This window comes from Pinus tabuliformis, chromosome X (genome assembly GCF_031772625.1).
Source record: "Pinus tabuliformis cultivar Carrire ecotype Pingquan chromosome X, CPIR1, whole genome shotgun sequence".
In the NCBI taxonomy this organism is placed as follows: domain Eukaryota; kingdom Viridiplantae; phylum Streptophyta; class Pinopsida; order Pinales; family Pinaceae; genus Pinus; species Pinus tabuliformis.
The window spans coordinates 326,589,274-326,733,452 of NC_142308.1; positions in this window are offsets into that span (position 1 = coordinate 326,589,274).

A 144,179-nucleotide genomic window follows, 5' to 3' on the forward strand; every position below is an offset into this window, starting at 1 on the left:
TACTTTGCTACTCTAAGTTTTAAAGTTCTGGCCTGACTTTGAGTAAATCCTGAAGGGATCTCTAGTTTCAGCAAGAAATTAATTATTTCAGCATACCAGCTACATGAAGCTAGACTCTCGGCCACTGACTATTTTCTCTTTGTTTCAGCTGCTTGTTCTTCTATATCTGCCTATCCATTTTCTGCAATTGCGCACAAGAAATCCATATCTAAAGACCTGTAATTTTCTTTAGCCAATAACTTGGCAAGACCCTGACCTCTGACCAGCTTGGTGGGCCTTAGCTCTATATTAAATTCTATCATTTTTGCAATCCATTTCTCCCTTCTTCCATTAGCATCAGGTTGTGTTAGGACATCTTTTATTGTAGCAGAGGGAACATATGTAATTATTTTTGAATGCAAGATATAAACTCTGAAAGCCTTTAAGGATTTAATAAGAACATATGCCTACTTTTCTATAATATCATACCTTAGTTCAGCATCCCTCAAATTCTTGCTGAAAAATGCCACCGGATGCTCTGAACCTCCTTCATCTTGCTGCAATAAAACTACTACAATAGTTTCTTCAGAGGAAAATAAGAAAATATGAAACTCCTTGATGTAATTAGGACTAATCAAAGTAGGAGCCTCCATAATAGCTTTTTTAATTGACTGAAATGATTTCCTTGCTGTATCAGTCCATATTACCTCTGCTTCTTTCTTCAACATTGAGGTCACATGCTTAACCAATTCTGCAAAATTTGGAATAAACCTCCTGACAAAGTTAATTTTACCCAGAAAGGACTGGATATCCTTCTTTGATCTAGGGACGGTCAAAGACTAAATTGCTTTGACTCTTTTTGGGTCAATTTGAACACCTGCATTAGACACAATATGTTGTCATTCCAAACCTCCTGCACTTCAAAAACACCCTTTTCAAATGTTGTATATGATCTTGATGGCTGCTAGAATAAACTGTTATATCATCAAGGTAGATAAGCACAAATTTGTCCCTCTCTCCCACAAATGCTATATCCATAGCTCTTTGAAAGGTAGCTCCAACATTCATCAATCCAAATGGCATTTTGGCATACATAAAAGTGCCCCAAGGAGTGGTGAATGCAGTCTTTTCTTGATCATCTGGGTGCATAGCAATCTGATTAAAGCCTAAAAATCCATCCAAAAATGACATCACTTTAGCTCCTGAGACCTTTTGCAACAAGTGCTCCATTTTCGGCAGAGGATAGTTGTCTTTCTTGGAGCATTTGTTTAGATTTATAAAATCAACACACGATCTGATTTCTCCACTCTTCTTCCTCACCACCACTAGATTGGCTACCCATTTTGAATATCTGAGAGGAACAAGAATCTTGGTAGCCAACATTTTTTAATTTATTTTTCAATCAATGGAAGAAGCATGGGATTTATTGGTCTCAGCTTCTGTTTGAAAGGAATTGTGTCTTTCTCCAGAGGTATTTTATACTGAATTATGCTCTTATCATATGTTTTCAAGTCACTATACTCCCAGGCAAACACATCAGCAAATTGCCTCATTAAACTGCAGTATTTAGCACTTTGATCAACAGACAAATGAGTGGACAGATTCACATACCTAGGATGACCTAGACTTCCTATAGCATGCTTATAGACTGCAGATTGGTCTTCTTTTTGGGCAGCCTTGTAAGGCACATCATTCTGGTCAAACAGTCTTTCAAGAGGAATTAGGCCCTTAGGAATATGGTTACTAGGAAGCTGAACTATGTTGTCTTTAACAATCCTATTTCTAAGCTAGGATTGGGGATTTTCTAACAAGGTTTCATTTTCTTGGTCAATTTGCATCTCAAAGAACTCATCAATGACTTGAAGGAACCTATTTATCTCATTATCATCATTAAAAACTTTCCAATGTAGTACATTATTAGGCAAGGAAGGTCTATATTTCACTTGGACTTCATAAACTAGTTTGGGAGGCATGGGAGGTATAAACAGACTAGCAGACACAGCAAGGGAATCAGCAAGCTGATTTTGGGCTCTAGGGATATATGAAATATAGAAAAAATCAAAAGAGTCTCTGATTCTCCATACCTCATCTCTGTATGCATTCAGTCTTGGGTGTTTTGCTTGAAACATTTTATCTACTTGCTGTATAATCAGATCAGCATCTCCAAATACCTTTATACTCTTGATTCCTCTGTCTTTGGCTGCATTAAGGCCCAAAAGCGGTGCTTCATATTCTGCTATGTTGTTTGTGACTTGAAAAACCAGCTTAAAAGATAGCCGAATGCTTTCTTTCTCTGGAGACACTAGCACCACCCCTGCTCCTGCAGTCTCCCTGGAACATGCTCCATCAAAGAACATCTCCCAAATATGACTTCCTTGCTCTTCTTTGGCCTGAACTGTTGGTTTCCTGAGCTGCATCTCGGCCTTCTCAGATTCTTCTATTTGGAGAATACATGCTCCAAAATCAGTGCCCACTACATATATAGGATGATTTGTAGGATTCTTCTCATCACTAATGATGTATGCCAGTTGTGCTTCTCTATACAATCTCTTGCTTTCTCCTCCAAACACTGGGATAGTGGCATAAGATAAATCATTCTGTAATGTTCCACCTAGTCTCTTAATCTACCCTCTGGACAGCATCATGCCAAACTTAGGAGGGACATCTGCTACCACAATATCCATCATCATACTCTTCATGGGCAGATGAGTTAAGGTAATGGCCAGATCTTTAATCAATCCAAGACATTTCACCTTCCTCGAATCATAAGAAAATAAATCATGATAGGGTTTAGTGATATCAAGACCTAACTCTTCCATGATAGCTTTAGGCATCAAATTGTGGCTGGCCCCTGTGTCTAGCAGGAAATTGTGGAGGACTTTGTCATGAATGGTCAATGAGACATAAAAATATGGAGAATTATTATCAACAAGCTCAATCATAGGGCTGAGCACAATGGTAGGCTCGTCATCTTGCAAATTGACAGAATCAATGGAGGTTTGTTTGGTTTCTAGTTCAAGGGCTTCAAGGATGGGCTTCCTAAATATTTCACTCTTCACCAACTCAACCAGAGGCACGGATATTCTCAATTTCTGAACTTCTAACTCAAAGATAAAAGAAGAAGATGACTTATCAGAACTTTTCACCTCTTGAACTGGAGCTTTGAGGATGACTGGATCAGCTGCTGGTCTTCTCTGCTTGATATTCTATGGTTCTATTTGGACAACAGCTCTTTGTGCAGGATTCTGTTTGACATTTTTTGCATTGGACCTCAGATTATATCTCTGCTGCTATTCAGTTTGTAGAATAGCTCCTCTGTCCTACTGTTGACTATTTTGCTCTTGCAGCAATGACTCTTCATACTCAGCCAATGTCAAGAATGCAGCACTGCCTTTATCTTCCATGCAGTGAATTTCATCCTCATCTTCTTCAAATTGTTCCTCCTCCATGACTACATTTTGGAAAGGATCATTAACTTTCTGATCTTCATTTGAATCTTCACCCCTCTACATAATTTGTAACTACTCATTTGCTCTTCTGAATGGATTGGGGTTTCTTGGAGCAAATGTGTTATGCTGCCTTGTTTTCCCTGAATTCTGCTCAACCTTCAGCTTAGAAATTTCAATAGCCAATGACTCTATCATCTTAGTCATTTTATCTAATTTTAGCTCTGAAGACGAACTAGAAGAGGTAGAAGCCTGACTTCTTTGCCTTCTCCTGTCATCTTGATTATTTAGTTTCTCTGCAGCCATGATATTAGATTCTACTTCTAGGGCTACATCATGCATAAGTGAGTTTGGCAGAGGTAGGAGTAGGCTTTACCTCAACTGGTATCTTACTGTACATTTTATTGAATCTTTTATTAAAATCAAGTATTGATTCCCCATTTTCCCTCTTCAGATTACCAAACTCTGTGTGATAATACAACAAGTCCTTTTTATCTCCCCATTGCTTCAAAAATGCATCATCTAATGCCTCAATATTAGTTATAGATCTCTGGGGTAATTCTCTAAACCACTTCCTAGCCTCTCCATCAAGGCTCTAGATAAAAACTCTCATCCACACATCATTTTCACTTATATCTAAATTATCAGCATAACTGTAAAAAGCTTCAAGGTGTTCTTCTGCTGTAAATCCCTCTGTACCAGTAAATTTAGGAATATATTTTTGATATTCTCCCATAGGCATAGGATTTAAAGGCATAGGCAATATCAACAGTCCATATCTGGTAGCTACAATTCTCTCTATCCTAGTAGGTACTTGCTGTCCTGCCATGATTGGATTATTTGGAAGAATACTAGCAAATTCAATGGTAGGAAGTAAGGTGATGGATGGTAGAAACAAAGGGATTTTTTGGACCAAATAGGAAGATATCTTTGGACTGAGATTCAAAGGGGAACTGACTGCACAAGGGGCTGAACTAATATCTGAAGGCTTTTCTTTATTATCAGTGCTGATTTCTAAATATTCAAACTGTAAATCTTCAACAATCACTTTATCTTTCAGAGATGAATTAGATTTCTTAGGCTTACCTGATCCTGATGCCCCTTTCTGTGAAGATTTCTTCGATTTAACAGTCCTCTCAGGTTAAGGTACTGGTTCAGTTGGTAGCTTCTGAGGATTTCTTTGAGTGTGTCTCACAAACTGAGACAAAACTCCAATGTGGAGTCGCCAAAGGATGGTCTTCCTCCAATGGAGTCGCCAAATAGATGATTACAACCAGAAACTACGTTCAAACCTTGTTTGTCATCAAAGCTTTGAAGTTGTGTCATTCTCCCAGGGAATCTGAGCTTCAATTCTCCTTTCCTCGGCAGTGGCACCAATCAATGTTATCACCCCAAGAAACTCACCTAGGTTGTATATCAGTGATGCTCAAGAACATTACAAACTCAACAAAATGTTGGAAATATAGGTGGATGAATGAAGGAAATGCTGCATATTCAAGCCAGATAACCACTTCTACTATGATTGACCACAGACATGGGTGAACACCCCCAGACTACAAGGTTTTTAACCACCGATTACTCACAACTTTAGGGACAATGTGATGATGGAGAACACTGATCACACCAGCAGATGCACAGGACCTTGTGATGGCCAGCTGCAACCAGTTTAAAGGTCTGTAAATCTATTTTATAATGCACAGACAAGATGACAACTCTCTAGCATTAAAACAATAGAAACCTGCAAAAAAATTGAATGATGCATGCTAAATCCTAACACAGAGGTGGGATGACAGTCCCTCTAATGTTAAACATTAAAAGTACATGAACAACTACAAAACAGGTACAGCCTGGAACAAGAAGAAGAAGTGGAAAGTGAGCAATTAACAACAAAAGAAGCTTGTATTGGTTGGAAATGAAGACCAGAAGCTGCAAGTTACAAAGTAGTTACAATCTCCAGAAGTTGAAGCTTACAATAGAATAACATTCATCAACCTGACTACATCATTTTTCTCAGTATATATAGAGATTGTTTACAAAGTTATTCTGCTAGGCTATGCATGAGGGTGTCTTAATTGACCACCAACCGCATTCACAGTCAGGTATGGGTCTTCTGCTACAATCTAAATGTTTTAATGAGAAAAAGGGCTCTTTCTGTACTCTGGTGTACTCCTTGAACAGGTGGAATGTTCCCTACATAAATGTTCATAATTGCTGAATGAACTCCATTGCTTGAGGTAGTACTTTCTCGTGTTGTTCTTTAACTGTGGTAGCTGATGATTAAATGCAGGTAGCTGGATCATAACTTGCTTTTCCGTGCACCCAAAATTGGCCAAAAACACTGCAATATACATAAAGAATGGATGAAAGGCCGAGGAGGAAACGCTGGCCATTGGATGGAAAAAAGGACGACCAAAATTTTTTTGGAGTGCTATCAGGAGTATACAGGAGCATAGCATCGCAGAACATTAGATCATACATATGGACGGATGGGATTAGTTTATGGATGCTATCGGGTGATGGACGATCATGTTAAATGAGGGCCGTCGGATCATGATCAGGAGATCTGACGGTTGATGGGTGACAGAGATGTAAGCGTGTTAATGAGCGGGAAGCCGGGTATGGTGGCGGGAATTGGTTTCCCCGCACTACCTTTGGGTTGTGAGTGGTTTCCATAACGGGCAATACAATGCAGTAATATGGCCCCACGTGTCTGACGGGATGGCAGGGAAACCACTTTCCCTGGGAACTAACGAGCATGTAGGTTTGCGGAGCAGGGTTTGCGAATGGCGTTAGATTATACAGCGGACGCAATCAGACAGCACAGAAAGGTCAAAGTTTAATGCACCTGTTTGGAGTTTGATGTGATAGGCGAGGGGCGAGCCCGGGCTTAATTAAAGCTTAGGGTTATAAACTTTATTATATGCGCGGGGTGAAGAGCAATGTTATAAGGTTTAGCTTCACATCGAGACCAAAGGGAAAAATGGGTTATACAGGTTTTAATAATATTAAAACATAAAAAATCTCAAGGCGGTAACAAGGACTTAAGTATGGTTATGGGGGTTTATCATAGTGTTAAAGTACAATATGCCCAAGGAGTTAGTAAAAGGGTTTAGGCGAGGTTTAAAAGGGAATAAAAGGGATATAGGAGAAGGAGGAAACAGAGGAATAAGGAGCTAAAAGAGCATAATGCAAATGGAAGGGAGAAATAAAACCAACTGCTACAAACCCTCTGCAACCATAATCAACACTGCCAAACCTGCCTTTTTGCCAATGAAATGTTGCAAACTATAACAGAGCTAATAGTACCAGAGGTATATGGTGGGGGTATCAAATCGAATCCGTTGATTGTTGACTCCAATAGCACGAGCAGTTTCATGTTACCATGATCACCATGGTGATTAGTTCCTAGGTATAGCATTTACATTTTTGAGGCCTACATGTGAGATATATATGAGGCTTGCAAGCTGCCAACGTTATTTGAACACAACTATTATTTTTTTGGGTTTTGATGTACCAAAAATTATCACCATATATATATATTGTATTTTCTTGCTTACTATGGTACAAATGATTTGTTTTGGCTTTTCACATGTTTCGTAAATGTCTATCCAACACATAATTAGCTAATGCATCTATCAATGTATTTATGTGTCTAGGAATATGATGATATGTAATGTAATCAAACTTTCTTTCCAGTAGACGAATACGTAGATACATTCTCAATATCTGAGGGTTTCTGATAGAATATTGCCCATTGAGTTCAAGGACAACAAGCTGTGAATCCATGTTGACAAACAATTCTCGAATGTCAAGAGAAATGGCTTCTGACAACAATTGGATAACCTCATTATATTCAACAATGTTATTAGTTGTACGACCTAAAAAAATACCTTGATGATCAATCAAATCACCATGAGAGTCATAAATGGCCCATGCCATAAAGGATAGATTTTGGGCACTACTGCAAGCACCATCAGTGAAACCAATGTTAGGAGTTACAGACATCTACAAAGCAGGGAAAACATAGTAAACAAGAAAGTTGTTTGAAAACTAACACACCAAACCACATTGTATAAAATGAATGACACACTAATGTACACAAGTAACCATGCAAGATGACCTAAGCATAGTACTTTGTGAGATAAATCCCATTTCAGGGCTTGTCTAAAGGATTGCCTTTATAATCAATTATCTCATATGCCCCTTTCTACAATACTTGTTTAACAATGTAGGGCTCATGCCACATGGGTTCTAACTTGCATGCCCCCAGCTTATCATTAGCTTGATCGTATAGTAAAACCAAGTCACCCTTAGAGAATGCACGAGGGGAGACCGATCGATCAAAATGGGACTTGACTCACTTCTTTCATGCTTCTATGACTAAGATGATGAGTCTCTTCTAGCCGTTCTAAGTATAAGAGGCATTCTTTTTGAGGTGAGGTTGCAGGGAGAAGTTTGACAACTAGCTTGAGTGAAGGAATTTAGCATTCAACCAGTAACGTTTCTTCCAGACTGTAGACTAGTTAGAATGGTGTGAAACCAGTTGTGTCCTTGGTCGAGGTTCGGTAAGCCCATAGAGACGAAAATAGAATGAGATGCCAATCTGACTTATGCATCCAAATAGTACGCTGAAGCATTGTAACCAAAACTTTGTTCATAGCTTCAACTTGACCATTGACTTGAGGGTAATAAGGGGTTGAGCCATCGTGGTGAAAACCCAACATAGAGGTAAACTTTACCATCATGTAATCTCAGAAATGGGAGCCATGGTCAGTTATAATGGCTTGAGGTACACCAAACCTAGAAATAATGTGATTGAATAGAAATTAAGCCATCGTTTTACTGTCTGCAGAGTATGTAGGCATCGCTTTAGCCCATTTGGTGAAATAATCCATAGCAACTATAATATAACCATGCCCCCTTGCTGAACAAGGGTTACATGTCATATAGTCAATGCACCATTTGGTAAAATAACTAATGGTAATGACAGGGTGTAGGTGAGCAGGTGGGGTGCACATCTTGTGCTGGTAAATTTGGCATTCATGACTGTTGCGAACAACAAGGATGCAATCCTTAAAGATGGATGGCCATGAATAACTAGTGTGAAGGATTTTTTGAGCAGTAGCATAGCCAAACATATGACTGCCACATGCCCCAGAATGGAAGTCATTGAGAACTCTCTCAGCCTCCTCGAGAGTAAGACATCGACGAAGAACTAAATCAACACCAACATGGTATAAAGTATCTCCAATAATGCAGTAGGGCTGGGAGTGATGCAGAATGTGTCAGAAATCACCCTTAGTCAATGCGGACCGGAATGTGGACGTGTAGAGATACACGATGATATCACCGTACCACGAGTCAAGGGTTCTTATCAAGAAAGGAGTTTCATCTGGAAGTTTCTCATCTGTAATAGTGGGGAGAGACGTAGAAGGAATGGAGCAAATCAATTCGGCAAAAAACTAGTGATTTCTTAGATTTGGCATTAGTAAACACCAAATCAAATTCCTGAAGGATTACAATCCATTTAGAATACTTTCCCCCCAACAACTAACGAGTCAGGATGTGGGTCATGGGGTTGCATTTAGAAAGCACAGTAGTAGTGAGTAAGAAAATGTAGTGACGAAAGTGTTGAATAACCTATACGACAACCAAAACCAAATTCTCAACATGAGCATAGCGCGTTTAGGTGTCGAGAAGATTGCGGCTGAGGTAGTAAATAACATGTTAATTGCCTTCATTATCATCTTGTACCAACACCATAGCAATGGTACCAGAGGCTGCAACTAGATAAAGGAAGTAATCATGATGATAATTCGGGGGATGTAGCAAAGGAGCATTGATGAGGACAACCTTAAGGTCATCGAAAGACTTTTGGGAAATCTCATCCCAAACAAAGGGTGTTCCTTGCTTGAGAAACCAGGTATATCCTGAAGCTAGCTTAGCATAATTGGGTGCGAAATGATGAAGGAAATTTGCTTTTCCTTACAGGCTCTGTAGTTGGTACAACAAAGATGGAGGGGATAAATTAACAATGGCCTCAACTTTAAGTGGATCAAGGAGAATGCATTCATTAGAGACAATAAACCCAAGGTGTCGTCGAGATTCGATGCAGAAAACACATTTATGCAGATTCAACTGAATGTTGTAGTGTCTACAGCGAAGAAAAATCTGCTGAAGATGATTAGGGTGACCATGGCGCTTACGAGAATGAGTGGGAAGGTCATTCAAGTAAGGTTGAAAAATGTTGTGAATGTCGTGAAACACATAGGAGATCACCCTCTGAAATGTAGCCCCAACATTTTGTAGGCCAAAAGGGAGCTTTTTGTACACGAAAGTACCCCATGGACAGATAAAAACCATCTATTCTTGATTGGCCAGTGCAATTTTAATATGGTTGTAACGAGAAAAACCATCCATAAAGGAAAATTTTCGCTCCTAGCACACTCATCAATGATCTTATAATGAAGGGAGTGGGATAGTTATCCTTAGGATAGGCACGATTGGGTCATGGTTATCGTCAAAAAATTGTATCGTGCCTTGTTTCTTTGCCACTGGTACAATATTTGACACCCAATCTCTGAGAGGGATCGGATAAAAGAATCTAGCTTTGAGAAGCTTTTCAACTTCACCCTTAATAGCTACTGCTTTCCTAGGGTGCACTTGGTGGAGCTGTTGGCAAACGGGCTTTGCGTGAGGATAAGTTGGTATTTCATGCACAAAAATGCTAGGATCAATGCCAGGCATTTCCTCATATGACCACACAAACTCATCACATAATTCTTGAAATAGATGAGTATAGAACTTGATCTCATCTGGAGAACAAGTTACCTTGATATGGACATTTTCAACGACACCAGGCTTGACAGAAATATCAATTGGCATCGTTTGGGTAATGTTACCTAAATTTCCTTTCGACCATACTTCATGAGTCATGATCGGTGCCTGAAGTAGTAGGGAAGGAAACTGAGAAGAGAACTCTTTGAGATAAGTAGACATGACCACTAGGCTAGGTAGGAACGAGGAACGATGATGAGTATCATTCCAAGGTGGTTCCTCCAAAGACAATACTTCCATGATACTCTCATCAACAAGAAAATTCTCAGCTAAGGGATCAGGAGATTCCGAAGCATCAAGCCATAGGGATTGAGAATATGTATCGAGATATGTCCTCGAAACAGGAAAATCAGAGGATACAGAACTTAAGGCTGAAACAATTTCCACATAATTGAGTTTGGCAAGACTAAGTGGCATAACCTCGCCCCAGGTATCAACAAGATCTGGTGAAGGTATGACCCAAGGATCAAATTTAACCGATATCATGTTGACAAAGGCAACATGAGGAGGTGGAAGCACAAAAATTCCCATCAAGGAAGAATCTTTAAAATGTCCTTCCCCCACACTCTCATAAGGAGTACCAATGTGCTTAAAATATAGAACATTTCCATCCGAGGAGGAAGAGGCAAAGAAGGACAGTTGGTCAACTGTGATGATCTTCCCTTGATGGGGAAAACAAATCACATGGAATAGGGAATTTTCTACATCATGCATGGCATGGTGTTGAAAATAGCAACAAGAAATGCTAAAAATAAAAGTGCTAAAAATAGCACTGCTATAAATAGCAGTTTGGGTACTAGTGTTGCATTGAGCAACAGGGAATGAAAATGGAAGTGCCAAAAATAACATTCTATTTTTAGCAGTTTAGGATGGATTCCTATTTTAGTCAGTCCCTAGACTAAAAATAGGAATTAAAGTTCGAATTTGAACTTAACAGCTATTTGAAATAAATTAATTAATTCACCATGAGTTAATTAGTTGTGAAAAATTAAACATGAAGTCTATGTGAGGACATGCAACAGTTTCTCTATTAATTGAGGAATTTATCCATCAGTTAAAGAGACAAGGATGATTTATAATTTGAGTTGTAATTACTTGGCTCAGTTAACTGAGTCAAGTCCAGTTAGATTGATTTAAACAGTTTGTTTAAATTAATGTGAGTTCAGTTAGTTAATGCATGCTTGCATATAACTGCTGCACTTCAGATAACTGAAGATTCTCTCATGAATAACTCATGCATGTCAGTTTAGATATAGACCCAATTGAATCAAAGAAGGGACAATGTACTATCAGTTGGATGAAATTTTTCCTATAAAGGAAGCTCATCCATGATGAGGATTTATCCCCTTCAGGACTGCGTAGTTGGATCAGAGGTTAGTGAGTGTGTGAAGAGGCCAATTCACACAAGTGGCTGCACTGGACCCCAATTAGAATTGCACAAAGAAATAGGAGGCTTGGAGGGAGGACCAGAGGTTAGATAGAGCCCTTTCGTTGTCTATGAGCAGTAGAGGTATTGCAAAGAAAGCAGGATAGCTTTTGAGTTGATTCTTTTTGTAATACTGGTTATATTTCCACTTGTATGATAATATAGAAATGGGGTTTTAGGCTGGTGCTTTCCCCCAGGAAAATTCTTCTGTGTTTCATGTGTATGATTTCTTCTTCTCTATTATATGTGTTCCGATTGATCTAGCTCAAATTGATTAAGCTTCCGCAAAGTTTGATTGTAGAAGTATATCTAGTATTTTGCTTTAGTATATTGCATTATCTGGTGATCTATAGTGGGAATTTCTACACATGGGTCCAACTCTGTCTGAGTAGAACATTATAATTGAGATTATTGTCAACAATATCCACCTTGACGTGTAATTTCTTGCCCTCCAAAGTAATGGCAAGGTTAGGTAAGACACCAAAGGGTCACGAATCGCACTTGTTGAAGGCTTCCAAAGTGTTAGGGGATTGGTTCAAAGTAGGAGAACCAATTTCCTTCCAGAAAGAAACTCACATGATGCAAGTAGAAGCACCTTCATCGATGAAAGTCCTATGAATGGTTTTCTCATTGATGATTACCTGAATGAGAAAGGTAATCCAATGAAGCAGGCATGAAACATGGTTGTCTAGATCAAAACATATCAGATTGGAATCAGATCAATACCTCCAATGGTCGACAATAATTATTTTCACTGAGATAGATAACTTTGGAGTACCTTGAGAGTAGACATAGTGGATAGCAGCTAAGCCAAATCCTCAACAATATTATACTGTTGAGCGGCTCTAGCGTTGGGATTGTGCAAGGAATTCCTTAACACACCTCGAGAAGGTGTTCGAATGGTGGAATCAGGGTTAGGGCGCTTTATATGAAGAGGGCCCGAACTCGGTGCCGAAGAAGGAGTAGTCTCTTTCTCTTTCCTAGCTGTCAGAGCAAAAATTTGATAATTTTTTGATCTAGTAGCCACATTAATAGGCATGCTCATCATGAACACTTGAGATCATGAGGAAACAGATGATTGAGGCTGGTCTACCATTTGAGTATGATGGGACAGAAATGGACCTTTCAAGATAGTTAGGGTCCCTTTGAGAAAATGACTAACTTCCTACCATTGGGGAAAATCCTTAGTATAATGATCCTCATCATAAATGAGGCATGGATACTTAGGTTTCCATTGTGAAGAATCACCATCACACGACTTAGGAGGACTCTATTTTGGGGCATCGGATTTACCCTTTCCTTTGCCTTTCTTCTTACCTTTTGAGGATTTTTCTGCTATGGTAGGCTAAACAGCACGGACCTCTGAGGTTTTACCATGGCTAAGTGAATTCTGGCAGGAACTATTGGAAGTAGTTTTTGAGATTGACTTCTATTTGGAGGAAGATTTTGCAGGGGTTTGGGACACTGAACCAATTATTCCATCAACAAGAGGTGTAGCCTATGACTTTGATGTTGTTGGATCAGATGATGGCTGTGGAGCATTGGGTAATAACTCATACAAAGTGCTAGACTGAGAATAAATGAGATATAAGTACTGGGCATGAGCAATGGCTTGTTCTTCGGTAATGCAACCACCCATAGCTATATCGCGAGAAATTTGAGCGATGAATGACTTGGTAAGCCATTCAATTAGCAACTGATTAGTAATCTCGAATTTTATCAGGTGACGTCTACGTCTCCATTCATGGATGTGATCAGAGATGTATGTCGCAATATCTTTCTTGAGCGATGTAAGGAAATAGGTGCCAGTTTCATAGCGAATTGGAAATTGAAAATGTTTGAGGAAAGCCAAGGCTAAAGAGTTGAAGTCATGGTAAGTACTTTGAGGAAGCTTGATGTACCAATTGGTTGCAACACCTATAAGGGTTTGTTGGAAAAGACAGAGACAAGTAGAATCATCAACATAGGAATTTGAAGAGAAACAGAGGTGATATGTCATCACTTGGGCTTAAGGATCTTATTTTTCTTTCTTGTCAAACTTCGGACAATCGCTCGGGATCTTGGACAGAACCAGAGGCCAGTATGGTGAATGAAGAATTGGATCATCCATGAGTTGAGACACATTTTGCAACTCTAGTGTAGTTAAGAATGACAATTAAGTATTGAAAGGCATTGGATGTCGATAAGTAGGTCCAACTGGAGGAGCCCATCCCTGTTAGTAAGGATTTTGTCCCCATAGTGGAGGGTTTTGGCCATATGGAATTCGATTTTTCCCCAACTGTAGGTTACCTTGGTTGTAGGGAGGATTTTGACCTTAAAAGCCTTAAAATTGTCTGGTCATAGGTTTTTGATAAGCAACATATGGGTTAAAAGGCTGTTGAGCCTGTTGACCTTGGACCTATGGATATTGCACTTGTTGTCCCTGAAAATATGGGTTTTGAACTTATTGCCTCTGAACAAGAGTATTTTGGACCTACTGTCCTTGGACCTAAGGATTCTCTGCTTTCTATCTTTGGACATAAGGATTTTGGACCTGCTGCCCTTGAACAAAAGGATTTGGAACTTGTTACCCTTGGACATTAATATTTTGGGCCTACTACTGTAGGACTTGACCCTGAGCTTGTCCTTGCAAGGATTGACCTTTTCCTTGCAAGGGTTGACTTTGTTAATATGTATATAAGGGTTGCTACTACTCAGGTTGGCTTTGCTACTGCAAGGATTGACCTTGCGATTACAAATCTTGTCCCTATGGCTGCAGAGGTTAGCCTTGCGAAGACATAGGCTGGGAGTTTTACGGAACATACTACATCTGTGGGTACATGATTTGCTGCAACTGTTGTGAGGGTTGCCCCTACAGTTGTTGGAGTTGTCCTTGCTATAGTATCATTCACCCCTACTGTTGCATGGATGACCCTTGCTACAACAAAGGTTTCCCTTGTTGCTGCAGAGGCTGTCCTTGCTGTTGCAGAGGTACTTGAACAGTTCCCAAAAGACTTTTGAACTGTATTTGGCCATAACCACCTGTAAAAGTGGATGGACCAAGCTGTAGGACGTAAGGAAGAATGACCATTCCTTGAGAACCATATGGAACATAAGGAGCTTGGTAGTGATTCCGAGCCTCATAAGACTGCTGATAGTGGAAATTTCTTTACCCAGACGAACCAACGGGATTTTGGATTTGTTGGTATTGGACATTTCTCAATCTAGCCGGACCAGCAGGGTTTTGGATAAGGTTGGTTCATCCCAATGATGTGAGCCTATGAGATACTCACATTGGTTGTGCTTGAAATCATAAAACATTAAGATTCTACCCCCCCAGGTGGTGGCATAGCTTGTCCACTTACTAGAGGGGTCGATGAATGGATAGAAACATGCCTCGATACCATCGATTGAATCGGGTAGAATACTGGGACAGACGAGACAAGAGGGTTCAGAATTGTGGATTTCACCAGGACTGAGGTAATAGTAGAAAGCATCGCCTATTGGGAGGTCGGGTTCCGAATGAACGACCTGTAGTATGCATGGGGCCAAACGCCCAAATAGGGTTGTGATAAAGTGATCAAGCTCTAGGTGTACCTATGACCAACTGTGCTAAAGTCACATAATTAGGTGGAAAATCCCAATACACACTGATGGGGATGCTCCCCGTGTAGGGGAAACCTTTAGGAGGAAATTGATGTTCTTCATCTTCGACAGTGTGTAGAGTAGAAACTTCTAATTGATCTAGAGAGGTAACTGGAGCATTGCCTTCAGGTTCCATATCTGGGAACAAGCGACGATGAATGATCAAAGATGTACAAGGGGATAATTTGAAAGGAACACCCGACTAATCATACGAACTATACAGACGTTGTGGTGATATCACAACAGGGTCGAACAAAGAATTCAAAGGATATATAACTAGTCCAAGCTGACTGTTAATAGTCGTCGAACTCTCAAGAGTCTGGAAGGGACTGTGCGAAGATTCTGGGCCAATATCAAGAGGTGACCAAGTATCTGAAGTAGGTGGAGGATGATATGACAAAGGTTGAATGCTTAGAATGATTCCGAGTTCAACACCTTGGTCCTCGAGTGACTCTGGCAATTCAAGAAAAATCTCCTCAGACAGTCTTTCAGATGGAGGGGAGGAAGAGGAACTAGGTGAACCAGATGGTTCAACCACGATGACCTCATCTTAGTTAACAAGAAAATAGAGGTAGATTTCAAGGCTTTAAAATGTACTTTAATGAAAACTCAAAATTTGGTCTAGAAAAAACTAACAAGATGTTATAATATCATGGGCAACAATTTTTTAAGACGCATAAATAAACTAGTGCTCTTTCATGTTTTAAGAGTCGTAAAAGAAGAAAAGATGATTCTATCACTTTCGATTGGAAAGGAGCTTGAAAGGAAAAGCGCTCGAATGATATTTTACGTTTAATGAGTCAAAATGATCAAATTACTACTCTGGATGATCTAGGTAAAAAGGATTACCAAGCAACCATGAACTGCAAAATACCACCTAGCGAACCAAGAAGTACGGGCAGGAAATCTCCTCGAATGCTATGTTCTGTGTATCATGTTTGCAAGGTGGCAGACTTGGATTCCTATGGATAAAGGATTGTAGCCTGGAGGGGTATCCCTTTATATACTTGATGGTAAGGAGAGATAAAGTCCATAATAGCATTGTCTAGTGCTGAAGCTAACAACAACTGCTAGGTTTAAAGATGCCATCACATGTCTCTAGCCTAGACCTTCTAGATATGATTGTTATGTTTCAAATGCGCCTTAGGTTAATTGAGTTCATTTTAAAGTTTATCTTGAATTATGTCTCGGTTTTCAAGCCTTAGATATGTGACTCGATAAGCTGTAAATGTAGCTAAATAAAATGAGACCCTTTTAATTCAATGAATTGTCTACTCTAGAGAGGGTATAAAACACAATCAAATGAAAACAACAAAGCAACCAAAAAAAATGATTTTTCACTACTTCAGTTTTTGAAAAAAAAAACTAATGAAAAATCATTCCAATTCCTAATTTCCTAACAAGTACACTCGAAATAATCCTTTCAAAAGTAAAGAGAATTCTTTTTCTTTTCATATGTGAATGCAATCCTAGTCTTCAATGATGCTGACTAACATAAAAAGACTATAATTATGTGCTTTTCATGAAATGAAAAAATGAATTTCTCATATAACACTTCAATGAAAAAGTTTCGAGACAATCGATTCTCAAGCAAATGAAAAACACAAAAAGAGAATCTCTTTCAAAGTAATGACGCAATGACTTTACCAAAAACAAGACAAGCAGTGTGATCTATATCGAAAAAGAGATGTTTAGACAAGAAAATAAAACTTTTCAAACTGTTGTAATGGATACCAAAGCCACAAGAGCACTATAAACGAAATATGAGTAAATGCACCAACAACATGACTCACTGAGTTCACAATTAGCTAAATGGATGACAACCTAGATCCCTTAGGGCCACAAACCATCCAATGACCCAAGAAATCAAGCGAAAAGAAGGAAAATCAATAAGAAAATAAACCAAATGAAATGTGGCTTTCCAATCAGGGAGAAGACAGTCTAAACAACTTACAAGGTAGAAATCAAGAGAGCAAGACACAATGGCCAAGATCTAGGGTGAACCGTAATATTCTCTTACAGGCATCGGCACGATTGCCTAACTAAAAACAAGTGCCAGAAGGGGGTCAGAGTGATTGTTTCTCAGTATATTACATTGATTGGCACGATTGTCAGCGAAATAAGCGCGTTGAGAAAGGATGCAAAGAAAAAAATAAAAAATTTCAAAATTTGAGACGAGACTTGCTACTGTGAATTTTAGAGACAGAGTAGTAAACAAAGAAAAGTAGATAGAAATAAAGGGAAATGGTGAAACTAGAAAATTTCACAAAAAACCATGAAATTCCAAGCAAACAAACAGAAGGATTGTCTCCCCAGTGGAGTCACCAATTTGTGGTGAAGTAAAATTCTAAGTGTGGACAAAAACAATTTCTCTAGCCCGATAGTGGGTCTAGCCACATACAAGACATTCTATGGAAGATTTTGTTAGGTCATAACCAATAATAGGGCCTACCTCTTAGTACGCTTATCCCGTTTGGTGATGACCTTGCCTGCTTGCTCCAGCTATCTCCTATTTCCTTCTTCGAACACCTGAAACAAGTAAACAACAACAAACAACAACCATGATAATAGACAAATTGCAATTCAACCTACTTAACAAGTTAAGAAACATTAAGCCGTAAACATGTGAGATGAAATATTATGTAGGAAATCAATTCATATTTTCATATTTATTAAATCAAGAAGAGATTAGAACCATTGTCTTGATGTTGTTGTTCTCCTCCAAAAAATCTAGGTTTCCACACACTTCCATTAGAATTCCACGATGGCCTCAACAATGGTAGTTTTAAGGCTTTTCCCTTTATTATTCACACTAAACCAAATTCACAATTCTCCCTCACACACAACTAGAGAGCTACAACTATGAATAACTTGCTAACTACTCTTCAACTAGAGCCTAATTAGAACTAGCACACCAACACTAACTTGTGCATGGGAAAAGGGAGGTTTATATAGCATGGATGGAAGGGAGATGGTTCCTCTTCTCATGGGAGAAGGTATTTATCTCGAGGCAGTTCCATCCTAATAGGGGAAAGGAACCCAAACTGACATCCTCAACTCTATCCAGCCCAAACATTTACGAGAATTTTGTTACGAAGCTTCTAGAGCTAGAAGCTTTGGCTCCTAATTTAAAAAACCTTCCAAAAGAGGATCGATGTGACTGGAAAAAGGCTCAGTCACTCTGGTCGACACTAAGGACAGTTATAATGCATGCATATCGGCACGAGGAGGACATGGGCCATTACCACCGGTCTTGTAAACTGGGAAAAACAGAATATTTTTGGGAAATGATGCAAAAGGGAATGTTTTGCTGATGAAGAGGGACACAGTGGGAGTTTCTTCATGAATGGGAAGCATGTGGGGTTCACTGTAGAGGTCCTCCAAGATCATGGAATGGGGAGTATAGGGACAATGACAAAATGTTGTGTAACAGCAGCATAGGTCTCCCCATTCTTTCCCATGTCTTTTTAGGCAATAAATTCACGTCTGACCCAAGATCCAAAATAACTTAATCCATTTCATACTCTCCTATTTGCGTAATGAGCCTAATATCACACACTATTCTTGCCTTATGCTTACCAATTTTTCTGACTACGTGAGGTCCTTCAGGAACATTTTCTTTACCGACACACTTGTTTATCAACTCCTGTAATCCTTTCACAGCCTTTCTATCTTGTAGAAGCTTCATACAGGTCTCCAAAAAGGTAGTAAGCGTAGAGGGGTCAAATTCTTCAGACAGCTTGTCCTAACTTCCTGAGGTAGAAGCCTCAGCAAAGATTTTCTTCACTTCCATGAATGTCTCTTTCACTTGCTCCAAGTCAAACCCAACCTCTTTTTCTAGAGCCTTGCGGACCCACTCACTTTCTTCAGACTGCTTTCCTTTGTCTTCACTAGTCATCATTCTACTTCGCAGCATGATATTCACATTGGGATCCTCTTCACGGGGTTCAACCCTCTTCATCTATAGGTTATGAGTAGGCTTCTCAGACTATGCCCTCTTCTCCTGCATCTTAGCTATTAATACAAGGAAATCTTCTATCGTGTGGTCAAACTAAGTATAGTATCAGCACGACAGGTGTGTCAGGCTTGTACATGCCCATGCGTAGTGTCCTGGCACTCCATAATTGTAGAAAATTACTTGTCCCCAACCTCTACTAGGTCCTCCTCCTCCTCGGCCTCATCCATGACCCTCATATCCTCCATGCACTCCCCCAATGCCTTGATCTAGAGGCTGCATTTCTATCTACATCCGATACGCGAGCATTCTTTCCATCATAAACTCATAGTTATGGTAGTTATGCTCATTTTTAGTGTCAGTCTTTGCAGCCTTCCTCCAGTGATCAAACATGCTCTTACAAAATGATTTTAAGGTGTCAAGGTCAAATTTTGTCATTTCAGTGAGTCTTCAAGCAAAATTTGGTCACTAGAAATTATGTCTAGGGTTTGATTTTACCCTTGTCAAAGTTGTCCAAATGTCGGTCCATGCCACCGTTCAGCTGAGTGTACCATCATTCAGAGAGTTTTCATTATCATTTCAAGTCCCACTGGGTCATTTTACACTGTGTTCATGCTTCAGTTGCGCCTAAGTAAGGTCATTTCCCTCTCCAAGGGTTTTGAAGGAAATTTCTCTTGGATGGAAAATTCATCGGTAAAACTTGTATCCTGATGTTCATACACCTTCCCCTATCCTTAAAGTACCTTATCAAACACTTCCCATCACTGAGATCCCCCAAATTCCTCATTTTCGCACAAACCCTAGTTTCTTGCTACGACCTAGCAATTTTCTAGCTTTGACCTGTGTTTTTCCTTTTTGGACACCTTCCTGTCACTCAATCTCTGATATTACACTTTCCCCTACTTCCTAACATCCCTCCCTACTTCCCAAAATTTCCTCAAGAATTTAGAAACTCCCTATCCCCTTCATTTTGCTTCATTTCGACAAATCCCTTATTCCACACATTGGGATAGGTTTCACTCAAATGAGGTTTCTGAGCAATAAAAGATGAAGTTTGAAAAAATGAGAGAGGTTTTTGTCCACAACATGCCAAGGAATAAAAAATTCCTTCACTTTTTACACAGGTGTCATAGTTTTGGATAAATATCAAAAATATAGTTGCCTCGGGAGAATTGATGCACCTCTGAAGTGACCTTGGAAAACTCAAATTTTCTCCTAGCTCTGTTGGCCAAATGACTTTCTTGATGAGTCAAAAGATAACTAGACACAAATATCCTTACAATGAGCTATCATGAGCTCACTTTGGAGTTGAGAAAGGCATTCAAAAGTTGACTGCAACAACACCCTTCCTTTAGGCAGCCTTGTTTGGCACATTTTTACCAGTATTGGGAGATTTGATTTGTGACAAGGCAAATGAACTACAAATTGGAAAATTCTGATTGGGTTGGAAATTATACTCAAAGAAATTTCCAATGAGCTATCCTGTACCCAATTTGGACCCCGGGAAGGCCTCCAAACGTCACTTGGAAATGGGCACGATGCACATAGAGAGCGCGGCACACTGGGAGAAATTTTCCAGTGTAAATTTACACTGGCGCGACGCACAAGGCTAAAAGGCCTAAATTTCTTTGAAATTTGCCTCCAAATTTCTAGGTAGGGTCTAAATCATGGCTTTCGCATCAAATTTTATGGATGATATGGTGGTTCTTGGCTATGTTCAATTGCCACAAAACTCATAAGACCAACCACTCAAAAAACATCAAAACCATGGTGGCTAGGGTTGCATAATTGAGGTATTGAGGCCAAGGTTCTATTTTTCTACCATTTTTCCCTCTCCTACCATTTTTTCCTATCCTCCCTTTCTCATTTTTCCTATTATCCCTACCCTAAAATACTACCAAACCCTATCCCCTATCCCTCCTCTTATTTGTCAACATAACACCCCAAAACCCTACCTTGTCAAAACCCCAAAACCCTACCCTATCAAATACCCAAACCCCTTAAATATCCCTAAAAAAACTTCTCCCCATAACCTCTATTCCAATCACATTACTCCCCTCCTAATACTCCCTTTTTCATTGTTCCCCTTGGTGGCAGATATCACAATAACACCTAGTTTCACACCATCACCAAAAGGGTAGCCCAAGTACAGTACACACAGCAGTCATGGCATCACAACATTCATCAGAGTATGAGATGGAGACACAAAGTGACTCATCCTTGGAAGAGCAGGCTCCCAGGAGACATCATGAGAGTGGCAAACATGTTAGGGATGAGCCCACTACCCTCACTGAATTACAAGCATGCCCTCTTGCCATGTCATGTTTCCAGCACCTAGCATGTTTTGAATTTTGTCAAAGGGTGCCTAATGTTAGAGTTCATCATGAGTTGGCCTGTCTTTGTGTGCTTCACCTACATGGAGGTTAGTCTATCTTGGCCGGGGTCACCTTCACATTGACACCCGAAACTATCTCAGTGGCAATAGGCATACCAAATGTTGGAGAACAGTGGCATAAGAAGAAGAAGGTGGATAGGCAACACTATGAGATTTACATTAAGTCCAGATTCTTGAGTTAGCTCACAAGAGTCTTTCCATTCAGATGTTTGAAAGATGAGTATGCTCCACTCATGAAATTGATCATGAACTACTTCAGTTGTGAAGTATGAGTGCAAAGGCCCGAATAAGGAGCTTGAAGGCAAAATTGAGCAAAGCAACAAAAGAGGCAAAAGAGAAAGATCAGCTTTGAATCTTGGCTGAAGCTTCCTTGGCACAACATAGCACTTCATAGAGGACCTCCAGCCCAAAGTTCAAGAAATTTGGGGAAATTTGGGTCACATGACAAATTTTTGGGCAAAACACAGGTTTTTTCTCCCTATGCATCGCACCACTGGCGCGGCGCTAAAAATCGGGATCTCCAAATGAGGAATGGTTTGCATTTTTGGATTCAGCATGGAAAATCATGACTACTAGTGCTCGCACAAGAAATTTGGGCAAGATATGAGTCTCCAAAAGGTCAAAAACACCCAAAAAAATGGCCTCTCTACCCCTTTTTTGACACACAAGAAGAAGTCTTGGGAGAATGGAGATTTGGAGGGGCAAATGAGCACCAAATTCAGAAATTCTAGTTGGGTTAGAAAGTAGACAGGACAGGCTTTCCAACAAGACCACTTGGGCACATTTTGGACACCTGCAAGTACCCCAAAACAGGCCCCAAAGTGGCGCGGCGCACAGAGGAAAAATTGCCAAATTTGCTTCTGTTTCGCAAAATTTTGATTCGCGACTTCTCCAAGTGGGCCCGCTCATCTACACTTTGGTTTTTTGGCACCAAATGAGGCATTTAAATCATTTTCTTTCTAGATGAACTTCTATCCAAGTGGCAAAGGAAGGAAAACGGTCAACCAAGCCAAATGTCATGTTTATAGTGCTGCACCTGTAGCTGATGGTTGGCTCTTCATCTCCATTTTGTAATGATTCGAGTAACTCCCCAACCCTTGGGCGTTCTATCTCTTCATGGCACATTCTATATATTGTATGTAAGCTATTTGCAAAGGGTTGGTTGGCTTGTAACTTCTGGGAGACTGTGGGAAAGAAACTTTGTTTCTTCACTGTATATTTTTGATAGAGATTTAATGAAAGGCAACGACTCTGTTCATGAGATTCTTGTGGTTGTGAGTGTAGCAAATCTCTCTCTTATGTTTTCATATGTATTTCGTTATGTTTCATAATTCAATTCATGTTCATTTCCAGTGAAAATTTCTGAGTGAGATTAGGTAGAATTCAATTTTATTGCTCTGCCTGTGGGAAAATTTCATGTTTAGTGTTTTTCTTCTGTTGAAAAGGATTCATGTAACTATGCCCTTTTCACTTTCTTCAGCAATCTATTCATTCCGCGTTACCTCAAACTAAATTGCTACATTTTCGCCTCCCTTGCCTCATGGAATAATGTGTGCCTTTGTATTAAATTATCTATTCCTTGCTGACCGTTGGTCCCATACCATCCCAGAAGCTCGATCATTCATGAAAATGGTTTCTTGTATCCCTATTCACTTACTAGCCTAAGATCAATATTTCACTGTAAGTCATCTCAGACAATCTTTTGCTTATCTATGCACTGAGCGTGACTCGGAGAGAGCCCTCTCCTGTTCTGGTAGGGCTAGCTACCAGACTGAGCGTGGTTTTTGGTTACCCTAAATTTTTCCTTCCTTCAGCCTAGGGTAGATTTAGGTGCTAAAATAGAGCCAAATGTCATGTTTGTAGCGCTACACGTGTAGTTGATGGTTGGCTCTTCATCTCCATTTTGTAATGATTCGAGTAACTCCCCAACCCTTGGGCGCTCTATCTCTTCATGTCACATTCTATATATTGTATGTAAGCTATTTGAAAAGGGTTGGTTAGTTTGTAGACAGTAGACAGGACAGGCTTTCCAACAAGACCACTTGGGCACATTTTGGACACCTGCAAGTACCCCAAAACAGGCCCCAAAGTAGCGCGGCGCACAGAGGAAAAATTGCCAAATTTGCTTTCGTTTCGCAAAATTTTGATTCGCGACTTCTCCAAGTGGGCCCACTCATCTACACTTTGGTTTTTTGGCACCAAATGAGGCATTTAAATCATTTTCTTTCTAGATGAACTTCTATCCAAGTGGCAAAGGAAGGAAAACAGTCACCCAAGCCAAATGTCATGTTTATAGCACTGCACCTGTAGCTGATGGTTGGCTCTTCATCTCCATTTTGTAATGATTCGAGTAACTCCCCAACCCTTGGGAGTTCTATCTCTTCATGGCACATTCTATATATTGTATGTAAGCTATTTGCAAAGGGTTGGTTGGCTTGTAACTTCTGGGAGACTGTGGGAAAGAAACTTTGTTTCTTCACTGTATATTTTTGATAGAGATTTAATGAAAGGCAACGGCTCTGTTCATGAGATTCTTGTGGTTGTGAGTGTAGCAAATGTGTCTCTTATGTTTTCATATGTATTTCGTTATGTTTCATAATTCAATTCATGTTCATTTCCAGTGAAAATTTCTGAGTGAGATTAGGTAGAATTCAATTTTATTGCTTTGCCTGTGGGAAAATTTCATGTTTAGTGTTTTTCTTCTGTTGAAAAGGATTCATGTAACTATGCCCTTTTCACTTTCTTCAGCAATCTATTCATTCCGCGTTACCTCAAACTAAATTGCTACATTTTCGCCTCCCTTGCCTCATGGAATAATATGTGACTTTGTATTAAATTCTCTATTCCTTGCTGACCGTTGGTCCCATACCATCCCAGAAGCTCGATCATTCATGAAAATGGTTTCTTGTATCCCTATTCACTTACTAGCCTAAGATCAATATTTCACTGTAAGTCATCTCAGACAATTTTTTGCTTATCTATGCACTGAGCGTGACTCGGAGAGAGCCCTCTCCTGTTCTGGTAGGGCTAGCTACCAGACTGAGCGTGGTTTGTGGTTACCCTAAATTTTTCCTTCCTTCAGCCTAGGGTAGATTTAGGTGCTAACATAGAGCCAAATGTCATGTTTGTAGCACTGCACGTGTAGCTGATGGTTGGCTCTTCATCTCCATTTTGTAATGATTCGAGTAACTCCGCAACCCTTGGGCGCTCTATCTCTTCATGTCACATTCTATATATTGTATGTAAGCTATTTGAAAAGGGTTGGTTAGTTTGTAACTTCTGGGAGACTGTGGGAAAGAAAATCTGTTTCTTCACAGTGTATTTTTGACAGAGAATTAATGAAAGGTAGCAGCTCTATTTCATGAGATTCTTGTGGTTGTGAGTGTAGCAAATGTGTCTCTTATGTTTTCATATGGATTTCGTTATGTTTCATAATTCAATTCATGTTCATTTCTAGTCAAATTTTCTGAGTGAGATTAGGTAAAATTCAATTTTATTGCTCTGCCTGTGGGAAAATTTCATGTTCAGTGTTCTTCTTCTGTTGAAAAGGATTCATGTTCCTATGCCCTTTTCACACTCCTCAGCAATCTCTCCATTCCGCGTTATTCCAAATTAAATTGCTACACTTTTCGCCTGCCTTGCCTCACGAAGTAATTTGTGCCTTTGTATTAAATTCTCTGTTCTTTGCTGATCGTTGGTCCCATACCATCCCAGAAGCTCGGTCATCCATAAAAATTATTTCTTGTATCCATATTCACTTACTAGCCTAAGATCAATATTTCATTGTAAGTCATCTTAGACCGTTTTTTGCTTATCTATTCACTGAGCATGACTCAGAGAGAGCCCTCTCCTATTCTGGTAGGGCTAGCTACTAGACTAAGCATGGTTTGTGGTTACCCTGAATTTTTCCTTCCTTCAGCCTAGGGCAGATTTAGGTGCTAACATAGTGGCGACTCTGCTGGGGACAAAATGGTTTGCTTGAAGATTGTTTTGCCCCAGTACATCTATCAAGCTCAAATCTGATGGTTGATGGTGAACAACGATTAGACATAAGAAGACGGCTGAAATCATTCACCTGGTGACTCCATTCACTGAAGAATCCAACAATCGGTGCTTCATGGTGACTCCACTGTAGAGAGGTCAGTAGCTTTGAGATTTTCAAGATGGATCGGGTTGCAAGAAGATATGCTCCCATGAGTCGAGATCACATTCCAGGCTTTCCAAATTAGATTCCGAAAGTAGATTGGTCAAGGAATTTGCCTACATTTAAAGATGATGGTAAGAAGGACGCTGCTTTACATCTAGTTCGATTTCACATGCATATTCGCAAGTTGAAGGTTGATTTTCCTGAAGATTTCTTAATGAAGATATTCATGGCCACTCTAGAAGGTGAAGCCCAATCTTGGTATGAAAGTTTGCCATCTGCTTGTATTTTCTATTTAAAGGATTTTCATGCCATGTTCATTGAAAGATATAAAGACTCTTATCCATCATTAAATCTAGTTCATGACTGTTGGAAACATGCTTCTACTTTTATTGAAAGCCTTGAAAAATACTATGAGGGTGATAAATTTTATGGATGATGAGATCATGGAAGCCCTGGATGAAAATCCCTTTCAGTAGCGTAAAGACAATCATGAAAATTTGCAGCATGATCAAGATTGTAGTACGGTGGAAGAGGAAAGAATTTTGCATCTTGACAGTCAACAGGAATTACATGAAATGTATCAGCACTATGAGGAATATTTATATACACCTTCACTTGAAATTAATGAAGACAATCACTGTTTGAGCGAAGGGAAACAAAATGTCTTATCTCCTTTGTCTGAAGACAAGATAGGTCAACTCTTACATGGTTATGTTCCAGCTCAAGCTAAAGCGGATTTGCAGTGTACACATGGTCAAGAAAGTGTTGGTGAAACTTCTTTCTCTTTTGAAAAGGATGACAGTCCGGTAAACAACTTTATAGATCAGTAGGTTGAAGAATTCCATATGGCTGAAAGTGATGAAAGAAAAAGTGTCATTTCGGATCTGTCCATAGAAGAAGATAGCATGCAAGGAAGTCCAGTTCTACTTGCAGAATGTGATAACATTAAGTTAACCCTTTTAGATCCGGATTCAGATTGTGGTGACCAAGAAAACCTTGTACTAAGTCCCATGAAAGAGAACTCTGCTGCTGAAATCATCTGGGATGAAGAAGACAGAGTTTTGGATCCAAATGTTCTCATGTCATCAGAACACAATCTTCATGAAGAGGTAATCCAGTTAGCTCATGAACAACAAGATGAGAATTTTGTTCAAGTAAGTGAAAAAGGTTCCTTGGATGAATCATTGGTAGATGATAGAAATGTCATGCTTGGGTTTCAAGAATCATTCAAAGTTTCTTTCCTCATGATTGATGAATGCAAAGACAATTTGGCTGTCATATCATATGAAGGTGACCTACAATACATTCAGGCTACCGAAGAGCAGAACATTCAGGATTGTCTTTCAGACTCTTCCTCATATGTTTCATGTTTTGAAGTGTTCTTTGAAGAGGAAATCTGCTCATCTGCTTGTTCAGAATTTTTTGAGGACCAGGAACATACTTTTTCTGAAGTAAATTATGAAGGAAGATCAGAATCAAAAGAAAAAGACATCTTTTTTCCTCAGCAAGAGGTAAATCTTCATGTTTTTCATGATCCAATAGCAAATCTGTTAGGTCAGTAGTGAAGGTCATTATTGCAGTATTCAGTGATGAAGGAGATCATGCTCAATTATGTTTTTGGAGGCCCAGTTACCAGTATCTGTTGTTGACCAGAAGATTTGATCCGGAGAATCAATCAAGGAGGCATCTACTTGATTGGTTACATTGGAAGACACATTACACATGATTGTACATATTGCATTAGTAAGCAGGTGGTTGTCATCATGATTTGAAACCTTCGAATCTTAATGGGCTGCTGCCATTAAATAAGTTTTGTCAGTTCTTGTTTTAGTTAAGTCAGTCATAAGTCATTTCCTTTTGCATAGAGTCAAGTTTTTCAGTCATTTCAGTTCGCATTGAGTCAGTTTGAGTCAAGTTTTAGTCAATAAATTGAGTCATGTTGGTTTGTCAGAATAATGGACTCCATAGCCCAATGGACAAAGGCACTGTCTTCTCACCCAAAGATCTGCAGTTCTTGGCACCTCCAAGGCACTACCATCCCTATTGGAGCCAATGTTAGTGTCAGTCTTTGCGGCCTTCCTCCAGTGATCAAACATGCTCTTACAAAGTGATTTTAAGGTGTCAAGGTCAAATTTTGTCATTTCAGTGAGTCTTCAAGCAAAATTTGGTCACTAGGCATTAGGTATAGGGTTTGATTTTACCCTTGTCAAAGTTGTCCAAATGTCGGTCCATGTCACCATTCAGCTGAGTGCACCATCATTCAGAGAGTTGTCATTATCATGTTAAGTCCCACTCGGTCGTTTTACACCTTGTTCATGCTTCAGTTGCACCTAGGTAAGGTCATTTCCCTCTCCTAGGGTTTTGAAGGCAATTTCTCTTGGACGACCAAATCATAGGCAAAACTTGTATCCTGATGTTCATACACCTTCCCCTATCCTTAAAGTACCTTATCAAACACTTCCCATCACTGAGATCCCCCAAATTCCTCATTTTTGCACAGACCCTAGTTTCTTGCTACAACCTGGCAATTTTCTAGGTTTGACCTGTGTTTTGCCTTTTTGGACACCTTCCCCTCACTCAATCTCTAAGATTCATCCCTCCTTACTTCCCAAAATTTCCTCAAGAATTTAGAAACTCCCTATCCCCTTCATTTCGCTTCATTTCGACAAATCCCTTGTTCCACACATTGGGATAGGTTTCACTCAAATGTGGTTTCTGAGCAATAAAAGATGAATTTTGGAAACCTGAGAGAGGTTTTTGTCCACAACATGCCAAGGAAGAAAAAAATATTTCACTTTTTACACAGGTGTAATGGTTTTGGAGAAATGTCAAAAATATAGCTGCCTTGGGAGAATTGATGCACCTTTGAAGTGACCTTGGGAAAATCAAATTTTATCCTAGCTTAGTTGGCCAAATGACTTTCTTGATGAGTCAAATGATAACTACACATAAATAGAGTTCCAATGAGCTATCATGAGCTCAATTTGGAGTTGAGGAAGGCATTTAAAAGTTGACTGCAATAGCACCCTGCCTTTAGGCAGCCTCATTTGGCACATTTTGACCAGTATTGGGAGATTTGAATTTTGACAAGGAAAATGAACTCAAAATTGAAAAATTATAGGTGGGTTAGAAATTAGACTCAAATACCTTTCCAAAGAGATATCCTGCACCCAATTTGGACACCGAGAAGGCCTCCAAAAATCACCTGGAAAAGGGCGCAACACACATAGAGAGCGTGGCGCACTGGGAGAAATTTTCCAGTGTAAATTTACATTGGCGCGGCGCACAGGGCTAAAAGGCCTGAATTTCATTGAAATTTGCCACCAAATTGCAAGGTAGGGTCTAAATCACGGCTTTCTCATCAAATTTTATGGATGATATGGTGGTTCTTGTCTATGTTCAATTTCCACAAAACTCATAAGACCAACCACTCAAAAAACATCAAAACCATGGTGGCTAGGGTTGCATAATTGAGGTATTGAGGCCAAGGTTCTATTTTCCTACCATTTTTCCCTCTCCTACCATTTTTCCCTATCCTCCCTTTCTCATTTTTCCTATTATCCCTACCCTAAAATACTACCAAACCCTATCCCCTATCCCTCCTCTTATTTGTCAACATAACACCCCAAAACCCTACCTTGTCAAAACCCCAAAACCCTACCCTATCAAATACCCAAACCCCCTACATATCCCTAAACAAACTTCTCCCCATAACCCCTATTCCCATCACATTACTCCCCTCCTAATACTCCCTTTTTCATTGTTCCCCTTGGTGGCAGATATCACAATAACACCTAGTTTCACACCATCACCAAAAGGGCAGCCCAAGTACAGTACACACAGCAGTCATGGCATCACAACATTCATCAGAGTATGCGATGGAGACACAAAGTGACTCATCCTTGGAAGAGCAGGCTCCCAGGAGACATCACCAGAGTTGCAAACATGTTAGGGATGAGCCCACTACCCTCACTGAATTACAAGCATGCCCTCTTGCCATGTCATGTTTCCAGCACCTAGCATGTTTTGAATTTTGTCAAAGGGTGCCTAATGTTAGAGTTCATCATGAGTTGACCCATCTTTTTGTGCTTCATCTACATGGAGGTTAGTCTATCTTGGCCGGGGTCATCTTCACATTGACACCCGAAACTATCTCAGTGGCAACATGCATACCAAATGTTTGGAGAATAGTGGCATAAGAAGAAGAAGATGGATAGGCAACACTATGAGCCTTACATTAAGGCCAGATTCTTGAGTCAGCTCACAAGAGTCTTTCCATTCAGATATTTGAAATATGAGTATGCTCCACTCATGAAATTGATCATGAACTACTTCAGTTGTGAAGTATGAGTGCAAAGGCCCAGATAAGGAGCTTGAGGGCAAAATTGAGCAAAGCAACAAAGGAGGCAAAAGAGCAAGATCAGCTTCGAATCTTGGCTGAAGCTTCCTTGGCATAGAATAGCACTTCATAGAGGACCTCCAGCCCAAATTTCAAGAAATTTTGGTCACATGACATATTTTTGGGCAAAACACAGGTTTTCTCTCCCTGAGCTCCAAATGAGGAATGGTTTGCATTTTTGGATTCAACATGGAAAATCATGACTACTGGTGCTCGGAAAAGAAATTTGGGCAAGATATGAGTCTCCAAAAGGTCAAAAACACCCAAAAAATGGCCTCTCTACCCCTTTTTTGACACACAGGAAGCAGTCTTGGGAGAATGGAGATTTGGAGGGGTAAATGAGCACCAAATTTAGAAATTCTAGTTGCGTTAGAAAGTAGACAGGATAGGCTTTCCAACAAGCCCACTTGGGTACATTTTGGACACCTACAAGTTCCCCAAAACAATCCCCAAAGTAGCGCGGCGCACAGAGAAAATGGTGCGGCGCACAGAGGAAAAATTGCCAAATTTGCTTCCGTTTCGCGAAATTTCGATTCGCGACTTCTCCAAGTGGGCCTGCTCATCTACACTTCGGTTTTTTGGCACCAAAGGCAACATTTAAACCATTTTCTTTCTAGATGGACTTCTATCCAAGTGGCGAAGGAAGGCAAACGGTCACCCAAGCCAAATGTCATGTTTGTAGCGCTGCACCTGTAGCTGATGGTTGGCTCTTCATCTCCATTTTGTAATGATTCGGGTAACTCCCCAACCCTTGGGCGCTCTATCTCTTCATGGCACATTCTATGTATTGTATGTAAGTTATTTGCAAAGGTTTGGTTAGTTTGTAACTTCTGGGAGACTGTGGGAAAGAAACTTTGTTTCTTCACTGTGTATTTTTGACAGAGAATTAATGAAAGGCAGCGGCTCTGTTTCATGAGATTCTTGTGGTTGTGAGTGTAGAAAATGTGTCTCTTATGTTTTCATATGTATTTCGTTATGTTTCATAATTCAATTCATGTTCATTTCCAGTGAAATTTTCTGAGTGAGATTAGGTAGAATTCAATTTTATTGCTCTGCCTGTGGGAAAATTTCATGTTCAGTGTTCTTCTTCTGTTGAAAAGGATTCATGTTCCTATGCCCTTTTCACACTCCTCAACGATCTCTCTGTTCTGCGTTATTCCAAACTAAATTGCTACACTTTCTACCTGCCTTGCCTCATGAAGTAATCTGTGCCTTTGTATTAAATTCTCTGTTCTTTGCTGACCGTTGGTCCCATACCATCCCAGAAGATCGGTCATCCATAAAAATTATTTCTTGTATCCATATTCACTTACTATCCTAAGATCAATATTTCATTGTAAGTCATCTCGGACCGTTTTTTGCTTATCTATTCACTGAGCGTGACTCAGAGAGAGCCCTCTCCTGTTCTGGTAGGGCTAGCTACCAGACTGAGCATGGTTTGTGGTTACCATGAATTTTTCCTTCCTTCAGCCTAGGGAAGATTTAGGTGCTAACACTCATCATGACCCATCTATTTACAGAATTTGCAGAAGACCTGTTGCAGAGTCTGCGCAAATTTCTACAGCAAGTCGAAATTGTCTGTTACATGTTTTCCAACTACCTGGCAAATAGAGGACCACAGTGTGGACCTTGTACTTGGCCCTACTTGAACTTCTAGCCTCAGAGGCATTTTCCCTCCTGCTGCAACATAATTCACGAAGACATGGTAGTGATCTTTGTCATGCCCCTGGATTTTACACTTCAGGCAACAAACTTCTTCACACACCTCTGGCCGAGCCGCTCTATCTTTCTTCAAGATTTGGAACTCTAGGCAAATATTCTGCAGCTCTGTGTGAATCTGCTAAACTCCCAAAGCAACATCTTGAATCAGTGTCTCATGCAATCTCATCTCAATTTCTAGGGCCTCTTCCTGGGTTCCAATATTTTGCTGCAATATGGCCACCCTTAGGTGAGGCAGGAACGAGGCTACAAACCCTTCGCGGTGTTTCCCATTGGTGAGATTCATGTTAGCTTCACGGATATGGCACTTCATTCTTTGATCCAACTCCCTGGGTGTTTCACCTAGCCTCATCATGATTTCCTTGAATCCAATGACTGATTGCGATTCAGACTTGGGCATACTGAATTCCTTATTTAGCACAATCTGAGTGTCTACCAATGAAGCCATCAGGTTATTGGTGTAGTACTTAATGTACCATGTTAGCGCGTGATCCTATAAAGTAGTAACCAACTGTGCTTTCTTCATATGATCATCTATAATATTCTTGGCTATCCACATGGTCTTCGCAATGAACTAAAACTGGTCTGAGCCCTCATTTCCCAAGCCCTTGAAAACAAGAAAATTCATCGTATTTGACATATTGAATGGTGGTGGAGGTGGTGGTGGTTTGGGCGAAGGTGTATGCTGTGGAGGTGAAAGTGGAGGTGGTCTGGGTAGATGAGGTATTTGTGGGAACCCTTTCCTTATTAACTGGACAATGCTCTGTAGTGAAGCTTTTTCTACTCCTTCTTCATCACTTAGACGAGGCTCAATCAACGAGCTATATTCATGACCTGTACTCTCTCTATCCCTGAAGAACTTTCCACTCCGCGTAGCTCCAAACATCAATGTAATGGCGTAAGCCTCTTTTCACACAAGAGCATCTTAATCCAAGTTTTCAGAGATCTTAAATACTTACCTCGCGATCCCTTGAAGAAGCATTGCTCTGCTTCGCTGTAGCTGACCAAGGTATCGACTGAGAATTCAGTCAAAAATCTTCCTATGACGTGATCAAGCCAGTGATTGATAGTGCACATGATCTTATCTGTAGAGGCTTCCAATGTCTGCACTAGCTCCAAGATCCACACTATTGAACTGTCAAACCTCCACCTTCCTTAGTTGTATGCAAATTTAGTGATCCACTCGTATAGCTTGATCGGGAAGGAACAAAAGAAAATTTTGTGTATCTTTGTGTACAGATATCTGTCCAACCATTTTTCTTTTGTCAGGTGTGGATTTTTGTATCCTTGTGCCATGAATTCATGGATCTTTCTATCCAAACACTCCTCAATTTCTTTCTTTGTTGGATTCCAATGATGTGACATCACACATCTCTTTTATGCAGATCTTGGTCTCGGCAATGGAACAATTTGTTGGATTAGTGGATCCTGACCCAGGTTCGAAGTTAATTTCACCTAAAAAATCCTTAATTTTTCCTAACAAATCCCTACACCACTGGCCCTTTTGGTATCAATTGGTGGAGCGTGGACTGAAGTCTCAATCGAAGTAGTATTAGTGGATGTTGGAACCAATTTTCCACACCCACAGATGAGTGTGATGTCATTTTATGCCCTAAATCTACCTTCACAAAAATCAATAACCCTTTAAGGCTTATCAATATAACTACCCTTAATCAGCTTCTATACCTCTGTGAATGGTCACGACTGTCTTTTGCGGACCCTGAATATGTGAATCATCTACTTACGCGCATCAAAGATTACTCTCACCTAGTAATTACTTAGATCAACTTAAGTTAATAAATTCTACATACAGTAAGGTAATCTTCGCATAAACTGTTAACAATAATTGTGTTCATGTAACTATGTCAATAATGTAAAGTTGTGCCTTAATACACCATTATTTCATAAACCCATTATAACAAGAGAAACATTCATATAAACATAAATAAACAAACAAAACATAGGAATTGTTGGAATAATCTCTTTATTAATGCTTCAGTTCTGCTTATTGACTCAAGACTTCCCTATGTACTCAGTTGCAAGGGTTCATGCACTCAGCTGCAGACTCTATTGTAGGCCTCTGTGCACATAGATGCAAAGCCTCTCTTCCTACTCTTCTCGCTATTCTTCAGACTTCTCCCATAGAAAATCTCCATTACTTGTCTTAGACATCCTAAGACACACCTATTTATACAATCTAATGGTCTGGGGACCATGGTTAGATCTTCAAAATATAACTCAACTTACATAAAATAAGGGTAAAACCATTTATGACACTTTAACTATCTACGCGCTCCGTGACCACAACTTGCAGAGACTTTAAATTTTACATGACAAAACTTGGGATTTCTTCCCCAAAACTTGGGATTTTTCCCAAAATTGACCCTAAGGGACCTTATCCCAACACTTGCATTAGATTTCATGTTTCTTTCATGATGGTTTCAAATATTCCCATGCATAAACTTGGCAAATAAATGATGAAAATTCTATTTCTTCTATTTTAGTAACCCTTCTTGTTTTGAGATGAATTTATGGATAAATGCCAAAAATGATCTGCATGTTGCAGGAGTTCCTACATTGTAGGAAGACCTTATATCTTCAGCCTCAGCCTAACCATATCCACCCATGATCGCCAAAATCCTCTAAGTTCTCAATTTGGATTCTCATTTTACAAGGAAAACTTTCCATGCTTCTAGAGAAAATCCAACCATCGTAAAGCTTTGGTTTGGGTTCTGAGTGAGTGCCTACCAATATATTGCCTTATTTCCCCCTTATGCACCTTCTCCAAGCCCCATACCACCTTTTTAAACCACTCCCTATGCTTTTTGCCTATTCCTATAGGAAAACAGGGGATCCTGTAGGTGAACTAGGACATCCGGTAGACATCATGTTGGAAAAACCTGTAGTGGCCTGTTTTGAGCCCGAATTGTGAAAAAAGCATCACCAAAGCTAGGAGTACACCCCTGCTTGTCTCCCAAGCAATCTGACCCATTGCACTCATCTCCCTCCACACCTATATCACCATCCATGCAACCAATAACAATTAGCATTCACATTTTTACAAAAAGATAAAAGGAAAAAATGTTTAAAAGGAAAAAGTGTTTATATTCATTCATGCACACAACAGTTAAGTGCTTGTTTAGATCAGATTTCATGCTTAGGTTAGTTAAGACTTCACATGTGTTAAATTAGAATTATTTTGAAAGCAAGGTATATTAACAAATAGCTAGATGAGTTATGTGTTTTGTAGGAATTTCTTTCAGTCTTTCATTACTACAGTAAGTAGCATTTCAATTCTCTCAATTAGGGTAAAATTCTTCTCTCTCAATTGGTAATCAGACTTATTCTAATCAATAGAAGGTCGGTTTGAGAAACCCTAGTGGTCTCTAGCCCCAGATCAGTAGTGATAAAGTGTGTGCCCATTACATCTATTTGTGTATACAACACTATCACCTCCAAGTTTGTACGAACCCCAAGTTGATGAAATAAAGTTGGTAGCCCAAGAGTTGCAACATCCTTGCTACAATACTGGTTCTCATCACTTTTTGGCACCATTTCTGGGGAGGCGTCTAAGTAGATGTGATTTTTTATTTCATTCTTCCATTTCTTATCTCTTTCATTCTATTATTAGTTCCATTTTGAAAAGTAGTTGTAAGTTGGTTTGATTTCCTTTCCATTCTGCAGTTGATTTCATTCAATAGTTAGTTTCAATTCAGTGTGTCTTTTGAATTTTGCAATCAATATTAAAGCTTGAAAAACAAAACAAAAACACTCCTTTCATGCCTCGTAGGTGATCTAGGAGGATTCCGTTGATTCAATTACATATGTGTTCAAGTGTCATCGTCAATTTAGTTCAGCTTCGACAGTGTTGGTTATGGATCAAGTTGTACAAGTAATGTTATGGTTTCATGGTGTTCAGTTGAGATGGTTTAGTGCTTGGTTGTTGACATGAGTTCATCGAAAGTTCTACAAGGATTGGTTGATGACATGTTTTGTGTCATTGCCTCACAAGATTTGGGTTTCGACAAAGGGATATCGTTGCAAAGGTAGTTGGTGTCAACGATATGTATATGGTTTATGTCACATTGTGACAAAAGTGTGGTAAAAGGGTGTTTTTACACCTAATGTAAAACCTAAACCCTAGTCTACATTTAAACACCTAATCAAAATCCTAATCCTAAATCTATGCATCATGCATTGATAAACAAATACAAACCTATTGCTATGTGTTAAAATCTTACACATAAACCTAAGACTATTATAAAAACATTGCTTTAATGCTAAACCTAAATCTAAAAGCCCTAAACCTAATGCTCAAGCCTAAAGACCTAACCACAACACTCTCGGCATATGTTAATGTGTTAAAAACATTATAAAACATTAACATAGTCCCAAACCATAGTGGTTAGCCATGTCGGAACTGCGTGTCATGTGAACAGACAATTAAGTGGCGGAGATAGGCTTTAACCATAGCAGATATGGAAACTGTAACCACCACATGTGAACTATTAGTGGTTGGCTGTCGGAGTTAGCAATTAGTCTTTGTAACCGCATCGGGAGTTCTTAACATGTGATGAGTCAAAGTTGATATCCATCCAGTTTTCACTTAACCATATTGGAATCGTGGAGGTGTAACCGTGTAAATGTGACTGGATAGCAACTACGAGTAGCAGGTGTCATAAGTCCTGGATAACTGCGTGGAAATCAATGGTTACAGGTCATGTGACAGGTCGCAAGCATAGCTGACAGTTACCAAAAACAGCATACGCCTAACCATGAGGGTCAAATTCACCATTCACATGCACTGTCAATGCTTCCTTCACCCGAAGATATGATGGCTAACAGTTTCAGATATAGCCAAATTCTATTGTAGGTTTTTGTTACAAAATTAATTTGACAACCATGCAAACTACCTAGGTGTCTAATGTAAACAGGACCAAGCTCAAACCATATCCAAAAACAACCAAATTCATCCCAAATGCAGCCAAAGGTGGTTTTTATGTATCCACAGGTCTATAAGAGGCACTTTTGTCCATGGAGGTTAGGGGGAGTGGTTTTTTATTTTTGTATGCAGATTTTGGATGTCATAGGCAGTTTTGTTTTCAAAGTTACGGGAGCATCCGGGGTCAGTTTTGGAAACTATAAGAAGCGTTGGAAAGATGGTTCAGAGGGATATCTAATGAAAGTGATCAGAAGTGCCTACTTGCACATTTAGACTAATCAAATATCTGTCTAATCAACACCTTCTTCTCATTCCTAATAAAAATAGTTTCCCATCTTGAAAGCAGACCTGGAGACATAGTCCATCAGGGATGAACTTTGTCATCAATTTTGTTGTCTGGTATAACTATTTTTTACTGTTTTCACTTATGTTATGTATCGATTTTATGTTTAATCAACTTTTGTAAAGTGTTATTCTCAAGAAGTTTTCCTCGATTTCCGTGCTTTGAGCTAACATTCAATTCATTAATAGCTAATCAATTCTACATCAGTTTATAGTTTATGATCATTTCAAATCAGTAGGAATAGGGATAACTTAGGAAGATTTCTACTAGATACCCCCACCACTTCAAACAATCAACCTTCCCTCTTCTTCGGTGGCTATGAATTAGAGGACCTCTTAGGCAAACAACCAAAGATTTTTGAAGAGCCTATAGGGGAAGAAGAAGAAACCATTCCAACTAACATGATGGCTGAAAATAGAAAGGAAAGGGGAGATATATAAAGAATTGAGGGTTATTTTCCCATCAGAGAAACCAATGGGGATGCCAAGATGAAAAACATAAGCCCCTTTGCTCTTCCTCACTTGTATGGCCTGACCTAAGAAGATCCAAATACTTTTTTGTTTGAATTTGATGTCATATGGAGAACTTATGATTATACCTCTGATGATCAGAAGTTAAAATTATTCCCATCAAATCTTAAGGATGCATCCCTATGTTGGCTCATGGGTTTACCTGGGGATAATATCACAACCTAGGCTCAGATGCAACAATGTTTCAACAACAAGTATAGGGACTACTACAAGTCCAATGATCTGGATTTAAATAGGGATGCAACAAATTATAGAGATAACCATAAACACGGAGATGCAACGGAAATAATACTTCATTTCATTAATGTAAAATACTGAAATATGCTTACAAACATAAATGGACATAAACTAGCTAGGGTGATGGTAGCTTATCTCTGAGAAGAGATGTGGTGGCTACATGCCTTTGAATTGCCTTACAATGAGGCTAAAGTGCCTTTTTATTATTGAACAATAAGAGAAAACCCTAAACAACCAAAACCCTAACCTGAGGAGATGTAACACCAAGAGTTTATGGGCCCCGTTGGGGTGAGTTGGATAGCCAACTTCCTAGGGTCATGACTTGGTTATATTATCTCTGTTTGACGTGCATAATAACCCATTGGAAATATCTATCCGAGGACTACGACAAAAAAGATGGTTTTAAGCAGAAAATCATTGGCAGTAGATTTCCAAAAAAACGTCGTTTAGGGCCTCAAAACGGATCCAGAAGTTCAGGACCCGAAAAACTGCTAAAAATAGTAAATTGTGCTACAATTAAGGAAACTGAAAAGTTGAAATAAGAAATGGTGGTGGTCCAAGTGGAATTGGCGGGTGGCCACCAATATCCACTTGGATCATTCCTCCCCCCTTAGGAAGCAATGGTCCCCATTGCGTTGAGTTCCTCCATGAGATGAGGAAACTTCTGTTGAACTTGGTCCCTGGTGAGCCAGTTGCCCTGGTGAAGGAGTCGGCCTGCTTTGGGTTACACTAAAAAATGTCACCTTGACTACTTACAGTTAGTATGGCTCAAATCAACAGTCATGCTACCCTCTTAGGCAAGTCTCATGCCTTTGTTATCCATCTCAAACTCAAAGAAGAGAGAAAGTCTTGTAAAAACTATGTTTATCTTTGGGGTCGCAGGTTCTCTCTAGCCTTACCTGCGGGGACGCTGACCATGTTCACAAAATCTGCGTCCATGGACGCTCTGTATGTTAAGGGACAGGTGCGTCCCTCTGTAAAAGGCAAAATGCGCGAGTTTTATCTTGAAAAAGTTACTTGTGGTTACTTCTAGAACATTCTAGAGGTCGGTTTGATGAAATGGATGCGCCTCCAGTTGGTTCATGTATCTCTATTAAGGGGGAACTTATCCCATCAATAAGGGAGCTATCCCACCCAAAGAGGGGGATCCCATTGATAGTGGACCTGAATAACCTCTTTACAACACTATAAATAAAGACATTGAGCCAGAGGGAGGAGAGGTTGGAGCTATACATTTTCTTTGGGTAAATGCTGCAGGATTTAGGTCTTCCATTAGAGCCTTTGTAAGGAGAGATTGTCTTTACTTGATTCTACTTGGAAGAGGGTGAGCTTTGTCAAAGTAGAGGAAAACCCTTGATGGACCCTGGGAGGAACTTGCACAACACCAAGGCCAGGTTGTAAGAGTTTCTTTGTTTCGTTATTAATACAAACTGGTTTATTTTTCTCAATAGCTTGTGTTAATGAGTTATTTCATGTGTTCCTTGGTCTGCATGTTGAATATATGTTTTATTATATGAAATGCAAGTGCTTGGTAATTGTTTGATTGTTTGTGGTTGCAGGAATTGACTTGAAGGAGGAGCTCATCCGGATCGTCAAGAACGGACTTCAACAACAGCGTTTTGGAATAAGGTAAGCCTAAACACTTGTAGTTTTCATGTTGTAAAAGGTGTATTTAGAGAAAGATCACTCCATTTTGTCTTGTTTGTCATTAGAATGTCTTAGACTTCTAGGAAGGTCAGCCGTGTCCGCACCCTTGACCAATTCCGTGTGACAAATTGGCGACTCCGCTGGGGAATCCATTAATGAGAAAGTTTTTTCCTTTGTGTGAACTTTGCTATGAGAAAATCATTTTTATTTTCTGGTTTTTGACTGTGAGAATTAGTATTTGGGTGGCTTAGCTTTAGATTTAGTTAGATTTGGTTTTTCTTAACTTTTCCAGAAGGACGCACCCTCTGAGTACTGCACAGTGCGTCTTTGGACGCGCTGTTGCCGTTTGCACAGAGCGGGCCCGCGGCTGTTCTAACGGGTTGCTTGCGTCTTCCTGTAAAAATTTAGGAAAACTCCATTTTTGCTTTAATTGCTTTTAGATTTTGTTTTTTCTTAGTGTTTTCTGCCCAGATCCTTTAGTACCCTGTCAAAAATTTTCACCTGAACTTGTTTCATTAGCATTCCTGCTTTTAGCTTTCATCAATTGGGTGTTTTGAGTCTCTTTTTTGAGAAATTCTTGATTTGATTTCCTTTGATCATTACTTGGAGGTTTGTCTCAGTCTTTTCACAATTTTGCATCTTTTTGCTTTTGTTTTTGCAAAAAAATTTCCCCCTCATTCGCCGGGGGGGGCTAAATTGTGTATGAGTGTTAATCGCCTTTGAGTGTTTTTATGTTTTGATCTTTGGAACTCTCACCCAATTTTCTCAATTTGCACTTGATTGGTTCTTAGATCACATTAGAATCGTCTTGTGTTTGAGAATTCTCTTGCATAGATCACATTTGCATAATTAGAATTCTCATTTTCAGAATATGAATGAAAAATGTGCATAGATTACATTTGCATACTTTTCAAGTGAATTGTGCTTAGATTACAATTGCATAGTTTACATTCTGAAAAATCAATCGTAGATTTAGATCAGTTTTCTTTGGTTTGAATTTACACAAAATAAAAAAAAAAAAAAAAATGGTTTGGAATTGATTTGCATTAGTTTTTCTTGATAAAATTAGTGCATTAGAGGATTTGTTATATTTTCTCTTAGTGATCAATTTTTTGCATTGTTGGAAGTGAATGGAAACTCTCTCCTTACTTTAGATAGGATTCATCGAATTGAAAAGATCACATTATCATATTCGATTGCATTCAGTTGAGTCGGGTCATAACACCATTGGTTTCATATCCATTTACCCATTTGAGTAAAAACAGCCTTAATAACACAGCGCTTAATTAAAATTCATCTAGTAATTTTTACATTTCTAGGGCTCTGAAGCACCAACATAGCTTAGGCTAGTGTCTTGGAGTAGGTGAGTACTTAACTCTCCAAGACAACAAAACCAAACAGATAGTTTATCTTGAGTAGAATAAATCCAATTGTTTCAATTGCACTCTGGGAAAGCTCCTCTTAAAGGAGAAGCACGAGCTCGTGTCCGAACCAGTGAGGGGATCATTCCCCCCTCGTTGGGAACGACGCCAGACAGTACGTATTACAAACGGTAAACCTCGGATTAACCATTGTCGAGGAGCCAGGGGTCACTTATCGGTAAACCTTGGATTGTTGTCAAGGAGCCGGTAAGGGGATTGAGCTTGCTACTCTGCCCTTGCATGCTGTCGGAGTTTAGACTGTTCCCCCAGGTGTATTTGTTACTGTTGGTGACCTTAGTGACCATAATATTTAGGGTTCTACCGAGGTGACGGTGGAGGGAAGGTCCCACTGTACCTGGAGCAGACGTCGGTTATACTCACTTGGATTTTCCGGGGGGTTCACTTCACTTCGAGACGGTTAAAGTGGAGGAACTTGTTCCGGTCTATTCATTAAGCAGGTTGCCGGGGTAACTGTTCCACCCGCCATTTCTGTACTGAATTCTGCGAGGTTGGGCTTCATCACCAACTAGTGTTTTCGGTCCGGAGAGCTTACTGTTTGTGTGTGGTTTGTCTCCTAGATTTGATAGCGCGTGTTAATTTGTTTGTTTTTACTTTTAGAGACCATAAGTGTGAATTGTGAATTTTAGTTGTTAAGTGTGAATTGTGAATTGTTAATTTTAGTTTTAAATTGTTAATAAAATTCACTGAAGTTGAATATAATGGCAAATGTTCCGGAATTTATCAACCTAGGAACCCCTCCTAATGAGAATCCTAGTACTTTTCCTTACTTTGGAAATGTTGGTCCTCCTTATATGGCTACTTTGTCATTACCTGGATTTACAATAAGATTACCGATATGGTTATTTTCAACTTCGTTGGCCCAAAATACTCCAATTGTTCCTTCTGTTGACCCTTTACCTTCTTCGCCTAATTTTTCTTCCTCCATTTCTTCCTCTTCGCCTGGTAAAAGCCTTGATGCTAGTAACCAGGAGGCTAAGAAGAGGAAGAAAGGGAAGAAGAAGAAGAAGAAGAAGAAGAAGAAAGATAAGAAAGAAGTCAACCAACCAACCATGGCTGTAAGTGTTAGTTGTGTTGAGGAAAATTCCGACATGCATCGTAAACCCAAATACCCTTGCAGGCTTTGTAAGGGTGACCACTTCCTTGTCAATTGTCCTGGTATTCCAAAGGTCTTGGAAGTATGGTCAGAAAAATCTCATCAACTTTCCGTTGATCCATCAACCAGTGATAGTCAGGTTCCTGGGAAAAAGGGTAAAGTTAGGTTTCCTTGTAAGTTATGCAAAGGGAGTCATCAAACTCACATTTGCCCTCACATGGATGAAGCCTCAACATTGTTGGAAAACCTTACTGTTCCACAGCAAGAATTTCCAACTGGTTACCGTAAACTTTCTCCCAACCTACCGTCAACTGACGGAGTGATTGATCTAAATTCAAGTACAGTCGATCACACTCTCCCATTGGAGAGTGAAACTCATGTCACTCAGGTTGATGATCCATTAGTTGATCAAGTGGTCGATTCAATTTCACATTCGGTCGATCACACTCTCCTTTTCGAGAGTAAATTTCATACCGCTGATGTTCTTCTTGTTACATCGGATTCTTCTATGCCGGGGGGCATTTCACCTGTTTCTACAGAACCCCCTCCAAGTACTGAGGTCTTTTCCTTTAATTGGAATAGACTGACAGAACCTCGTCTTCCTTCCTCCATCCCTTTCCAAATCATTGTCAAGGCTGGTGGTAGGGACATACATCGTACTCAGGTAGATGAAGGTGCTTCTGTTAGTATTTTATCCTCAACTGTTTGGAAAGCTTTGGGTTCCCCTCAGCTTGCGCCTATTACGCAGAATCTGAAAGCTTTTAACAGAACCATTAGTGAACCTTTAGGGATCCTTCCTAAGTTCTCTATTACCTTGGAAGGTAAAACTGTCTGTATTGATCTTATGGTAGTTCGAGGTCCCTTGGATTTCAATTTACTCCTTGGGCGAGACTATGTTTATGCAATGAAAGCTGTCGTATCGACACTCTTTCGCGTGATGTCTTTCCCTCACAATGGAAGTATTGTGACTGTAGACCAGCTTTCGTTCCCTAGTCTTGTCTCAACTACCAATAATATGACAACCCTAAATGTTCTTGATTCTCAAGTGGTATCTACCCCGCCACGGGTTAATTATGTGGCAACTGGTCCCATGTTTTCAGCTACCGATGTAAGTGAGCCTCCCGTTGTTTGCTCATCTTCCTTTGATTTAGATCCGGTAATTGACATGGAAAACTCTATGGGATTATTTGAACACGATGTTCTTATCCCTTTTGAGTCCCTTGACGTGTCTTCCTTCCAAAAGACTATTCTTCCTTCTGATGAAGACCTCTTGGAAGCCATGATCAAGGTGTGTCCATTGACATGTCTTTCTTCCAGTTGGAAGCCATGATCAGTGAATACGAGGATAGTTTTTTCCTGTATCAACCTCGTTAAAAAATGAAATAGGCTAGCATGAGGACAATTCTTTTACTGAGTCAACCTCATTAAAAAATGAATCAGATAGATTTTAGGATATGTAGGTAGATTGTAGAAAGTAGGGTTTTGAGGACAGTTCCTGTTACTGAGTCAACCTCATTAAAAAATGAATCAGGTTTGAGGATAGTTCCTGTTACTGAGTCAACCTCGTTAAAAAATGAATCAGGTATGAGGATAGTTCTTTTCTTGTGTCAACCTCTTTAAAAATGAAACAACTCCCTTTTCAAGTTAAATATTGAAAGTAAACCTTCATTTCATCCAGCCGGTTGAATGCAATGAAGCCTGGGGGGCATGTACCTCGCTTTGCATCCTTATGCTGGGGGCATGCGAACTTTTTGAGCATAGTTCCTTATCTTGTGTCAAGCTCGTTAAAAAATGAAACAAGGGTAGGTTAAGTAGGTAGATTGTAGAGAGTAGTCATGAGCATAGTTCTTTGTCTTGTGTCAAGCTCGTTAAAAAATGAAACAAGGATTTTAGAGCATAGTTCCTTGCCTTGTGTCAAGCTCGTTAAAAAATGAATCAAGGTTTTTAGAGCACAGTTCCTTGTCTTGTGTCAAGCTCGTTAAAAAATGAATCAAGGTTTTTTAGAGTATAGTTTTTTGTTAGGTAGATTGTAGAAAGTAGTTATGAGCATAGTTCCTTGTCTTGTGTCAAGCTCACTAAAAAATGAAACAACTCCCACAAGTCTTTCCAAGATCTTGAAAGTAAAGCTTCATTCCATCCACCTCATTGAATGCAATGAAGCTTGGGGGGCATGCACCTTGATTTGCGTCATTATGCTGGGGGCATGTGAACTTATAACAAGCATAGTTTTTCGTTTCAAGCTTGTGTAAACATGAAACCGAATCCGAGCATAGTTCTTTTCCTGTGTCAAGCTCGTTAAAAAATGAAACAAATCCTCCTCTACTTGAGTCGAGAGATTGACTAGATCTCGTAAATGTTAAGTTGTATATTTAGGTTAGTTGTTTCGGTGTTTTGCATAATTTTCTTACAGTTTTAGGTTGAGTCTTTCAAATGATCTCGTAACTCAACCTTCATTTCATCCAACTGGTTGAATGAAATGAAGCTGGGGGGCATGCGCTCTAGCAGCTACGCTTAGGGGGCATCAAGCACAGTTTTATCTCTGTTTCAAGCTTGTGTAAAAATGAAACTACTTTGAAGCATAGTTTTTATCTGTTTCAAGCTTTTGTAAAAATGAAACTTATCTCGAGTCAATTTTGGTTATTTTCAAGACTCGTTAAACTCATGAAAATCCCGAGATTATTTTGCTATCTTTCATTCTCGTAAAACAAATGAAAATGCTGAGTTCTTTCCGTCTTTTCCTGCTCGTAAATTAAATTGAAAGTTGGCCATATGAGTACATTTTTATCCCTTTTTCGAACTCATTAAAATTTACGAAAAAGTGAAAACCATGAGTACATTTTTATCCCTTTTTCGAACTCGTTAAAACTTATGAAAAAGTGAAACCTCAGAGTCATCTTTTAAGCCCTTTTCTGACTCCTAAAACATGAAAAGATCGCCGAGTGTTTCTTTTTCACTCGTTAAAATGGAATTAAAAGACGGTCCCCTTTTAGCTCTTTTCTGACCGCAAAATCAGGAAAAGATTGCCGGGTTTTTGTCGTTTCGAACTCGATAAGGAAATAAAACGACGTGTCCTTGATCGCTTTTTACTTTTCAGATTAACGACACTATTATGAAAGTACTCCTTGGTCGCAAGATCAAGCGGTTCCCCCAGGTATTATTTTATACTTTTTCGGGCTTGAGGGACACAAATATACGAAAAAGTTCAACGTGGAGTCTCCTTTAGTTTTTTCAGACTCTCTAAAGTTGAAAAACGCCGAGTTTCTCCTATACTGGGCTCGTTAAACTTTTATAGTAGAGGACCTGTTCAATAACAAACAGGAACGAACCACTCCTTCCTAGGGTTCGAATTTAAACTAGGTTGGACTCGTCCGAAGGATGAGCTTATAATCAAGCATATGTTATCCTCCTCAAGCTTGTTAAAAATAAAGAGGTACTTGCCAGAAATGGTGGGGGAAAAGAGAGAAGAATGAACCTGTTTGTCACCTTTTGTCTCAGAAGAAACTTTATTACCACTCTTGAACATGACACTTTTCATTCACCTGGGTTGGGAAATCTTTTACCTCACAGTTGACCAAATCACTTTGAAAGTCTTTAACCGGGTTTCGGGGATTAACTTTGAGTTATTCGTCACCAAGCCATCTGTTGTGTTGTTATGTGTTCAAGAGGTCTGCAAGCAAAAACTTTCATCTGCAAAATACTTGTCATCCATTTGACCATCCCTGAGTCAGTCCTTACAGCAACATTTCTTCAACTTGAACAATGATTTCGTGTTGCGGGCTTGCCTGCAACAGGTCGCTTTCTATCGACATCGACACATTATCTAGAAAGATGACTTAGGAATCGACAGTACCTTGAAGTCTGCATGCATCAATGGCAGGTTTCTCGCCTTTGACGTCAGTTTACATCATTGACTTTCGATCAGAGGATTCCGTGAAGTGTTCGACATCAAAACATCTATTCACATTTCACGGGTTGTGCTTGGTACTTTGAGGACCATTGACATTACTGGTGGTTTCTCTCACGCTTGTTAACAGTTTACATCATTGACTGGTAATCAAGTGGTTTCTACCATGTTTGACATCGAATCATTTAATCACATGGCTAGAATCGTACCAATTCGGGAAGTAGAAGTGAAGACCCTGGATCTAGTTTCTACCATCCAGGCTGCGAGGAGTTTTGTATTCATTGTCTATGTAGACTAATCATAAACAGATGGCTGCGTCCATACTGTATCTACAAAAGTCTATAAAAATAATGTACTGCAAGATCATTCCTGTATCAGAATAGTTAGTCCATTAGTTAAAGTTTTGAATCTGAGTATGGGAATGCCTACCTCAGTGATGATATAATCTTATCCATGTATTTTGTGTTGAAAATTGCAGGTTCCAACCAGGCCATCCACAAGGCAATCCTTGAAATGATAAAGCGCTTCACCCTTCCTAGAATTACAAAACCCTATTCTATTCCAGGCTTCGCACTTTAGGGGGCAATCTGTTACACTAAAAAATGTCACCTTGACTACTTACAGTTAGTATGGCTCAAATCAACAGTCATGCTACCCTCTTAGGCAAGTCTCATGCCTTTGTTATCCATCTCAAACTCAAAGAAGAGAGAAAGTCTTGTAAAAACTATGTTTATCTTTGGGGTCGCAGGTTCTCTCTAGCCTTACCTGCGGGGACGCTGACCATGTTCACAAAATCTGCGTCCATGGACGCTCTGTATGTTAAGGGACAGGTGCGTCCCTCTGTAAAAGGCAAAATGCGCGAGTTTTATCTTGAAAAAGTTACTTGTGGTTACTTCTAGAACATTCTAGAGGTCGGTTTGATGAAATGGATGCGCCTCCAGTTGGTTCATGTATCTCTATTAAGGGGGAACTTATCCCATCAATAAGGGAGCTATCCCACCCAAAGAGGGGGATTATCCCATTGATAGTGGACCTGAATAACCTCTTTACAACACTATAAATAAAGACATTGAGCCAGAGGGAGGAGAGGTTGGAGCTATACATTTTCTTTGGGTAAATGCTGCAGGATTTAGGTCTTCCATTAGAGCCTTTGTAAGGAGAGATTGTCTTTACTTGATTCTACTTGGAAGAGGGTGAGCTTTGTCAAAGTAGAGGAAAACCCTTGATGGACCCTGGGAGGAACTTGCACAACACCAAGGCCAGGTTGTAAGAGTTTCTTTGTTTCGTTATTAATACAAACTGGTTTATTTTTCTCAATAGCTTGTGTTAATGAGTTATTTCATGTGTTCCTTGGTCTGCATGTTGAATATATGTTTTATTATATGAAATGCAAGTGCTTGGTAATTGCTGTAAAAGCTTTTAACAGAACCATTAGTGAACCTTTAGGGATCCTTCCTAAGTTCTCTATTACCTTGGAAGGTAAAACTGTCTGTATTGATCTTATGGTAGTTCGAGGTCCCTTGGATTTCAATTTACTCCTTGGGCGAGACTATGTTTATGCAATGAAAGCTGTCGTATCGACACTCTTTCGCGTGATGTCTTTCCCTCACAATGGAAGTATTGTGACTGTAGACCAGCTTTCGTTCCCTAGTCTTGTCTCAACTACCAATAATATGACAACCCTAAATGTTCTTGATTCTCAAGTGGTATCTACCCCGCCACGGGTTAATTATGTGGCAACTGGTCCCATGTTTTCAGCTACCGATGTAAGTGAGCCTCCCGTTGTTTGCTCATCTTCCTTTGATTTAGATCCAGTAATTGACATGGAAAACTCTATGGGATTATTTGAACACGATGTTCTTATCCCTTTTGAGTCCCTTGACGTGTCTTCCTTCCAAAAGACTATTCTTCCTTCTGATGAAGACCTCTTGGAAGCCATGATCAAGGTGTGTCCATTGACATGTCTTTCTTCCAGTTGGAAGCCATGATCAGTGAATACAAGGATAGTTTTTTCCTGTATCAACCTCGTTAAAAAATGAAATAGGCTAGCATGAGGACAGTTCTTTTACTGAGTCAACCTCATTAAAAAATGAATCAGATAGATTTTAGGATATGTAGGTAGATTGTAGAAAGTAGGGTTTTGAGGACAGTTCCTGTTACTGAGTCAACCTCATTAAAAAATGAATCAGGTTTGAGGATAGTTCCTGTTACTGAGTCAACCTCGTTAAAAAATGAATCAGGTATGAGGATAGTTCTTTTCTTGTGTCAACCTCTTTAAAAATGAAACAACTCCCTTTTCAAGTTAAATATTGAAAGTAAACCTTCATTTCATCCAGCCGGTTGAATGCAATGAAGCCTGGGGGGCATGTACCTCGCTTTGCATCCTTATGCTGGGGGCATGCGAACTTTTTGAGCATAGTTCCTTATCTTGTGTCAAGCTCGTTAAAAAATGAAACAAGGGTAGGTTAAGTAGGTAGATTGTAGAGAGTAGTCATGAGCATAGTTCTTTGTCTTGTGTCAAGCTCGTTAAAAAATGAAACAAGGATTTTAGAGCATAGTTCCTTGCCTTGTGTCAAGCTCGTTAAAAAATGAATCAAGGTTTTTAGAGCACAGTTCCTTGTCTTGTGTCAAGCTCGTTAAAAAATGAATCAAGGTTTTTTAGAGTATAGTTTTTTGTTAGGTAGATTGTAGAAAGTAGTTATGAGCATAGTTCCTTGTCTTGTGTCAAGCTCACTAAAAAATGAAACAACTCCCACAAGTCTTTCCAAGATCTTGAAAGTAAAGCTTCATTCCATCCACCTCATTGAATGCAATGAAGCTTGGGGGGCATGCACCTTGATTTGCGTCATTATGCTGGGGGCATGTGAACTTATAACAAGCATAGTTTTTCGTTTCAAGCTTGTGTAAACATGAAACCGAATCCGAGCATAGTTCTTTTCCTGTGTCAAGCTCGTTAAAAAATGAAACAAATCCTCCTCTACTTGAGTCGAGAGATTGACTAGATCTCGTAAATGTTAAGTTGTATATTTAGGTTAGTTGTTTCGGTGTTTTGCATAATTTTCTTACAGTTTTAGGTTGAGTCTTTCAAATGATCTCGTAACTCAACCTTCATTTCATCCAACTGGTTGAATGAAATGAAGCTGGGGAGCATGCGCTCTAGCAGCTACGCTTAGGGGGCATCAAGCACAGTTTTATCTCTGTTTCAAGCTTGTGTAAAAATGAAACTACTTTGAAGCATAGTTTTTATCTGTTTCAAGCTTTTGTAAAAATGAAACTTATCTCGAGTCAATTTTGGTTATTTTCAAGACTCGTTAAACTCATGAAAATCCCGAGATTATTTTGCTATCTTTCATTCTCGTAAAACAAATGAAAATGCTGAGTTCTTTCCGTCTTTTCCTGCTCGTAAATTAAATTGAAAGTTGGCCATATGAGTACATTTTTATCCCTTTTTCGAACTCATTAAAATTTACGAAAAAGTGAAAACCATGAGTACATTTTTATCCCTTTTTCGAACTCGTTAAAACTTATGAAAAAGTGAAACCTCAGAGTCATCTTTTAAGCCCTTTTCTGACTCCTAAAACATGAAAAGATCGCCGAGTGTTTCTTTTTCACTCGTTAAAACGGAATTAAAAGACGGTCCCCTTTTAGCTCTTTTCTGACCGCAAAATCAGGAAAAGATTGCCGGGTTTTTGTCGTTTCGAACTCGATAAGGAAATAAAACGACGTGTCCTTGATCGCTTTTTACTTTTCAGATTAACGACACTATTATGAAAGTACTCCTTGGTCGCAAGATCAAGCGGTTCCCCCAGGTATTATTTTATACTTTTTCGGGCTTGAGGGACACAAATATACGAAAAAGTTCAACGTGGAGTCTCCTTTAGTTTTTTCAGACTCTCTAAAGTTGAAAAACGCCGAGTTTCTCCTATACTGGGCTCGTTAAACTTTTATAGTAGAGGACCTGTTCAATAACAAACAGGAACGAACCACTCCTTCCTAGGGTTCGAATTTAAACTAGGTTGGACTCGTCCGAAGGATGAGCTTATAATCAAGCATATGTTATCCTCCTCAAGCTTGTTAAAAATAAAGAGGTACTTGCCAAAAATGGTGGGGGAAAAGAGAGAAGAATGAACCTGTTTGTCACCTTTTGTCTCAGAAGAAACTTTATTACCACTCTTGAACATGACACTTTTCATTCACCTGGGTTGGGAAATCTTTTACCTCACAGTTGACCAAATCACTTTGAAAGTCTTTAACCGGGTTTCGGGGATTAACTTTGAGTTATTCGTCACCAAGCCATCTGTTGTGTTGTTATGTGTTCAAGAGGTCTGCAAGCAAAAACTTTCATCTGCAAAATACTTGTCATCCATTTGACCATCCCTGAGTCAGTCCTTACAGCAACATTTCTTCAACTTGAACAATGATTTCGTGTTGCGGGCTTGCCTGCAACAGGTCGCTTTCTATCGACATCGACACATTATCTAGAAAGATGACTTAGGAATCGACAGTACCTTGAAGTCTGCATGCATCAATGGCAGGTTTCTCGCCTTTGACGTCAGTTTACATCATTGACTTTCGATCAGAGGATTCCGTGAAGTGTTCGACATCAAAACATCTATTCACATTTCACGGGTTGTGCTTGGTACTTTGAGGACCATTGACATTACTGGTGGTTTCTCTCACGCTTGTTAACAGTTTACATCATTGACTGGTAATCAAGTGGTTTCTACCATGTTCGACATCGAATCATTTAATCACATGGCTAGAATCGTACCAATTCGGGAAGTAGAAGTGAAGACCCTGGATCTAGTTTCTACCATCCAGGCTGCGAGGAGTTTTGTATTCATTGTCTATGTAGACTAATCATAAACAGATGGCTGCGTCCATACTGTATCTACAAAAGTCTATAAAAATAATGTACTGCAAGATCATTCCTGTATCAGAATAGTTAGTCCATTAGTTAAAGTTTTGAATCTGAGTATGGGAATGCCTACCTCAGTGATGATATAATCTTATCCATGTATTTTGTGTTGAAAATTGCAGGTTCCAACCAGGCCATCCACAAGGCAATCCTTGAAATGATAAAGCGCTTCACCCTTCCTAGAATTACAAAACCCTATTCTATTCCAGGCTTCGCACTTTAGGGGGCAATCTGTTACACTAAAAAATGTCACCTTGACTACTTACAGTTAGTATGGCTCAAATCAACAGTCATGCTACCCTCTTAGGCAAGTCTCATGCCTTTGTTATCCATCTCAAACTCAAAGAAGAGAGAAAGTCTTGTAAAAACTATGTTTATCTTTGGGGTCGCAGGTTCTCTCTAGCCTTACCTGCGGGGACGCTGACCATGTTCACAAAATCTGCGTCCATGGACGCTCTGTATGTTAAGGGACAGGTGCGTCCCTCTGTAAAAGGCAAAATGCGCGAGTTTTATCTTGAAAAAGTTACTTGTGGTTACTTCTAGAACATTCTAGAGGTCGGTTTGATGAAATGGATGCGCCTCCAGTTGGTTCATGTATCTCTATTAAGGGGGAACTTATCCCATCAATAAGGGAGCTATCCCACCCAAAGAGGGGGATTATCCCATTGATAGTGGACCTGAATAACCTCTTTACAACACTATAAATAAAGACATTGAGCCAGAGGGAGGAGAGGTTGGAGCTATACATTTTCTTTGGGTAAATGCTGCAGGATTTAGGTCTTCCATTAGAGCCTTTGTAAGGAGAGATTGTCTTTACTTGATTCTACTTGGAAGAGGGTGAGCTTTGTCAAAGTAGAGGAAAACCCTTGATGGACCCTGGGAGGAACTTGCACAACACCAAGGCCAGGTTGTAAGAGTTTCTTTGTTTCGTTATTAATACAAACTGGTTTATTTTTCTCAATAGCTTGTGTTAATGAGTTATTTCATGTGTTCCTTGGTCTGCATGTTGAATATATGTTTTATTATATGAAATGCAAGTGCTTGGTAATTGTTTGATTGTTTGTGGTTGCAGGAATTGACTTGAAGGAGGAGCTCATCCGGATCGTCAAGAACGGACTTCAACAACAGCGTTTTGGAATAAGGTAAGCCTAAACACTTGTAGTTTTCATGTTGTAAAAGGTGTATTTAGAGAAAGTATCACTCCATTTTGTCTTGTTTGTCATTAGAATGTCTTAGACTTCTAGGAAGGTCAGCCGTGTCCGCACCCTTGACCAATTCCGTGTGACACTTTGACAACTCGATACAGTTGGATATTTGCTTATGAGTGTGCTTGATCTATGTGTCCATGATTCGATCAGTTGCAACTTGTTCCATGCAATATGGATTTAAATCTGTGGGTGTGAGCTATTCTGCAATGTCAAATGTGTCTACGAATGGTGGAAAGTATGGCCGAAGGTCATCCACATTGAACACTAGGTGCAGGCCAAGGAATGGGGGAATGCTGAGATCAAATGCATTGTTTCCCACAACCTTGGTAATGATGTAAGGACCATATCAGAGTGGTATAAGTTTTTGATAGGCTTCGACAAAGTGTTCCTTTTGCAAATGCAACTAGACTTTGTCGCCCACCTGAAACTTGTGTGGCACCCAATGTTGATCATCTCGCTGCTTATACTTGGAATTTGATTTCTCTAGAATGTCATGGACCTATTGGCGAATATGTTGGATGTGTTCAATGAAGCTATTTGCCTTATTTGTTTTAGATTGGACATGAGTCGAGTCTATGTGAGTAGCTGCGAATGGTATGGCCACATTAATGGGACATAGTGGTTGGAATCCCAAGCCCACCTAAAAATGGATGTGGCCAATCAAGTTATGGAAAGCCCAGTTGTAGGTTTGCTAAACATAGGGGAGGCTCTCGTCCCATGTGCATGGATTCTTTGAGTTGTACATGCACAGAATGTGTACGATCATCCTATTGACAACCTCTGTCTAGCCATCAGTTTGAGGATGGAAGGTTGTGGAATTAGTGAGTTTGGTGTTCAACATCGACCAGAGACTGGACCAAAATGTACTGAGGAACCTATTATCCTGATTTGAGATGATAAACTGTGGGATCCCAAGGTGTACCCACACTCATTCAAAGAAGATTTTAGAAATGACTTCTACTGTGATATTCTTCTTGTAGGCTGCCATAATGGCCATCTTCGAGAACCTGTCAACAACCACAAAAACACAGTCATTTCCATGCTTAGTGGAAGGAAGGCTTGACATGTAATCCATGGAGATGGATTCCCAAGGTCGACTAAGGGTAGGCAGCGAGGTATAGAGGCCTTGCTTCTTGATGGTCAGTTTGGAAATGGCAGAGGTAGTGCATGATCTGATGTACTTCCCAACATCATGTTGAAGAATCGGCCAATAGAAATACTTTTGCAGTACTGCCACCATTTTCTTGACCCAAAAATGCCCAGTAGCCTGACTGTAGTGTGCTTCCTAAATCATCTTGGCACGCTCACTTGAAGGAACACAAAGGTGACCCAGATGGCATAACAGGTCATCTTGGAGGTGAAAATCTGGAACATGTTGACCCTCCAAGAGAGTTTGGTATGTGTGGCCAAATTCTGGGTCACTTTTGTAGATAAGTGGCCAATTAGAAGTCTTGTGCCCACAAGAGTTGAGCACGGTGGTTAACACCATGATCGATGGTCGATTGAGGCAATTTGCAACATTATTGGTGTTTCCCTTCTTATACTTGATATTCAAATGGAATTGTTGCAAGTATGTGGACCACTTTTGATGGCGATCAGTCTGCAATTTCCCTTGGGTCTGTATGAACTTTAGGGGCTAGTGGTTTGCGTGGATGATAGTTTCCTTCCCCAAAATGTATGCTTCCATTGTCTGCAGGCCTGCATAATGGAATACATCTCTTTGTCATAAGTGGGATACTTCTAGACTGTGTCTGAAAGTGTCTCATTGTGATATGCCACTGGATTCCCATGTTGAGTAAGGACTACCCCAATAGCATAGTCAAAGGCATATGTCTTGACCTCAAATGGTTGTTGCAAGTATAGTAATGAGAGCACTGGTGTGGAGCAGAGGAAATCTTTCAACTCTGTGAATGCCTTCTATTGAGATTGAGACCAAAATAATTTTTCTTTCACTCCTCCCTTGGTGACTTTACTCAAGGGCCAAGTGATATGAGAAAATCCCAACACGAACCTGCGGTAGAAGTTGGCAAGACCTAGGAAGTTGTGAAGCTCTGTCAGAGTGGTTGGAGATGGCCAATACTGAATGAACTGGATCTTGGCTGGATCCACATGCACCCCCTGTTCATCAATAATGTATCCCAGTTACTGAACCTGGGTCATGCCAAAAGTGCATTTCTTTGAATTGGCACATAACTTGTGTTTCCATAGTGTTTGGAGAACCTGTCAGATGTGGTGGAGGTGCTCTTCCCAACTTTGGCTGAAGATTGGGATCTCATCCAAGTATACCACTACAAATGAGTTGGTGAATGGCCGCAAGATGTCATCCATTAGCCTCATGAAGGTTGAAAGAGAATTCGTCAATCTGAAAGGCATAACAAACCATTCGAAAAGGCCCTCCTTGGATTTGAAGGTAGTATTCCACACATTAGAGGGTTTGATTTGTACCTGGTGATATCCTAACTTCAAATCAATCTTGTTGAAATATTTCCCCCCCTTCAGTTGGTCCAGGAGGTCATCAATTCGTGGGATCAGGTACCTATTATGAACAGTGATCTTGTTCAGCACTCAATAGTCAATACATAGTCTCTGTTGGGCCGTGAATACGACCACTTTCTAAACACTTATTTCATCCATTTTTACTCTTCTTTATCAAGTCATTTATTATAATTTATTACATAAATCCATTTTATAATGATTTATGCTCTTATGAATGAATATTATTTATTCTCTTTTATTTCTAATAAATTGATGATTATGAATGATTTTATGAATGATAGTTTCAATAAATTGGTTGTAACATCATTGACCATTTTTAAACCTCCAAGATAATTTCTAGATTGAAGATTTGATCATTAAAAGTGCCAACTCAAAATTCGCTGGAATAAGAAGTGACAGTTTTGTGGTTGATATTCTGAGCAAATGAAGCAGAATCTGGAAAATCCGGAACATGGGTTTTGTCCAAAACGGACCCAATTAACTTTAATTAGAAACCAGTTTGCCCAAATTTGACTTGTATTGAGAGAAACGCAGGGCTCTTTGAGCATGATTTTCTTAGACTGTTGTGTGGCCGTTTCCCAAATCTCAGCTACAAAGCCAAATTCGCCTTGCTCTTGTTGAAAGCTAGATGGAAAAATGATGGAAAAATGTTGGAGAATTGAGGGAGAATTGAGGATTCAGAATTGGAGATTCAAAAATGATGATGGATTATTCATGATAGGATAGGAGGAAGAAGGGATTGTTGCATGTTGTAATTCTCAAGCTTTTGTTGTTGTAATGATTTCATAATTTGATGATTAATATATGATTTGGGAGTTGCTATCCATTCTTATCATCTGAATTAGCCCAGCAGCATCCGCTGGCGGCTAAGGGCCCAGCCTCTGGTGGATTGTGCTGCTGCTGTATATTATGTCTTTAGTTCATGCGTGGTTTTCATTATTAGCTTTATTTGGTAATATGGTATGTTCTGTTATTTTACATCATGGTTCTGTTGTATTCGATTTATGTTCAACTGAGTAATATCATTCTCAATGCCAGGAATTTCCTATTGATTCATCTTGACTTGGTAACGCATTGTTGTTCTTTTAATCATTGATATAACGTTGTTGATCCTTACAGAATGTATTGTTGTTCAATTACAGCGTATCCGTGTTGTAACACCTATTAATTGGTATTACTGAATTCATCTTGGAGATTATATTTCCTTGCGATTGTTGAATCTATTGACGTTGTTGTTCCATTATAAAATTCAATCGTATTCTTTATAACTAAGATTGATAAGTGGATTACCAAGATCAGATTACCATTAAGGTGTGCTGTGTGTTACGTTGTTGTGTATTTCTGTTTGGCTTTCAAGCAATGTTCCATATTTCATCATTAATCAATGATGTTTTATTTCCGTGTGCTATTCGATTCATCCTTCAAGATAGAAGATTGCTATTTGATTTCTGTAGGACATTATTGTTGCATTTATTTTTGTAGATTAAGGTGGTGTTGTTTATAAGAATTAGTTGTCATTACATTTCCTAGATGGTGTTCCATTTCTTGTTATTTGCATTATCTTTGCTTTGGTGTGCAAAAGGTCTGAGACTGTAGTGAACATTGACATATGCTGTCTAGTTCCCAGTTTGATGATATTTCTTTTGAGTGCCTTTTCAATTGTATCAATCTCTATAGGAATGAGTTATTGCTACTGTATCCTCAATTGAGGGTTGTGTGAGTGAATGATTTAATTACAGAGAATTTGAGTTTCTTGTTGTTTTAATTAGATTTTTTTTCAAGCCTTCATTTACTTTTGGATTTTATGCACTATACTGCAAAACATTACTCTTGAATAAATAGCCGCTTCAGACTGAGTACACTCTTGAAATAAAAAGTCGTCCCTGGGTTGACAATTAATGTGAAGGTAATTAGAGGTGAAAAAGACCCTTTTTATCGCTCGACATTTTGGCACCGTTGCTGGGGAGAGTGTAGCCATTTCTAAAGAGTAGTGTGTATTTGATGAGTACCTGTTATGAAAGAATTGGGTATTAAAAATGGAAGGTAAGAACATGCGTACGGAGCATGTAGAAGCCCTGCTCCCCCGCCCGCTTTCCAACAGAATTGTTAACAAACTTAGGGTAAATGTTTGAATTTTTGTGTGAATGATTAAAAAAAAAATATAGAAGCTTTGAAAAACAAATCTCATGATTTCACTTAAGTGGTGATGTAAGCACCACCCATTTCACTAACCAATTGACAGGAACATTTGAAGAAGGAGCCTCAAATAAACACATGAGGAACATCTTATATTATGGTAAGAAATGACTCACATTTCTACTTTTGAATTTCCTATCAAAGACCTAGGAGGAGTGACAAAAATGCACATAACTCCCCCATCTTCTCTACCAAATTTTCATGGCTTGAGAAATGAAGATCCAGATACATTCTTATTTGAGTTCGAAATACTTTGTAGAGGATATGATTATTGTACTAATGATCAAAGATTGAAACTGTTTTCTCTTACTCTAAAAGGAGTAGCTCTCCGATGGTTCATGAGCTTAGGTGGGAATTGCATTCAAACATGGGAGGACATGAAGAACATATTCTTGAAGAAGTACCAAGAATATTGCAAGGCCGATGAAGATATTTTCGATATGATACAAGGGGAAGATGAAACCTTGGAGGACTATGTAGAGAGATTTCATTACAACCTTCAAAAATCAAAACATAAGCATTTGGAAAAACAGATCTTAAAAACACTCCTACTCAAAGGAATCAAAGATGAATTTTTAGAACTCTTAAATCTGATAGGAAAAGGTGATATTTTTCAGTTATCATATGATGATCTTTGTGAGTTGTGCATAAGGTATTCAAGAGGAATCTCCAAGACTGGTAAGAATTCTAGAGATGTTTGTTCTTTCTTTTCCAAATCTGCTACAAGAATAGGAGACATAAGAGCTGAAATCAATGTTTTATTTGAAAATTTTAAAGTTGATTTTATTAGCTCTCTAAATGAAAAATTGGATGTTTTGCAGGTTCATAAAAATGAAGAATTTGATGAAGTGTTTTTCCCTCATGACCGAAAGGAGCATCCCATAGATACTCATTCTTCCTCATCTAGGATGGAAGTATCATATCAAAGAGATGACGACGCTGCAACAAGGTCAAAACCATGGAAATCATGACCTACAGGTATGATTCAAAACACTTCTTATCCATTTTCTTACTTGCATAATCCATTATGGAATATTAATGTGTTAGGGCAGCCATGTCAATCTCAATATAACCACCACCAGTCTTGTCTACAAGTTTGGCATGGTTCACCTTATGATTGTATGACTACTCTCCCTCATCTTGTAACACAAACATATTCTCCATATTCTTCACCAGCTCTCCCACAACATCTTGCTTGCCTAACAAATTCATCCACTCAACCCAACCAACCACATCATCACAATGCTCCATTCTATACACAATTTCCTGCACAACTAATTCCACACCCTCACCACAATAAACCAGTACAACATGCTTACAACGTTGAACTGTAAAATTTACCCACCCTTCCCACTCCCACCCATTCTATCTCATATGTGCCATTAGAAAAAACTTACAATGAGATTCAGAATGTTTCAAATTCAAAAATTGTAGAAGCTATGGAAGAAAATGAGGTTTCTTTTAGTATGCATCAACAAACCATTTTAAAAGCCCAAGAACTTCATGATACGATGGCTATGGGAAATCAAGAAAGTAATGGATACATTGAAGATTGGTTTCACTCCATCATTTGTTTGCAACATCACTCCATACTTCAACAATTTTTGACACCATCTTTTGAAGGGAAGTTGGCTTCTCATACCCTAATTTTTATCAATATGCATTTTTCAAATTTGGGTATGTGCATACATGAAGCCCTATTTAAAAGATGGATCCACCAGAAGCACTCATATACATAATAATATTCATCTTTCAAATCAAAATAGCTTAGTGTAGAAAATAAAATAAATAAGGGAATAAATAAATGCATTTTGTTTTTTAATGTAAAACTAGTTGTTTTTTGTTGCAACACGCTATCGAAATCAACATCGGTGATAAATTTTTTCAATTCATTTGTGTATGTAGATGATTTATAATAGAATTAATAGTTTTACAAACACTCATATTCATTTTTATCAGAAATTTGAAAAAATGCTTGAATATCATATTTTTTTGGCTTGGGGGCTTGATGAAATTTCTGGAAAAACAGTAGGAAAAGTCATGTTTTGAGGAACCAAAAGTGAATATTTTTAAAACCTGTTTCTATCCTACGTAGCCCTTGATGTATACTTTCCAACCCAATTTGAATCACTCAATTTGGATTTGAAACGAAAAAGTTAGAAACAAAACATTGACGGGGTGTCTAGCGGGCAGCTCAGGAACAGAGTTGGGACAGTCGGTTTTTGGAACCCTAAATGTTTGAATTTTTAAAACTTGTTTTTATGGTAGATTCCCCTATGAATCTAGTTTACAATGCAATTAGAATCACTCATTTTTGATATCGTATGGGGAAGTTATGATCAAAATACTAACTGTCTATCGTAAATCAACACCCTTAAAACTATGTCTTTCCGGCTGTTCCTTACAGTATTTGACCTATCAATTCTTATTTTATTCAAAAAATGTTTCTATTGAAAATAAATAGATAAATATAATTTCATTTCCAATTTGAATTGTTCGAATCCGACATCAAACGAAAAATTTATGCTTGAAATATCAATTGTTGATCTAAGCTGGGTAATCGAAAATGACTCTATTATGCAGGTTATTTTAAGCAAATTTTACATATCATAGCATTGAATTTTTAAAACCTGTTGCTACTGGAGGTAAACCTTTGAATTAGCTCTCATCTGGCTTTGGAATCACTCAATTTCGACAAAAAACAAAGAAGTTGTGACTAAAACACTGCAGGTTAGCATGATTGGCCACTGCTCTCCCGCAAGTGACAAATAAATTTTACTTTGTTATTTTCTCAATGGAATTGTTATACAGAGTAACTACTTGTTATTTTTTTACATAATTCTTGGATTAGGGGAGCCCATGCACCTCTCTTTCTCCATGATTTAATGTTTTATTGCAGGTAGATACTCGTTTTTTTGAAGGTCCTAGGAGAAAAAGAATGTCAATTTATGGACGAATGATTTTTGAAAGAAATTTTATGAAACAAAGAAATTTCATCCAAATCATTACCCAACAGATTCATAATAGAAGAAATGAAGAATTGATTCCCATTTGAAGATTCATGTCATGTCTTTGCTGCCAAAACATTTTTTGAAGAGATCATTTTTTTACATAATATCATAGTTGTTGTAACTTAATTTATTTATTTACATATTGTTTTTAAATAAAAAGTTGTTTCTTTTCTGATTTCTCTTATATTTTGTGTTTCAGGAGTTGCTTCATTCAAACTGTAACCCATCCTCAGTATCAATACAGTGAACAACGAATTCATTCTTTGCGTGCTTGCATTTTATGCTTGTGCATTTTGCTGTTCCTTTTCTGAAAGGACAGCATTTGTGTGCACTTTTGTTGTTTTTGTTATTCCTTTTCCAAAGGGACAACATTTTCGTTTTGCTGTTCCTTTTTCAAAAGAATAACACCTTTTGTGTCAGCCGTTCCTTTTTCACTTTCATTTTGTTGTTCCTTTTCCACGGTTCATTTTGTTGTTCCTTTTCCACGGTTCATTTTGTTGTTCCTTTTTCGCAGTTCATTTCGCTATTCCTTTTCCAAATGAACGACACTTGCATTTTTGCTATTCCTTTTCCAAAGGAACGACACTTTTCATTTTTGCTATTCCTTTTCCAAAGGAACGGCACTTGCATTTTTGTTGTTCCTTTTCCAAAGGAATGACACTTTTCATTTTTGCTGTTCCTTTTCCAAAGGAACAACACTTGCGTTTTTAATGTTCCTTTTCAAAAGGAACAACACTTTTCATTTTTGCTGTTCCTTTTCTAAAGGAACGACACTTTTAGTTTTTGCTGTTCCTTTTTCCAAAGGAACGACATTTTTGTTTTCACACTTTTTTATGTGTATTTTTGCTTTTTGGTGTGCATTTCCTTTGCTGTTCCCTATACGGAACACCACTTTTTGAGTGTTTTTGTTGTTCCTTCAAAGAAACAACACTTTGGGAGTATTTTGAGAGCAACCCTTTTCTTCCTTTTGTGGGATTATTCCTAGTTCATCTCAACCACATTTTACTGATTCTCTTTCATGGCATGAAGTACACTATTTTTATGAGGACAAGAATTATGGATTCTTTTGAAGCAAGTTAATATCATTCACGTTATGATCTTTAACAGAACAACTCCTTGATGATAGAATCTTTTCAAAAGGAACACAATTATTTGTATACTACTTTACTACATTGTTTTCTGCTATACATGATACTGATTGATTATCTTAATACCATGTTAATTCTACCCTTCCTGGTTATAATCTTCTCTGTCTATAATACATGAGATTATGGGTATATTTTTTTCTATTGATGTGTTCAACTTCTTCCACCATCCCTGCTCTTAAGGAGTACTGAGCCTCCCTCTTTTTATCATAAAAATGTGTAATAACAACAAAATTTTGTTCGCAGATAGAGGATAGGGGGTCTCATACGAGCCAGTGTACCATGTTCATAAGGCTGTAACAAAGTGGCATTCCCATTATGGCCACCACACCAGGGTTATGATCCATTGGATAGCCAAATTATCCTTGGAACATGAGGTCTCATCACAAGCCAGCCTGATCACTTTTGCTACATCCCAGTGAATGGCAGTGTGGTTATCTGGTTACCACGCCAGCACACTGTTCTCTTCTGTAGAACAGCACTGGAATTCTCCATTTATAAATTGAGGATCCTAGCTCATACGGGTTAAAAAGCAACCTTGCCGAGGCTATGGACGCTTGCTGGCAGCAGAGGCTCTGCTTATGGTATTGAAGTTATATCTTATCGTCAATTATTACTATAATACCCTTTTCTTATTTTTTTTCTTTTTATCGGAGAAGTTATTTCCTTAATTTTCCCTATTTTGAACCTTTACGCATGAGAAATTATTTTTTGATCAATCATATCATTTTTCAACTAGAATACCGTCAGTAAAGCGTCTTTTTGGCATATTGTCGTTCTTTTTCTCTTTTTCATAACTTATCATCAATCCAAAGCGTCTTCTCTCTTATTCATAACTATCTTTACACACTCTGCTCTCATTATAACCATAACTCTCGTCGTTCTATCATTGATATGTGTACTCTACTTCATTTACTGCTATATTGTTCATTCCCTTGCCTTGCCGTGAGCATAACCCCTCTCATACGCTTTATGGTCATGGAATTCCTTTTCCAATTGGAGGGGGAATGTATGCATTATGGGATAGCATGCGATATGATTACTGCATTCTGCCATAACTTGTTGATTTGACAAACTATTAGTATTGCATGTATACAAAAGTTTTTTTGAATGAAATTTTTGCATGCATTTTATCTGTTGCTATTCAAAACTAACACTGTGGATTCAAGAACATTGTATGCAAAATAGTGATTTTTTTACAGGAGAACAACAAGTATGGGCAGAATTATATTCGCAGCATGACCACACTATTGCAACTAAAGTGGCTCGAGCAACACACGAACTTGAACAATTCTTCCGACATGATGTGCTTGTTTGGATTCTACCTTTTGCATCACTTTCAACACCAACTCTATCTACATCAGCTTCAACAAATGCCAGTCCATATATATCATTCCCGAGGTAAAATTTGAGGTAAAATAGCATAATTTTTTGATTTATTACAAATTTAGGAGAATTTCATAAAAATCAATTTTGAGCATTATTTATCATCCTTCATTCCACATCTTTACCACTTCCCATTTTCTTTTAGCGGCATATCATCTTTCCATTTGGAGGAGTATTGCTTTCATTCATTTCTTTCTTATGACCATGTCATTAATATTCTTTATCATCCATTGATGTTCTTACTCATTCTCAACACCTCCCTTATTCCCTGTTGTTTTCCACCAAACATAGAATTCAACAACTGGTAGCAACCACCTCTATTTGTTTTCTAGCATTGCATGAGGGCATGTTAATTCTTTAGAGAGGGGGAGGAATTGATACGCATGATGGATGTTTTCTACTTTCTTTCTCATTTAAGGCATAAAATTTTAGTGCAGAAATTGATTTCCATAATATTTTTAAAATTATGAACTCAATTCTTGTGATTTTTTGATAACACAGATGTATCATTAAAATACACAAACCCAGAAAATTTCAAGTTATATTAGTTCGTAAAATTTCAGAAATCATGCACTCTCACCTACAGCCATTTTGTTTATATCTCATGATCCATGCATCAAAACGGTCTGATTTTTGGATCATAGAGGCATTCATATATTACAAATTTACTTGCAACATTTCAACAAAAGTTGGTTTGTAGTTTTTGCGAAAATGGTTAATGAAGGTTGATGTCACTTATATCATATTTTGCTACAACTTCATTGTTATGCCTTCATTAAGATCGTGAAAATTGAATATTCATTAATTAAGGAAGAATTCATTTGTTCTATCCATTTCATGAGCTTAGATGAACAAAAAAAAAATTTATTGCTTGGTTAACACAAGGGCTTTGTCTTTGGGTTGCATGAGGACATGCAATATATTTGGTTTGGGGGTGTGTTGGGTCGTGAATACGACCACTTTTGAAACACTTATTTCATCCATTTTTACTCTTCTTTATCAGGTCATTTATTATAATTTATTACATAAATCCATTTTATAATGATTTATGCTCTTATGAATGAATATTATTTATTCTCCTTTATTTCTAATAAATTGATGATTATGAATGATTTTATCAATGAAAGTTTCAATAAATTAGTTGTAACATCATTCACCATTTTTAAACCTCTAAGATAATTTTTTGATTGAAGATTTGATCATTAAAAGTGCTAACTCAGAAATTCGCTGGAATAAGAAGTGACAGTTTTGCGATTGAGATTCTGAGCAAATGAAGCAGAATCTGGAAAATCCGGAACATGGGTTTTTTCCAGAAACCCAATTAACTTTAGTTAAGAATGGTTTTCCCAAATTTTACTTGTATTGAGAGAAACACAGGGTTCTTTGAGCACGATTTTCTCAAATTTGTTGTGTGGTCGTTTCCCAAATCTCAGCTGCAAAGCCAAATTCGCCTTGCTCTTGTTGAAAGCTGAATGGAAAAATGATGGAAAAATGTTGGAGAATTGAGGGAGAATTGAGGATTCAGAATTGGAGATTCAAGAATGATGATGGATTATTCATGATAGGATAGGAGGAAGAAGGGATTGTTGCATGTTGTAATTCTCAATCTTTTGTTGTTGTAATGATTTCACAATTTGATGATTAATATATGATTTGGGAGTTTTTGTCCATTCTTCTCATCTGAAGTAGCCTAGTAGCATCCGCTGGTGGCTAAGGGCCCAGCCTCTAGTGGATTGTGCTGCTGCTTTATATTATATCTTTAGTTCATGCGTGGTTTTCATTATCAGCTTTATTTGGTAATCTGGTATGTTCTGTTATTTTACATCACGGTTCTGTTGTATTCGATTTATGTTCAACTAAGTAATATCATTTTCAATGTTGGGAATGTTGTATTGATTCATCTTGACTTGGTAATGCATTGCTGTTCTTTTAATCATTTATATAACGTTGCTGATCCTTACAGAATGTATTGTTGTTCAATTACAGCGTATCCGTGTTGTAACACCTATTAATTGGTATTACTGAATTCATCTTGGAGATTATATTTCCTTGCGATTGTTGAATCTATTGACGTTGCTGTTCCATTATAAAATTCAATCGTATTCTTTATAACTAAGATTGATAAGTGGATTACCAAGATCAGATTACCATTAAGGTGTGCTGTGTGTTACGTTGTTGTGTATTTCTGTTTGGCTTTCAAGCGATGTTCCGTATTTCATCATTAATCAATGTTGTTTTATTTCCGTGTGCTATTCGATTCATCCTTCAAGATAGAAGATTGCTATTTGATTTCTGTAGGACATTATTGTTGCATTTATTTTTGTAGATTAAGGTGGTGTTGTTTATAAGAATTAGTTGTCATTACATTTCCTAGATGGTGTTCCATTTCTTGTTATTTGCATTATCTTTGCTTTGGTGTGCAAAAGGTCTGAGACTGTAGTGAACATTGACATATGCTGTCTAGTTCCCAGTTTGATGATATTTCTTTTGAGTGCCTTTTCAATTGTATCAATCTCTAGAGGAATGAGTTATTGCTACTGTATCCTCAATTGAGGGTTGTGTGAGTGAATGATTTAATTACAGAGCATTTGAGTTTCTTGTTGTTTTAATTAGATTTTTTTTCAGGCCTTCATTTACTTTTGGATTTTATGCACTATACTGCAAAACATTACTCTTGAATAAATAGCCGCTTCAGACTGAGTACACTCTTGAAATAAAAAGTCGTCCCTGGGTTGACAATTAATGTGAAGGTAATTAGAGGTGAAAAAGACCCTTTTTATCGTTCGAAAGTCTCCAAGTCCCATCCTTTTTCTGTACCAACATGATCGGGCTCCCACAGTGCGATGAACTCGAACAGATGTGACCTTTCTACAACAGCTCTTGAATCTACCTCTTGATTTCATCCTTCTCCAAAATAGAGTGCCGATAGATTGATCCATTGGGCAGCATCACACCTGGGGTCAGATCGATGGAGTGCTTGACATGATAGTGGAGAGTAACCCCTGTAAGGGAGGTGAAGATGTCCTCATACTCCTCCATGACTTTGTCCATCTGTAGTTGCTATTTAGAGGGGCCCTGTCTGGAGGTCATGGCTACTGTCTTCATCTTTCCTTGAGGGCGTATCATCAGGAAAATAAATTTCCCGGTTTTGGAAATGAGCTTACTGCATTGTTTTACAGTAACCAAAGAGATGGTGGTAGGCTGTGCTACCTCCAGTATCATGTACAACTTATTTCCAAAAGTAATAATAATAGCATGGGGCCTTGATTCATACACAACATGTCACTTCCACAAGTGTGGTTATCCTAATAATACATCACAAACTTCAAGGGGAGCAATGTCACATAATACCTCATCCATGAAGGGCTTGATGTTGTATGGAAGATGAAATTGCTGGCTCACACGAAGATCCCGTCCTTGGTGAAGCCACCTGATGGTGTATGGTTGTGGATGTGTTGTGGTTGGTAAGCCTAGACGCTTCACGATCTCTGTTGAAATGAGGTTATTTTGGCTCTCGCTGTCAACAATGAATAGTAGCGGGGAGCCCTTTACCCACATCTAGGAGTGGAAGAGACGCTCCTCCTCTTTTGGATCTTTGGGTTCCTCCTTTCTGATCTTCATGCTGGCAACAGTGGCGTTGGGCTCCGCATCGATAATCTACCTTCCTTTGTCATTCCCCCTATTGGGCTCTGACTCAAATTCATAACATGCATCTGATTCTGAAACCTTTAGCTCGACCACCAGTGACTGCCTGGCCCAACACTCACTTATGTTGTGAATGGAGCTCTTATGGAACTCACACCACTTTCCCATGTCCTTTTTCAGCTTCACAGTGTTTTTCTTTGCTTGCATCTTTGGCAAGTTGTCTTGGGCCACCCCACCTTGGCTTTGTCCTTTATTCTACAGTTTGGGGGCACCTTTCCATTGCTTCGGATTCATAGATCCAAAGTCTCGTTCCTCTGTTTAAACTTTTTCTCTACCTTGACGGCATATCAGTATGCTATGCTGAGCGAGGAGATGTTCAGGAATTCTAATTCTTCCTGGATGTACTTGTGTAGGCAGCCACAATATTTGAGTACCAAATTCTACTTTGAATCCTTGATACCCAACTTTGTGCGAAGGGTATGGAAAATATTGGTAAACTCCGGCACGTCTTGGCCCCTTCCCTGCTGCAGTGTGGTCCACTTTATGTATTGATCCTCATAGCTTCCGACAAGGTAGTACTCCTCCTTGATGGCATCCCGGAATGAATTCCAAGTGGGTGCAGCTGAAAATAGTGAGCCTGTACTTTCATCCTTCTACTCGCAGTAGGTTTCCCACCAGTCCTTGATGTGGGGGGCTACTTTGAGAAGAGTGAAAATAATCTTTTCCCAACTGGAAAAATCAGGAACAGAAAAATAACCCTCTAGTAGATTTAAGCATCTGTCGATAGCATCTACGTCTGTCTGACCCTTGAATATGGGGATGTCAAAATTAACTTGTACCTTAAACTGTGTGGCATTTCCAGAGTAGCTGTTGGAAGCCGATGCGTCGCCCTTGGGTAGCCACTGAAGGATCTGGGAAAAGTTTTCCATCATCATGTTTCTTTATTGCTCGAGGGCTTCTTTGAGCAAGATTTCGATAGGATCTCCTGCCCCCTTGTATTTCTTTTCATTCGCCATGGGATGCCGTTGGGATTTGCGAGGCTAGTCTTGCAAAGTTTCGACCAATTCAAGCCCTAAATCCTTATATCCCAAACTCGTTGGGGGCATGCAAAGAAAAACAGAGAAAAAGGAAGATCACTCTGATACCACTGATCTGGATTTAAATAGGAACACAACAAATTACAGAGATAACCATAAACACAGAGATGCAGTGGAAATAATACTTCATTTAGATAATGTAAAATACTAAAATATCCTTACAAATAGAAATGGACATAAACCAGCTAGGGCGATGGTAGCTTATCTTTGAGAAGAGATGTGGTGGCTACATGCCTCTGAAATACCTTACAATGAGGCTAAAGGGCCTTTTTATTATTGAAAAATAAGAGCAAACCCTAAACAATGAAAACGCTAACCTGAGGAGACGTAACACCAAGAGTTTATGGGCCCTGTTGGGGTGAGTTGGATAGCCAACTTCCTAGGGTCATGACTTGGTCATATTATCTCCGTTTGACATGCATGATAACCCATTGGAAAGATCTCTATTAGGACTATGGTGAAAAAGACGATTTTAAATGAGAAATCGTTGGTAGTAGATTTCCAAAAAAATGTCATTTAGGGCCTCAAAATGGATGCGAAATTTTAGGACCCAAAAAACTGCTAAAAATAGTAAACTCTGCTACAATTAAGGAAACTAAAAAGATGAAATAAGCAATGGTGGGGGTCCAAGTGGAATTGGTGAGCGGCCACCAATATCCACCTGGATCCTCTAAAGATACCAAAGAGGAAATGTTTAGAATGACTTTGGGACATGATGAGTCCTTAGAGGATTATGAGGAAATATTCTAGCTCAGCTATAAAAGGGCCAGGTGCACACTTGATCGTAAGTCACTTAAGTTAGTCCTTCTCAGGGGGATCAGGAACATCTCCTATAAACCCTAAACCTAATATCAGGAGGGGACATCTACCAACTACCCTATGAGGATGTCAAGACTATTTTTAAGAATCATTCTAGGGAAACTAGAAAAAGGGGTAGGGTTAGTGAAATAGTTGCCAACTCATCCTCTTCCAACACATCTTTAAAAAGTGAAATTGGGGACATGTTGGAAGATTTTAAGAGTGAAATGCTACAAATGCTTGCCCTGGAGATGGACACTATGTAAATTGAGAGGAAATAGGAGGAATCAGATAGAGTAGTAGCCATCTTCTGCCCTAGATGGACAAGGAGACACCCTAGGAATGAATGTCCATTGAACCATATAGAAATCTTCTCGGCCTATGAGGAAAATCACTGCACAAACAAGTGCCCTTCTCTGCCTAGACTAAACGTTGTGTATCAAGGAACTGAAGGGGTGATTGAACAACTCTTCTACATAAATCAAAGAAGGCCTCATGGGCCTCGACCATACCAGCAGGGCATGCAAGGGTCATCCTATTCATATTGAAACCATAATCAAAACACATCCATTCCCTCTTGGTGCCCCCCTGCTCATGCCTCCTGGTCTACACCTTCTCCCTAGTCTTTTGCACCTCAATATTATTCCCAGCCAACCAACTAGCCATTCCAGCCATATACTCCTCCACAACCTCAGTGAAATGAACCACCTCAGTGGTGGATGCCCCCATACAACAACACTCTCACTTTATTTCCTTCACCTCCATCTCAAACACAAATTTTACACCCGGCTCCACCGAAGCAACCCCATATGCCTTCCCAACCAAACTCGAACCTAAACAACAGACAGGCACAACAAGTCTACAATGGAGAGACATCCTACCCTGCTTATGCTGTGGAAATTCATGAAATCAAACTTAGGTCTGGGAGAGTGCTCCCAGATAACAAACCTCCATCTCCACTTAGGGAGAGTGAGGAGTAAAGAGAGGAAATTATGCCTAAAGTAAATCCACCACCCTTTCCTGAAATATTAACCCATCCAATCCAACATACCCAAGAAGAGAATGAAATTCTGGGTGAGTTGAAAAATATATGTGTCAAAATACCAATTCTCCAAGCTATTAAAGATGTACCCATTTACAACAAGTTGATTAAGGATAACTATTTCAAACATCCAGGAAGGCGAAAAAGAGACACCCCTATCATTAATGTCATTGGGCAACTATCCAACTTAATGTTGGGGTGGGTAATTTGCCCAAAGTATTTAGACCCTGGAAGCCCTGTAGTATATGTACACTTCGATGGCACCATTGTCCCCCATACCTTGATTGACCTTGGGGATGGCATCAATTTAATGACTAAAGACATTATGCTCAAGATGAATCTCTAGGGATCATTAGAAAAGACCATGACAGCCTTGCAACTTACAGACCGATCCACAGTAACCTCTGAGGGGATTGTTGAGGATGTGATGTTATCCATTGATTCTTGGGAATACCCTGTAGAATTCTTAGTTCTCCATCCTAAGACCAAATTTAATGGTTATCCTCTCATCCTTGGGAGGCCTTAGTTAGCCACTTCCGATGCCTACATAAGCTGCAGGGCTAGAAATATGACTATAAAAAATAGACATATGTCCAAGTAGTTGGTCCTATACCCTATTGCTTAACCATATCTAGAACATGACCTACCTTTATGTCTAGAATAAGAGGAAGAGGATGAAGTCTACTCCTCCCAAATCTATACCCTAGAAATTTCCATCCGAGGAGGGCATCCTAATGAAGATGATTTGATTAAACACATCCTCCAAAATCCAACTCCCAACACCATGTCTCTGTAGGAAGTAGTGAAGGAAACCAATAACAACCATTAGGCTTATCTATGCTTAGCTTACTCAAACCCTACTCATGTCAAGACAATATAATTTATCCCTGAAAGAACATTAAAAATTAACCCCTCCCTCTCCATACACCAAGAATAAGAGTTATGTAATATGCTAAGAGAGAATTTGGATGCCTTTGCTTAGAATTACAGAGAAATGAAGGGAGTGCACCCCTCGGTGTGTACTTACTACATTTACATCAAGTAAGGTTGAAAGCCAGTCCGATAACTGCAAAGGAGAATGAATCTAGCTCTCAAGGATATAATCAAAGAGGAGTTGTAGAAACTGTTTGATGCGAGATTCATTTACCCTATCTCAGATAGTGAGTGGGTGTCTCCTCTAGTGTTGGTTCCAAAGAAAATTGGAAAGTGGAGGATTTGTATTGATTACAGAGAGCTAAACAAATCAACAAAGAAGGACTATTTTCCTCTACCTTCCATTGACCAAGTGTTAGAAGGTTTGGCAGGGAAGAAGTTCTTCTCTTTCTTAAATGGGTTCAGTGGGTACAATCAAATCCAGATTAGCCTAGAGGACCATGATAAAAGCACCATCACCTATCCTTCAGCTACTTTCTCTTATTGGGTCCTTCATTTTGGTCTATGCAATGCCCCTACCACTTTCTAAAGAGAAGACCTGAGTATCTTTGCAAAGCTAGTCCATGATTCAATAGAAATTTATATGGATGATTTCACACCCTATAGCTGTGATTTCTAGGAGGCTCTCTCTAACCTGGGTAAGGCGCTAAGAAAATGCATTGAAATGAACTTATCCCTTAGTCCAGAAAAGTGTGAGTTCTTGATGATTGCAGGGACTATCCTAGGTCACTCAATATCCAAGGAAGGACTACAGGTAGACCCAAATAAGATATCCATCATCAAAAGGGTCCCAACTCTAGAGAAAAAGAGGGATGTCATAAGCTTTTTAGTTTTATCCAGATAATATACGACATTTATAAAAGATTTCAACAAGTTATCTTCTCCCTTATTTGGGTTATTGGCGAAAGACTCCGAATTTGTATGGTAAGAAAGCTAGCAAGCAGTCGTTGACACCCTAAAGGACAAGTTGACTACTGCACCCTTTCTTCGAGGCCCAAAATGGGCTCTTCATTTTCATATTCATGTCGATGCCTCTCACAAAGCTATAGGAGCATCTCTAGGCTAGATAGATGAAAATATACCTTATGCCATCTACTTCATCAGTAAGAATCTTTCGAAAGTTGAGCTAAACTACATAGTGACTAGAAAAGAGCTCCTAGATGTTGTGCATTCATTGAATAAATTTAGACATTACATTACTGGTTACCAGACATTTATACATACCAACCATGCTGCAATTAAAAACTTGATGAATAAACCTAATGTAAATGCCTGGATTATTAGATGGTTACTTTTATTGTGACAATTTGATTTAACTATTATTGATAAGCTTGGGAAGGAGAATGTAGTTGTAGATTTTTTATCCAGGTTGACTTTGCCTCTAGGGGATGAAGGAATGGTTGATGATCAGTTACCAGATGAACATTTATTTTCTATTTCAGTTCTCTCTCCATAGTTTGCTGATATAGCAAACTACTTGGTATCTGCACAGTTTCCTCCAAATTCCCCCCCCCAAGGAAAAGCGCAGAATCATAAGGAAAAGCGCCCCATGTTGAGTCTCAAAATTACATTCTCCCTAGCAATTATTCTTATTCCTTTTCTTTGTTTTTCTATGAGAAATATGCATTCTCATCACCAATGATCAGTATATACCATCTTAACGAGGACATTTAGTGATTTACATATTATGCTTTTATGTTTTGCTGTTTGAATAAATTTTTGTATATTATCTATGGAACGCAGCCTATTCTGTAGCTAATCGACTCTTCCGCAGCTACCTTCATGCTTTAATAGGTTCCAGGTATCAGAAGGAGAAACAAACTACATGGGCAGCTTGGAAATCATCGTGACATGGACCCTGTCCTATTCACCTAGCCCAGGTCGACAAGGAAGTTGGTATAAGACTACGGTCAATGGAGAAGTCAAACATAGAGACCAAAGGTTACAAGACTCTGTTTCGTGGTTAACTAACACGTTTCACAGTGATGGGAAGCGTTATCCGAAACAACTACCTGAACCTACGGACTCCAACAGCCACCTGTGCAACCGAATCCAATAGCCACCATCTTGGATTTATGTCTCCAGCAGCCGAGGAAGAAATTTTGCGTACCTGTCTTCTACATGTTTTGACTGTAGCATATTTTTCTCCACAAACAATTGTATGGTTTTCTTATAAATACCTGTGTAAAGAACTGAGGAAGTTAGTGGTGATAATGATATTTTTATTTGTGAAATCATGTTCTGAACTCTGTAATTTCTACGCATTTTGTATCCCTATTTTTAATATGAATACCACATGTTTTATGAGAATTTGAAGGATTTTCCTTGAAGTTGATTAAGAAAGTGTAGCCTAATCAGTTGCAGAGGGCCCCTGCACTGAAAAAGGTTTCATTTCATTTTATTTTTCTTCTTCCTGCTAACTGTAAATTCATCATTTCCTTTCACAGTGTTTATAACCATTTTCTTGCTAACCATGTTTATAATGCAATTTTCATCATTTTCTTATTAATAGTGTTCATAATTTAGAGTAGCTTCCATTTGCTTAATCTCTTTCTAGTTTTTATCAGTAGTTAGAAGATGAAGTTCAGTAATGTAATCTAGTTTTCTTCATTCACTGTTTTACTAGTCTTTAAATTCTCAATTAGACTGATCAGTGCCATTTATTGTCTTTATCATTTTTAAGTTTACTAACTCATGGTGTTAATGAATGTCTCTAAAAACCATTCAAGTTGATAATTCATCCTAAACTAAGTGGTTGAGCATTTCATTTATGCAATGAGTCTTTGCTGCATCTCTGTGTTTGCTTTCTGTTAGATTAATGAAGTACAAAATTCTTGAAATGTCATCCCAGGGAGACTTTCTCCCAAAATTGAGGGGTAGAGTAACTAAGTATTTCATTTAGTTTTATTTTTGTAATTAGTTAGGAATCAGTTACAAATTTCATTTTCAGTTCTTTAATCATGATTTGGAAATAATGGTAAAACAGGAATAGAAACTCTATTTTCATTTCTTGCTTAAGCTTTGCTTCTAAGTCTATCTCAGCTCCATTTTCATTTCTTCTTTAAAATTTTTGTTTTCATTTTTAGATTTTGAGTAGTCGTTACAAAAGTTAGACTCAAGTTTTTGATAATTACATTGTAAATCTTTAGGTGTTAAAAGACCAAAAACCCCCCAAAACAACATAAAACACAAAAATAGTGAAGTAAGAAGGGTTATCTAACACAAATAGTGCACTACACTTCATCATGTTATGATACCTGAATTGATAATTTATGTAGAGCAATTTATGACACTAAATTAACCAAACATTTTGGTGCCATTGCCGAGGAAGTGTAACTAGGTAGCCTTATCTCTTACATTCAAAAAAAAAATGACATGCATAGAGAAAGAGACTCTAGGGGTAGATTTATAGCTAGGGGCAGAAGTTCAATTCCTATAACACCACCTACTCCACCACAGACAAGAAAAGACACATGTCCATCCCAAACTCATACTCCCAGCCATAGGACTCCTTGAATTCCAGGGGTAGAAATCCAATCAAAAGAATCTCCTACTTCATCTACCAAGTCAGTCCTAGGGGAGAAAAATTTTGAATCTCCAACAGCAGGAATAACCTTCTTCACCTCCACAGGGGAACACATTGTAATTGAGGAATTAGGAATACTTGGTGAGGAAGAAGAAGTAGAACCTCTCTCCCATATTCCATTAATAGAAGAACTAGAGGAGGAGGAAGTAACCTTGCAGGTTTAGCCCTACATTGACTCTGAAGAAACTATAATGGCAGAAGAAGAACAAGATGAAGACTTCTCATTGTTTGGAGGAGGGGGTAAAGGGAGAGGTGGAGGAAATAATGGAGAAGGTAGAGGAAATAATGGAGGAGGCAGAGGAAATACGGAAATAGATAATTCTTTTGGATTCCCTATAGTGGATGAGGAAAAAAATTCCACAATGAAAAATGTCTCACCCTCTGTCCTCCCAAACTTCCATGGGTTGAAAAGTGAGGATCCTAAAACATTCTTATTTGAATTTGAAGTCTTATGCAAAACCTATGACTATTTAGAAGACTCTCAAAAACTTAAATTGTTTCCATCAACACTAAAAGGAGCTGCTTTGAAATGGTTCATGGGGTTAGTTACTCAATCCACTAGAACATGGAATGGCATGAAAAAAACATTTTTGGATAGGTACTTGGATTATTGCATGCCTACCAATCACAAAGATGAAGTGTTCAAAATGATGCAAAGAGAGGATGAAAAATTAGAAGATTTTATTGAAAGGTTCAACTATAATTTGAAAAGAGCAAAGATGAATGATTTAGATGAAGAAACCTTGAAAGCTCTTTTATTAAAAGCCATAAGGGATGAATGGATAGATATCCTTAACATGATGGGGAAGGGAGATATCTCTCAAATCCCATTAAATGATATAGGAGAATTGTGTGTTCATCTCTCAAGGGGGGAATCTAAAACAGGGAAAGGGCCAAGAGATCCTTCTCTTGTTAGAGTAAACAAATCAGCAACAGGATCTGTAAGTAGGGCAGAAATTGGTAATATTCTTGATGAATTTAAAACTGACATTCTAGGGAGCCATAGTGAGCAATTAGACACCCTTAAAATAAAAAACAAGCAGAAAATTGCGGCTGATCGTTTAGCCATTTTTTGTCAAAAATGCAGAAAAACATGCTTTAAGGGAATGCCCTTTAGATGAAAAGATTGTAGAAACTTGTATGATTTTCTCAGAAAGTCATGAGACCAAGGGTTGTCCTTCAATCCCATGTCTTAAGGTTATCTTTCAAGAGGAAACAGTCCCAAATTCTATAGAACCTCTTTGTTTTATTGCTAGAAGACTTTTGCAGGGGCCACAAAATCAAGGATTTAATAATCAAATGTATCTTTAGCCCACACCAAACTAGAATTGTTGGCAGCAACCTTGGCGTCAACCTCAATCTCAGTTTCAATCTCAACCGTGGGCACAAGGAGTACAAAATCCTTATGGGAGATCTTCTCAATACTACCAATATCCTCCATCATATCAGAATTATCCTCCCCCACACATTTCACAACAAAATCAGCAGCCACAAATTTCATTGCCATTTCCACAACAACCTCCAAAACAAAACAAAAATCCTCAATTCTTAATACCATTTCAGTAGAACCAAAATCAACTACCTGCCCAACCATTGCCAAACCCCAACAGTAAAAACCTCAAAATTCCTACATGGTAGAAGGACAATAATTTCCAACTTACATGATTACCCCTCTAGATCTTAATGATGTTCAACTAAGATCTGGAAGGATATTAGAAAAGGAAAGAGCTTTTGTAGTTATTCAGGAATAGGACAGTTCTAAGGAAGATTCTCTAAAGGTCAATAAATTTTTTGAGGGAACATCTCCCCAAAACCAAAACATCGAAAAAGAAAAACAAAAAGAATCAGTGAACACAACTCATATCATTGAGCAACCAACATCTACTTCTACACCTCCTTTTCCTGAAAGACTACAAATTGATAGAGGGGTAGAAAAATAGATCTTGTTTCCAAACTATGATTTCCTAGATGAATTTAAAATTTTCTGTATCAAAATTACTTTGCTACAAGCCATTAGAGAAATTCCAATTCTAGCCAAAACAATAAAGGAGTTGAGCATAAAAAAAACCAGGAAGAAAAGCAAAAGAAACAAAAAGAATTCACCTGGTAGGAAAAATAACAGACATAATGATGGGAAAATTTTCCATACAAAAATATGTGGATCCAGGAATTCCAATTGTGAAAACACATATCAATGGAGTTGAAATTCCAAAGACATTGATTAACTTAGGGGCAACAATAAACATCATGAGTAAACAAACTATGGAGCAGCTTAAACTTCCTAATCTTCTTTACACACCTACCTTACTGCACTAGCAGATAGATCAATAATCACACTAGATGGTGTGAAGAAGACATTTTAGTATCCCTAGATTTTTGGGAATATCCTGTTGATTTTATGATCTTAACCCCCAAGAACAATCTAGGAGGACATCCACTCATGTTAGGAAGACCTTGGCTGGCCACAACTGATGCTTTTATTAGCTATAGATCCGGTGGCATGTATATTTCTGATGGTAAATCAACAAAGAAATTTACTCTATATCCTCCAGAAAAAGCAATCACAGAAATAGATGACAAAGAATAGATTGATGATGAAGATGATATTCAACCTCTCTTTACTATTTCAGAAACTAGAGAAAATAGTCAAATTTTGAACACATTGGAAAATTTTGAATCATCTTCAAAATATGACCATGAACAATTTCAAGAAAATTCTAATGTTGAATATTTGTCATCTAGGTAGATGTCTCTCTATTCTATGGAAGAGTTTGGTAGCTCTAGAATTGAAATTTTTCCAGGTAGGACATTGAACATAAAGAAAAACTTGGAGAAACTACAACAAGAAGAGATAATCAAAACATTACAAAAACATTCATGGGAATACACTGACATGAAAAGCATTGATCCTAAGACTTGTATCCATCACATCTATATTGAGGACAATTGTAGACCTATTAGACAACCTCAGAGAAGAATGAATCCAAATCTTAGAGAGATTGTTAAAGAAGAGCTCCAAAAATTACTGAATGTCAACTTCATTTACCCAATTTTAGATAGCCAATGGGTTTCTCCTTTGGTAATTGTGCCTAAAAAGAATCGTAAATGGAGGGTGTGCATTGATTACCGAGAATTGAATAAAGTAACCCTTAAAGATCATTTTCCTTTGCCTTTTATAGGTCAAGTGTTAGATATATTACCAGGTAAGAAGTATTTCTCATTCTTGGATGGTTTTAGTGGTTATAATCAAATTCAAGTAGCACCTGAAGATCAGGATAAAACCACATTTACTTGTCCATGAACTTATGCCTACCGAGTAATTCCTTTTGGGTCATGTAATGCACCTGCAACATTCCACAGAGCAGTACTAGGAATTTTTTCTGATATGATACATGATTGCGTAGAGGTATATATAGATGATTTTATAGTCTATGGCAATACATTTGAAGAAACCTTGGAAAATTTGGAAAAGGTTCTTAAAAGATGTAAGGAAACAAACCTTTCACTAAGCCGTGAAAAATGTTTTATGATGTTTACAGAAGGTATTGTTTTAGGGCATCACATTTCAGGATATGGGATTAAAGTTGACAAATCTAAAGTTGAAGTCATCTCTAAATTATCAATTCCAAATTGCCAAAAGGATGTTAGAAGTTTTCTGGGATTTATAGGGTATTGTAGAAGATTTATAGAAAACTTCACTAAAATAGCATCCCCACTCTTTAAATTTCTTACCAAAGATTGTGAATTTAATTGGAATTCTGATTGCCAGTTGGCATTTGAAACCTTGAAAGAATAAATTTTTGAAGCACCCATTTTAAGAGGTCCAAATTGGAAACTCCCTTTCCATATTTCCACAGATGCTTCGGATACAGCTCTAGGAGCTGTATTGGGACAAAAAGATTTGATTCCTTATCCCATTTACTATACAAGTAAGAATTTGACTCCCACTGAGTTGAATTATACTGTGAGTGAAAAGGAATTTTTAGTTGTTGTTCATGCAATTAACAAGTTCAGACACTATATAACAAGCTATGAAACCTTTGTTCATACAGATCACTCTGCAATTAGATAATTGATGAATAAACCTATTACTAATGGCATAGTTACAAGATGGCTTTTACTTTTGAAAGAATTCAACATTACTGTGTTAGATAGACCCAGAAAACAAAACACAGTTGTTGATTTCTTGTCCAGGATTCAGAATATCAAAGAAGATTCTCCAGTTGAAGATAAGTTTCCTAATGAATATATGTTCACAGTAACTACTCAAACCCCTTGGTTTTCAAATGTTTCTAACTCCTTGGTCACAGGAAAGTTACCTTCACATTTGTTTCCTAGAGAGAAAAGAAAAATTATTCAAGAAAGTGCAAGATATTCATGGATCACTAACGAATTGTATAAAACAAGGCCAGATCTTATGATCAGAAGGTGTGTCAGGGAAGATGAAATGCTTGAGATTCTTAAGGCATGTCATGATGACCTGTGTGGTGGACACTTTGCTAACAAGAGGACAACCTATAAAATCCTTTATTTAGGATATTATTGGACATCCATATTCAAAGATGCTAAAGAATATGTCAGGAGATGTGACAGCTGCCAAAGGGTAGGGAAACCTGCCCCCTCAAATGAAATGCCATTATATTCAAGTACTCATCGAACCCTTTGAAAAGTGGGCCTTATATTTTATTGGACCAATTAATCCTCCATCTAAGCAGAAAAAGTATATATTGGTATGCACTGATTATGTCACCAAATGGGTAGAAGCCAAAGCATTACCTTTTGCTAATGAGAAATCTGTAATTAATTTTCTCTTTGAGGACATCTTCACTCGTTTTGGTGTTCCAAGAGAAATTGTGATAGATCAAGGTTCTCAATTCACATCTAACATGGTGGAAAGGCTTGGGGAAGAATACAAGATCAACCATCGGAAATCTACTCCCTATCATCCACAAGAAAATGGTCAAGTGGAATCTACAAATAAAGTGATTAAAGGAATCCTCACCAAGATTGTGCATCTACATAGAAGAGATTGGGTAGAAAGGCTTCCTGAAACCTTATGGGCCTATAGGACTACATGGAGGAACACAATGGGACATACACCCTATGAACTTGTTTATGGGAAACAACTCCTGTTCCCTATGGAGTTCCAATTCAAAACTTTCAAGATGGTAGTCCAACTAGGACTAGATTTATCAGAGGCACAAAAGCATAGGCTGGAGCAATTAAATGAACTTGATGAAATCAAGCAAGATGCAATTCAAAGGACTGGTATAGTCCAACAACAGAGGGCTAAATGGCATGACAAATACATCAAGGAAAAGATGTTTCAAGTGGAATATTGGGTGTTGTTATTTGATTCAAAGTTTAAAGATTTTCAAGGGAAGTTTCAAACTCATTAGATTAGGCCATATGATATTGAAGAAATATTTAGTAATGGAGCAGTGAGGATTAGAACAATAGATGAAAGTAAAACTCCTTTTCTAGTAAATGGTCATATATTAAAGATATATCAGAAACCAGTTTCAAAAGAGGAGTTCATCAAGATTTTCCAAGACAATTCTGAAATGAAGTTAGTGAAAAAGAATCCTTCTTCTCCACTAACTTAGTCTTTATTTTTCTTATTTAAAAAAAAAAGTAATAAATTGTATAGGGTTGAAAACCAATCATTGATTGACATACTTATACAGAAAATATAGGGTGAAAATCAGAGGTTTCTGACACCCTATATTTTCCATTTTCTTCCTATAATAAGTAGTGAAAAAAATCCATAGTCACTCTGTAGTTCAGATTCTAAAAAGTCATCATCTCATCTCACCCCACTCCACTTTATTTTTTATTTTTTTATAGTTTCACCTCATCCCATTGTCATATTCCATCAATAAATTTCTCCTTTCTCAATATTCATTCCATCTCCATTTCATTTATCATCTTGTCTTGCATCTCATTTCATTTTACTTACATAGCCATTTCCATTTCATTCATGATCCTTAAGCCATATTTCACTTTCTATTTCACATTCTGCAGCTGATTCTATTCTGCAGTTGATTCTGTTCTACATATAATCTAATTATGTAGCTACAATTTGTTTAACAGTTCATACACAAGTGTACAGTTCATAATAAAATATTGAATTCAGAGAATTAAAGGAAAAAGAAATTTTTGAAGACAAATCATGCTCAAGGCACTGGTGGTTCAACATCAAAGAAAATTTTTAGCAAGCAAAAGGTAAAGGTTCCAAAGTTAAATCCAAAAATTTATTTCAAAAAGCAATTTGAAAACATAAGCTTGTATAATATGTATGATCACATGTCTCCTTAATTAATCATCATTTGATTTGACCACCACAATGTCTCTGCCATATCTTCCGCCTTTAATGAAAAACGGTCTCAATGATTCTTTCATAACCAATCTCCACTTCAAACTCCATAACTTGTACTCAAAAGGTCCTCCACAACTGCACTTGCTACACTTGTTAACTGTCAAGATAACGATGTGACCTACCTATCTACAACTCTCTAAACCCCGATTATCTATTTATTACATGCCAACTCTTAAGTTTTTCTCTCATATTCACGCAGTGATTTCATATACACAGTAATTATGTTTTCATATACACAACCATTCTGTTTCCATATCCACGGTCATTCTGTTTCCATATATCCATTTACTCCATTTCCATACACACAATCATTCTACTTCCTAAATAGCACTCGTTCCATAGACAATAAAGAGTAATTTTGAGATCAGTAAATTCTACAGAGCAAAGATCATGGGACTCATCGTCAGGGCAGAGCCCGTAGGGGAAAAATTCATGGAAGGATATCCCCAACTTAAGGAAATGTTGCAGAAGATTGGATGGCATCAAGTTCATTGAAAAGTTTGATGGATATCATAAGGAGATCACGAAATCTTTCAATAGATCCTTTGATGGTATAGAAGTGGAGACTAGGGACATCAAGATTGCAAAAATAGAATCCTACATAGCATAGGCTACATAACTACCAAGACTTGGTGAGAGGTGGTTCAAAAAAAAAGAATTCCACAGTGAATCATGCAAGGTATTCCTCAAGAACCTAGGTATGGATGTCACTGTGTTTAAGAAAGGAATCCCTATTTCAGCACTCAAAAATAAATGGAGAAGCATGCTTTTGATATTGCAAAAATTTATTACCTATTTATGGAAGATTTGGATGTATGTATGTTAATCATATATGTTTATTGATGAACTCTCTAGACAATGGGGACATCAACCTCCCTTTCTTCCTCCTAAATATTCTAAGGAGAATGGCTTAAAATGTATAGAAGAAAATAGAATCTTTGGAAACAACCATTTATCACCACGGATTGGCCAAGATCCTGGTTGAATATCATCTCAAGAAAATAGGGGACACCTGGGAAAACTTTCTGATAAGAAACCATTTCTAAGAGACACCAGAATCTCCTGAAAAAGATAGTGTCAGAAAGAGTAGGAGAAAGAGGACCAATCTCACCATTCAAAGTAACCCTGAGCGTTTGCTACAGAAAAATGACGAAGAAGAAAAAATCTTTGAAAAATTAACAGAGATCAGAAAGAAAATCAAAAAGAGGAAGAAGATAAAACAGAAAGCCGGTGGAATTACTGAGAACACACCTGAATCTCCACTACAACTAGATGATGAACAACCAATCTCTGAAAATTTGACAGAGATTAAGAGACAAATCAAGGGGAAGGAAAAGATAGGAAAAGAGAAAAAGGGTGCAAAGGAGGAGAACATAAAACCCCTTAGAAGAAGCTCTAGGCTCAAAGGAATGGTAAAGAAGGTGTCATCAAAGGAAATAGAGTTCATCACCCTAGAAGGAGAAACACCATCATCATCTCCTGAAAATATTCCACTTACATACAGTCCACATAACTCTCCTAGAAATTATTTTAAAGGCAGCCCTAGTAGAGGATCCCCATGCATAGATCCAATTCAACAACAAATTTATGATTACATAGAATCACTAGAAAACAAAAATACCTCAAAGGATCCAGGTTCCTCATCCAATCCAGAACAAACTATCAATCCACAATAACCTCTAACTGACACACTCAAATAGGAAATATATGAGTTGGAGATATTGAATAGGCACATTAAGAAAGAAAATGAAGCCCTAAAGGAACAAAGCAAATTGGATAAGGCCATTCATGACAATACCATACTGCACCTAGGCCTATGGTACAAGAAAAATAGGAAGTTAAAGAGGAAGAATAGGAACTTGAACAAGATAGTGATCAACCTCAAATACAAACTTCTCATGAAGAAACCAAGGATGGTTGTCACTTCAAAGAAGAGCAAGAGAAGGAAGTTAGATGTATTGGCAGAAGTTTCTGAGCAGATGCAATAAAAAAGAGTTCACAGTTTTGGCAAGATTGCATGGGGACATGCAATAATTTTGCAGTGGGGGTATGTTGAGTCTCAAAATTACTCTCTCCCTAGCAACTCTTCTCATTCCTTTTCTTTGTTTTTTCGTGAGAAAGATGCATTCTCATCACCAATGATCAGTATATACCATCTTAAGGAGGACATTTAGTGATTTACATATTATGCTTTTATGTTTTGTTGTTTGAATAAATTTTTGTATATTAGCTATGGAATGTAGCCTATTCTATAGCTAATCAGTTTTTCCATAGCTACCTTCATGCTTTAACAGGTTCCAGGTATCAGAAGGAGAAGCTAACTACATGGGCAACTTGGAAATCATCGTGACATGGACCCTGTCCTATTCACCTAGCCCAGGCTGATAAGGAAGTTGGTATAAGACTACGGTCAATGGAGAAGTCAAATGCAGAGACCAAAGGTTACAAGACCCTATTTCATGGTTAACTAACACGTTTCATAGTGATGGGAAGCGTTATCCAAAATAACTACCCGAACCTACAGACTCCAACAACCACCTATGCAACCGAATCCAATAGCCACCATCTTGGATTTATGTCTCCAACAGCCGAGGAAGAAATTCCGCATACCTGTCTTCTACGTGTTTTCACTGTAGCATATTTTTCTCCACAAACAGTTGTATGGTTTTCTTATAAATACCTATGTAAAGAACCGAGGAAGTTAGTAGTGATAGTGATAGTTTTATTGTGAAATCAAGTTTTGAACTCTGTAATTTCTGGGCATTTTGTGTCCCTGTTTTTAATATGAATACCACATGTTTTATGAGAATTTGAAGGAGTTTCCTTGAATTTGATTGAGCAAGCGTAGCCTAATCAGTTGCAGAGGGCCCCTCCACTGAAAAAGGTTTCATTTCATTTTATTTTTCTTCTTCCTGCTAATTGTAAATTCATCATTTCCTTTCACAGTGTTTATAACCATTTTCTTTCTAACCATGTTTATAATGAAATTTTCATCATTTTCTTATTAATAGTGTTCATAATTTAGAGTAGCTTCCATTTCTTAATCTCTGTCGAGTTTTTATCAGTAGTTAGAAGATGAAGTTCAATAATGTAATCTAGTTTTCTTCATTCATTGTTTTACTAGTCTTTAAATTCTCAATTAGACTAATCAGTGCCATTTACCGTCTCTGCCATTTTTAAGTTTACTAACTCATGGTGTTAATGAATGTCTCTAAAAACCCTTCAAGTTGATAATTCAAACTAAACTAAGTGGCTGAGCATTTCATTTATGCAATGAGTCTTTGCTGCATCTCTATATTTGCTTTCTATTAGATTAATGAAGTACAAAATTCCTCAAATGTCATCCCAAGGAGACTTTCTCCCAAAATTGAGGGGAAAAGTAACTAAGTATTTCATTTAGTTTTATTTATGTAATTAGTTAGGCATCAGTTACAAATTTCACTTTCATTTCTTACATCATGATTTGGAAATGATGGTAAAATAGGAATATAAACTCTGTTTTCATTGCTTACTTAAGCTTTGCTTCCAAGTCTATCTCAGCTCTATTTTCATTTCTTCTTTAAAAGTTCTATTTTCATTTTAAGATTTTGAATAGTCCTTACAAAATTTAGATTCAAGTTTTCGATAATGACATTGTAAATCATTAGGTGTTAAAAGACCAAAACCCCCCCAAAGCAACATAAAACACAAAAACAACGAAGTAAGAAGGGTTATCTAGCACAAACAATGCACTACACTTCATCAGTTTACGATACCTGGATTGATAATTTATGTAGAGAAATTTAGGACACTAAATTGACCAAACACCCCATTCACTTGGATTGGGGGCAATCTCTTCAAGTGAGGTCCGGATCAAATTTTGAGAATACGTGTCAGGGAGGAGGAAGTCTTCGACATCCTTCTAGCTTGTCATGATGGGCCTTGTGGAGGTCACTTTGCAACCAAAAGAACAACATTCGAGGTACTACAAGTTGGTTATTACTAGCCCACTCTTCACCATGACGTAAGGAGGTATACCAGCCAGTGTGATCAGTGCCAAAGGATGGGGAAACCTGCCCCAAGGGATGAGATGCCCCTACAACCTCAAGTGACTTTCGAGCCATTTGACAAGCGGGGCATGGATTTCATCAAGTCCATTGTCCTTCCATCTAGACAGAAGTAGTACATCATTTTGTGCGTTGGCTACTTAACAAAATCGGCTGAAGCCAAAGCCATCAAAGTAGCAACATAAGAAAAGGTGGTTGAATTCTTAAGGGAGAATTTGTTTTATAAGTTTGGGTACCCTAGAGAGTGTTGAGTCCCAAACTTGCATCTTCCCTATATACCTTTTCAACCTTCTTTTCCTTTTACTTGACCCACCAAGCTATCAAATCATTGCATATTAGTTTAAAAAGAGCTTATAAAATGGTTTCCTAACTATGTTTGTGGCTGCTGTTTGATTTAGATTTTTGTTCAATCAGCTGCAGAAACTTGTCACTTTCCACAGCCAACTCAAGTTTCCGCAGCCATTTTGTTGAAGACTATGTTAGAGGTGTCCAATGGAGAATCCGACCACATGGGCAAGCTGCAAATGACATGTACATGGAGCATGTCCCCTTGATTCAGCTGAATCACTCACAAACAGCCATGGTCAAAGACGGTCAAAGGAGTGGTCAAACCAAGAGTTTTGTGGTGGCATGGCTCTGTTTTACCCACGTGAAGTTTTGCGTGGTAAGATCCTCAATCTCCGGAGGTGTGCTAACACCTGTGGATCAATCCGTGAACCAAATCGAGCAGCCACCACTCCATAAATTTATTTGTCATGACTACCATACTACTAGATCTCAGGACGTGGAGATTTACGTGTCTATTTGACAGCGTAGAATTTAGGAATCAGTTATAGCATTTTCACTTATAAATAATGCGTTATCATACGCTTGATAGTTAGCTTTTACATGTAATCTTGACTGTGTTTACGAGCCCACTGTGTCGTGCTCTATTTCTATGTTTTGACTGCACTTTAATATATGAGAAGACAACATTCTTAAGTTCAATTTGTGATTGAGTATTGATTGGCCGAGGTTGCAGAGGGCCCCTGTACACCAAGGCTCTGTATTTACTGTATAGTTTCATACTTGATTTCATTATGTTACTGCTTTTATAATCATTTGCTTGTATATATTACGCTGTCCTGATATTTATACTAACTGCTGTTCATATTTTCTTTTATGCTTTCTCATGATTGCTAGCTGATCAGTATTTTTCTTTCAGGTTCTTGTAGGTAGCCCAGGAAAATTACATAGTTTTAATGACTAATGACATGAGATCATCTTGTCCTTTCTGTTGATTCATTTACTGAGTTTTAATTTCAGCATTGTCATTTCTTTCAGTTTTGCTTTGCTTATTTACTTTTCTACAACTTAGATATCATATTACTCATTTGTTTATGATTTCCTTCCTATAGCCAAGCGACTCAAATAGTGAGGAATCAGAATATTACTTGATATAGTATGATTTAGTTTACTTTCCTGCAAGTTAGTGATTAAATTACTTATGTCATTTTCAGGAATTGAAATATGAATGAGTAGTTAAATCTTAGTTTCATTTTATGCAATTTCATTTCCTGCAATTTAGATATCATATTACTCAACTTGTTTATGATTACTTCCTATAGCCAGAGCGAGTCGAAAGGTGAAGGGTCAGAATATGGGTTGAAGTAGTGTGATTTAGTTTTCTTTTCTTTCAGTCTTTGAATTGCTTTGAGTTCAGTTTTTATTTTCTTTTTATACAGCAGTAAGGATACTGGGCTTCATTGTCACTAGTTCACTGTTTTGGTACATTTTTATTTTCTTTTGAGAATTGATTTCATCACAGCCAGTTTGAAACCTTCTTTTTGAGAACTTTAAAGTTTGGAAAATCATTGTAGAAATCACCATTACCATCCATACTTGACCTTCAATTTTGCCATCTCACACTAGGGAATCCACAGAAGATAAACCCAAAAACAAACCAAAAACTCAAAAATGACAAAGAACTAAGAAATCGGTTATCTTGCATATACAGTGCACTTCACTTCAGCAGTTTACGACTCCCGGATTGACATTTTAAATAGAAATTTAGGACACACTAAATTGACCAAACATTTTGGTGTCGTTGCCGGGGAAGTGAAACTAGGTAGCCAATTTCTTAAAAAAAAAAACAAGAAAATTTCAAGGAAGGAAAAATTGATAACTTCTCAAAGTATGCTCTCCTCTTGCACCTAGTGTGATCTGGAGGATCAGAAAAGAGAGAGTTATTGGTTTAATAATTTCTTGAGTATGCTCTCTTCTTGCACCTAGAGTGACCTGGAAGATCAGAAAGAGAATTATTAGCCCGACTTGAAGAAAAAAAAAAAAAAATTGACATGCATAGAGAAAGAGATTCTAGGGGAAGGTTTTTAGCTAGGGCCAAGAGTTCAATTTTTACAACTCCATCTACTTCAACGAATAGACAAGAGACACCTCCATCATCTCCAACTCACACTCCTAGCCTTAGGATTCCCAGAATTCAAGAGGCAGTAGTTGAATTAGGAGACTCTCCCACACCATCCATCGAATCTGAATTAGGAAAAGACCCTTTCTTTACTTCTACAGGAAAACACATTGTAATTGAAGAAGTAGAATCACCTGAAGAAGAAGAGGGAGAAATTCCTCCTCGTTCGCCATTAGTAGAGGAACCAGAGGACTTTGAATTCTATGAGGAAACTATCATGACAGAGGAAGTAGTAAACGAATTTGGTAGAGGTAGAGGTAGAGGTAACAATGGGGGAAATAGGGATGGAGATAACTCATTCGGATTTCCTATAGTTGATGAAGATTCTCGAGAAACAATGAAAAACATCTCACCATCTGTCCTCCCAAACTTTCATGGGTTAAGAAATGAGGATCCTGAAACATTTCTATTTGAGTTTGAAGTCATGTGTCGAACTTATGATTATCTGGAAGACTCTCAAAAACTCAAATTGTTTCCTTCAACATTGAAAGGAGCTGCTTTGAAATGGTTCATGGGATTAGTCACTCAATCCATTAGGACTTGGAATGATATGAAACAAACATTTTTGGATAGATACCTGGACTATTGTATGCCCACCAATCACAAGGATGAGGTATTCAAAATGGTGCAAAGAGAAGATGAAAACTTGGAGGTTTTACTTGAAAGATTTCAATACAACCTGAAAAGAGCAAAAATGAATAACTTAGATGAGGAAACCTTGAAAGCCCTTCTATTAAAAGCCATTAGAGATGAATGGATAGATATTTTGAACATGATGGGAAAAGGAGATATATCTCAACTTCCACTTCATGATATAGCAGAGCTATGTGTCCATCTCTTAAGGGGAAAATCTAAAACTGGAAAAGGGCCTAGAGATCCTTCTCTCATTAGAGCAAACAAATCTGCAACTGGATCAATAAGTAGGGCTGAGATTGGCAATATGCTTGATGAATTCAAAACTGATATCTTAGGGAGTCTTAGTGAGCAACTAGACACCCTTAAAATACAAAACAAGCAGAAAGCAGAAGCTGAAGATTTGGCCATCTTTTGCCCAAAATGTAGAAAGAAACATGCTCTAAGGGAATGTCCCTTGGATGCAAAAGTTGTAGAAACATGTGTGATTTTTTCAGAAAACCATGAGACCAAGGATTGTCCTTCAATTCCTGGGCTCAAAGCTGTCTTTCAAGAAGATCCAAATTCAATTGAGTCTCTCTGTTTTGTTGCAAGGAGACCTTGGCAGGGGCAACAAAATCAAGGGTTTAATAACTCTATGAACTTTCAACCCCCACCAAATTGGAATCCTTGGCAACAACCTTGGTCCCAACCTCAAAATCCTTTTCAATCATGGGTACAAGGTATGCAAAATCCTCATGGGAGATTTTCTCAATTTTATCAATATCCTCCATCTTTTCAGAATCAACAAGCTCCACAATTTCCAAATCAAAATCCACAACTATCATTGCCATTTCCACAACAACAACAACCTTCTCAACAGAATCCAAATTCTCAACTCTTGCTTCCATTCCAACAGAAGACAAATCAATTACCTTCCCAGCCATTGTCAAACCCCAACAATAAAAACCCTCAAAATGCTTACATGGTAGAAGGACAACAATTTCCTACCTATATGATTGTTCCTCTCAATGATGTACAACTCATATCCGATAGAGTTTTAGATAAGCCTTCTATAGATGCTCAAAAGCAAAGAATTTATGAGGAAGATTCTCTTAAAGCCAATAAAGGTTCTGAAGCATCTCTTCAAAACCCAAGCACTCAAAAAGAACAAGAAAAAGAGTCAACCCCCACAACTCCTATAGTTGAGCAATATGCATCTTCATTCACACCTCCTTTTCCTGAAAGATTACAAATTGACAAAGGGGTGGAAAAACAAATCTTGCTACCTAACTATGATTTTCTAGATGAATTAAAGAATGTTTGGATCAAGATTCCCTTGTTACAAGCCATTAGAGAGATTCCTATTCTAGAAGAAACAATAAAGGAGTTGAGTCTTAAAAGACCAGGAAGGAAACCGAGAGATACAAGAAGAATCCACCTGGTAGGAAAAATTGCAGATATCATGATGGGAAAAATTACTATGCAGAAGTATGTAGATCCCGGTAGTCCAATTGTCAAAACAAGTATCAATGGGGTAGAAATTCCAAATACTTTGATTGATTTAGGGGTTGCTATCAACATTATGAGTAGACAGACTATGGAACAGTTGAAACTTCCTAATCTTCTTTTTACACCTACTTTACTGCAACTTGAAGATTGATCAATTATCAAACCAGATGGTGTATTAGAAGACATTTCGGTCTCCTTAGACTCTTGGGAATATCCATTAGATTTCATGATTTTAACTCCCAAGAGTAATTTAGGAGGACACCCTCTCATCTTAGGAAGACCTTGGCTAGCCACAACTGATGCTTTTATTAGTTGTAGATCTGGGGATATGTATATTTCTGATGGTAATTCGACAAAGAAATTCAATCTGTATCCTCCAGCAAAAGCAATTACAGAAATAGGAGATAATGAGTGGGTTAATGATGAGGATACTATACAATCTGTCTTTACAATTTCTGAAATCAGTGAAGATAGTCAAATTCTGAACACATTAGAAAACTTTGAAACATCTTCAGAATATGACCACACACAATTTCAGTTAGATTCTGACATTGAGTATCTATCATCTGGACAAATGTCTCTTTTCTCTATGGAAGAGTTTGGTAGTTCCGCCATTGAGATCTTTCCAGGTAAAACATTGAATATCAACAAAAACTTGGAAAAATCACAACAGGGAGAGCTAACCAAAATCTTGCAAAAACATTCTACTGCATTTGCATGGGAGTATATCGATATGAAAGGTATTGACCCTAAGACTTGCATTCATCACATCTATATCGAGGAAAACAATAGACCAATCAGACAACCTCAGAGAAGGATGAATCCAAACCTTAGGGAGATAGTGAAAGAAGAGCTCCAAAAACTACTCAATGTCAACTTCATTTATCTAATTTTAGATAGCCGATGGGTTTCTCCTTTGGTTATAGTACCTAAAAAGAATGGTAAATGGAGGGTATGCATTGATTACAGGGAATTAAACAAAGCAACTTTGAAGGATCACTTTCCTTTACCCTTTATTGATTAGGTATTAGATACTTTAGTAGACAAAAAGTATTTTTCATTTTTGGATGGTTTTAGCGGCTATAATCAGATTTAGGTAGCACCTGAAGATGAAGATAAGACTACATTTACCTGTCCATGGGGAACTTTTGCTTACCAAGTACTTCCTTTTAGATTATGTAATGCACCCGCAACATATCAAAGGGCAGTACTAGTTATCTTTTCTGATCTAATCCATGATTGTGTAGAGGTTTATATGGATGATTTTACAGTTTATGGTAATTCATTTGAAGAGGCATTAGAGAATTTGGAAAAATTCCTTATAAGGTGCAAAGAAACAAACCTTTCATTGAGTCATGAAAAATTCTTTATGATGTTTACTGAAGGTATTATTTTGGGACATCATATTTCGGGGGATGGGATTAAAGTTGATAGATCAAAAGTTGAAGTCATCTCCAAGTTGCCTATTCCAAATTGTCAAAAAGATGTTAGAAGTTTTCTTGGATTTACTGGATACTATAGAAGATTTATCGAAAACTTCACCAAAATAGCATCTCCGCTCTTCAAATTACTTACAAAAGACTGTGAATTCAAATGGGATCCTGATTTTCAATCTGCATTTGAAACTTTGAAAACAAAAATATCTGAAGCACCCATTTTGAGAGGGCCAAATTGGAAAATTCCTTTCCATATTTCTACAGATGCTTCAGATATAGCTCTAGGAGTTGTGTTGGGTCAAAAGGATTTAGTTCCTTATGCCATTTACTACACCAGTAAAAATTTGAATCCCACCGAGTTGAACTATACTGTGACTGAAAAAGAGTTCTTAGCTGTTGTTCATGCAATCAATAAGTTTAGACATTATATAACAGGCTATGAAACTTTTGTCCATACTGATCACTCTACAATTAGATATCGAATGAAAAAACCTGTTACTAATGGCAGAGTTACAAGATGGCTCTTACTTTTACAAGAATTCAATATTACTGTGTTGGATAGACCAGGGAAACAAAATACAGTAGCTGATTTCTTGTCTAGGATCCAAAATACTAACAAAGATTCTCCTGTAGAGGATAAGTTTCCAGATGAATATTTATTTGTAGTAACTACTAAGACTCCTTGGTATGAAAATATTGCTAACTATTTGGTTACAGGGAAGCTACCTCCACATTTATTTCCTAGTGAAAAAAGAAGAATTATTCAGGAGAGTTCGAATTATTCATGGATTTCTAACGAATTGTTTAAAACAGGGCTAGATTGTGTGATCAGAAGATGTTTTCGGGAAGATGAAATGCCTGACATCCTCAAGGCATACATGATGAACCATGTGGTGGACACTTTGCTGACAAAAGGATGACCTATAAAATCCTTTATTGGGGATATTATTGGCCTTCCCTCTTCAAAGATACAAAACAGTATGTCAGAAGGTGTGACAGCTGCCAAAGAGTTGGGAGACCGACTCTTTCTAATGAAATGCCATTACAACCACAGGTACTCATCGAACCCTTTGAAAAATGGGCTTTAGATTTTATTGGACCCATTAATCCACCATCTAAACAAAAGAAGTATATATTGGTATGCACTGATTATGTCACTAAATGGGTATAAGCCAAAGCATTGCCTTCTGCCACTGAAAATTCAGTTGTTAATTTTCTTTATGAGGATATTTTTACTCGTTTTGGTGTCCCAAGAGAAATTGTGACAGATCAGGGAAGTCAATTTACATCTAACTTGATGGAGAAGTTGATGGAAGAATACAAAATCAAGCACAGAAAATCTACTCCTTACCATCCGCAAGAAAATGGCCAAGTGGAGTCTACAAACAAAGTTCTTGAGAGCATCATCACCAAAACTATCCATCTACATAGAAGAGATTGGGCAGAAAGGCTTTCTAAAGCCTTGTGGGCCTACAGAACTACATGGAGGAATACAATAGGACATTCTCCCTATGAACTTGTTTATGGGAAAGAAGTCCTGCTCTCCATTGAATTTCAAGTCAAGACTTTCAAGATGGCAGTTCAGTTGGGGATGAATCTATCAGAAGCCCAAAAGCACAGAATGGAGCAACTGAATGAGCTAGATGAGATCAGACAAGAATCAATTTTAAGAACTGATCTAGTTCAACATCAAAGAGCTAAGTGGCATGACAGATACATCAAAGAGAAAAAGTTTCAAGAGGGAGATTGGGCACCAATGTTTGATTCCAAGTTTAAAGACTTCAAAGGTAAATTTAAGACCCATTGGCTTGGGCCATATGAGATTGACAAAGTCTTTAGCAATGGAGCGGTAAGAATCAAGACCATTGATGAATTTCAAACTCCTCTCATTGTGAATGGCCACCGATTGAAAATTTATCATAAGCCACTCTCAAAAGAGGAATTTGTCAAAATGTTTCAAGAAAATTCTGCAATAAGGCTGGTGAAGAAGAATCCTTCTTCCCCACCAACCTAGCCTTTGTTTCTTTCAGTTCTTAACAAAAAAAAAAAAAAATATTGTATAAGACTGAAAACCAATCACAAATTGGTGGTTTTATACAGAAAATGTAGAGTGAAAATCAGGGACACCTGACACTATATTTTCCAAAAAAAAAAAATTTCTCTCCTTTTTCCATCTTCACTCCACCTCATTTTCCATTCCACTCCATCTCCATCTCATTTTCATTTCACTTCACTCCGCTTCATCTCACTCTATTTCATTCATTTCATTCCATTTCATCAATAAATGTCCCTTTCAGGACCATTTTCACTCAGTTAGTTATTATCTAACTATCTTTGTTCAGCTAAGTGGGTGTTGTATCAGTTTCAGTAGCTGGTAGCAGTTTCTACAGCCAGAAGTAGTTTCCGCAGCCACCACTCTGTTTTTAAAATCCACAGTCAAAATGTTAGTGCAATAATCATGATAATGCAGATGCAATTGAGCATATTCTATGAAGACATGGAGCATCTCCAGACATCAATGAAGAGCAGTTGGTTAAAAGCTAATGAGCAACAAATGACAAGGTTTCCAAAGGTATGAGCAATTTTTTTTTTCAAATAGCAATTAAAGTCACAATTATGCATAGTTATCAAACCATAAAAGCTCTACTATGTGCAATGATCATCACGATAGCTCCATTACCCACTACCATCCCACGATATTATTCCGCACACCATGCATTCATTTCTTAACAGTCTCATGATTGATTTTCGGGTTTAAACTCATAGTCGACTGCACTTTCATTCACCACCTGTAATCATGAGATGTGACCTATCCCATTACAGCTCCTCTCCACCGCATTCTCCGCAGCTATTCATCAAAACGTGTAACATTTCGTACACAGCTGTTTAATTCAAAATCTCAACTTCACTCCATTCCCTTACCATTCTATTAAGACCATCTTCTTCACATACGTCTGCACTTCATCTTGTGAACTCAGTACAGCTGCTCATCTTCTGTTCTGCCTGTAATTCCGAAGCACTCCCGTTACCTTCTATCCATCTACCAATTGCAACCACTGTATTTTGCCATAAACCTTGCAACCGAGCCACCTTCCCTCTGCTAAACCCTCACACGCAATTGAATTTTCAGTTGAAATTTAAAATAGAAGAAGGAATGGGACGATTACTAAGGGCAGAACCAGAAGGACCTAAATATTTAGAAGGTTACCCTCAAGCAAAAGATTTGCTGAAGAAAGCAAAATGGTTACACTTTATCCAAAAATTTAAGGGCCATAATAAAGAGGTAACCAAAGCCTTTGCATAGTCTTTTGATGGCCAGATGGTGGAAATTGGAGACTTAAAGCTCACGGTGACTGAAACAACAGTAGTAGCTGCCACAAGCTTACCCCAGGAAGGTGAGTGATGGTTTAAAAACAAAAGCGTGGACGAACATGCACGGAGAATTATGCTATGAAACCCAGGTATGGACATCACTGTGTTTACAAAAGGAATTCTTGTTCATGCATTGAAAGAAGAATGGGCTAGCCTGCAGTTAGTTATCCAAAAATTTATCACTTGCGAAGGATGCTTTGGTTCAATGTACATGTACCATGCTATATTGTTGATGAACTTCTTAGAGAGTCAAACTCTTAATTTGCCTTATTTCTTACTGCTGAGTTTGAAAAAGATGAGTATCACAGTCCAAAAGCACATAGGAAATATAGAACCTCATCTATATCATCATGGACTTGTAAAAATTCTCATTGAAGACCAACTAAAGAAAAACAAAGATACCTGGGAAAAATTATTAATAAGAAATTACTTTCAAGAGCCATCTGAGGCATCTGAAAGTAGTACACCAAAGACACCGAGAAGGAGTAGGAGAAAAGAAAAGAGTGCCATATTCCAAGACTCTCCTACTACCGAAACTCAAGAAGTTGGTCAAAAAGAAGAGGAGAAAAGATCTAAGGACAGGAAACAGAGAAAAGTGAAAGGCAAAAGAAACATAGAAGAATTCTACCAATCACCTGAGCCATCTATAGAGGAAAATTATCAAACATTGTCTGAGAGATTAGTGCATCTTCAAGAACAGGCTGCTACAGCAAAGAAAAAGGAAAAAGGGAAACAGAGCATAGAAGAAGGGAGTAGTAGTCCACCATATTTAAGAAGAAGCACCAAGCTTAGAGGAAAGGGGGGTAAAACACAAGTAAAACGGCCCCACTTCATTGACTTGGGTGGGGAAACACCCGAGAAACCTCCAGCTGGCCGTAGTCCACCTTGTCCTCAGCCAAGTATTGAAACTAGTCCTCCACATGTTGATGAAAGCCCTTCTCAGCCAAAGCTAGAAAGTAGTCCTCCTCCTCCACAAGACTTTGAAGTCAGTCCAAGAAAAACACCCGAAATAGATCCCAGTCAATAGGAGGTGTACGACTACCTTGAATCTTAGAAAAGACAACTGTAGGCCCGAGTACCACTCTGCCCCACATGACACCAGATGCACAAGTTCAATCCTTAAAGCAAGAGGTGTTTCAATTAGAGGTTCTAAACAGGCATATCAAGCAAGAAAATGAAGCACTTAAGGAGCAGAGCAAAGTAGATAAAATTATTCATGATAATACTATGCTTCATTTGGGACTATGGCAAAAGAAGAACAAGAAACTAAAGAAAAAGTGCAGAAAGTTGAGCAGAGAATTGATCAATCTCAAATTCATATGTCTAATAAGGAAACCCAGGATGGTGGTAGCACCAAGAAAGAAGAAAAGAGGACTAGATTTCCTAGCAGAGGCTTCAGAACATATGGATTAAAGGGGAATGACTAAAATTTTGGTTGCATGAGGACATGCGACACCTTCACAATGGGGGTATGTTGAGTCCCAAACTTGCATCTTCCCTATATACCTTTTCAGCCTTATTTTCCATTTACTTGACTCACCAAGCTGCCAAATCATTACATATTAGTTTAAAAAGAGCTTATAAAATGGTTTCCTAACTATGTTTGTGACTGTTGTTTGATTTAGATTTTTGTTCAATCAGCTGCAGAAACTTGTCACTTTCCGCAGCCAGCTCAAGTTTCTGCATCCATTTTGTTGAAGACTATGTTACAGGTGTCCAATGGAGAATCCGGCCACATGGGCAAGCTGCAAATGACATGTACATGGAGCATGTCCCCTTGGTTCAACCGAATCACTCACAAACAGCCATGGTCAAAGATGGTCAAAGGAGTGGTCAAACCAAGAGTTTTGCGGTGGCACAGCTCTGTTTTTCCCACGTGAAGTTTTGCGTGGTAAGATCCTCAATCTTCGGAGGTGTGCTAACACTTGTGGATCAATCCATGAACCAAATCGAGCAGCCACCACTCCATAAATTTATTTGTCATGACTACCATACTGCTAGATCTCAAGACGTGGAGATTTACGTGTCCGTTTGACAGCGTAGAATTTAGGAATCAGTTATAGAATTTTCACTTATAAATAATGCGTTATCATACGCTTGATAGTTAGCTTTTACATGTAATCTTGATTGTGTTTACGAGCTCACTGTGCCGTGCTCTATTTCTATGTTTTGACTGCACTTTAATATATGAGAAGACAACATTCTTAAGTTCAATTTGTGACTGAGTATTGATTGGTTGAGGTTGCAGAGGGCCCCTGTACACCAAGGCTCTGTATTTACTGTATAGTTTCTTACTTGCTTTCATTATGTTACTGCTTTTATAATCATTTGCTTGTATATATTACGCTGTCCTGATATTTATACTAACTGTTGTTCATCTTTTCTTTTATGCTTTCTCATGATTGCTAGCTAATCAGTATTTTTCTTTTAGGTTCTTGTAGGCAGCCCGGGAAAATTACATAGTTTTAATGACTAATGACATGAGATCATCTTGTCCTTTTTGCTGATTCATTTACTGAGTTTTAATTTCAGCATTGTCATTTCTTTCAGTTTTGCTTTGCCTATTTACTTTTTTGCAACTTAGATATCATATTACTCATTTGTTTATGATTTCCTTCCTATAGCCAAGTGACTCAAATAGTGAGGAATCAGAATATTACTTGATGTAGTATGATTTAGTTTACTTTCCTGCAAGTTAGTGATTAAATTACTTATGTCATTTTCAGGAATTTAAATATGAATGAGTAGTTAAATCTTAGTTTCATTTTATGCAATTTCATTTCCTGCAATTTAGATATCATATTACTCAACTTGTCTATGATTACTTCCTATAGCCAAAGTGAGTAGAAAGGTGAAGGGTCAGAATATGGGTTGAAGTAGTGTGATTTAGTTTGCTTTGCTTTCAGTCTTTGAATTGCTTTGAGTTCAATTTTTATTTTATTTTTATACAGCAGTAAGGATACTGGGCTTCATTGTCACTAGTTCACTGTTTTGGTACATTTTTATTTTCTTTTGAGAATTGATTTCATCACAGCTAGTTTGAAACCTTCTTTTTTAGAACTTTAAATTTTGGAAAATCATTGTAGAAATCACCATTACCATCCATACTTGACCTTCAATTTTGCCATCTCACACTAGGGAATCCACAGAAGATAAACCCAAAAACAAACCAAAAACTCAAAAACGACAAAGAACTAAGAAATCGGTTATCTTGCATATACAATGCACTTCACTTCAGCAGTTTACGACTCCCAGATTGACATTTTAAATAGAAATTTAGGACACACTAAATTGACCAAACAAAGAGTTGGTCACTATTCAAGGTAGTTAATTTACATCTCACATGATTGAAAATATCTTAAGCCAACACAAGGTCAAGCACAAAAAATCCACCCCTTACTGCCCACAGGCTAATGGGTAAGTGGAAATAACCAGCTGAGCATTGGAAGGGCCTTATGTGATAGAAAAGTGTCATGATAATGGTGTTGTTCAAATAATAACCATTAATGTAGAGGCTATCCCTTTGCTTGTCAATGTGTACAAATTAAAAATCTACAAAATGACCTTCTCAAAGTAGGAATTCATCAATAGCATCAACAAGATAGTGATGGTGGTCGAGCAAGTCTCAGTTTCTACCCCACCACATCCTTGAAGAAGAAGAAAAAAGAAAAAGAGAAAAAAATAAAAAAAATAAAAAATAAAGACACTCAGGTGAAAACCTCCATGAGGCACTTGAGTACAACTCTTGGGTTGAAAACCTCTTGAGGCAGCCCAACAGTGTTAAAAAAAAAGTAATAATAAAAGATCTCTAGGTGAAAACCTCTTTTGAGGCACCTAGGGCATGGAGCTTGGATGAAAACCTCCTTGGAGGTAGATTAGTTGTTTTTCAAAAAAATAAAAATAAAAAAGATACAAAGATGTCAATTCTATGTTGCAGGTCTGCAAGAGGAAGATAAGCACAACATGTAGAGGGTAGCAGGACCTACAAAATCAATTTCTGAGCTAACACATCTCATATCCTCCATTATCCCCCTATTCTTCCATCTATACTCCATTCCAGACCATTTCAAACAGTTTTGTGTTTTCTACAGGATTGCTTGTAATACTACAAGAGTTTCCTATAGAAATTACAGGAGGTCTTGAAAACCACTGGAAAAGCAGTCCAATGGAAAGGTGGTGGCACAATTTTGTGTTTGGATGTGAAAAAAAAAAGATTTACCTCACCACACCACATCCAATACCTTTCATAACCATGTCACCCTTGTATCCATCAAAGAAATCAAGTTCAAAAAAAAAATTATATATAAAAGAAAGAGAATAGAAAAAAGAGAGCAAAAGGAAAGAGGAGGCATACCAAGAGAAGCATCCCTCACCTGCCATTCCATAAACCCATTCTCCACTCATTTCAACACCCCTTCTACTTCAAAGTTGTGGAAAAATGCAAGATTTTATGGGAAAGGAAACTACATGACATCCTGTAGACATCTTGTAGAAACTCCTGCAGCAACCCATTCCACAAAAGAAACCACAAAGTCTGTAGCCATCTTTAGCACAGGAACTAAAATGATGAGAAAGCTCCTCCAGAGCTCAACAGCAACATGAAGATCAATAGCAACAAGGTTCAACACATGTACATCATCAAAAGGAACAAGGCATCAGAAAAGGGAATATATAGTGAAAATATGCATCTCAAAAAGAAAAGAAAATTGGCACCACTCTCTAGCATGCATCATCAACAAAGAAAAGGATCCACAGGTATGTCATCCTACCAATGCTCTCTCATAAGTAAGATATGATCAAAATTGTAGGAATAATGTGGGAGTTTATTTTATAAGTGAAGGTGGCCAGTTAACTTAGCCACCCTCGGTCAGATAATGAGAAGAAAAGGGTTAGACCACTACACACGTGGCAAGGTAAAATCAACGGAAAAAGGGAATGAATCCAAAAATGGTTACGTTGCAAAAGATAAGATTGGGAGATGATTAGAAGGCAAGGTGATATGATGGAATGGTAGTGGGACTAACGATAAAAAAGAATGCACTCATACTTGGCCAGCCAGCACACCACCCAACACAATCATCCATAAGTAGAAATAAAACACTAACTCCCATACGAGGAAGGGAGAGACAACGTCGATTTCATTGAAAGAAGAGGTTACTCTTGGCATTCCTAAAATAGCACCTACAGGAAATAGTCAGCATCTACAGCAAGTAGGAAACCTACAGGATACAAGGAGATTAACCTACAGAGCTATTAGTGGACACTAATGGCAATCCAATCAAGGGTTATCATCACCAAAACATAGCAAAGCAAGGTAGGTGCCATAACTTCTATATTTTCCATTTAAAAAGAAGACATCCTCAATTCTATTAAGAATTCACTGTGCATATATTGCATTGCATGACAATCAAATTTTAATTCCAAAACTTCCTCACATACTAGAAATATTGAATTGTATCAACCCAAACCTCAAGAATTATCAGGGAAATATGACAGGAGGTTTCAATAAAAGAGAACCCACAAACACAACAAGAACCCACTAGCATCCTCCAGTGGTGGAAATGTTTACAAGGCATCAATGGATGGGGTTCTTGAGAGGATGAGAAGATACGATGATGATGTGGCTAGAGAATTGTCCATGTCACACTAGAGCCAATGCCACTGTTGTAGTGAGGGGTTTGTCAGTAGCAATTACCCCTGAGGCTATAAGAAGGATAACTACACTTTCCCTAGGGTTACCATGGAGAAACGAGGACAATGCTAATAACACCCTTGCAAATAAAAGTTTATTTTTGGAAGGAGAAGAGCCAATTGAAGAGAAAAATGGGGTTAGAAGGGAGAGCATTCCATACCCTTGCAATGAAGTTAGTTACCACATCATCAAATATATTTCATATGAAGGGAGATACAGTGTAATTTATGGATACCACTTCAAACTCCTCCAAGAACTGAGATTTGGAGAGAACAGACCTCCTCATAATAGATTGAGTATACCCTATTTTCTGTTACAATCCATGACATTAGCATCAAGGTGCAAGAGGGAAAACATCAGTAACTATCCCATCATGGGTTGATCAAACTCATCATTGAAGATGCTCTAACAACTTAAGAATCCCTATTGCATGGACAAAATTTGCAGACATGCAGGAAGAAGGAGAAATTCAAGCCATTGAGTATGAAAGAAGCCCTACTTATAGTAACGGAGAAGAAGAAACAAAGGATGTCAAGGAAGAAGAAGCAGAGGAGGAAAATGAAGAAGAAACATAGGAGGAAACAAAAGAAGAAACATATGAAAAGAATGAAGAAACAGAGGAAGAGATAGAAGAGGAAAAAGGAGGCAAAGAAGAGAATGAAAAAGGAAGTGGAAAAGAGGATGAAGGACATAAAGATGAACAAAAGTCTACAACTCAGAGCATGAAAGAAGAAGAATCACCAAGAATGTCTCCAGAGCCTATAGAGAACGAGGTGACAACTTCTCTAACTACCCTAAGTACACCTGTCAAAGATAAAGGGAAAGAGACAAAGACAAACCTCACTTTACTTCAGGACAAGAGAGAGCACCAAGATTAGACAAGGGAGACCTCAAACCCCTACCAAAACTCCAATTTTCATAGAAGACTCGCCAAAACAACAAGAGAAAGTAGTCCCTCTAAGGAAAAAGGAAGGAGAAGGAAAATCAAAACAAGCTTCTCCCAAGTCTCCAATCACCTATGTTAGGAGGCCTGTCACCAGGTTAGCCTCATCAAAAGGGAAAGGTGTCCTACAAGAGGCACAGTTAGTCCTCTAGGAAGCAGAGAAAATCCTACAAGAAACTTTGTCAAACCTACAAGAAACACAAAAAATAGACCAGGAATGAATTACTCAAGAAGAAATAGAGGAGGAGGGCCAAAAAATGAAGGAACCTAGCCCACAGCCAAACCTCATCTCATACTATAGGTTCATTGGAGGAGGTAGGGTGATACCACAGAATTTTTCCATTCCTATATTATTCGATCTTGAAAAAGAGAGGGAAAGGACACACAGGTGGATGGAAATTACTAAATCAAAAGGGGTAGAGGATGTAGGCCACATGGAAGAGAAATTGTAGGAAATGGGCAGATAACTAAGTAGCATGAGAGACAGAGAAGTAATAATGAAATCTCAGTTAGAGGCTGAGAACACATGGCTAAGGAAGAAACTAGAAGAAAAGGAAGTCCAACTGGCAACTATGGCCAGCTTATCCCTAGAGGCAATCCAGTGAAGGATTCTAGTAAAGTCATATACCTTATACCTCAAGGAGAAATGGCTACAATTCTAGATAAAGAACCTAGCACAAAGAGGAACTATGTCATTCCAAGACTACATACAATTCATTGACCTCTGTGATCAAAGCACCCTGGAGGATAGAGCAAAGATATGTGAGTTCTACCTACACAATTTAGCTTTGACAAATTTTAATGTATGGGACCCAAATCCAAAGCTAGGGGACTTACAATTAATGGCCTTGACATCTTGGATGAATCATGAGGAGGCAAGAGCTACAGAGATGAAAAAGGTATTGGCAAAAGAAGAGGCATAACCCCTTATGATCAGAGCAAAAAAATCTAACCCAATGGTTGTCATGAGCACTCAAAACCTCATTGCAAATGATCCCAAACTTGCAACGAGATACCTTGTTGTACAATAATAGGCAATCACAAATTTTGAAGACATGCTAAGTTGTTAGGAGATGAAAGCCAGCAAGCTTGCCAAAGGAGATGGAACACCTTAACTTATAGCCTAAAAATCAGAGAATATCATTCTCCTAACATAATGAGGGAGGCACTATATAGAGCCCCAATGTATAGGAAAGCATTACAAAGAATCAAAGTCAATTGGATTGGCTTGAAACTCAGTCCAACATTTCTTTTATGTATTTTGGAAGGAAGAAAAGAGGAAGAATAAAGAAAGTAGTTGGAGGATATAGAGAAGAATGCAAGGTTTTATTCATAGGAGGAAGAGACTACAGTAGAAGCATGGAATGTCAAGGAAGTCATGATATTTGTATTGGGGGCCTGTTGGGACAGGGTCCCTTACGGCCAATTTTGGGCTAAAAGCCTAAGTTTTGAGGCAAAAAGCCCAATTTTTATTGGAAAGAATGTAAAGTATTCGCAAGATGTGGTCACAAAGCGTGTAGATGATAAAGTGTCATAAAGGGTTTTACCCTTCTATTATGTAAGTTGTGTTGGCTTGTATAGACCTACCCATGGTCCGCAAACCATGGGATTGTATAAAAAGGAGAGTCTTAGAGATTCTAAGGCAGGATAACTAAGGATGGAGATAAATGTAATGGGTCATTAGTAGTAATAGTGAAGAAGTCTTAGAGTAGAAGAGAGGCTCTGTAGCTGTGTGCGTAAAGGCTTGGAGTAGAGTCCATAGCTGAGCATGTGGACCCTTGCAATTGTGTGTGTATGGAAGTCTTAAGTCTGTAAGAAGGACTGAAGTATCAATAAAGAGATTATTCTAGAAATATTTGTGTTTTGTCTATCTATTTCTGTTATGGATGAATGTGCTTTTATGCTGTGAGGAATGACAAGTTTATGAACTAATACTGTATTGATGCACGATTTTACATAATTTACATTTTCATATGAACGCAAGTAATAATAATTGTTTACGCAAAGAATATGTTATTGTATGTGAAAGTTATTGAACACTTAAGCCAATATGGGTAAATACGGAATTAAGGGTAATTATAGAGGTAAGTAAGTGGAGGATTTACCTATTTAGGGTCCATGAAAGATAGTTGTATACCTTCACGAAGGTCTAAAGGTTGATAAAAGGAAGTTATATCGATAAGCCTTAAGGGCTTATCGATCTACACGAAGGAAAGTTTAGGGCATAAAACGACATCATGCTCATCTCTAGTTGTGGAAACTTGGTTCCAACATCCCCCCATACTGCTTCGGGTGAGAATTCAGTCCGCGCTCCACGGGTTGATGCTGAAAGGGCCAGTAGTGTAAGGATTTGTTTGGAAAACTTAACTCTGAACCTAGGTCAGGACACATTAAGCCAATAGGAGATCATCTGGTTTGCCATTCTCAGCTGGATTGGAGACCACTGCACTGCAGGTCTCCCCATTCTCTCCCATGTATGTTTAGGAAAAATGTTCGTATGAGACCCTAGATCCAAAATAACCTAGTCCATCTCATAATCTCCTATCTGCGTGGTGTGCCTCATCTCGTGCCCTATTCCTACCTTATGTTTGCTAATTTTCTTACTACGCAGTGTCCATCAGGAGCGTTTTCCTTACCAGCACATGTGTTTATCAATTCATCTAGACCTTTCACGGCCTTGCGATCACGCATAAGTTTCATGCAGGTTTCCAAGGATGTGGTGAGTACAGAGGGGTCAACCTCTATAAGAACACTAGTTCCTGGTACTTTTCTCTATCTTCCTAAGGTATATGCCTCAACAAAGCTTTTCTTGGCTTCCATAAACATTTCCTTCATCTCTGCTAGATGAAAACCAACTTCCTTCTCTAGGGCCTTGCAAATCCATCTGTTTTCCTCAGGTTGTTTTTCCTTATCCTCCCTAGTTGCTACTCTACTTGTCAGCATTCACATTTAGATCTTCCCCTCCTAGCTCAGCTCTCATCATTTGTAAGTTCTGCATAAGTTGTTGAGGTTGCGCCTCCTTCTCCTGCATCTTAGCTATTAGCACCATGCATTCTTCTATAGTATGTTCAAACTAGCTGCAGTATTAGCAAGATAGGTGTGTCTGATTCTCACACTCCTGCGCATAGTGCCCTGGTGTCCCACAGCTATAGCAAATAACCTATCTGCAACCTCTACCAGGTCCTCCTCCTCAACCCTGTCCTCTTCTAACCTAAACGCGCTCCTCCTGCTCCCTGATATGGAGGATGAGTTTCTTCTTACATTCAATAGGTAGGCATTATTTCCATCATCGACTAGTAGCTACAACAGTGGCGCTCATCATGGCCCACCAATTTGTAGAAATCACAAAATAATTGTTGTGGTGTCTGAACGAACTTTTGTAGCAAATGACAATTATCTGTTACATGTTTTCCAACCACCTAGCAAATAGGGCACCATAGCACGAGCCCCGCACTTAGTCCTCCTGGAACTTTCTGCCTCAGGGGAATCGGTTCCCCTCCTATAATATAATTTGCAAAGATAGGGAAGTGGTATTTATCATGCCCCTGGCTCTTACACTTGAGGCACCATACTTCCTCATGCACCTCTAGCCTAGCCTCCTCCTTTTTCAAGCTCTGCAATTCCAAGAAGAGGTTCTGCAACTGTAAGTGAATCTGTTGGACTCCCAAAGTCACATCCTGAATAGGTGCTCATGCAATCTCATCGCGATTTCCAGGGCTTCTTCCTGAGTTCCTATCATATGTTGTGATAAAGAAATCCTTAGGTGGGGTGGAAGAGAGGTTATAAACCACTCACGGTGCTGACCATCTGTGAGTTGCATATTAGCTTTGTGGATCACACATTTCAGCCTTTGATCTAACTCCCAAGGCATCTCACCAGCCCTCATCGTGAATTCCTTAAATCCAATTTCTAACTGTGTGTCAGACTTAGGTTTTCTAAAATCCTTGTTTAACGCATCCTTAGTAGCCACTAACATTGCTAAAGGACAATTAGCATAGTACTTAATATACCATGTCAACACGCGATCCTACAGAGCAGTAACAAAGTGCACCTTCTTTATGTTGTCATTAGTGATCTATTGCACGGTCCACACAAAATTCGAAACAAACAAGAACTGATTTGCATCTTTGCTCCCTATAACCTTGAAAATCAAAAACTTTATTGAGTTCAACATGTTGAACAACAGTGGCAGTGGTGGTGGTGTGAGAAAAGGTGTATGTTGTCGAGGTGAGGGTGGAGGTGGAGTGGATGGGTGATGTATCTGCGAAAAACCTTGTCTTCTCATCTAGACCACACTTTGTGGTGAGGCTTGTTCCATGTTGTAGCGACTACAACCACCCTTAAAAAATTTTCCTTAACTAGTTTTGGAGCCTCCCTACCAATCTTACAAAGAACTTTGTCTTCCTTCATCAAGTACTTAAGCTTCATTGTTTTCCTTGCACAAAGGTAGCCTGTAAATCATAGTCAATCCATTCCCCTCACAAGATGCTTACATGAACTTGGTCCAACTACAGGCTTAGAAGATTCCACTTGAAAATTGCACATTCCTAGAGGGAAACTAGCCTTTCCCTCTAAGAATTGTGCAATCCTCTCTGACAGCCTCTTAGTCTCCAGGATTTCGCAATCCTACTAGCCAACTCTTCTAGCAGGATTTGCGCAATTTTTCCCATCAACAGGCTATTCACCCCAATATTTTCACAAATATGGGTAGAAGTGAGCTGCTAGGCCTAGAAATTGTGCAATTGCCTTGGGCATTCAACCCATCTTACAGCCAGAAATGTGTATTTTTTCCAACAGTCAAGCAGTCGCTTGCATATGTAGCTGAGTTGACTGGTTCCCTCCATGACTGAGAAAAACATACTTCCATGCAGAGGTTGCTTCTCTTAAGGCAACATGCAAAGGCATCCCTTGTCTCAGGTATCTATGTTTAGCAGTTGGAGGTTACATGCAAGGAGAAATTTAGAAACCTCCCACCAAGTGTCGCTACCCCTAGATTTGTGGCATGCGTGTCACAACCTAAATGTTTTGAAAACTCATCAACCATATGCTGCAAATCTCATTCCTCACATCAGCGTTGCAATTATGACATCCCACATCACATCTAGGAGTAGTCAACACATTCAGCTCAGCTGTTTTGACATAAGCTCGCTTCCCATGCCTTATGTTGCATTTCTGTCGCTTTTTGGGTTTTCACTTGTATGAGTACTATTTTCTTGATTTATTTTAACTCTTTTTATCATTTACATGTATACTAGCTTGTTCTAGCTATGTTTAAGTTTTCGTTGCTATCTCACTGTTGTCGCATGCATGAAACTATTTTGCATGGACGTTCACCCAACCGATGAACTCCCTCACCCACATGCATTTTGATCTATTTTCCAAATATTTCATTCATGTTTCGCATGCACTGTTAATCACTTCTCCTATCACTTATCGTCACCATGCATTTCATCGACTTACTTTCTTTCAGTTGTTGTGGTGAAGTAAAATTATAAGTGCAGACACAAACAAATTCCTCTAGCCCGATAATGGGTCTAGCCATAACTGATACATTACATGGAATATTTCCTTAGGTTAGAACCAATTAAGAGGGCATACCACTTAGTACGCTTATCCCGTTTGATGATGTCCTTGATTGCTCACTCCAACTATCTCTCGTTTCCTTCTTCAAACACCTGAAGCAAGTAAACAACAGCAAACAACAACCATGATAATAGATAAATTGTAATTCAACCTACTTAACAATTCAAGAAACATTAAGCCATGAATAGGTAATATGAAAAATCATGTAGAAAATCAATCGATAGTTTCATATATATTGAATCAAGAAGATATTACAACCATTGTCTTGACGTTGTTGTTCTCCTCTGACAAGACCAGGCTCCCACACACTTCTACTAGCATTCCATGATGGCCTAAATCAACAATAGTTTTAAAGCTCTTCCCTTTAGGCTTCACTCCAAACCAAATCACACTTCTCCCTCACACAACTAGAGAGCTACAACTATGAATACCTTGTTGTTTACTCCAAACCAAAATAGCACTATAACACCAAAATTAACACTAGCTTGTGCTTGGGAATAATGGAGGTTTATATAAGATGAATGGATGGGAGATGGATCTAGTTCTCATGGGACAAGGTCTTATCCCTTGAGGTAGTTCCACCATTATAGGGGAAGGATCCCAAACTGACATCCTCGACCCCATCTGGCCAAACCAATTAACAGACTTTTGTTATGAATCTTCTAGAGCTGGAAGCTTCAGCTCTTAATTTAAAAAACTTTCCATAACAAGACTGGAGTGACTGGAACACAACTCAGTCGCTCTGGTCAGCGCTAGGTAGAATGATAATCTCTACACATTGGCATGGGGAAGACAAGGGCAATTACCATAGCTCTTGTAAACTGGGCAAAACAGAAGTTTCAGGGGAAATGGTGCAAAAAGGAATTGATCTGCTCATGAAGAGGGACATAATGGTGGTTTCCTCATGAAGGGAAAGAATTTAGATTTCATTGGATAAGTCCTCCAGGATCAAGGAACGGGGAGTATAGAGATAGTGACAAAATGTTGTGTAACATATGCCCCCTAAAGCATGAAGGCTGAACTAGAGTGAGGGATGAAATGCTTTATGAATCAGTGCAGGGAACCATAGTCCACCATCGGAAAATCTGCAAGCAAGTACAGGTACATATACATAAATGAGAACTCTATCAAATGATACATGAATCGAGGCATGGACAAAACCATCCAGAGAATGATCATGTAATTGGATCCAGGCATGAGCACTGCCATCCATCAAAGAGGATCATAATGAAACCAAGGTATCGTCACAGCCATCCAATAATGAGAAAGGATCACATATGATAACTCATGGTATGGTCGCATCCATCCACCTGAAAGAGACATGCATATTAATATAACCATGTCACATCACTTTGCAACCTGGACTTTTGTGATCTGAGCACAGGGTATTATGCTCCAACACAACCTGATCAAAGTACAAATTCTAACATGTGAATAGATTTGTTGATGTTGAACATGTTAGAAATTTGCTTGATTACTAGTCAATGATGTAAACTGTTAACAAGTACGAGAGAAACCACTAATAATGAAAATGGTGCTGAAGGTACTATCAGCACAATCCATGGAATTTGAATAGAGGAACTGAATTCAAACACCTGTGAAATCACTCGATCGAAAGCCAATGGTGTGAACTCATTATCGAGTGCGAAGATCTTGCCATTAGGGCATGCAAGCTCTAAGGTACTGGAAGGGAGTCTCTCAGTGAACTTCTTGGATAATGAGTTGAAGTCGATAGGAAGTGACTGTGTCAAAGGAGGGCCATAATGTATCCCACATCATCGATGCGAGACAAAAGGATGAAAAATGATTTTGGATGATAAAGAGAATCATAGGTAAATATAACTACAAAAAGACAACTCTTGAACATATCGGCGACACAACTAGAAGTTTGGCAGCTTTTGGATCCATAAGATTAGTGGTCATGATGATGTGGCAGAGATCAAATGGAAGGAAAAATGAACAACCCAACCTAGGAAGGTCAACGATACAAAGAAGGATATCCAAACCCAACACGAAGCAAAAAGTGTCATGTTCAAGAGTGAGCCACCGACACAACTGATTAGATTTCCAAATTTTCCCCCATCATTTCTGGCAAGTACCCCAATTATTTGTAAATTCAAGCTTGAAGGGGATAGCATATGCTTGCACTGTGTTATCACTCAGATTTTTTCCTTAGAAGTTATCAAAGAAGGAATAGTCCAAGGTAACCACAAACCTAATCTTTTAGACTCCGGTCTAGCCAACCTAAATCCAGAGAGGGCTCTCTCTTTATAATTTAACTTTGTTTTGAATCAGATTTTAGGCTAGTTCTTAGTGCTCATGATGTTTTGTTTTGATTGGGTGGTGGAATTAAGAAAACAGATGGGCAGAGAAGATATTCAGGCCATTGGGCTATGGAGTCAATCCAGAAAGGCTTAACTGGATCTAATCTATCACTAAGGTAAGAGTCCCCAGGGCAGCCTAGCACGGCAAAAGAAAATCTGCAAGTTTAAATGGGTGAAGTAGTCCTAACCAGGGCAAAGGGCAATGAAGAATCCTTAACCGGGATTAAGATGAAGAAAGGAAGGATGATCAGTAGTAAAGGGAAATGAAGAATCCTTTACTATGGACCAAAGGGGGCATAAACTATGGAAGTAAGGGAGCAATTAAGAATTCCCAAACCAAAGCAGTTTAGTTGAAAACATAAAGAAAGAAAATAGTTAAAATAGAGAGCACTTAAGCTAATTCTGATGATATCATTCCTTGTTTGCTTTACAGATTTAATAAGAAACATATATGAATATTCATAACATGAAGAGAATAATATTTAAACATGAGAAGATGATACTTATTTGTTCCAACTGTGCATGAGAATCCAGTGAAATGTCCTTAGCTTTATTTCATTTCCAACAAAACCAGTCTAGTCTTGAATACAATAGCTCCTTGTCTAAAAGAAAAAATGTCTATAGAAATGTATTTTAATCCACCCTAATTACTTCAATTTTTGAAGTATTTATACAAAAATTGATACAAATTATCTCATAACCATATGAGAATTATTCTAGGAAACAAAAAATATCTTCAACACGAAGATAGAGACAAATGGAGAACTGTCTTCTACCTGTCCCCTTTATTGTGACTGTGTTGGCTATTGTAACTTGGATTTGGCTCTTTCAGTTGCTTTGTAGTTATGTGCTGGATTCACTTTCTATCTTCTACCTACTGATACTCTTTACCTGTTCTGCTTTGATCCTGTCTTACCTGTTTTACAAGGCAAGCATGTTTTACCATGTAGATTTACTGCAGTAACTTATAGTAAATCGGTCAAATTTGTCCACCATTCACTGTCAAGTAATTTCATCCTTATAATTTTTCTATAAATTTCATCAGCTTCTGTGTACTTGGAAAAATTTGGTTTGCTAGTGAACAAGTGCTTGACTTCATGTTCTATGTAGAACAAATTCTCAAGGCCATCATAAAGCACCTTTCCAGTGGGCAAAGATTTCACCTCTAAAGTACTAGCTTGACTTTTAGCCAACTTGTTTAACCTTTCATTGTAATCTTCCTGGGTCATCAACTTATCATTTATCACCATAGGACTGGGAAGTCATTTTTCTCTTAAGATGCCCTACTTCAGCATAAAGCTGTCAATATCTGTCTAGATGCTCTGACATCTTTTCTCCAGATTGAGCATTAGGTTCCTCCTGGTGAGAACCTTTTTGATTTCTATGATTGTTGATGTTCTATCTTCTATCTCCAGTTCATCAAGCTGATATATGTTTTTGCTGTTCAAAAAGGTGATCAACTGATTGGCTTCTTCAGGTTTATTTCCCAATTCCTCCACTATCTTGTGGATTGCTTCTGTAGCTGCTTTAACCAATTCAATTTGTTCAACAATAATCTGAATGGAAGGCCAAACCACATTGATGGAATCAATGATGTTGGCCCAAATGATTTCTTCCATGTCTCCCAATGGCTCTTGTAATGTTAAGTCCTTTTCAGGAGCTTTTATCCTGTCTGCCATCCTTGGGTTGCTTTGAGTTTCTTCTTTCTACTGTATTTGTGCAAGTTTACAACTTGATTCTAAACTTGACACTTGTTCTCTGAGCTTGTTAAGCTCAGTGGCCTAGATACTCATTTATTCTATGGCCTTGTTCAATTCTGCAATCTTCTCTGTTGGTGTCTATGTGTTGGTTGATGTAGATGCGCCTACTGAAGTACCTATTATTGGCAAAGCAGTTGTTGGTGGAATTGTTGGTGCTAATGCAGCAGCCAAGGTGGAGGGTACTGTTGTGGAAACTGTAGGTATTACAGTCTAAGGAGTGGTGGCCAACTGACTCTTCTTGGACTATATCAAATTATCCAATTCTTTCTCAGTCTCCTTTAGCTGTTCATTAAGTTTTAGGACCAAGTCCATAAGCTCTTCCTCCTTTTTGGTTTCCATTACTTCAGGTGTTTGAGGATGATGAAGAGGAGCAATCTTGAGATTCTTCTTTAGTGCAGCTATGTCGTCATTTTTCTTCTTGATAAGATTCTCTGCAGCTTTCACATCCTTGGGATCATGTCCCAGCTCTATGACCAAGTCCTCTAAGGACTTTATTCTTGTGTCTTTCGCCTGTGAAGAGGCCTTATCCAACTGGAATTGTACTGACATGTTATTCAGTGAATTCTGAAGTTGTTGAGATGCTATCAATGTAAACTTTGAAACGGGAACTAATACTGTTACCCGTTTCGTAGAGATAGAAAAAAAGTGACCTGATTTTGAAAAGGGGTGATGCAGAACACACATGTTTTTTTTAGAGCATGGTTTTTTGCACTTTAATTTTTTTCATGTACATTAAGTTTTAGAATGGTAGTGATTTTCAGGCTGATTTAAAAAAGTGAGTATTCTGCATCACACCCTTTTTTTAAAAGTCCTGTTTTTTGGCTTTAAATTTTCTAATGTATAAAATGTAAATAATTATTTTGTAAATTTGATAATTTTTGAAGTGGTCATTTTCTTCATATTTTCTTGTTTTTTATTTTGATTTTTTTTTTTAGTGAGGTTTTTATTGTTTTGCATTTTTAAATTAGAAGGTCGATATTTAGAATTTTTGATATTCTACATATTTGTACATCCTTAATTAATTTTTCAATCCACATGAAATAATTGTTTCTAAAAAACAATATTTTTTAACAGTGGACATAAAAATAACCATTTTTAACATAAATATAACTAAAAAACTACACGTTTTGATAAAAAAATTTCTAGAATTGACATGTCAAAGTCACAATTTTTATACGATAATTTTAACTAAAAATGGTTAAATAATATTTTTTTCTTTTATGAATTTCATGTCAAAAAAATAATAATAATCACTTTTTTTTTTTCAAAAAATAATGATTAACTTAAAAATCAATGCGAAAATCACATATTACAAATATTGAACGTATAACAACCCTAATTGAGTGTTTATTCTTCTCATAAAATGTCAAAGTCAAAACATTGCAAAGCTTGATTTACAAGCATAACTTAAATTTAATCAACAATGTCACGTAATCCAAACTCTTCGTCCTCTAGAGTTTCATCATTGTCTTCTTCCACAATATTTTCTGTTTCCTTTTGCTCATTTTCCTCTTCTAATGGATCTTTGATGTCTGCGAATCTACTAATGTATGTATTTCCAAACATTCCATGCAATGAGGTTGGGGTTCCTTTGCCTTTTTTGCCACACGTGATTCACTAAAGTCCCCTTTCTTCAACCCAATTTCTTGCATTGCATCCAGAAGAAATTGAAGAGCATTAATTCTTTGCTGAATGAAATTGCACTGTATTGGATCTTTTTCAATTGCAATGCAATTTCTTCCTTTTTGAAGGAAACATGCTAGTGTTGTACCTAATTATCAAGCACAAAAGAAATAATGAACTAAATTAGTACAATGACATATTAATTAAAAAATAAGATATTGAAATTCAATTCCATATGATAAAACTTACTTGAGCCAGAAAATAAATCTAGAACCCAATCTCCTTCATTTGAACAAATGTCTATAAGATAGTTAATCAATAATTGTGGTTTTTGATAAATGTTTATTATCTCTCCTTTTGCTTCTTTGTCTTCATATGTTAGTTTTCTCACAACAACATCATAAGTCAGTATTTGGCTATGACTCTTTCCGTCTACCCGATTAAAAATCATAGACATATGGCTATCATCTTTTTCCCAACTATCAATATGAATGAACTCACAATCATTTATAAATTGTTGATCTTCATCGTTAAGAAGATTTGACTTTTTCCTGTAACATGAAACAGTAAAAGTTCAATTAACTTGTACATAAATAAATTTTTCAACATTAATCAAATATAAATTTTAAACGTCTTACCATGTAAGCTGCATCCTTGAATTTGTTTTCCCCTTGAAGCTTGACAATATCATTGTCAATTGTGTGTCTGAATGAAATGTCACAAATCTCCATAATGGTGATGACGCGACTTCTACAAATCCCACAACTACTGTACTAAGAGCTTGATAAGTATAAGGGTCACTATCATAGTCAATGTTTGGAATATTGAAACCATGGGGAATATCTGCAATGACTAGGGTATAATCCCTTTTAGGTATGATTTTAGCAATGTCTTCACAGTCACCTTGTATTACTTGATATTGAATAGTGTCTAGCCCATTCCAAATGAAATGATTAAGAATTGGATCAAGTTGAACATTATTAATACGTTGCTTCCTTAGTCTTTTGATCTTTATTTTTTTCAATAAAGGTTTTGAAACTATCTAGCTCTCCATTATCATCCTTCCTCATCTTTTATAAAATAAACAAATATATGTGTAAGTTATAAATTAAAAATAGTACACAGGTGAATAAAAATGAATGTATAAATCAAGATACCTTTTTAAAGGCAAGATAAAAAGCTTTTAATGTTGATGTAGAACTTGAATCTAGATAGTTGCGTACAACATCATCCCAACTATCTTCATTCAACAATCTAACCATTTGTTCTTGAATTTTCATGTAGACTTTGTGACTGCATAGATAAAGTAACAAAAAGTTAATATAGTGATATTTATAACAAATACTACCAAGAACAACATGTTTTATTTAAAATATAATTATAATCTAGAAATAAATAAAAATAATTCAACAAACTTACTTTTGAAATTCTTCAGACATTCCCTCCAATGATAATTCCCCTGACCTCACACGAGATAATATTGTTTTGACAATTTTTTCATATTTCACTCCTTGCATCGCCCTCTAAGGTGTGATAGTCATATCGTCTGGAAGCTGCTTCATTTCAGGAGCTCATTTACTATTGCCATATATCAATGGCTTAGACTTTATGACCCTCATGCTTTTAATGGCAATGTCTTCCCACATGCTAAAAATCTTATCAATAAACTTCCAAACATCTCCAGTTCTAAATGCCAATTGGAAAATGTTATCAACACCTCTAAATAAATCACTATTTTTGTTGCCTTTTCCACCTTTCGAATTGATTTTCTCTTCAATTTGATAGCCTATTTCCATACAACATTCCTTTTGGAAATCTGCAGTAACATTTATCCTATCCCCCCCACATTTTTCTTCAAATTCACTATGAATAAATCTAACCCTTTGGATGAAAGTCATAGACATCTTATATTCATTATCTAAATTATGATCCCATGCCACTAACTTTGCTTTTGTATCTGATAAACTAGCATAAATGATAGATTTCATTGTTTCAAAATGTGGGTTATTAGGATATTCCTCCATCAATTGTCTTTGAGCTTCTATAGAATGGTTCCCCCCAAGCTCATAATAATTGTATTCAAAACATTTTGACTTATCAAATGCTTCTTTGTTGGGAACTTGAAGTGGATCAACAAGAAGCACATAACTAACCACATGAGCATATGGATTGTACCTCATCAATGTCTTCAAGTTGTGAACATGCAGATGATGTGGATTTCTAACTTGATATTGACATTTTCCTTCAATTTCTTTATAGGTTTGCCTAACATTAAGCTGAAATGTACGACCACCATTAATTAAGTTTCTCTTTGTCAAATTCTCTTGAATGGAATTTTGTTTTGTTTTGATAATGCCATCCTCTAAATCAGCTCCTCATGTAATGATTTCTCTACTTTCTTTTGAAGTTTCACTAGGTTCTTGACTACTGGTAATGACTGCAACAAAATCTTCAACTTTACTTTCCTTGGTCATAACATTCCCAACAGATTTATTCTTGGGTATTATTACTTTTGGTCTTGTATGGCTCTTCTCAGTTCCAACGTCATCTTCAGTAATGGCAACATATGCTTCAATGTCAATTTCAACTTCATCGTCCTCAAAAGTAACTTGTTTACCCTTGCTAGATTTATCCACCAGAGGCCTTTTTTTTTCTGATTCTTTGGATGTAGTTTTGTAGCATCATCAATTACTACATTTTGCTTGTTTTCCATATCTTCTTCTAACACTGAGTAAAAACTGCTGACAACTTTCATGACTCTATGAAATGAATACCTCCCAACCTAATTGAACAACTCTCAACAAAATTCTGCCAAACAAAATATCATATGTCAATAAAAAAAAAGTTAAAAAATATAGCGAGACACTTTCAAGAATGCAAAATACAAATATAAATAACAATACTACGATGTTTGTGTCATCTCATTTATGATTTGTTTACACAACTTTGTAGATACCTCTCTCATGTCATACAATGAATATGATAGTGGGTATTTAATCCTTTCATGTGACTTGGGAGAGTTTTTAAGTATGTAAACAACTTCAGTGTCCAGTATCGAACACATATATATGACTCTTCCCATCACCTCAAAAATTCCATTATCATTCGATATATCAATATATAGATATATATTCACATTTGTGCTTTCTCTTTCTTTCACATACCAGATTCTTGATGAAAATTTCACCTCTTTCGAATTCTTCCAGTCTGAAATCATCTTCTTATCACTTGAGGCACTTGAAAAATTTGTAGCCATGAGCTCAGGTGGAGTTCGTTCACCAATGTTTCTTGAAGATACACCTTTAAGAGTCTTTGGTCCAAAAAGATTCACTGGAATTTTCTTTGATGCCATTTTCCTGAAAAATAGAAACACATAAATCAGTGAATAATAAAAACATATTAACTTAAATTAACAACAAAAATATATCATAAATTTTTTATTTGTATGATCAGAATCGCCCCTCCAAAGCCGCCCCCCTCACCCGCCTGCCCCGCGACCACCTTTCCACCTACCCACGCCCCTTCCCTCACCCGCCTACCCTGCGACCACCCTTCCACCTGCCCACGCCCCCTCCCTCACCCACTGCCCCTCACATTCTAAAAGGGTACGCATTAACATTCTAGTGTAAAAAAAAGTAAATCACGAATAAAACATTCCAAAATTAACTATGTATATATTATATGAAAGTAGTGAAAATAGTAAAATTTGTACATTTTATTATTTTTTTAGTCGAAACCTTCATAGATCTATCTTGATTCTATGTTCAATAAAAATGTATAAGAATAAAAAATCATGTAAATATTTTTTAGACTTTACGCTCAAAATGATATTTACATCTTGATATTTACAAAACCCAAAAATCTAATATTTTCAAATTTAAAACAATTTATTTTAATATTTCATTTAATATATTTCTTATTTTTTTAATAAGTACAAAAAAAAATTATATGTAATGGCGCCCCACAGCACCCACTGGCGCCCTACCCCATCCACCTCCCCTGGGCACCCACACCCCACCCATCACGCCCCCCGGGTACCCGCCCCCCAACACCCCCCCGGCCACCCACGCCCGCCCCCCTAGCCCCCCTGGGCACCGCACCCCAACCCTCGGCACCTTCCCTCCCTCCCTCCCCTGGTCGGGCGCCCGACCCACCCACCCACCGGCGCACCCCTCCATGCGCCCCCCCCTCCTGAGTGCCCCACCCTAACCCACCACCACCCGCCCCCGCCAGGCACCCACTCCCTGGCCCACCCAAATCCCCCCTCTTGGGCAGCCCACTCCACCCGCCCCCCCCTCCTGGGCACCCCACCCAACTCCCGCCACCTCCCCCCGCTCGGGCACCTCACCCCACCCCACTCCACCCCCTGGCGCCTTCCCTCCCTCTCTCCCCCCACCCGGGCGCTCCACCCCACCCATCGGCACCCCCCCCACCCCACCCAAACCCCTGGTGCCCGTCCCCTGCCCTCCCCCAGCTTGCGGCCTCCCCCCCACGAGTGCCTCACACCACCCACCGGCACCCCCTCCTGCCCCCCCCGCCCTCCCCCAGCGGGCGCCCCACCCTAACCCCCGGGCCGCCTCCCTCCATCCCTTGGCCAGTGCCCCCTCCCTCCTCCCCCTCCCTTCCCGCTCTCGTTCTCTCCCTCCCATGGCCCGCCCCTGACCGACGCCCAACCAGCAGACCGTGCCCCCACCCAACAGGCGACAGGGTGATTCCAGGCCATGCCACTCCACCCCACCCCACCCATCGGCACCCTCGCCCCCCGGGGCGCCCACCCCCGGCCCCACCGAACCCCCCCCCCCCCCCCCCCTACGTGAGTGCCCCACCCCAACCCCCGGCGCCTTCCCTCCCTCCCTCCCCCCTCCTAGGCACTCGAACCCACCCACTGACACCCCCCCCCCCAAGTGCCCACCTCCTTCCCCACCGAAACCCCTGGTGCCCGCCCCCCGCCCTCCCCCTCGCGGGCGCCCCACACCACCCACTGGCACGCCCCCCTCCCTGGGCGCCGCACACCACCCACTGGCACGCCCCCCTCCCCGGGCGCCGCACACCACCCACTGGCACGCCCCCCTCCCCGGGCGCCCGCCCCTCGCCCTCCCCCCGTGGGCGCCCCACCCCAACTCCCAGCCCCCCTCCCTTCCTCCCCCGGCTCGCACCCGCTCCCTCCTCCCCCTCCCTCCCCGCCCTCCTTCTCTCCCTCCCACAACCCGTCCCCAGCCAAAATCCAACCGGTGGCCCGCGCCCCCACTCGGTAGTCGATAAGGCGATTCCAAGGTAGGTGCCACCCTGGCGGCCCATGCCCCTGCCCGGCAGGTGGTAGGGCAATTCCGGGAATCGCCCTACTCCCCGTCGAGTAGGGGCTTGGGCCGCCGGGGTGGCGCCAGGCTCGCTCGGCCGAGGCCTACGCCACCCCAGTGACCCGCGTCCTCGCCCGGCAGGCGGCAGGGAGATTCCTGGAATCGCTCCCGAGAGGCGACAGGGTGATTCCAGGAATCTCCCTGCCACCTGCCGAGTGGGGGCGTTGGCCGGGGGCAGGCCACGAGAGGGAGAGAAGGAGGGCGAGGAGGGAGGAGGGAGGGGGCATGGGCCGGGGGAGGGAGGGGGCCCGGGGGGGGGGGCGCAGGGAGACCACTAGGTGGGGTGGGGCACCCACGGGGGGAGGGCGGGTGGGGTAGGATGCCGGTGGGTGGGGTGAGGTGCTCGGGTGGGGGGGCGATGGGTGGGGTGTGGCGCCCACCAGGGGTTTGGGTGGGGCGTCCAGGTTGGGGAAGGTGCCAGGGGTTGGGGTGGGGCACCCGGGCGGGGGGGTCGGGTGGAGCAGGGCACCCGAGGGGGGGGTGGGTGCCTAGCTGGGGGAGGGAGGGAAGGTGCCGGGGGTTGTGGTGGCGCGCCCAGGGGGGGGGCTCGGTGGGTGGCGTGGGTGCCCGGGGGGGCCGGGTTAAGGGGCAGGCACGGGGGCCCAAGGGGGGGGGGTCAGGGGGTGGCCGTAGGTGCCCGGGGGGGGTCTCCGATGGGTGGTGTGTGGGTGCCAGGGGGGCAGATGGGGTAGGGCACCGGTGGGTGCTGTGGGGCGCCATTACATATAATTTTTGTTTGTACTTATTAAAAAAATCAGACATATATTAAATGAAATATTAAAATAAATTGTTTTAAATTTAGGAGGGGTTGGAGGTAGGAGGCGAGTTGGGTTGTGGTGCCAACCTTAGCAGCTCACCTGCCCGTCGCGGGGTTTGGGTGACTCTGAGAATCGCCCAACCCCACGACAGGCGGGCGAGCCACTAGGCTGCCCCCACACCCCCTAGTGCCCCCCCCCCCCCCCCCCCCCCCACCCTCACACCCCGCTCGCTCGCCCGACCTCCCCGCCCACCCCACGACACCATGGCGGCCCATCCACGAGTATTGGGCAATTGAGTTTGATGGGTCCCACCATGCTCACGACATATGTAATTGTTATTTTGGCTCAGAAAATTTATTAATTTAAAAAAATATATTTTTCATTAAACTAATTTAATATGAAAATTTTCAAGCAAAAAAATTTAACTTACCTTTCAATTGCAAGAATTCTTCATTGAATATGTTGTTGATAGTGATGTAGCTACTCCACAAATTCACGAGTCATTCACGAGTCTTTCAACGATTTTCAGAAATCCTGGATGTGATGTGAATAATAGTGATAATGAAATTTTAATATATAAGTGAAATTACGGAGATGTTTTACTGTACGGTTAATGTGGGATAATTTGTTTTAAAATATTATAAAGCGAATATTGTAGAATTGTTTTACAATGGATTGAATGTGGGATAATTTGTTTAGAATATATTATAAAAATTAAAAAAAAAATCCAATTGTTTAGTAAATATTATATACTTTAACTATTAAAATAATTAATGTAGAAGTTGTAGTTTACAATTTTAATTTTAATGATTTAGTTCATAAAAAAATTTAGTTTACATTTTTCAATAAATTGTAGAACAAAATAATGAAGGTAAATAAATCTAATAAACTTTTTGGAAGGAAATATTTTCATGAAAATTTTTGGAGGGAAATATTTTTGCGAAAATTTTTGGAGGGAAATATTTTCGCGAAACTTTTTGGAGGGAAAATTTCATTCTTTAAGCTATATAATATCTTTAGGAGACTCTCCATTTGTATCATTCAACATCTTCTATTTGAAAGGGATGGATTGTTCTAATAGTGAAGTTTCGATTTATACACCATCAACATCTTCATCGCGTAACAACTCTATTCATATTGATGAATATAGTAGGAATTCTTCCACTATGAATAGAAAGTCAATTCTTCCACTTAGTCCTAATTCTAAGGACTATGAGAGCAACACTAATGAAAGAGGAGATGGAGAATTTCAAATAAATAAAGAGTCACAAATTCCACTTAGTCCTACTTCTAAGGACTATGAAAGCCATAGTGATGAAGAGCATGATGGTGAAGTTCAAAAGAACAGAGTGTCACAATGTCCACTTATTCCTAATTCTGAGGACTATGAGAGCAACAGTTTTGAAGAGCATGATGGTGAAGTTCAAAAGAATGGAGTGTCACGGTGTCCACTTAGTCCTAATTCTGAGGACTATGAGAGCAGCGGTTTTGAAGAGCATGATGGCAAATTTCAAAAGAATGGAGTGTCACAGTGTCCACTTAGTCCTAATTCTAAGGACTATGAGAGCAGTAGTGATGAAAAGCATGATGTTGAATTTCAAAAGTATGGAGTGTCATAGTGTCTAGTTAGTCCTAATTCTAAGGACTATGAGAGTAGTAATGATGAAGAGTGGGATGATGAATTTCAAAAGATTGGAGTGTCATGGTGTCCACTTAGTTCTAATTCTGTGGACTATGAGAGTAATAGTTATGAAGAGCGTGATGATGAATTTCAAAAGAATGGAGTGTCACTATGTCCTCTTAGTCCTAATTCTAAGGACTATGAGAGTAGCAATGATGAAGGATAGGATGATGCACTTAGTCCTAATTCTAATGAGTATAAAGGTAGCAGTGACAAAGGACAGGATGTAGCATCTTCAATAAGTAAACAGTCACATTTTCGATGTAGTCCTAATTCTATGGACTATGAGAGTAGCACTGACAATGCACATGAGGAAGAATATCCATTAAACATCGAGTCAGATTTTCCATTCAGTCCAAATTCTAATGACTACAACAGTAGCACTGAAGAAGCAGAAGATGAAGAATATCCTCCAAGTCAATATTTGAAAAGCAGAGCTGATCATAGTGTGGATAACATTCCTCTTAATGATGATGAAAATCCTTATACAAATGATGATCCAATGATGGAGATGTTGCCAAGAAATATTGTATCGAGGAGTAGGAGTAGACCTTTTCGTATCAATGCAAGTTGTTCTAGTTATACAAGGGGTAGAGTAGAATATCTGATGAGAAGAAGTTCTATCAGTGCTCTCATTTCAAGTGAATGTTGCCAAAAAGATTTCTTGAAACATATGGATTTCAAATTTGCATTAGAAAGCAAGAAGAGATATTTGTCAATGAATAAAAGCATGCAAAATTCATATTTAGTTGGGTGCATTCAATCTACATCGTCAGGTTCTGATTATCATATTGGGACTTTATTTATCTGTAGAAAAGCTTTCAAAATGTTTCATTTGATTAGGAATTTTAGTCTCTCAAGAATTCAAGAAAATTTGGAAAAGGATCCCACATTTTATTCAAAAGTACGTCATAAAATACAGTTTGGGCCATTATCAAATACTGCAGTGTCATGGATGAAAGATTTCTTTTCAAAGCATGGAGAGTGTATGCCAAATAGAGAGACAATACATATTCCAAATAATTTTCCAAGACGAGAAATCTACAACTTATACAAAGAATATGCAGAAGGTGCTGAGGGACATGGCCAGTTTATTACATATCAATATTTTGTGAAAGTATGGAAGAAAGAATTCAACAATGTCCATATTCCTAAGAAGACAAGGATGGGTATTTTCAGTACATGTGCTTCTCTAAAATCAAAAAGGGACAAATGTGAAGGGTTAGAAAGAGGTAAGCATTCATAACTTTAACTTTTAAAATTGTATAGTAATCAAATATGAAAACATATTTCTTAATGAATTTCTTTATGTTGTGTAGATTTAATTGTCAAAGAACTTCAGGATCATCGCGAACAACAAACAAACGAAAGGAAGAAGTTATACAAGCATCAAAAGAAGTGTTATGATAATCCAAATAAATATTTGGGTTTGATAATTGATGGTATGGACCAAAAGAGAACACTTATACCATATTTTGCTCGCACACCCAAAAATTTACAGGAGGAAAATTTTATTCAGTTTCACTTGGTCGGTTGTATAGTTTTCAATGGGAAAATGTTGCCAAGGATGTACTTCACAGCTCCAAATATTCATAATGATGCAAATCTGACCATAACCATAATTCATGATGTGATTTCTCATTGGTTTGGTTCTCTTCCTGAAGTTTTGTATCTACAATTGGACAACACTTGCCGTGAAAACAAAAATCATTTGTTTTTGGATATCTAAACATGCTTGTTGAAATGAGAATTTTTCAAAAGGTAAAGGTTGGTTTCCTTCTTGTTGGGCACACTCATGAACAAATAATGTCATATACAAATAATGACTTTTGAATTATTGGTTTCCTTCTTGTTGGTTTCCTTAGTCATATAGTGATGTAATTCATTTAGTGATGTAATTCGTTCATAATGTCATGGTTTTTTAATTTTATAGTTGAAAAAAATTCAATTTCTTTTGTATCTAACATGTTATGGTTGAAAACATGTTGAATTTATACTTAGGAAAGAAAAATGATATTCTACCAGAAACATTAATGTGTTTTTTTCGTCATAAACAACTTTGTTTGGCACATAAAAGTTTGGTTTTACTAGAATTTTTTAAAAAGTTTGAAAATTGACCCTAAAAAAAAAATCATTGTTCCAGTATCATCACTTTCATTTTGAAGCTATATTTTGCATGAAAATTTCGTAGTAAATTTTGTAGTCACTGCCATTTTTAAAACATGTTCAAAATTGACCCCTAAAAAATAAAATCATCGTTCCAGTATACACACTTTTCATTTTTAGCACTGTTTTTGATGTTTTTTCAGGGTTTTTTGGCTAGAGTTCCCGTTTTGAGTTTATAGTTCCCATTTCAATGTTTACATAGTTTGCTATCACCTTGACCATAGTTTTCTATTACCTTGCTGGTCAAGGTGGAATAGACCATTTCACCAGTTTGCTTATGTAATTCAATTTGGTCAATATGATGGATATGCTTTGCCAATACTTCAAAATCTGTTTTTAGGTAATCTGCCATTGATTTATGTTGTTGTATGGTTGGCTTTAGAAAACTCATCTACATCTTACCTTCTTTTATGTCAAAGGTTGACATTAGCCTTGTTTGGTTTGTTGGAGCCATCTTCAGATGATGTGCATAACTTTGCACCTTTAGCCTTTCATTCCTTACTTTGATTTCCTTGTATTTTTCCTAGATATCTTGGCTCTGTCTAGTAGGAGTCCTAAAGGAGGATACTTCCACACTCTTTTGCCTTTCCAACATTTGTGCATGTGAGGTGGAAGGTTCTTGTGTCCCTCCTGAAGCAGTGGTATGCATGCTTTCTGTCATTTATGCTCCTGAAGTTCCTATTGTTTTCTCAATGTATTCCTGCTCTGCAAATGGATTCAACCTTTGCCTCTTAGCATAGGTTTGGGAAAAAGGTCTGCTGGAAGGAGTGGCCTCCTCTCTGTCTCTCTTAAGGTTCATCTCCTCATTTAGAGGAGTCTGCAAAATAGGAGGATTTCTCATGATTTGTTCAGGTTGAACAAGTTCCTCTGTAATTTCAAGCTGTTCAGATTTTTTGGCTATTTTGAAAGCTCTAGTTGCTTTGATGACCCTACTTGATCTGATGACTCTGGTTTCCCTGATGGTCCTACCTCTGCTGTCTACCCACTGTGTCCCTGGGATTGCCTTTGAGATTGAGACTCTCCTGGAATCTGTACAAAGGAATCCTCATCAAGTCTTCTGTCTAAATCTATCAAAACATTATCAACAACAACCTCTGTACTATCTTGATCTACCAAAGTGCCTTCCATCCATTCAAATTGATTAGCATATTGTTCTATTTCATGGATCCTGTGGTGGATGTAGGGAGATAGTTTATTCCTTTGTCTCCTATTACAAATGAAGTCTAAGGGATCATAATTCCATAAACTCTGTTTTAGTTTCAACCTTTGGAAGATTTCATCTGTCTCCTTTCTTGCTTCCCTACTGTTACAAATAAATGGACCCAGCTGATCCTTTATCCTGAGTCGGGCTTTCTTCTTGGCTTTTAAAAAGTGCACCTCATCTGAATTGATCATTTACCTATAGTACTCACATCCATAGATTCAGATTTCAGTGTGAATTTGGTACAAGTACCAATCCCCCACTTTGTACCGCTTTAACAACTATAGGACCCTCCTGATGTCTGCACTAATTCTGGGTGGAGGGCTTCCTAGTAGCATAGTTGTCATAGGGAACACAAAGAGGTCTATGAAATCTGTATAAGAGTATTGAGAATCAAATTGATGGATCAATGAAGTCTAGAAGATCATTGATCTGGGGTTTCCTCTGGTATCAAGATTTTGAAGGGCAACAGGAAATCTATCAACTTGATAATATAGGAATAAATGATATAGGACTGAGGAATACTTAAACACTTTTTCATTTTATAATCTCGTGAATTGATCACGCATTTTGTCAGTAATAAATTTGGCATAGTCAAACATGATGGCTAGAGGTTGGCCATCAGAATAGATTGACATAAAAGCTATAATGATTTCATCAACAAATTCACTTGCGGTGTAGCCTAGCACACTCAATATCATATCTATGATGTATCGGCCAAGGCTAGAGATTATTGTCCACAGATAAGGAGGAGAGTCCTTTGGGGTATATTGTTCTTCTTCGATGAAGATCTAGAATAGCTGAGCCAGTCTGATTAATGTAAGGGTAGGGTATCTACTCAACATATCTCCAATGGAAAGGGGAGTCAACCTTTGGCTTGGTTGTAATTGTATCATTTCATTAATACTTTCAACAGTGATGGTAAATAGAATAGCATGGTCAGTGGTTATCACTACCTTTCGAATGGGATCATAGTTCATGAGATAGTAATGTACAATCTCTGGGAATATATGCACTTTGGGGAACTGGTACTTGGGTAAACCTGATTCCCAAAGTCCAATGGAGTCTTCTTGGTTCAACTAATGGTCTCTGTAGTTGCAAAAAATTTTCAAAGGGGATTTTGAGATAGAGGTATCTTTAATCTGGAAATCCTTATCTGCAAGCGGGAGATGGTTTAAATCCATATGGGGAGTCATAATGGGCATGGTATTTAGTGCAATTTGGGCTTCCATCCTTGGTTCTTGTGGATTCAAGGACGGGGGCAAAGGGTTTATAGTAAATTGGGATGAACCGGTCTGTTTCAGGGTGTTTGAGAGTCACTAGGCAACTTATCTAACTAGATCACTTAGTATTTAAAGCAATTCAATTTTAGGCTTGGCAAGAAAAGAGGGTTTCATGGTTAAATTGGGGTAAATACCTAGTTTCGGCTGTTGAATGGAGAAATGGTGACTGTGCACTGTTGGTAGGAAGCGCATGGGTCCGCAAGGTGGTCTGGAGTTCAGCGGCTGTGGAAAGTTGACGGTTGGCAGCATGTTGATAGTTTGAATGTACTCTGTGCTTTGCATGGAAGTCAGAAGGTTCTTTTCATGATAAAATGAAAAAATTATAAGTTTTTTGGTTTTATGCATAAATTCAATGACTTTACTGGGTACATTGGGAAAATGACAATTGGCACCAGCGGGGATGTGACATTTTGGCATGTAGAGGAGGTGGTAAGTAGAATCTATCGCACTGCTTTTTGTGATAAGTGGTTTTGGGGGGAGGTCGCGCGATGCCATTCATCGGGTGCCATGTAGCGGCAGAGTGAACAGTGGAACTACTCACATCGGGTAGGTAAAAGTTGGCTTTCAGAGGTTTCCCGATATGAGCGTCGACCGTTGGATCTGAAGGGGTTAGATCGCACAGTTATCAGGGCTATGATTTGACTAGAGGTTTAATGGGGGGACCCAATGGGGTTTTAATGAGCGGAAAAGTTAATTAACTATGGATTAGGGAGGCTTAATGACGTCAGGGGTGATTTTATTGGTGGGGACAGTTTTAATTAATCATTGATTGACTAATTATTCTTTTGATTTGGTGGAGGTTTATGGTTCTTAACTGACTGTTAATCGAATAACTAATCCATTTAAACTATTCTCTTAATAAGGTTTATATTTCAAACCTCGAGGCGGGATATTATCATATGGGATTTAATAGAATATACGGTGAAGGGTTTATATTTTTCGGGAATTAAATTAAATATAATGGAAATTAAAATTTAATATGAAATGAAAGTAGAAAAGTTGGTTTTCACACTAAGTATAATGTGTTTAACAATTGTTTACGTATTCGAATTTACACATTATAACTTAGGCTAAATGTATTTTGTCGATTTTTGTGAAAAAAGGGGTTTTGTATAGGGGTAATAACTTTCCCTAGGTAAATGGTGGTTTTACCTTAGGAAAAGGATTTTCTAGATGAAATGAATGAATGATGGAGGGGTGAATGTTGATAAGGGGGTTTTAGTACTTAGACCCTATAAGTTATTGGGTCGAGGGTCCGATCCCTCCAGAAGTCAGAGAAATACTTTGAGCCCCTTTAGCTTAGGGTTTTAGGTACTTTTTCCTTTACTCATGGGAAACTAGTGAAATTAAAGGTAAAATGAATGGGGAAATTAATCACTTGACTTTGTAAATGTTCTATTATCATCCACATTCTTAGCAACTTGATGATGAAAGTAAATGATATGATTTCATCCAATTAATCACCATAATTCTGTAACCATCCAACTACTTACCCATCTACTCATCCTACTATTTTTTCTACTCTTTATTAGGGTGCACTTAAGCTGTAAAACCCTTATCAAAACATTTTTCTTTTCTTTTACAAAGAAATCTATCTAAGTCTATCCTTATTACATCCAAGGGCTCAGATTAAATAGTTGAGCTCCTTTTATTAACTCTACCTATCTACTTATCTACCAAGATTAAACAGTTTGGTCAGATTTTATTCTCTATCTATAAACATGAAATTTAAAACATGGAATAACCAAGATTAAACTATTTGGTTACCATTGGATTGTGGCCTAAATAACAAGTTGCACACAATCATTATTATGCAGAAAAATAAATAGCAGTGGCATTTGGACTTGCACACTTTCATGGTATTTTTCTTTCTTCGGGTTCATTTTTTCATCTTTTTTTATCTTTTTAAATCTTTGTTATGAAACCAGCTCACAAAAAGATAGAAAAGATAGATCAACGCCTCAGAATTCAGCCTCTCCGAGGGGGCAACCTCCTTTACATTACATAAATGAACAATTTTTTGATGATTCAAATGAAAAAACCTCCTTTCTATATATAGAAGTCTAAGGAGTCACAATATAATCCATCCGACCTAACAATAATAATATAAAGGCACAAAAATAACAATAGAGGGATTCTATGGGGCACAGTAATAACAATATGGGGACAATAGGGGCACAACAATATTAATAAGGGACACAACTACAATAGTAATGGGGTAATCACTAGTATTATAGGGACCTAACATGCCCCTCTCCTTCAGATGGTCGATCTTTTTTGAATAGGAGCTCCCGTGCTTCTGCTCTCCTGCTCTCTGCGGCCTTGTCTGGCCTCCTGCCTGGCAGCCCTGCTGCTAGGCCCTATCCTGCTCGTTTCCCTGGCTGTTGGCCCCGCTCCTTTTCTTTTTCTTGTGATCTCGCTCTTCACATTCCTCCTGAGGACCTCCACGGGCTTCCTACCTAGCAGCCCTTGCTGCGGGGCTGCCTTCTCCCACCCTATCCTTTCCAGCTTTCGGTCCTCGCCCTCCTTTGGTGAGTGTTGAGTCTGGCCTCCCTCTGCCTCTCCCCTGGCTGGGACTATTCCTTCTCAGCAAAACAATGAAGAACAGGTGGAAATTTTTGCATCTCTCATTTCCGAAAACAACTCTTCAAGAATCCAACCTACAACATCCAAGTTTGTTAAGAATTTGGCTGACATTCCGGAAATCTCTCTTCCTCCCAGTCTCCCAAGGAAGGCAGCGATCTCTTTGGCTGAGAGAGGTTTGGTAGGTCAGTTTACTAGTCTCTAGCCTTCTCCCAGAGCGGTTCAGAAATGGGTTTAGCGTAACTGGAACGCGAACATTCAAGGGAAAATCGCCATAAGATTCTGTGGAAGGGGCTACTACACTTTCCTCTTTGAAACCAAAGAAGATTGGAATCTCATCTTCAGAAACGGTCCCTACTTCATGGACTCAAGAGGTCTTTACTTGAACAGATGGTCCCCTAACTTCAACTCGGAAATGGATATAACAAGTGCTGTTCCAGTCTGGGTTTGCCTGCCTCACCTTCCCCTGCATTGTTGGGGAGATGAATCGGTTAAAGCTATTGGTAACGCAGTGGGAAAATACATTGACAGATGTCAACCAAAGGATAACATGCATGCTTGCACAAGGATCTGTGTTGAAGTCGACTTAGGAAAAGGCCTGCCGGAAGCTATCAAGATCAAAGTGGACCAATGGACACATATCCAACAGCTGGACTACGAGAAAATTCCGTTCAAATGTAAGGTATGCCATGAATATGGTCATTTTGGAAACAGGTGTAGTAAGCTAAAAGAAAATGAAATGAATGAAAATGCTGAAGCTAGCGAAGGAACATGGGAACAAGTAAAAAAAAGAAATCAAACCCCACTCAGTCTGGCCCTAAACCCAAACCAGCCCCGGAACCCCAAGCTGCCCCCTTCCTCCCCCTCCCATCTTGACTTAGCCTTTCCCCTCCTCCTCCAACCCCTTTGAATCCCTGGCAGATGAAGACCCTTCCTCCCCCCTTTCCTCTCCCTTAGCCACTGCTCTAGCAGTCCTCCCTTCCCCTTCTCAGCTCCTCCCCTCCCCTCCCCCTACTATTGAGCGTATCCTAACAAGAAACAAACTCAAAGAAGCAAGCTTCACTTCTGACCCACCGAAAAAAGCAGGCGGGAAATCAAATAAAGAAATAAGAGATGAAACAAAAGCTAAAGAAATGGCCACGGGCACTCAGCAACTGATGGAATCTTTCTTGGACAAGCAAAAAGGAAGTAGGGAAAAGACAAAGGAGAAGAGCGGGGCTCACCAAAAAACCAGTAAGTAATGATTTTGGTCTCTTGGAATTGTAGGGGACTGGGCTCCTCTCTAAAATCCAACGCAGCCTGGGATTTAATTAGTCATGAGCTACCAAATGTTTTCCTAATCCAAGAGACCAAAATGTCCAACCAATACTTTCAAACTTTTACAAAAAGATACAAAAGCTTTGCAGGAACAACAACAGATTCATTGGGTGCCTCAGGAGGAATAGGTACACTATGGAATAAGAGAAAATGGGACCTCATCAAACAAAATTCAACCTACTGGTGGGTCAGAACTGACCTCAAAAACAAACTCACAAAATAACAATTTACCGTGCTCAACATCTATGCTCCAAATCACTATAGGGAGAAAGCACACTGTTGGGAATCCATCAATTCGGAGTTGCTGGCTTCTCAAAATAGGAACATAGTTTTGGGTGGTGAATTAAACTTAATAAGGAACATTGAAGAAAAAATTGGAGGGAAATTCCTTGCTGACCCATCAAGAGATGCTTTGGAAACAATAATAGAAACTCATAAACTCATTGATTTTCCACCTTGCAATGGTAAATTCACATGGAGCAATAAGAGAGCAGGAATTCACAACATCAAAGAGAGACTGGACAGGATCTTGATTCATGAAAGAATAGCTGCAGGTTTCTCCTCAATAAAAAGTAAGATCGTCCATGCCACAACATTAGATCACAAGCATGTGGTCTTGACTCTAGACAGAATAGGAAATCTCGGCCCAATCCCGTTCAAATACAATAAACTTTGGGATAGCAGGGAGGAATTTCGCACAATCATCAGGGAGAGCTGGGAGATGGAAGTCATTGGCTCCCCCCACTATGTCTGGGAATCCAAATTAAAATCTCTAAAGACAACAATCAAACAGTCGGCAAAAGAGAATGCAATATTAGAGAAAAATAAAAGAATCGAGCTACACAGAAAACTAGAAAAATGGAATCAGGAAAAGGAGGATCAAAAAATCTCAAAGGAAGAGCAATATCAGGAAAATGAAATGTTCAGGGAACTATACAGGCAGAACAGAGAAGAGGAAGAGGAGATGAGACAGAAATTGAGGTGTCTCTGGCTCAGGGTGGGAGATGAGAACAGCTAGTTCTTCCATAATACCCTCACGCTTAGAAGAGCTGGAAATCAAATTGACAAAATTACTGCTGAAGGGAAAGAATTAAGAGAGCAAGAGGAAATCAAAGAGTCTGCTCACAATCACTTCAAAAGTCTCTTATCTGTAGACCCCCAGTATATGGACAGCGTGGACTTTCTAAAACCAGTCGATTCTAAAATCAATGAGCGTCAAAACAGCGAGCTAGATCAGGATGTATTGGAGGAAGAAATTAGGGAATCCGTCTTCAGCATGTAGCCGAACAAGGCCCCTGGACTTGATGAGTTCACTTCTACTTTCTACCGAACTCACTGGGATATTATAAATAAATACTTTGTAAGGATGGTCAAAAATATTTTCAAAAAAACCAAGATGGGTGAAAACACTAAATCCTCCCACTTGGTGCTTATCCCCAAGGACCCTAACCCCCTCTCCTTTGATCGCTTCCAACCCATTTCCCTATGCAATGTCTCCTATAAAATAGTTACCAAAATCCTGGCTAATAGAATGAAAAAGCTTCTGCCCTCCCTTATCTCAGAGAATCAAGGAGGATTCGTTCCTAAAAGACAAATAACGGACAATGTTATTCTGATCCAAGAAGCAATCCACAACAGTTTCCATAGAAAGGAAAGAGGTATGATCATAAAACTAGACATGGCAAACGCCTTTGATAGGGTCAACCACCAATTCCTAGCTGTTGTCCTCCGAAAGTTTGGAATATCCAACAAGTTCATAAGCATCATTATGGAATGTATCTCAAATCCTTGGACAACTCCCCTAATCAATGGTAGGCCCATTCGTTACTTACGAAGCTCCAAAGGATTGAGACAAGGTTGCCCCCTCTCACCCTTCCTCTATATCATCATGGCAGAAACCTTAAGTATACATCTGGAAAAACTAAGGAGGCAAAAGGAAATAATAGGGATCAGCATAGCGAGAGGGATAAAAGAAATAAATCACTCGCTCTTTGCCAATGATACTCTCTTAATAGGTGGCGCCTCAAGCTTAATTGCAAGGAGATTCAAGAGAATCCTAGACACCTTCCTAGCTGTCTCAGGGGCACTGCTAAACAACAATAAGTGTAGAATATACACTTGGAATGTCTCTCTCCAAGTCATGAAAAGAATTTCTCTAATCATGGATATCCCAGCCCAAAGAAACTGGAGCTACTTTTCATATCTTGGACTTCCCTTGGCAAAAGAAGTTGTCAAATCTGAGATCTGGAATAAATAGATTGAAAAAATGAGAGGGCTTCTCCATAGTTGGGGGCTATCATGGCTGAATCTTGCTGGAAGGACCACCCCCATAAAGGCTCTACTCTCAGCTCTCCCCATTTATCAATATGCTGTCACTCTGGCCCCAGCGAGTATTCACAAACATTCAGAGTTAATCATGAGAGGCTTTCTCTGGCAGGGAGGGAAACAAGACACAAAAATGTTCAGCTTGGTCTGCTAGGATCAGGTAACCCTCCCTTTTGAAAAAGGGGGCATAGCAATTAAAATTCTGAGCCTTACCAATAAAGCGATGGGCTTCAAACTGGTGTGGAGAATGCTAATAGAAAAAGGCAGCTGGTGGGTTGAGGCTCTCAAAAGAAAATACCTAAATGGGTAGCACTCCAAGGTTCTCAATGATTTGATAGTGGAAATACCATGCACCCCGGTCTGGAGACTTATCAAAAAAGTCATCCCCCAAATCAAAAACCATATCTCAAAATCACCTGGAAATGGAAAAGATATAAACCTTTGGACTGATAAAATTATGGGATCGGAGCCAAGAAACCTCCTCCAGTTGTTCAGACCCCTGAAATTATGGATGGAGGAAAAAAACTTGCATTCCTTATTTGATATATCGGTTTGGCATCACAACTGTTGGTCTGCTTGGAGAGATCTTCCTCTTCCAATCCACCTTAATAGTCATTGGGCAGATCTCAAGAAAACGCTGAAGGGAGCAGCTCCTTTAAATAAAATTGTTCAAGACAACTTCATTTGGGATCCTAGTAGGGGTCAGTTCACTGTAAAATATGGGTATAAACTCCTCCATTCTAGCAACAATATAGACAATTGGAATCTTCAATCAGCAGTGTGGAAAACCGAATGCCTTCCAAAGATAAAAAAATTTGTGTGGACCCTCATTAAAGGGAAGATCCTCACTACTGAAAATCTCAAGAGAAAAGGGATCCATGGCCCCTCAATTTGCTGTCTCTGCTGCTTAGAGGAGGAGAGCAGTCAGCACCTTTTCCTAGATTTCCCTTTTTCTCAACACTGTTGGGACCAAATTATCAGCCCTCTGAGGCCCTCCAGAGAAAATTTCAATCAGCCCACAACCCTCAACAGAAACTGGGAGAAAAGCTACCCCCATGCAAGAAAAGGAAAATCCAACATCATTCGCCTATGGAAATGTATCCCTTCTACTCTATGTTGGCAAATATGGCTCACTAGGAACAACTGCATCTTTAAAAACCAAACTCCAAACCCAACTCGCACTCTGGCCAAAACCCTGGGCCTAGTTGCGGAAATGATAAGTGCCAACACTATCACAAAAACCAATCATTCCACTTGGCAAAAGGAAGAGGAAGAATGGTACAGCAAATTCCAATTGGTCTTTTCCGAGAATAAGTAGACTCCAGCAAATGTAGGTAAAAGAAAAAAAAGATGGAAACTGAAGGGATCCCAAGAAGACATTGAATAGTGGATACAAGAGCAAAAGAATTTCACTCTCTAGTTCGATGGCGCATCTAAAAATAACCCTGGACAAGCAAGGGAAGGGGGTATAATCACAGACCAAAACAGGAAAGTTATTGTTGTTGGGAAAAGTATCCAATACGGAATGACCCTATCCCACTCTAAGGGTGATAGTTCCTTAGCAACAATCAAAGCAAAGATATCTGAGATTACTTCTTTATGAGATGTAAAAAAGGGGAGAAAGAGATCCACTAACCGATGTCTTTCGCTAATGGTTGATCCAATCTTCTCTCTTTGCTGCTTGCCCCCAGCTCCTTGCTCTTTCACTGGCCCAGCTACACCAAGATCCTGCAAAATGGCAAGAGAGGGAAACTACAAGAAGCATACATTCATAATTGATTCAAGGATTAGAATAAATCAAATACACAAGTATAACAACACACCATTGAGACACATGCATATAGAAGAACCTCAAATGCTTTATTAATGGAAGAAGTAAGGTTCAGGAAGTGATACAACCATAAGAGGCCCAATCCAGCATCACCTTCCCAGCAGAAAGAAATCTCCTCTTCACCTCCTTCAAAGCAAATCACCCAATAGTTCTAACCTCAAATCAACAACAATTCTTTACATTCACAAGATTCCAGCCTCCCTAGACCTCATGAGAGAGCTCTATATATAGGAGTTTTGGAGAAAGGATGAGTCAGCTTGAGACTGGCATGAAGCTGACTAGTGTCCTCTCTCACTTCAGTTATTCTTCAGTTCTTGAGTCCACTTGGAGGTTCTTGCTTCCACTTGGAGATCTAGACCCTCTTACTCATCACCAGTCGAATTCCCTGATCCAAGTGTCATTTTGGAAGCTTCCTGGGCATTGAAACCTTGAGGAATGATTGTGCCACATGTCCAAACTCGCCCAGCGCAGGTGGCCTTCTTTGCAGTTGACATTCAACGCAGGTAGACATTGGAGCAGTTGACATTCAGCGCAGATGCTTAGTGGAGCAGTTGACATGATCCAGAATTGCCTTGTTTTTTAGTGTTTTCAGGTGGAGAACTTTTATTCAGTGTTGTGGTTTGCTGACCTTGTTCCTCTAGGGGTAGGAACAACATGTTTAGGGACTTTGGATCCCTTAGATTATGGACATTTCATGCTTCATGCTGTAAGGCACAAAAATGTCTATAACAGTTGCCCCCTAAAGTATGAGGTCGTTTATCGGGTGAAATGCTTTATCAAGAGGGTCCGAAGTTCATTCAATCGCTGAGAGGTGACCTGTAATAAAATACAATACAATACATTATGATTCATTCTGCTTTCATGATCTAGCTGAGGCGGGCATTACCATGCTCAGCTTTATAAATTCATTTTGGTACATAGAACAGACGATCGTCTGATGGTAGACTGATAATTTTGGTGAAAATTATCATCCTTGGAGTAGGATGATCATCTGCTGTAATGATGTACATGTCAAATGTCTTTATATTTCCTGAATATATATCGCAGCCTGGATGGATGAAACTAGATCCAAGGTCTTCAAACTCGTTCGATCTTCACTCTAAGTACAAGTCGATCCATGTGAGAATTGCGCTGAAGTCGAACATGGAAAGACATCGCTTGATTACCGGTCAATGATGTAAACCGTTAACAAGCGCGAGAGGAATCACCGATAATGATAATGACCCTCAAGGTACGACAGTACAATTCACGTGGTCTGAATAAAGGACTTGGCGTCGAACACCACACAAAATCTTTCGATCGTAGGTCATTGATGTATACCTGTCGCCGAAAGTGAGAAACTTGCCATTGAGGCATGCAAGCTTCAAAGTACTGAGGGGGTTGTTCCTAGATCAACTTCTTGGATAATGAGTTGAAGTCGACAAGAAGCGATCCGTCAAAGGAGGGCCTTAAAGAATCCCACATCAGTGACACGGAACGGAGCTAATGATTTTAGTGGAGGTGAAAACAATCTGTGACATATGATTCAGGGTGGCGGTCATGAATGGATGAAGGATAATGTATGGTAGTGGATGGGACACGGTTGACTCTTTCTGAACAACATCTCTTGAACATATAACGACATTGATGCGATGGATCGGTAGCATTACCCCAAATGTGGATGCTTTGGCGAGACCATGGTGATGAGATCGGTGAATGAAACAACCCAACCCGATGTGGTATGGAGGAAAAGTGTCATGTTCAAGAGCGACTTGCTACCATTTAAGCTTTGAGGTTCTCCCAATTTTTACCCAGTCATTTCTGACCAGTACCTCTTTATTTTTGTCAAGCTTGAGGAGGATAACATATGCTTGTTCTATAACCTGCCCTTCGGGCAAGCCCATCGCTATGTTTTAATGAGCCTAGCGATAGGGAAACTCGTTCTCGTCTAAAGACAAGTTTGTCGCTATTTAATCATTTTAACGAGTCTAACGACAAAGAAAACTCGGTCCTTTTCATTTTTAGAGAGTCTGAAAAGGTACATAAAGTTAACTCCAAAATTCCTTTTTCGTCATCTAATCCCTTAAGTCCGAAAAAGTATAAAACAATACAGAAGGGATGAGTTTTCGACAACTTTAACGAGCCGAATAAAACAAGCGCTCGACCTTTTTGTGCAATAATCCCTCAGGTCCAAAAAGATTAAAATCTAGAGGAGGGATAGCTCTTCCGGTCATTTTAACTAGCTGGAAGGCCAAAACTCGGCAAACTTTTCATATTTTACGAGTCAGATGAAAAGAGCTCAAAGAAGACTCGTCTTTTGAGGAACGAGTGATAAACAGGGATAGCAACTGATTCCAGGTATAGGTTGGAATTTTCCAATCACGGCAGTGTCACAAGGATGGCTAGGTGAAATCACTCTTCGCAGCTGTTCCTCAAAATGGGTAAACAATCATATGGAGGTGAACGATCGGCCAAATGGAAATGGAGGTGGCAGGTGCAAACATGACCAAGGCTTTTATGGCTGATAAATTTACAATCACAGAGGTTATTTACCGGAATAGGTTCATTTTTTATTTAAAAATGAGCTTAAACTCTGGAGGAAACATTGCTCACTGCTTTTATTTATTTTTTAACGAGCATGAAGACCGCGTTAAAACTGCTCGGATCTTGCCTTTATTTTTTAACGAGCATGAACTTTATGCTAAAACTGCTCGATTTACCAGTCATAAGATAAGAAATGTCCCCTGTGAGATCTCTATTTTTTTAAGGAGCTTCATCTTCACTAAGCTTTGCTCCGCTCCTTTCTTTATGCAAGTTCGGAAATGGCTAATCCTACGAGTTTAAAGGGTTAGACCTACAGGTTTAAAGGGAGGACCTAAAAATTTAAAAAATAAATAGTCGCCCCTTGCTTGCACTCAAAAAGGTTGCATGCCCCCAGGTATAAAATACAATTTTAAGGCTGCCCCTCCTCCTTCCCACCTCTGATTTTCTTTGGGCGTTCACAGCTACTTGTTGTCTTGCTAGTCTAACGTTAACGATACTTGTCTTCTCGTTATTTTTAACGGGTCTTATGCGATACTTGTCTTCTCGTCAGCCCAACTTCTAATAGATCTTTCGCAAGATCGCAAGAGAACAGCTACTTGCGACAAGAGAGCAGCTACTTGCGACAAGAGAAGAACACTACTCAAAGACAAAACATTTGTGCTATTGAGGGAGGCTTACCTCTTTCTAGTTACCCAAAGATTGTTTCGTTAATCTTTCAAACAAAACATTTCCTCGGCACTGTCTATCGAAATAGACAAGGGTGAATGACTCTTGTCAAACACGTAACTTTGACAAAAGAATCCTATTCTAGAACAACCCCTCTTCCATCCACGGACGGGGTACAGACTAGTCATATTCTCTCGCGGAAATTCTATCTTATACCCAAGGTTTTCTCTGCCCAAAGCAGACCAGGATGCATGCCCCCTGGGTTCCAGTCCCATCTTTCCGAATCACTCGCACTCATCGGGAAGAAGGACTGGGGGTGGAGACATTTCTTGATTGAATAGACCATTCAGGGTTGGTATGTGACTATTTGCGATGCGTGATCCCGGAAATGAAAGTTGGTCTACAAGCTTGACCATTCTTCCTTCGTGTGGAAAACACATTACTCTAAAGAGTGAGGAGACTATTGCTCCCATGCAATATATATAGTCTCGTCCAAGGAGTAGGTTATAATCCAAGGGTCCTTGAACGACCATCACGTTCATTTGAACGGCCTTCCCTTTCAATGTAATAGGCACATTGGGGAGGATCCCTAATGGTCGACTGGTTCCTTTATCGAAACCCGAGAGATTTCTTATCTCAGGCAAAAGCGCTGGGGAACCCAGTGCTTTCCAAGCAACAGAGGAAAGGATACTCACAGATGCCCCTTCATCAATGATAGTTCCAGCCATTACCATTCTGTAAATTTGGACTATGATTCTAAATGGTATACTGGCTGGCAACCGGGTCTGCCTAGTTGGTTCCAATCAAAGGACACAACCAGGTTGCTTGGTGGTGGGACCGAATACACAGTCGGATATGACCCTGACGATGTTCCTTCCTGCGATAAAGGAATGGGCGCATTGCCCTGATGCTCGTCAGAGTCTGTGTTGATGAAAAGAATCTGGATGGTGTCATCCTTATTCTCTTCAGTGAGGGTGTCATTTGAAGATGAATCTTCAGTGACGGTGTCATTTGAAGATGAAACTTCTGAAGGGAGAACCGAGTCAACTGCCACTTCGACCTTTGGACTTTCGTCCGGTCTGGATTCAGTAGGTTCATTTTCAATGACTGACGCTTTAGCTGACCACTTGAGCGGGCCAGCTGTATTTTCAACCAACGAAGGACTTGGCACGAGTTTTTTGTATCCAGGAGGAAGTCTCAACGGTGAAACCGGACGATCTTCCAAAACTCTCTTCACTTCGTCTAAGAAGGGACAACGGTGGATGGCGTGATCGCCTTCACACAGTTTGCAGGGGGATCTTGCTCCCCCTCTTTGTCTTGAACCTTCACTTTCGCTGGTTGACGGTAAGCATTCAACATGGCTATCAGAGGTTGATGCTCCCGAACTGTGCAAACGAGGGGACCAGTCCCTTAGTATCCGGGGAATACAGGGACAATCTCTATGGAAGTGGTCTCCTCTACATATGACACATGGCGATTTAGGCCCGGTCTGTGCTGTGTGTGGATTTTTATCAGATGTCTTTTGCTTGCCCCCAGTCGCCTTAGGCTCCTTCTTCTTCTTCTCTCTCTTCTTCTTCTCCTTCTTCTCCATGAGAGCTTGGCTTTTGCCGGCTCTACCTTGCGAAGATGAAGGATTGGAGGAAGAGTTATAGGAAGTAGAAGGCTGGTGGGCAGCTCTAGACTGATCTAACTGTTGACTCGACTGTTTAGGAACCATGGTGTTCTGAACTACATTGGTTGAGAATAGCCAAATTGGCAGGCCAATTGTCAGTCCTGGAAGCGACAATGTGGCCATGTGGGGCGCACCAACTTCTCCCCAAGAGGAGAAAGGACTAGGATTTCCATCATGAGGAATTCCTTGGTTGGTGCATTCCATGTTCTCAACCTACAGATCAACGCAGGAATAGGAGGTGATTATGTTCCGTTTAAAATAAATTTTATAACGACGCTTTAGACACAACTTGCTTTTTCACTTTTTAAGAGTCGAGAAAAAGCTAAAGATGACTCTAGTCTCCTTCGATGTTTTAACGAGCCCAAAGTGACAAATGCTCGGATGGACTTTTTCAGTTATAGAGTTTGAAAAAGGCCAAAAGAAACTACTCTGGAGTTCTAGGCAGAGGGTGTGCCAAACTTTTCGCAAAACCACAGAATACGTTTTACGGTACGGGTGGTCGATCTTCGTGAATGCTGTGTTCACTTCATTGCGATCAGTAGGGCGGCCGACACGGCTTCCTATGGATAAAGGCTTTATTCCTATAGGGGTCTCCCAATATATACGTGACGGTACGTGGGAGCACAAGTCCGTATTGATACTTATCGCTTCACCGTGGAGGAATCACCCAACCACTCAATGCTAAGATATCACGTTTAACGACGTCGGAACACGTCTCTAGCTTAGACCTCTATGTGTTTGCGTTATGTTTCAATGCGTTGTTATGTAAATTCAATTTATTTTAGGTTGATCTTGTTTAGCAGTTTGCCTTTATGGATCACCACTTGATGTATGGTACAACTCCTAAATGCAGTCTAAAGATGAGAAGCAAGCTTTTTCAATCTTTTCAACTTATGAAAATCTTAACTACTGAGGGAAAAGAAAGACATCATATTTTCACACAGATCATAAAGCACACACTAATGCACTTTTTCCTAAATCAACATGCAAGCTGTCAAAATGCACATGCACAATGCAGGTATTTCTTTTCTCTTTCTTAATGTTGATGTACTACAAAAAGAAAGTTGTTGTATAACTTTGAATTCAATTTCAAGTGAAAGCAAACAAGTTTTTGTCCAAAATCAAAAGACACCTTAAGATTTACTTGTTTCGACACTAGAAATACATAAATTCAAACCATATGACGAAAGCAAAAGCTCAATCAGCTATGAACAGCAAACAAACTAACTCTTAAGATCAGAACGACACTTATCACAGGTCTAGATCTAAGAGGCCACAGCAAGACTAGTTCACTTTCGTTATGGGAAACTGCAAATGATATATAAGAAATACACAAAGAACAAATACAGTTTCTTTATACAACCGAGGTGGAATAGTGGCAAAGAAAAGTGGTTTCAGATAGGTACATTGACTGATAACAGGCTGCAAAAACAGGGATGAAAACAGGGCAACAGAAAACAGAGAAACCCAGTTGCACAAGGCCACACTGGTTCAGCACAGGTAGAACACTGTCAGTTTGACATTCAGCGTAGGTAGCCCCTTCGGGACCTGCGATGAAATGCAGACTGCCTTCACAGTGCCTGCAATGAAGAGAGAAACTCTCGTTTCTCTTGGTTTCCGGGTTACAGATTGCTCAAAAATCAACAGTTTTTGGCCAAATCAAAGCTATCAATCAAGTACACACTAAAGGATGAAAAGGAGGATGAAAAGCTATCACTAAGAGTTGTTCAGAGTCCTTGTGGATCAGCTCTTCAAATCATAAACATGCCCAGAAACTGAGCTAGAGTAGCTGCCCTCTACTTTGCATTTGAAAGATCCAAATGCAGTTCGATTTGGTACTCCCTGTGTTTAGGAAATGAATAGCAAAAAACACAAACAACCAACAAGATACGATCCCCAGCGGAGTCGCCAATTTGTTGTTGGGAAAAGTATCCAATACGGAATGACCCTATCCCACTCTAAGGGTGATAGTTCCTTAGCAACAATCAAAGCAAAGCTATCTGAGATTAATTCTTTATGAGATGTAAAAGAGGGGAGAAAGAGATCCACTAACCGATGTCTTTCGCTAATGGTTGATCCAATCTTCTCTCTTTGCTGCTTGCCCCCAGCTCCTTGCTCTTTCACTGGCCCAGCTACACCAAGATCCTGCAAAATGGCAAGAGAGGGAAACTACAAGAAGCATACATTCATAATTGATTCAAGGATTAGAATAAATCAAATACACAAGTATAACAACACACCATTGAGACACATGCATATAGAAGAACCTCAAATGCTTTATTAATGGAAGAAGTAAGGTTCAGGAAGTGATACAACCATAAGAGGCCCAATCCAGCATCACCTTCCCAGCAGAAAGAAATCTCCTCTTCACCTCCTTCAAAGCAAATCACCCAATAGTTTTAACCTCAAACCAACAACAATTCTTTACATTCACAAGATTCCAGCCTCCCTAGACCTCATGAGAGAGCTCTATATATAGGAGTTTTGGAGAAAGGATGAGTCAGCTTGAGACTGACATGAAGCTGACTAGTGTCCTCTCTCACTTCAGTTATTCTTCAGTTCTTGAGTCCACTTGGAGGTTCTTGCTTCCACTTGGAGATCTAGACCCTCTTACTCATCACCAGTCGAATTCCCTGATCCAAGTGTCATTTTGGAAGCTTCCTGGGCATTGACACCTTGACGAATGACTGTGCCACATGTCCAAACTCGCCCAGCGCAGGTGGCCTTCTTTGCAGTTGACATTCAACGCAGGTAGACATTGGAGCAGTTGACATTCAGCGCAGATGCTCAGTGGAGCAGTTGACATGATCCAGAATTGCCTTGTTTTTGAGTGTTTTTAGGTGGAGAACTTTTATTCAGTGTTGTGGTTTGCTGACCTTGTTCCTCTAGGGGTAGGAACAACATGTTTAGGGACTTTGGATCCCTTAGATTATGGACATTTCATGCTTCATGCTGTAAGGCACAAAAATGTCTATAACAGTTATCATCACTTATGAATGGGGACTGGGAAACATGATGAAAAATACGGTAGAGGCATATAGTATCCTTCTAGGTACCTACATCTTGAAAAAATTACAAGTCAAAAATCTAACCATAATTAGCGATTCGGCAATTATGATTGCAGCTATGGCTTCAGGGGGAGATTTCAAGAAACAGGCCCTCAACAGAATCAAGCACAGGATCAAGGACAACTCAAATCAGCTGGGGAACATTCAATACTAGCATGTCATGAGAAACCACAACTTCACGACGGATTCCCTAGCCAACAACGCAGTCAACAGACCCACAGGACAGGTCCGTGAGAATGATCATACTTATGATAGGCCAATTCCATAAGTCGGCTCCCTCGTCAGCCGAGTCTGAAATTCAAGACTACATTAGTCAACTCACTAATAAGTCTGCCCCTCACATTCACCTTGCTTTTGGGCATCTGATATCCTCCCCACTGACAATGTCCATCATCACATCAAAATATCTAGCAGCAAAATCTATAGGACCATGGAAAATCTATACTAGACAATGGACTGGGAAGAGTCCCGTGACAAAAGCAATCAGAAGTTAGGCATCGGTCACTCAACAATCCCCAAAGTTTGCTCAAGAAATTCTCGAAATGACATTTGGGACAGGAAAATCTCTGATCAGCATGATATGCATCCAGAGGCCCCGTTCACTGAGTTGGTTTATATACAACACGAGGTGCCTCAGATCAGCCAGTTCAGTGCTTCAATATCGCTCTGCCATCTTGGGAAAGGTTTGTGATTTAGTCATGCCTCCTTTTGATCGTCTCAGGTGGCCAAAAGCTCGAACACTAGTCGGACCAGTTTGCTCTCAGTCCTTCTCAGTCGAAGAAGCTCTTCAATCTCAGCCAGGCGAGGTATTGATAGTATCTTTCGGGACTCTATTTTCTTTCTCTCTAACTGTTTTACTGTCTATTTGTATCAGATTCTCTCACCCTTGTCAACCACTGCTCCTCAGCTCTCAGCTTCACAGTTTATTTGTCTCCATCCTCTCCTCATCTTCTCTGTTCCCATCCGCAGAAGCTGCTCCCCCCTGTCACTGCATCTCCTTTTTTCCCATCCTATCTCTGTGGAGCCTCAAGCCTTTCCCTGATCTGCCCCTCTCCCAGTCACTTGATCCACCTGTCTGCTCCCTCTACAACCGCTATCAACCTTTACAACTCTTTTAAGGTCTACACCAAGTTATTCAAGTCTATTAAAGGCTCGTCAGCAATGTCTGAAAATCCTCTTGACCGTGTCATCACCAACAATAGTTGCACCCTTTGTAAAGCACACTGCTTCATGATTGCTCGTTTTGTCAAGCACTTCAATGAGCTCAAAGAAGAAGTTCAGGCAGATAGCAAATCCAAGAGGAAAAAGCTAGAAAAACAGAGGGCAGAAATAGAAAGCCTCAAAGAGAAGTGCAACCACCTGGAAGTAGCCATCAACCACATAAAAACTATGACCCAAAGCATGCAAGGGGAGGCCTCTACAAAGAACAGTGACAAAAAAGAGCCACCACCCAATGATTCAGTGAATCAAATTATGTAAAACTCTTATGCCTTGTAAATATTGCTTGCTCTTAGGATAGTTCATACGGCAATATAGGTATTATTTCTTCCAAGTCTTAAATCTCAAGTCTAGTGAATCGGATCAAGGGACTGCGTGTCCGTTTTGGATCCATTCAGCTTCGCTTCCTCCAACATATGTAACAAGACTTGTTCCTCTGCTGAAGTTTTTATAATATAACAGTAAACGAGCATGTTAAAAAAAAAAATGAAACCAAACTTCATTATTAGAATAAACTGAAGTACGTCCCTACTGGAAATGAATGTAGAACTGCTAAATAACAAGTTTTCTTCAGAAGAAGACTAAAAAATACATCCACCTATAGGCTAATTCGAATTGGTATTTATAAAAAATAATGGGGAAGAATCATCCTTGGAATGAGGTAGATTATCCCTCTAAAATCCCTCAAAAAATGGATTTGGTTCCCAACAGTAGGAATCTTCATTAAATATTGAGTTCTTGCTTATCTTATAGTAGGAAACACATCCCTAAATTTTCTCAATCAATGGAGATCTAGAATTTGTCAATATTTTCATGATATCCTCCAGCAGTTCAGACCCCTGAAATTATGGATGGAGGCAAAAAACTTGCATTCCTTATTTGATATCTCGGTTTGGGATCACAACTGTTGGTCTGCTTGGAGGGATCTTCCTCTTCCAATCCACCTTAATAGTCATTGGGCAGATCTCAAGAAAACGCTGAAGGGAGCATCTCCTTTAAATAAAATTGTTCAAGACAGCTTCATTTTGGATCCTAGCGGCGGTCAGTTCACTATAAAATATGGGTATAAACTCCTCCATTCTAGCAACAATCTGGACAATTGGAATCTTCGATCAGCAGTGTGGAAAACCGAATGCCTTCCAAAGATAAAAAATTTTGTGTGGATCCTCCTTAAAGGGAAGATCCTCACTGCTGAAAATCTCAAAGAAAAAGGGATCCATGGCCCCTCAATTTGTTGTCTCTGCTACTCGGAGGAGGAGAGCAGTCAGCACCTTTTCCTAGATTTCCCTTTTGCTCAACACTGCTAGGACCAAATTAGCATCCCTCTGAGGCCCTCCAGAGAAAATTTCAATCAGCTCACAACCCTCAACAGAAACTGGGAGAAAAGCTACCCCCATGCAAGAAAAGGCAAATCCAACATCATTCGCCTATGGAAATGTATCCCTTCTACTCTATGATAGCAAATACGGCTCACTAGGAACAACTGCATCTTTAAAAACCAAACTCCAAACCCAGCTCACACTCTAGCCAAAACCCTGGGCCTAGTTGCGGAAATGATAAGTGCCAACACTATCACAAAAACCGATCATTCCACTTGGCAAAAGGAAGAGGAAGAATGGTACAGCAAATTCCAATTGGTCTATTTCAAGAATAAGCAGACTCCAGCAAATGTAGGTAAAAGAAGAAAAATGGGAAACTCAGGGGATCCCAAGAAGACATTGAACAATGGATACAAGAGCAAAAGAATTTCACTCTCCAGTTCGATGGCACATCCAAAAATAACCCTGGACAAGCAGGGGTAGGGGGTATAATCACAGACCAAAACGGGCAAGTTATCATCACTTATGAATGGGGACTGGGAAACATGACGAACAATATGGCAGAGGCCTATAGTCTCCTTCTAGGTACCTGCATCTTGAAAAAATTACAAGTCAAAAGTCCAACCATAATTTGCGATTCGGAAATTGTGATTGCAGTTATGGCTTCGGGGTGAGATTTCAAGAAACAGGCCCTCAACAGAATCAAGCACAGGATCAAGGACAACTCAAATCATCTGGGAACATCCAATACAAGCATGTAATGAGAAACCACAACTTCAGGGCAGATTCCCTAGCCAACAGCGTAGTCAACATACCCATAGGACAGGTTCGTGAGAATGATCATACTTATGATAAACCAATTCCATAAGTCGGCTCCCTCCTCAGCCGAGTCCGAAATTCAAGACTACATCAGTCAACTCACTAATAAGTCTGCCCCTCACATTCACTCTTGCTTTTGGGCATCTGATATCCTCCCCACTAACAATGTCCATCATCGCATCAAAATCTTTGTCAGCGAAATCTATAGGACCATGGAAAATCTATACTAGACAATGGACTGGGAAGAGTCCCGTGACAAAAGCAATTAGAAGTTAGGCATCAGTCACTCAACAATCCCCAAAGGTTTCTCAAGAAATTCTCGAAATGACATTTGGGACAGGAAAATCTCTGATCAGCATGATACGTATCCAGAGGCCCCGTTCACTGAGTTGGTTTATTATAGCAGGAGGTGCCTCAGATCAGCCAATTCAGTGCTTCAATATCGCTCTGCCATCTTAGGAAAGGTTTGTGCTTCAATCGTGCCTCCTTTCGATCGTCTCAAGTGGCCAAAAGCTCGAACACCAGTCGGACCAGTTCGCTCTCAGTCCTTCTCAGTCGAAGAAGCTCTTCAATCTCAGCCAGGCGAGGTATTGATAATATCTTTCGGGACTGTATTTTCTTTCTCTCTAACTGTTTTACTATCTATTTGTATCAGATTCTCTCACCCTCATCAACCATCGCTCCTCAACTCTCAGCTTCACAGTTTATTTGTCTCCATCCTCTCGTCATCTTCTCTGTCCCCATCCGCAGAAGCTACTCCCCCCCTGCCGCTGCATCTCCTTTTTTCCCGTCCTATCTTTGTGGAGCCTCGAGCCTTTCCCTGATCTGCCCCTCTCCCAGTCACTTGATCTGCTTGTTTTCTCCCTCTACAACCGCTGTCAACCTTTCCAGCTCTTTTAAGCTCTACACCAAGTTATTCAAGTATATTAAAGGCTCGTCAACAATGTTTGAAAATCCTCTCGACTGTGTCATCACCAACAATAGTTGCACCCTTTGTAAAGCACACTGCTTCATGATTGCTCGTTTTGTCAAGCACTTCAATGAGCTTAAAGAAGAAGTTCAAGCAGATAGCAAATCCAAGAGGAAAAAGCTGGAAAAACAGAGGGCAGAAATAGAAAGC